Source organism: Bufo gargarizans, chromosome 5 (assembly GCF_014858855.1).
Source record: "Bufo gargarizans isolate SCDJY-AF-19 chromosome 5, ASM1485885v1, whole genome shotgun sequence".
NCBI classification, from domain to species: Eukaryota; Metazoa; Chordata; class Amphibia; order Anura; family Bufonidae; genus Bufo; species Bufo gargarizans.
The window spans coordinates 468,811,506-468,929,838 of record NC_058084.1 but is presented as its reverse complement, the minus strand read 5'-3'; the positions used below and the strand labels follow the sequence as shown (position 1 = coordinate 468,929,838).

Here is a 118,333-nt window from a genome sequence, read left to right as displayed (position 1 = left end):
CCAGAAGATGTTCAGCCATGAAGTATTCTTGCGGTGTCTCCGTAGAAGGGGATAAGACAAGCGCACCTCGGGCCTGTAACCAGGAGATATGTATTTCATCAAACCCTTTCTCCTTCTTTCTACACGAGAGATAATGGACTGTTATACTTTTTATCCTTTATTTTTGTTTTTCTCCATTTATTAGATTCTATATTCTATCTTTTATTACATGTATTTCTTCTTATATCTATGTCCGGGCAGCAGGATGTATGTCCCCATATAAAGAGGACTCAGGGCAGCCATCAGATAATGTCTGTGCACAGAGATGCAGGGAAGACATGGTCGGTGTGTCCTCTGCCTGCCCTCCAGCCGCCTCTATTGAATAGGATTTTCTTTGATGTCAGCAGTTTCCTCCAGTGCAGGACCCAGCACCATCTTCCTATTCTTAACCTCCTTGCTGAGATCTTCAGGTGAAGTTCATGGTGTTGCTGAGGACGCCATGAGGACCAGACATCTCATATTTCTCTTATTCGCCGGTGTCATCATAACTGCAGCAGCAGAAGAATCTGAGGCATCTGCAGGAGATAAGACCGGAGGGGGGTCATGAGAGTGGACAGGTCAAGTGGTGACAGTGGGGACTGATGAAGAGAGGGGTAGTAGGTCCTAGAGATACGAGCTGATTACGGTGAGTCCTGCTGCTGAGTCCCCCCACAATCAGCTGGTATCACTGGAGGAAACATTTAGGGAACTCTTCTGGGAAAGTCAAGTGTTCACCATAGGGTAGGAAATGTCCTCTATAGCGAGAGTGGTCCTCTGTAATGCCTCTCTGCTCTGGATGATAGAGAGGATGCTGATGGGAGGGGGGGCCCTCAAATATTTTCCGCATTTGCCCTCATAGAAGAAGTACGGGGGGTCATGTTAATTTGTGTACTTACCTTGTTAGTCTGTTCCTGCTGCTTTTTCTGATGCTGCTTGGAAAAGTAATAATAGATTTTATAAAAAGATTCCCTGCATCGGCAAACACAGTGGGGTCCTAGTGCCCCAAAAAACAATCTTGCCCCCCTCCCTAGTTCATGAACGTTTAATGCATTAAATCAATTATTTCTGTGGCCAATAGGGGGAGCTCATTGCATGCTGATGTATCATAGAGTTCACTGTGTAAACCCCTATGCAGTGAGCTCCTTCAAGTGGCAGTTTCAGGTAGACTGAAGGTAAATTATCACTTACCTGCTGCTCTTGTTTTGTCTTCTCAGACAATTTGTTGTCCACCAACCGCATCTTGTCCTAAAGGAAAGAATAAAGTAGATAAGATCAGCTCCATGTGATGACAGGATCAGTCTATACAGTTCTGTACACGGAGACTGTCCTGTGGACACTAAATGAGGCAGAGCTCAAAGCAGGAAAGTATGTGACCACTAACATTCAGTCTTACTTATTCTATAAACTTACTGGGTGGTCTCCTCAGTTGGTCGGGCCGGCATCGCCTCTATGTCCAATGGTCTATAATTTAAAAAACTGCTCTGACAACAATGTATGGGCTTCGATGACATAGTTATATATACCTATATCTGGAAATATTATCAGCTCATTATATATAGACTCTGTACTCACCTTGCTGTGTTCTCAGCTTGTTCCTCCACTACAGTCTCTATCTCCTCTACTTCCTCCACTTGCACCTTTTCCTTTTCCATTTCCTCTCTAGCATTTTCCTCTTTCACTTCCTCCTCTCCTGCCTTTTCCTCCTCCGCCACCTTCTTCTCCTCCTCTTCTTCCTCCAGTTCTATTTCCTCCTTGCTATTAGACATAGAACATACATTATATCAGGACTTTGTTCTCACCATTATTAGGTGAGGAGTTAAGATGGGATATGTTTTCCTCAATAATGGGATAAACCTCAATAATCCTCAGTGTGATGCTCTATGGTCTGGTTTTAAGGTAAAAAAGTTTGTGCCCCCCCCCCCCCCCCCTTCCTCAGGCTCCAGCATTGCTAGTTCCTCCCTGCCCGGTTTATACACTTACATAGTGTCCATCTTAAAGGGTGGCTCCAATTTCTTCACTGTTCGTATCCTATAATAGAAAACAGCTCTGGTTACTGGAACTACCCAATATACACCCCAAATATAAGATGTGGCAAGACTGGTGCCCCCATTGATCATTATCACATTTACTAGTAATAATTAATATCCATGACATCACAACATAATTAACCCCTTGCATCTGGAATGTTTTATGATGAGAATGTCATCTATATAGCGAGTCTTTTAGATAAATATACTGATATCAAATTCAGAAGCTTTCCTTCTACCTTCCTATAGAGGACACAGGAGAATTGTCCTTTCTATAAATATACATGTCACATATGGTGGGGGACAACTCATCGGTCACCTTGTAAGGCAGACGCCTATATCGCCCTATTATTCTATGATATAATCACCTTACTGGCAGCTCGGAGCCCTCCACCGTCCACCACCACCTGTAAGGGAAATACAACGAGATGATATTTACAGGTTAGGAATATTCTCATTCATAGACATGATACAATATGACATCATTAGAGATTTCCATAGTAACAGCCAATCAGATCTCTGTGTTCATTTTCCCGCATTTATATGTATGAGGCCTGATGACTGTATGAAATGTTTTGTGGTTCCCTGATGTGTGTTTTCTGTGCACTCTGCAACGCATGGAGATTTATACTGTGTCCTTTCCACTATGGACGTCTCATATATGAAGGTGGAGCTGTGGATGAAGAATACTTTGATCTATTAATATTCAGATCTAGAGATAGAAATATTATAGATTATATATGACCTCTTGACCTTGGGGAGCTTTACCTATAGGTAGAATGTGGGGTGATGTTCAGGACAATAAATGTTGCATGTTGTGGATCAGTAATTCTTCTACACAGTGTGGAAGATTTATCAAACTACTGCAAGATCAGATTGGAGCTCTGAAAGCCAGTTGGAAAATGTAAAATGTGACCTGATTAGCTGCTATGGAGAACTGCTCCACAGGGTCTTTGCCATATTCTTGATTAATCAATTCAATCACTGTCCTAACTCAATATACAGAACTTTACATTGATGTACTTACATAAGAGCCTGATATTTCTCATCCTCACTTTCTTCTTCTGACTCTTCCTCTTCCACCACCGCACCTTCATTCTCCTCCTCAGTTTTGATGACTTCCACCATCACTTCCAGTACTTCTTCTTCCTTGATGTTCTTCTCCTCTACCTCCTTGATTGTATTGTCCTCCACTTTCTCCTGCTTTTCGATGTTTATCTCCTCCTCAGTCTTAATCTCTTCCTCCTCCCTGATCATAACCTTCTCTACCTCCTCGATCTTATTCTCCATACTTTTGATCTCCTCCACCTCCTTGATCTTAATCTCCTCCACCTCCACGATCTTAATCTCCACTTCCTTGATCTTAATCACCTCCACCTCCTCGATCTTAACTTCCTCTGCCTCTATGATCTTAATCTCCTCCGCCTCCTCAATCTTAATCTCCTCCACGACCTCCCTGATGTTTATCTTCTCCAACTCCTCCTCAGTGTTAATCTCCTTCAACTCCTCGATGTTAATCTCCTCTATCTCATCCTCCCTGGTTATATTCTCCAAAATGTTAATCTTCTCATTCTCCTTCTTGATGTTACCATACTCCTCCTCCTCATCGATGTTAATCTTCTCCATCTCCTTCTCCTCAATTTTAATCTCCTCCTCCTCCTTTATCTCCTCTTTGACTTCCTCCAACCTAAGAGTAGATAAGACAGTGAGAGTCCAGGACATGATCTATGTGCTCTATAGATATAGAAATGATGAACAGCCGTATAGAAATTAGTAATGGATAAGCCCCAATTACCATATCTATCCTCAACTTGTACCCATACCTCAGGACCTGAGCCTATAACGAAAAATTTCTATCAATGTTTATGTCTTATCTAAACTTCAAGACCTATTGTCAAATCTTCACTTATTGGTCCCTGAATTTTATCCCATATCTGACATCAAAACACTAACCGATAGCAGCCATTGAGGATCTCCCCAGCACTCAAAACCCTGAGGATCCACTTACGGTTACCAATACCTAAAAAGTACTAGGGGATACAGAAACAATAAACACAGTGATGTCACAGTACAGAGACTCTGTATAGGTGAATACATAATAAAGTTCAGGCACAGGAATGATGTACACAGCAGAGATGACCATAGGGCTCTATAATAACACTGAGGACGGGGCCACATGCTATTTTCTGAACCCCCTTACATCCTCTATAGTCATCATTAACTGCACCTTATATCTCACTGAAAATGGGCCTCCGGTTGTTTGACCCCATAGCAACGGAAATGTCTGCAAACCCAGCAGTTATATTCCTGATCCACACAGGAAAACACAGAATGTCCCTTCCAAATCTCCTACTTCCCTAACACAGCAGCTGGCAGCCGCCACTAGGGGGAGCTCAGTGCATACAGATTTATAAAACAACAATCAAACGGCATGTGAGCTGAATACAGTGAGCTCCCCCTAGTGACCACTGCAGGAAAAAACACAACAGAAAGAAGAAAAAGCAAATGCATATAGCAGCCCCTGTCCCATAGCAGTCACCAAGTCTCCCTCTGCGGTAGGTACACCACTGCCACCCGCATCCCTTCTACTGGGCCCATCTGTGAAGCTTCTACATGTAGTTATACTCAGGTGCTGAGAGTAATCAGACATATTGTACACTTACAGGAAAGATGTACTTACCTGACTCTACGCAATTCACCAACCAAAGCTGTAGAAGAGGAAAAGGAAAGAGGCGGCCATTACTGAAGAGGAGGAGACATGATAGAAGAAGATGACAGACACAACAGGAGCTGAGGACACAGCAGACTTACCTCCAGCACCAACTACAACCCTCAGGGGAGTGTCAGCTTTGCAGCCCCTTATATAATGTGAGTGATGTCATAATGTGCAGGGGAGGAGCCAACAGCACAACATTCCATAACATCATAAAGAGTCCGGAGGAGGTAGCCAATCAGAATGTGCGGGGAGGAGCCAAAAGCACAGTATTCTGTGACATCATAAAGAGGCCGGAGGATGCATCCAATCAGAATGTGTGGGGAGGAGCCAACAGCACAGTATTCCGTGACATCATAAAGTGGCCAGAGGAGGCAGCCAATCAGATGTAATCTATATTGAATGTATGTAAATTTCCCACCTTAGCCCTGTACAATGGATGACAGTATATATATAATGTATATGTTGGTGGTATATAGACAGGACATTATAGATAATTCTACTGTATAATAGACGCTTGTTTCTGGACCTGCTGCTATTTCTCAGAAAACTTTTTTGTCTTTGTTGTTTTTTTCCCAATAAACTTTATTCATTTTTCCGCAGATACAATAAACTGGGGCCTATAGGCACATAACCATAGCGTCCCATAAGTGGGTCTTTCCCATGCATGATGGGAGTTATTCCCTAGCAGCGGGATATCATTGGTATAGCCCTCCGCCCCTGAGCCGGCGCCATCCCCGCTCCATATATTATCATTGTATCTATTGCTCTCGACATTGATACAATTTTCTCCTGATTCGTTATTTTGTGTCACTGACACCTGAACCAGTGATGTGTAACCTGCTGTTCTCCAGCTGATGTGTAACTACAACTCCCAGCATGCCATGGAAAATGCAGACAGTCTGCCTATGCTGGGACTTGTAGTTCCACAACAGCTGCACGTTGCAAATCTGTAATGTTAACAAAGGGTTAATGTACCATGCAAGCAGCAGCTATGGGGTCAGTGATGGGGCCATGGGATCTTGAATGTGGGGTGGCAGGGTACAGTCAGGTTCTGCTCCATGTCTTCCTACTGCTGTTGGTGGGTGGTTTCTTCAGTAGGTGGGAGAAGAAAAGTGCTCATTAGTAGAGTTGAGCGGACACCTGGATGTTCGGGTTCGACAGGTTCGGCCGAATTTCGGAAAAAAGTTTGAGTTCTGAACCTGAACTTGACCCCGAACCTTATTGAAGTCAATGGGGACCCGAACTTTTGAGCCCTAAAATGGCTGTAAAAATGTCATGGAAAGGGCTAGAGGGCTGCAAATGTCGTCAAAATGTGGTTAAGAGCATGGCAAGTGCTCTGCAAACAAATGTGGATAGGGAAATGACTTAAAATAACATAAAATATGTAAAAATAAAAAATAATAATCTTGATCTAGGACAGTGTTTCCCAACCAGTGTGCCTCCAGCTGTTACAAAACTACAACTCCCAGCATGCCCGCACAGCCAAATGCTGTCCGGGCATGCTGGGAGTTGTAGTTTTGCAACAGCTGGAGGCACACTGGTTGGGAAACACTGATCTAGGAGGACCAGGTCCATATGGAGTAGGAGGTTGAGGAGGCGGTGGATGTGGCGGTGTAGGTGGAAGTGACGGTGGAGGAGGTAGCCTACACTGCTTTTTGGTTTAAAATTTATTTTTATTTTTTTAATTAGGGTACACCCCAAAACATTGGGAAATATAACCTGTGATAACCCCCTCCAGCCGTGCTAAACACACGTTCAGACAATACACTGGCTGCAGGGCAGGCCAGCACCTCCAAGGCGTAAAGGGCAAGCTCAGGCCATGTGCCCAATTCGGAGACCCAGAAGTTGCAGGGGCTGACCCCTGTCAGTCAGTTCGTGTAGGCGTGTGCACACTTACTGCCCCACCATGTCGCACGTCCCCGTGATGTTCACGATCCAATTTGATATCTGCTCTATCAACTTTCGATGTTCTTTTATGCGCCTACCATGGTGATCACGGGTGGCGGGGAGCAAGGGTTCCAGGCTGGAGAGGGAGAGTGAGAAAAAGAGACCAAATTTAAGGGAGGTAAATTTATGAAAAAAATTGGGATCGGGCAGAAATGTGGGAAAAGCTATTGAGGCGCAAATGTGGGACAAATTACAGAAGCCCAAATGTGGGCCAAAAGAGTCAAGCGGAAATGTGGGACAAAGTATTGAAGCTTAAATGTGGTACAACTTGTATAAGTTCAAGCATTGAATGAAAGGAGGTGGCGCGCATCAATTAAAGAAGCATTTCAGAAATGTTATTCTGTCACCTATGCAGAGCAGGGGTTAATTCACATCTAAAATTGTGTAATGTCAACCCAAAAATGTAACAGAAAAATTACAGAAATTAATTAACCTGTCTACTTGGTAGAGCAGGGGTCTATGACAGAAAACAATTGTTTATTGTCACCCGAAAATGTAAAATAAAAATTATTGAAATTTATTAAGCTGTCAACTAGGTAGAGGAGGGGTATATTACACCCAAAAATTGGTGAATTTGACCCTAAAATGTAACTGACAATTGTTATTTTTTTTTTTACCGGTCTAATAGGTATAGCAGTGGTACATCACACCAAAAAATTGCTGAATTTCACCAGAAAGTGTAACTGGCAATTTTTTATTTTTATTTTTTACCGGTCTACTAGGTATAGCAGTGGTACTTCACACCCAAAAATTGGTGAAATTCACCCGAAAATGTAAATGACAATTTTTTTTTTTAACCGGCCTACTAGGTATAGCAGTGGAACTTTACACCCAAAAATTGGTGAATTTTACCCGAAAATGTAAATGATAATTTTCTTTTTTTAAACCTGTCTACTTTGTATAGCAGTGGTACTATACACCCAAAAATTGCTGAATTTCACCAGAAAATGTAACTGACAAATTAGTGAAATGATATAAAATAAAATACGTACAAAAAATAAATAAAAAAATTTGATTTATGAGGTGGAGTTCCATATGGAGTAGGAGTTTGAGGAGGTGGTGGACGTAGAGGTGTAGGTGGAAGCGGCGGTGGAGGAGGACGAGGTAGCCAACACAGGTTTTTGGTTTAAATTTTTTTTTTTTAAATTAGGGTACACTCTAAAAGAGTGTGAAATATCCAAAATACAAGAATGAGCAATTGCGCTGCAGTATAACAATGGCTGCTTAGTGCCGGTATACATGTCTACTCAGCACAAGGTACGGACAAGTCCTGAGGGATCCAGGCCTGGTTCATTTTAATAAACGTGAGCTTGTCCGCATTGGCTGTGGACAGGCGGCTGCGCTTGTCTGTGATGACGCCCCCTGCCGTGCTAAACACACGTTCAGATAATACACTGGCTGCAGGGCAGGCCAGCACCTCCAAGGCGTAAAGGGCAAGCTCAGGCCATGTGCCCAATTTGGAGACCCAGAAGTTGAAGGGGGCAGACCCGTCATTCAGTACGTGTAGGCGTGTGCACACATACTGCTCCACCATCTTGGTGAAATGCTGCCTCCTGCTAAGACGTTCCATATCAGCTGGTGGTGCTGGTTGTTGTAGCGTGCTGACAAAGCTTATGCACATTTCGGCCATGCTAACCCTGCCTTCTGAGGTGCTGGCGGTGCCCCAGCTGCGTAGGCGACCTCTTCGTCCTCCTCTGCCTTTGCCTTGTGCTTCAACTGTGCCCCCGCTGTCAGGTGGGAATGCCACCAGCAGCGCGTCTACCAGCAGGCGCTTGTACTCGAGCATCTTACGATCACGCTCCAGTGACCGAATTAAGGACGGTACGTTGTCCTTGTAACGGGGATCCAGCAGCGTGGCCACCCAGTAATCAGCACAAGTTAGAATGTGGGCAACTCGGCGGTCGTTGCGGAGACACTGCAGCATGTAGTCGCTCATGTGTGCCAGGCTGCCCAGAGGCAACGAAAAGCTGTCCTCTGTGGGAGGTGTATTGTCCGTGTCCTCTGTATCCCCCCAGCCACACACCAGTGATGGCCATGAGCTGGTCTGGGTGACACCCTGCTGTGAACATGGTTCCTCCTCCTCCATCTCCTCCTCCTCATCCTCCATCTCGTCATCCTCCAAAACTGTGCCCTGGCTGGACAATTGTGTACCTGGCGTTTGTGGGTGCAGGAACCCACCCTCAGAGCCACTTGGGAATGACTGGCCCTAAACCCTACGAAATGACCCCTCTTCCTCCTCCTCCTCCTGTGCCACATCCTCTTCCATCATCGCCAGCAGTGTTTTTTCAAGGAGGCATAGAAGTAGGATAGTAACGCTGAGAACAGCGTTATCGGCACTGGCCATGTTGGTGGAGTACTCGAAACAGCACAACAGGGCACACAGGTCTCGCATGGAGGCCCAGTCATTGGTGGTGAAGTGGTGCTGTTCTGCAGAGCGACTGACCCGTGCGTGCTGCAGCTGAAACTCCACTATGGCCTGCTGCTGCTCGCACAGTCTGTCCAGCATGTGCAAGGTGGAGTTCCACCTGGTGGGCACGTCGCATATGAGGCGGTGAGCGGGAGGGCCGAAGTTACGCTAAAGCGCTGACAGGCGAGCAGCAGCAGGATGTGAACGCCAAAAGTGCACACAGACGGCCCGCACTTTATGCAGCAGCTCTGACATATCGGGGTGATTTTTAAGGAATCTCTTCACTACCAAATTCAGCAGATGCGCCAGGCAAGGGATGTGCGCCAAACCGGCTAGTCCCAGAGCTGCAACGAGATTTCGCCCATTATCACACACCACCAGGCTGGGCTTGAGGCTGACTGGCACAAACCACTCATCGATCTGTTGTTCAAGGCCCACCCACAGCTCCTGCGCAGTGTGGTGTTTGTCCCCTAAACAGATACGTTTTAAAACTGCCTGCTGTCGTTTACCCCTGGCTGTGCTGAAGTTGGTGGTGAAGGTGTTACGCTGACCGGATGAGGAGCTGGTAGAGGATGAGGAAGCGGAGTAGAAGGAGGAGGCAACAGGAGGCAAACTGAAGCGCCCTGCAATCCTCGGTGGTGGAAGGACATGCGCCAAACTGCTATCCGCCTCAGGCCCAGCCGCCATTGCATTTACCCAGTGTGCTGTTATGGAGATATAACGGCCCTGACCGTGCTTACTGGTCCACGTATCCGTAGTCAGGTGCACCTTGCAACAGATGGCGTTGCGCAGTGCACACCTGATTTTGTCCCCTACTTGGTTGTGCAGGGAAGGGATAACTCGCCTTGAAAAGTAGTGGCGGCTGGGCACGATGTACTGTGGGACAGCCGCTGCCATAAGGCTTTTAAAACTATCCATCTCCACCAGACGTAATGACAGCCTTTCAAAGGCCAGTAATTTAGAAATGCTGACATTCAGGGCTAGGGATCGCGGGTGGGTAGGGGGGTACTTCTTTTTCTTCCTCTCCAGAGTTTGGGAGATGGAGAGCTGAACGCTTCCTTGAGACATTGTGGAGATGCTTGGTGACCCAGGTGGTGGTGTTGCTGGCAGATCCTCTGTTTGTGGGGTGGCAGGTGGCACTGTCAGAGGTGGATGAAGAGGCCGAGACTGCAGCAGAAGAGGAAGCAGGAGGAGCCAGAGACTGTTCTTGGTTTTTGAGGTGTCTACTCCACTGCAGCTCGTGCTTTGCACTTAGATGCCTGGTCATGCAGGTTGTGCTCAGGTTGAGAATGTTTATGCCTCGCTTCAGGCTCTGATTGCACAGCGTGCAAACCACGCGTGTCTTGTCGTCAGCACATTGTCTGAAGAGCTGCCACGCCAGGGAACTCCTTGGAGCTGGCTTTGGTGTGCTCGGTCCCTTGCTGCGGTGGGCAGTAGAAGGCGCACTGTCTTGAGGACGGCCGCTCCGCTTTTGTACCCTGCTCCCTCTTCTGCTGTGCTGGTGGCTCTGTGCGACCACCGCCTCTTCCTCCGAATGTACATAGGTAACTCGCATGACCTTGATTCCATGTGGGGTCGAGGACCTCATCGTCCTCCACATCATCTTCCACCCAGTCTTCACCTCTGCCTTCCTTGTCGGTCTGCACACTTTCGAAAACTCCAGCAGTTGGCACCTGTGTTTCGTCATCATCCGAGACGTGCTGCGATGGTCCTCCCATGTACTCATCTTGAAAGATAAGTGGTTAGGCATCGGTGCACTCAATCTCTTCCACTTCTGGGGCAGGGATAGGTGGATGGCCCTGGGAAACCCTGCTAACAGAGTCATCAAAAAGCAGAAGAGACTGCTGCATGACTTGGGGCTCAGACTGCTTGGCTGATTTGCAAGGGGGTGAGGTGAAAGACTGATGGACATCGGCTGCAGGTGCCAACTGTGGTCTTTCAGCAGGAGACTGGGTGGAAAACAATGTGAAGGAACTGGATCCACTGTCAGCAACCCAATCTACTATGTCCTGTCCTGTGTGGCTCACGGCCTGGCTTCATTCACATTGTACAACCGCAGTATTCATGCTGGGCAATTGTGGGAAGCTTGGCTGCGAGTTGAATTATATCACCCCCAGACCGTGTTCACACCATAGTTAGAGCAGTGGTTAGGACCCCTTGCCATGCTGAGAACCGTGACGTGGTGCATGATGGGCTCCGATATCTCCATGACTGGAACATATTGGCAAAAGTCTCAGCTTCTAATACCTTTACTTATGTCTTGCCAGCATAGTCAGTGTTATATCTGTTTGGTGCATGACGAGGGTATTGGTTACACCCCGCTCGCTCCCTTTTCACCCGCTACCCTGCCAAGCCACTTCCCACCCCACCCCGGCCCAGCCCTTACCCCGGGCCCGGCCCGCACCCAAATAAAATACTGACACTTGGCTTGGATTAAATTGGCCACAGCAGCCATTTTATTACATACATACAGTACATATAATAAATAACCATTTAATTCCAACCTGTAACATATTCCTGAATCCCAACGGGGGAGGTCCTGGAAGCCCCAAACAGCCGAAGTTTATTACCGGGTTGAGCCGCCTTGCCACCAGCCGTTAAAACGCCAGCTCGGAGGCACCCCTGACGGCCCAGCCCCCAAAATTATCCACAACTGACCACCAACTATGGGAGTCCAGCCCCAACCGTGGAGCCCTCCCATCCTCATCCTTTAGAATCTCACCAACTTCAAGGACCTCCCACCGCCACAGCCGCCGTGACAATTGTACCCCCCCCCCACCCCCGCCGTCCCCCACCGCTCCTTCCAATTCCATACCCGGCCTCGGATCCACCTAAAGGACAAAAAGAAGGGCGGGCGGGCGGGAGTTCAGTTTGCCCCCAAAATGGCCACCGTTCTCCTCCAGCCCTGGCTACTTAACCCCTCCAGCTCCACCCCCCAGCTTAAACTAGCCAACCCCAATCCCCCAGGGGCTCGCTGAACCAAACCCCCCGTCATGGTAGCCTCCCCCCAGGCTACGCCCCCAGTCCGGCTATTTCTTGACGGGGGTATTGGTTACACCCCGCTCGCTCCCTTTTCACCCGCTACCCTGCCAAGCCACTTCCCACCCCACCCCGGCCCAGCCCTTACCCCGGGCCCGGCCCGCACCCAAATAAAATACTGACACTTGGCTTGGATTAAATTGGCCACAGCAGCCATTTTATTACATACATACATATAATAAATAACCATTTAATTCCAACCTGTAACATATTCCTGAATCCCAACGGGGGAGGTCCTGGAAGCCCCAAACAGCCGAAGTTTATTACCGGGTTGAGCCGCCTTGCCACCAGCCGTTAAAACGCCAGCTCGGAGGCACCCCTGACGGCCCAGCCCCCAAAATTATCCACAACTGACCACCAACTATGGGAGTCCAGCCCCAACCGTGGAGCCCTCCCATCCTCATCCTTTAGAATCTCACCAACTTCAAGGACCTCCCACCGCCACAAACGAACGGGCTTGACTCCTTAAGCCCCGGGCGTCCCTCCACATCCGCAGCGCCGTTTCAATCCCCTCCTGCAAGGCCAAGCACCACATATCCAACCCTACCGCGTTTAAATGTACCCCATCTGCTCGCCAAAACCCCCCAACACCCCGCTCCAGGTCCACATGCCTCACAGCCACTGCCCCATTCCTTGCCATGAACCGGCCTACGGCCCGGTTAACCTTCACTCTCGCCTTGTTCACTCCCTCTACCGAACGCGCACCCCTCCACACCTTCCGGGGAACTATGTCCGACCACACCGTCACAAGGTTCGGAAACAGCGACCACAACCTAAGGAGATCGAACTTGATGTCCTTTACCAACTCTCTCAACGGCCGCGCCCCTAAATCATTGCCCCCCACGTGCAGGACCAATACATCCGGGGCCCTATCCAATTTCACAAACCTGTGCACCTCTGCCATCACGCCTCCCCACATCATCCCCCGCCGACCCAACCATCTTACCACAGCTGTAGACCGTCCAAACCCCAACTGTTGACCATCCGGCCGAACCGCTGCCCGGATGGCTCCCCAAAAAACGTATGAATGGCCTAAGATCCACACTAAGGCCGGCTCAGAACCTGCAACGACAGAAACGAAAAACAATAGCAAAAACACATTCCGCCTGCAAAGGTAACGCCCTCCATGCTACAATCTTTCTGGACGGATATATGAACGAAACCGGACCGATTCCCACCTCCCTATGCGCTTAATCACCTCCTGCCCCAAACCCCACCGAGCTGCCTCCGTCGCTGCCCCAATTCTGAACGAATGACTCGAGTACCCCTCCACCTCTCTGCCCAACTGACCCAGGCACCTCCTAAAAACTGCTGAAAACTGAAAGCGCGAAAGGAAAGACCCATCCGCGTGCACCAGAAGAGGGGACACTGATCCTCGCCCTACCGCCCCATACTCCCGCATACACCGAACCGGACACATCAAACAACCCAAGACCTCGAATAGAACCACCCTGCAACCCCTGCCTTCCACATCTGTTTTCGATCTCCTAATGACGAACTCTACCCTATCCTCATAAAGGTCTACATCCTCCCCCAGCAACCCCCCTCCCCTACTAACCGACGGACTCACCAGCTCCCCCAACCTCAAAGCCCCAAAGAACGCCAGCGCAAAAGCCAACCTGAACAACCGCAATTCCCATACGGAAACACAAACCGTTTCCAGTTGCTCCCCCAACTGCAGGAGCAAGGAAAACGACACCGGCCTATGACTGTCCTCAACCGACCTCAAACGCCGCCAACCCTTGAGTGCCCTCACTACCAGGAAGGACTTAGTGACGTCCGGCAACTTCCGAAGCTTGAAACCAAAAGCTAGCCCGGCCATGCAACCATTCAGCTTTGAAACCGACCACCCGTCCTCCCTGCACTGCCCTATAAATAACAGCAACGATATTTCCGCTTCCTCATCTCCCATCCCCAATCTAACCTTCCAATCCTCCCAACTCTGCCATGCCCTGTGATATGTCACCCACATACCGGGAGCTAATGAAGACTGGATAAGCCCCATTACGTTCTCTCCAGGAGTTCCCAAAGGCAGCTCGGGCAAACCAGCCCATCCTCCTCCGCTTCCGGAGCCAGCTGACGAAAACGCTCCCACTGAAAACGAGAAAGAGCATCAGCAATACAGTTGTCAACCCCCGGGACATGCACAGCCACCACCCACGCATTGATGGTCAAACACTCCAAAACCAATCTCTGTAACAACCGCACTACCCGAGGTGACGAGGCTGACAACCCGTTAATTGCCTGCACCACTCCCAAGTTATCACAGTGGAAACGGACCTTCTTGTTCCTAAATTTTTCCTTCCACAGTAGGACCGCTGCCACTATGGGGAAAAGTTCCAGCAGCGCCAAATCCCTTACCCAGCCTCTACTCACCCAAGCGTCAGGCCACCCCCCCGCACACCACTGCCCCGCACAATACGCCCCATAGCCACACCCCCCAGCCGCGTCGGAAAAAAGGTCAAAGTCAAATGCCTCCACTACATCCCCCATAAACATATCCCGGCCGTTATACTGACTCAGAAAAGACGCCCACACCCCTAGATCCTCCCTCAACTCCCTCCCCAACCTTATGTAATGAAGCGGTGACGTTACCCCCGCAGTCGCCGCCGCCAATCGCCTGCTAAAAATCCTCCCCATGGGCATTATACGGCAAGCAAAATTGAGCTTACCCAGGAGCGACTGCAGCTCCCTCAGCTGAAGTTTCGCCCGTCGCTGCGCTCTCCCCACCTCCCGCTCCAAATCCTCAAGCTTGTCCCGGGGCAGTCTACACTCCATGCGCTCCGAATCGATCACTATCCCCAGGAAGCTCAACTCCGTCGCGGGACCCACCGTTTTTTCCACCGCCAGGGGAACACCCAACGCAGCGAACAACACCTCCAGTGAATGCAACAATAACGAACACACCCCTGAGCCCGCGGGGCCAATACACAGAAAGTCGTCTAAATAGTGAATGATAGATTCACATCCCGCCGAGTCCTTAACTGCCCACTCTAAAAACGAGCTAAACTGTTCAAAGTACGCACACGATAGCGAACAACCCATTGGTAAACAACGATCAACAAAGAACCCCCCATCCCAAAAACACCCCAACAAATGTAGGCTATCCGGATGAACCGGCAATAACCTGAACGCGGCCTCGATGTCCGCCTTCGCCATCAAAGCCCCCCTTCCAAACCGTTTCACCCACTGCACTGCCGCGTCAAACGAGGTATATACCACCGAACATAACGCTGGATCAATACCATCGTTTACCGACGATCCCTGAGGGAAGGATAAATGATGAATGAGGCGAAATTTATTCGCCTCCTTCTTCAGAACCACCCCCAGAGGCGACAGGCGCAAATTCTCCAACGGAGGCTCCGAAAAAGGCCCATCCATCCTACCCAATCTCACCTCCTTCTCCAGCTTCTCAGACACTACTCCCGGGTGCTCCCTAGCTGACCGCAAATTTTTCTTAATCAACACCGGACCCGCCGGAACAAAAGGGATACGAAACCCCCAAAGGAAACCCTCCCACAACAGGTCCGCGGCCTTTTTGTCCGGGTACCTAGCGAGGAACGGTTCCATCCTTTCCAGACGAACCGGCGTCACCCCCTTTGCTAGTACCCTCGCCTCCCCTCTGCCTAACCCCCCTGAAGCACCGCATGGCTCCATGGGACCCCCCACAGCTGGAGCACTCGTGCTTGAACTTGCACTTCGCCCCGAACTTGCACCCCCCTTCATTAAATAGGAAACACAGTCCCTTAGCTGACGCCGCTGCAAAGGCCGACTGCCCTCCTGCTCCCGACTCCCCCCGAAATGACTGAGCTCCTGACTCCCCCCGAAAGGACTGGGTCGACTGAACCGGCGCCGTCACCTTCAACCACAAAGCTATATCTTTGTGGTCCCATCTAATACTCGGGCGCACTGCCTTACGCTGCCTAAATTGCTCATCGTAGCGCAGCCACGTCTGCCCCCCCATAAACCCGATACGCTTCCCCGATGGAGTCCAGATAGCAAAATAGCGCAGAGCAGCACTCTGGCGCCTTTTCCCCTACCACGCTGGCGAATATCGCAAAAGCCTGTAACCAATTAGGGAACGTGCGCGGTATCAACCGGTACCGCCGCTTCTCCTCTTCCTCCTTTTTACCCTCATCCTTCCTAGCCCTATCCAGGTTAAATTTCTCCAAGGGGAGCAAGGAAAAAATCTCCACATACTCCCCTCGCCAAATTTTTTCCCTAACCTCCTGCTTCAAATGGGCCCCCAACGGCCCCTCAAAGCAGACGTATACCTCCCCCCTCGCCTTATCATCCAGCCGCACCCTATCCTCCTGCTCTGAACCACCCGCCTGCGTCTGCACAGACGCCGTGGCACTTTGCGGACTGAACCCGGGCTGGCCTATCCCGCCCAACCCCCCAAAACTGCCCCCCACGCCCCAGGCTGGCAACGGGGACGAACCACCCGCCCCCCACCCAGCCAGCAACCCGGCCAAACCCCCCAGCAACTGCCCTAACCCCCTACCCAACTCCCCTTGGGGCCCCCCTGCCGCCCCCCCAGAATAACTAGCAATAGACTGCACCAAAGGTCCCCAGATCGCCTCACCTGGCTGCCTGGGAGCTGTGATCCCATCAGCCGAAGATCCTGGCTCCAGACGTTCCTCCCTCAGCGATGAGACAGATGACAGCCGATCCCCAGACGGTCCCCTGGCCCAGCCGGGGCCAGAGACGTGACATCCACGGTCTTCACTCGACGCCCCGGAGAAGGCGGAGCCTGGAAGATCCTGCAGCACCCTCGCCGAGAGCCGGCTGCCCTGGTCCGCAGCCGCCCCGTGGTCCCCCGACACTTGCTCCCGCCGAGGGGCCTCATCCACAATCGCCTCCTGGACAGGGCCCGCCGTACCTGGTCCTGAACACTGGGGGGCGCTGGTACACTGCAGGACAGACCTTCCCAGGCCTGCTCGAGGGCTCCGCCTGCTGTTCGGATTCCTCCCACGCCGCGGCCCACAAGCAGATGCTTTACCTGCGGCCTGCCGGCGTGGAGGGTCCTTCTCAGGGCTCCGTCTGCGGCGCTGAGCCCGAGGGGAGGATAACTGCGGACTGAGGCGCTCCGGCGGCCGGGCCCGCCGAGGCCGTGACACTACAGGCTGAGGCGAAACAGGTTCCTCAGCCACCCCTCTCAGCAGCTGCTGGACCTGCTCCTGAAGCCAGCCCGGTCCTCTACTTGCCGCCGCCGTCCTGAGCTCCGCGATCATAGCGTCCACCTCCATCTCGGTGCACGCGTCAGGTCAGTTCAGTTTGCCCCCAAAATGGCCACCGTTCTCCTCCAGCCCTGGCTACTTAACCCCTCCAGCTCCACCCCCCAGCTTAAACTAGCCAACCCCAATCCCCCAGGGGCTCGCTGAACCAAACCCCCCGTCATGGTAGCCTCCCCCCAGGCTACGCCCCCAGTCCGGCTATTTCTTTCTCTCTGTGTGTTCTATATGATTGCTACATTCTGTGTAGTTTGCTCTTGTGGTGCATGTGGACCGCGCCGACATCCTCCATTGTATGTATATTTTGCTGGGGTTAGTCGATTACTGCGGTCCACATGCGGTCGGGCTGCTCCCCTAACTAAAGACACGCTACAGTGTCATGGGCTGAGCAGCTCCTCCAGAATTGCCACTATATATTTTTTTGTTTTTCATTTTCTGCCTTGCTAGATTTGAGTGTGTTTGCCTTTACTTGGCATTCTAACACTCCTTTGCACCTGGTAACCTCCATCACATGGTCTGGTGTGGGTGTGGCTCGCGGCCTGGCTTCAACCACATTGTACAACCGCAGTATTCATGCTGGGCAATTGTGGGGAGCTTGGCTGTGAGCTGAATTATATCATCCCCAGACCGTGTTCACACCATAGTTACAACAGTGGTTAGGACCCCTTGCCATGCTGAGAAACCGTGACGTGGTGCATGTGGGCTCCGATATCTCCATGACTGGAACATATTGGCAAAAGTCTCAGCTTTTAATACCTGCATTTATGTCTTGCCAGCATAGTCAGTGTTATATCTGTTTGGTGCATTCTCTCTCCGTGTTTCATATGTCCTGTACTTGTTCAGGCCTCACCATTCGTAGAGCCGCATTAGGCCCGACAAATACCGCTGCAGGTTTTGTCGCCTACTCGCACCTGAGGAAGGGGTTTCACTTGTGCGTGTAGCTGGCACAGATCGACCACGTCCTCTCCCTGCAACAGGAGCTCCACCAGCAGCACCACGACCGGGGCCACGTCCCTTATTTGACTCTCTCCTCATATTTTTTAAATTTAGGATCTTGCCCTAAATGGGTGTTTAATTAATAGTAGAATAGAATGACAGTATGTAAAGAGTGTATCTCACACGGCCTGAACCAGACTAGGCCCAAAAGTTTTCTTTGCCCAAAATGGCTGTATTTCAAATGCCTGAATCAAACCCCTGTATGTAGAGGGGGTATCTCACATGGTCTGAACCAGTGTAGGCCTTAATTCAATATTGGTGCACCAAATGGCGGTAAATCTCTGAATGTAACCCAAATGTATTAAGGATGTATCTCACAATGACATCTGCATCAAAGGCTGCCAACTAATTTTTTTGTGCCCAAATGAGTGTTTGTTTAAAATTTGACAGCAGTATATAAGCCTGTAATTTCACACGTGCTGATGCTGCAAGGCCTGAAAATAGTGTTTTTTATCAAAAGAGTTTGTTTTTTAAACCCCAGAAAATGATGGGTGTATTTCTACCTTAAATTGCACAATGACTAATCCAGATGTTGTAGTTTGCCCCCAAAAAATGGTGATTTGCAATGTCCCAAAAGCTCAGATGCAGTGCTGGTGCACTGAGCTTGAATAAAATGGCCGCCGCCGCTGCCACCCACCTAACTAACAGAATTCTAAAAGTTAATATTTTTTGGTCTATGGCCTCAGGGCAGGGTAAAACGATTGTGCCCTGCACCCACACTACTATTTCTCTGTAGATCGCTGAGTTAGATTCTCTCCTATTCTCTCCCTGAAATCACAAGTCCAGCAGCATCCTCTCCCTACACTACTAACAGCAGAGTGACGAGCAGCGCTACATGACTCCAGCTTATATAGAGCCTGGGTCACATGACGCTCTGGCCAATCACAGCCATGCCATTAGTAGGCATGGCTGTGATGGCCTCTTGGGGCAAGTAGTATGACGCTTGTTGCAGCCTTTCAAAAAATGCCAAGAAAGCGGCGAACGCCGAACCCGAACTTTTACGGAAATGTTTGGGTTCGGGGTCCAAAAATCCTAAAGTTCGGTACGAACCCGAACTTTACAGTTCGGGTTCGCTCAACACTACCTGTATTGTCTCTCCCTGCACTAAATTCACTGTAAATGGTGAAGACCGGGCAGGAGGAGGCTTTATATAGGGCTTTGACATCACAGGGCGCGCTATCTGCTGACTGGCTACTTGCATGACATTACGGGTGATCTTTATTCCCGGGTTTCTTGCTTCCTCTTTCTAACATGTGCAGCAGCCATTTTAGAAAAAAATACAATTTGTTAGCACAAAGTGCGAGGAAATTCGCCCGTCTCTAACCTGAGGCCTTCACAGAACAGCTGGAGTTATACTGAAAGTACATTACACACAGGTGAGGTGACTTCTTGACCTCTAACTTCATCAGTATAGGACTTAGACTGGCCTGGTTGTAGTTACTTGGCCAGTCTTTCGTCCGTTTGTCAGTCCAAGGTAGGATCACCCGGATCACTGGGTGGATGGGCAGGTTGAAAAGCAAAGTCCCTTTTAGATGGCATCCAATGCAGTCAGGACACAGCGGAGTCTTTTCCCATGGCATCTCGGAGACTCGGCTTCTCTCTGCTCACTGCTCTCAGGGGTATCTGGTCGGATATCCACCTTCTTAGCTGGGGTCTTTTCTCCTGCTCCATTGTATCCATACCTAGGACAACAGAATATACCAAAAGGCTCCTGGGGGAGTTCTCCCCTCATGGTGCAATTAGATGTCAAATCCCAGCACCAATACCTTTGACCCATGAGTAGAGAAAGGTATTGGGCTGCCCTTCATCTCACAGGACCCCTCGTTATCCTAACACTGGTGTCTGAACCCCCTACTAGGATCGCATCCTCTGCTTCACATCCCTCTACACCAACAGATAAGGATGGTCACCCTACTAGGTTAGGATATCCAAGGGGAGCTGTGGACAAAGCACCATCTTGTTATTAATGGCACAGTATTCCTGTCCACTCATGTGCACTCAGACTGATTTCCCCCTGTCATCCTGTCCTGTGGAGGCCAGCAGAATCCATGACATGGGTCATGCCCTGGCTCTTCAGGACTCCACAACACAAAAACACAGTCCACACTCTGCTGCCAATCACTCTGTGTCCAAACCCAATCAGAGCTTGGTTACCTGATCGGACTAGAATTAAGTGTGCAGCACAACATTACACCAATGTTGTCTGTCCGCCCCAGTCCCCAGTATAACACAGCCCTACCGAAAACCTTGAGCACAACAGCGTTATCTGTATCGATCAGAGACCTTGGTTGCTCATCGTGACATACCACTTAACTGTGTTCCAATGTCACCCGTTCCGCTAACCAACAACTTTCTTGATCCACAGTATAACACAGTTTTACTCAATGGGGACACAAGAATGAATCAAAAACAGCAGTAACTGGACTCACAGCAAGGAATGTACACTACAAAAATCAGCAGGGTGGAACACATTCGTAGACAAGGACCGCCACCATCAACATCAAGAAAAACTTACAAACAGATAACAAAAACTCATAACATGGACATACACAGGGAACAAACGGTGTAACAAATAGTACAGGGGTGTCAAATGTTGCCTAGCTTGGCCTTTCTGACCCCTCAGCAGCTGGTGATGATGCCAAGAGGTAACCCCTTTATGGCCAAGCTGACTAGACCCCACTGCACCATTTGTTACCTGGCTAATTCTACTGTTGGACACTTGTTGGGCAATTACTTGCAAAAGGGCAATTCTTTGCAATCTGTCCTTTGTTCCCACACCTGAAACACGTGACAAATGCAAAACATCTGATGTTTGCTCTGCATGGCCCAGGTCCGTCTACACTGCAGCCGTGCTCCCTTCTCCTGAATTGTTCCATCCTCAGGGACGCACTCTTCACAACAGTTCTTTTGGGGAAAAATCTCTGTTAGTCTGGACCGGCTTGGTTTGATGATTTGACCGGTCACAGACTACTCTCCCCCCTTTTTGCCCTGCACAGGGTAAAGTTTTGGGAGATTCCGACCCTGACTTTATGGAAAAAGAAAGGGTCGGCACCAAATTGGTTATAACCTGTTGCATGCCAGACATTAGCTGGGACCTTACAGCAATCTCAGCCTTCAATTTGGCTACCATCACATCAGTAGAGGCAGTCCGCTCCTTGAAGGCCTTGACCTCAGTATAAGACTGAGTCAACTTAGCCTCAATTTCCTCCTTCTGCCTCTGCAGCTCTACTACCTGTGACTCTATCCTAGCCACCTGCGCATCTCGGTCAACAGTATCTCTGCCAGCTGTGCCCGCAATGCCGAAACCTGGTCCGTATTACTGGCACAGCATTGGCAGTGAATGTTTGGAGGAATTGTCTCCGTTGACTGAGACACCAGAGCAACTTCCTTTGGCTTGCAGATGCTAACCTCAAATGTATGCACAAGTTTGGCTAGAAGCAGAAGCCGTTTGGTGGCCTTGTTCAACACCGTCCGTTTGTTAACACAAAGCTTGTCATAACTACAAGCCTGTGCTAACAAATCGGACCACAGCATTTCTGTTGACTTGTAAGTGGTGGGGAGGATGGGGTTAAATGTGCTGTGTTTAGCTAGCTGGTGTAGTGTGGAGAAGTCCATACTTACGTCTTGATGAGAGGCCATCTTCCCTGGTCCTTTGTTGTCCTTGGTTGCTGCGTGGAGGAGGTCCTTTAACGCCTTCTCCCGTCCAGCCGGACTTCTCTGATCAGCTCCAACGGTGATGGTCCTCTCTCCAGTGACGTATGCAACGACTTCTCTCCAGTGTTCAGTGGGCGTGCAAGGCAATCAGAAAATCGTTAATACACAAATCAGAAAGATTTAAATTCTCTGCTGTAGAGATTGTTCTGTGTTTGGTTCTGATTGAGAAAGCCGCTTTACCTGTCCGACGCTCAGAATCCACTGACCGCGTCCCTCCCGCCTGACTAGTTCACAGCGTAAGCGATTTTTCTCACCAAAACCAAACACAGATACAAATTCCAAGCAGTGGGCCTGGCTCGCCAATGTTAAAGAGGAATATTAATTATTGATATTTATGCAAATCTCAATAATCAATAGGCATGAGTTTTCCAGTGATGACTCCGCCTATTTATGCCTAAATTATATATACCTAGCTATTCTCTCTAGCTAACTACCTCTGATTGCATATACACTGCACTGAACTACACTAAATGTGACTTACTACCATACTACGGCGGCGACTACTAAAAACACTATACGCTGTATTATGAACAATAAAGAATATTTATTACACAATACAATTATGCAAGTCTAAAAATACGCAAAATTTATATATATTTATAGATCAATGGATATAAATATATATACATATAGACGCACACACCGCAGTATAGTAACAGTACTACAATAAACACAATACAAACCTAACTACACTACACAGTACACAATTCCCATTCCACCCCACACACACTATCTACACATACATTCATATGTATATCAGCAACGCACCTGTCTGGCTACTCACTGTCCCTACGGGGTACAAGGGGTTAACACAATGGTGGTACTGCAAGGGTTAATATTTGCAGGCCAGGGATGTAGCCGTGGGTTACAGGTTTAGTGTAATACAGGGGTTAATCTGCAGCAGGGGTTCAGGGAAGCAGCAGTGAATGGGTTACTGCTGTAATACAGGGTTAATACAGCCCAGCAAGTGAATGCTGGGGCTGCACACAGGGAATGCAGGACTGCAGGGGTTACTGCTCTGCAGGGCAGGGAATGCAGGGGTTAAGGGTATGGGAAGAAGGGGTTAACAGGGGTAAAGGACCTGCAGGACAGTGCAATAGGGGTTAAATATCAGGTGGGATACAGGGGGTTGCAGAGCAGTGGTTACTGCTAGTTAGCCAGCTTGTTTGTCTCAACTTCCTCCATGGGGAACTGTTCGGTCCATCTTCCTTCATGGAGCTGCTCCCATGTGTCCCTGTCTGTTGTTCAGTCCCAAGAGAGAGAGCCTTTGTCCTGGCTTGGGCTAATATAAGCCCCAAAAGCAGCCCACCTCCCCCCTCTTCAACAGGAGGGTGATGACATCATCGTGGGCGTGTGACGGAATGCTTGAACTGCCAGTTGGCCCCCTGAGGCTCAGGATCTGTACAGACAAAGGAATCAAAGAAATTTCTGCCCAAGGTGTAAATAAGAGCATCCTCCAAGCTACAGCATGGCATCACACACGCCCACGTCAGAACAGAACTAGGCTGATATATATATACAGTACAGACCAAAAGTTTGGACACACCTTCTCATTCAAAGAGTTTTCTTTATTTTCATGACTATGAAAATTGTAGATTCACACTGAAGGCATCAAAACTATGAATTAACACATGTGGAATTATATACGTAACAAAAAAGTGTGAAACAACAGAAAATATGTCATATTCTAGGTTCTTCAAAGTAGCCACCTTTTGCTTTGATTACTGCTTTGCACACTCTTGGCATTCTCTTGATGAGCTTCAAGAGGTAGTCACCTGAAATGGTCTTCACTTCACAGGTGTGCCCTGTCAGGTTTAATAAGTGGGATTTCTTGCCTTATAAATGGGGTTGGGACCATCAGTTGCGTTGTGGAGAAGTCAGGTGGATACACAGCTGATAGTCCTACTGAATAGACTGTTAGAATTTGTATTATGGCAAGAAAAAAGCAGCTAAGTAAAGAAAAACGAGTGGCCATCATTACTTTAAGAAATGAAGGTCAGTCAGTCCGAAAAATTGGGAAAACTTTGAAAGTGTCCCCAAGTGCAGTCACAAAAACCATCAAGCGCTACAAAGAAACTGGCTCACATGTGGACCGCCCCAGGAAAGGAAGACCAAGAGTCACCTCTGCTGCGGAGGATAAGTTCATCCGAGTCACCAGCCTCAGAAATCACAGGTTAACAGCAGCTCAGATTAGAGACCAGGTCAATGCCACCCAGAGTTCTAGCAGCAGACACATCTCTAGAACAACTGGTAAGAGGAGACTGTGTGAATCAGGTCTTAATGGTAGAATATCTGCTAGGAAACCACTGCTAAGGACAGGCAACAAGCAGAAGAGACTTGTTTGGGCTAAAGAACACAAGGATTGGACATTAGACCAGTGGAAATCTGTGCTTTGGTCTGACGAGTCCAAATTTGAGATCTTTGGTTCCAACCACTGTGTCTTTGTGCGACGCAGAAAAGGTGAACGGATGGACTCTACATGCCTGGTTCCCACCGTGAAGCATGGAGGAGGAGGTGTGATGGTGTGGGGGTGCTTTTCTGGTGACACTGTTGGGGATTTAGTTGGACCATCATTTATTTTTCAACAGGACAATGACCCCAAAGACACCTCCAGGCTGTGTAAGGGCTATTTGACCATGAAGGAGAGTGATGGGGTGCTGCGCCAGATGACCTGGCCTCCACAGTCACCGGACCTGAACCCAATCGAGATGGTTTAGGGTGAGCTGGACCGCAGAGTAAAGGCAAAAGGGCCAACAAGTGCTAAGCATCTCTGGGAACTCCTTCAAGACTGTTGGAAGACCATTTCAGGTGACTACCTCTTGAAGCTCATCAAGAGAATGCCAAGAGTGTGCAAAGCAGTAATCAAAGCAAAAGGTGGCTACTGTGAAGAACCTAGAATATGACATATTTTCAGTTGTTTCACACTTTTTGTTATGTATATAATTCCACATGTGTTAATTCATAGTTTTGATGCCTTCAGTGGGAATCTACAATTTTCATAGTCATAAAAATAAAGAAAACTCGTTGAATGCGAAGGTGTGTCCAAACTTTTGGTCTGTACTGTATATTCATCACCCTTCCCTCTACAGTTATATTTGCAGATATTATGTGATTTCTGGAGTATCGGGTGGCAGATTACTGGAATTCATTCTTGCCTCTGAAGCTTCGTGTCCTGTTCTTCCTCCCCAGAGCTGGCGAATGCTGGGCGGCCGCTGTTTCCGGGAAATGATGTAGACGACCAGCTGAAACGGATTTTCCGATATCCTTACTGAGCCTGTGATGTGGCGCTGTGTCGGGGCGTAGGCTTACTTTAGGGCGCTCACCCTGTACAGTTAGGGCTTTTCCTTAACCAAGCATACATTACTGGGAACCCCGACTGAGGAGCAATGGCCGACCATGACCAAACTGCCGGACTATAAGGTGAGTCAGTTGGCAAAAGAAACGCGGACATCAGCCATCATTTGAAAACGGCGCCGTCTAGTGGTAAAGACGTATGACACCATTCACCGCGACCGCTACGTGTGTCGATGCTCTTAACCCATTAAAGGGCTTCTGTCACCCCACTAAAGTGTTTTTTTTTTTTTTTGGGCTAGTTACATTCATTATAGCGCGATATATGAGAATATAATGTTACTTACTTTCATGCGGCCGTTTCTTAAGAAAACAAAGTTTTATTATATGCAAATCCGGTCTCTACCAGCAAGTAGGGCGTCTACTTGCTGGTAGCCGCCGAAAAAAACGCCCCATCGTCGTGTTGATTGACAGGGCCAGCCGTGATCTCCTCCTCCGGCCGGCCCTGTCAGTATTTCAAAAATCGCGCGCCGCTGTTCATTCGGCGCAGGCGCTCTGAGATGAGGAGACTCGCCTCCTCAGAACTCCCACAGTGCGCCTGTGCCGATGACATCACCGAAAGAGAAGACGTCATCGGCGCAGGCACACTGAGGGAGTTCTGAGGAGACACCATTATATTCTCATATATCGCACTATAAGGGATGTAACTAGCCCAAAAAAAAAAAATCACTTTAGTGGGGTGACAGAAGCCCTTTAAGGACCCGCGCCGTACATGTACGGCGCAGATGTCTATGACTTAAGGACCAGCGCCAGCCCGATCCGCGGCAGGGGTCTGGCAGTCACTGATAGCTGGAATCCTGCTGCATGCGCCGGCATCGGTAAAATCACGCATTAACCCTTGATGTGCCGCGGTCAGCGCTGACCGTGGCATGTGCGATGTCCGTGTAGGGAGGGAGAAGCCATCGGGTCCCCGTGCTGCTGTGACGGGGACTCGATGGCGGGGAAGGCAGCCCGATGTCTTCCATGACAGCCGGTGAGATCCTGCCCCCTGTATAACGCTGTGTCATACACTTACAGCCAATGCATCACTATACAGAAGTATTGTAATCAACAGAAAGAGAGGATCCAGCTTCTTGTGGAAGAAAAAATGGTTCTTTATTGGCTCATCATATAAAATCCACCAAAATCACAGGAAAAAGGTGCAATGTAACATGTTTCGGGCTACAGAATCCTTCATCAAGACATAACACACATAGTAAAACCGTTCCTTTTTATGCAGCACAAGGTCCGACCCCCTCTAATCAGCAAAGTGTCCGCACCTGGAGCCCGGAGCGGGAACCATTCAGCGGTCCAGGGGAGGAGATCCAGCGTCACAGGTGATACATACACATAATGAACATATCTTCTGCCACCTTCGCACCTGCATTAGGTGCGGATCCGTCTGCCATCCGCACAGACGGATCCGCACCCATAAATGCAAACGATGGCATCTGTTCAGAACGGATCCGTCCGCATTCCATATAAAAAAGTTTATGTCCAAGTGTTAGTCAGACGGGTCCGTCCCGACCCCACACCAAAAAGTCAACAAGGGACGGATCCGCTCGCAATTGCACCATATTGTGTCAACGTCAAACGGATCCGTCCCCACCGACCCACACTGCAAGTCAGGACGGATCTGCCCGGCCCCGCGCACGACCAGGCGGACACCAAAACGCTGCAAGCAGCGCCCCGGCGTCCGCCTCCAAAGCGGAATGAAGGAAGAACAGAGCCAAACCAATGCACTCCGAACGGATCCGCATCCATCCAGAATGCATTGGGGCCAAACCGATCCGCCCGTGAGAGCCCCCATACGGACCCCACAGCCGGACACCGAAACGCCGGTGCGAAAGTAGCCCTAATTGTATTGCAGAGTGAGGTCATGTTTTCTATTTAACCCCTTTGGCGTGCGGGTATCAAGTGAAAACATCCCAAAGGTCTCCCTGCTTAGGAGTTTGTCTGCGGTCGCCTCCTCTTATGGGCAATGACACCACTTCAGTCCCCTGTGCACAAAACGCGTCACCTCCGTGAACAGTGGCGAAGTGGAAAGTCTCTGCCGATACATTGCGAGTCTGGAAATGAGGAATATCCCTGAGATGTTTTCTGATACGTATTTTCAGCTCATTTACATCCAACATACTGACCTGTACAGAGTCTGCGAGTAATAACGCCCGCCACAAACGCCGTATTACAGCGGATGTATTGTTAGAGTGTCTGCGGTTACTCACTGTAGATGTGACCTCCTCAGTGACACGTGTATCGGCAGCAGATGCTTTTCTTACTCCACATTTATAATTGCCAGTAGTTTTTGGCCAGGAACATGCCCGGGGGATGGTGCCAGTAAACAGGCTGGGGCCGAGGTCTCCCACCGTAGGGGCTTTCTTGGATAGACACCTGATACCCGCAGACACCACGTCTCTCCGCTCCTCATCGTAAGGGAGGACAGGGAGATGTTTACGGATAATTCACTTGGTCTAATAGTAAAAATGGTGTTCCACGCTCAATTCTTAAGAAAATGAACCGTAATAAGGGGAGACGCAGCTCACGCGTTTCATTCAGCTCCACGGACATGGACTCGGCGGAGTCTGCTGCAGATGAAACGGATGGTTCCGATACAGGGACCCCGCATAAAACGCATGATGATTCCACTCACAAGGAGCAGGCAAAAAACGCAGGGCGGGGAGAAAGCACCGTAAAAAAATCGGCGATATCCTACTCATAGAATGTGTCGGCAGATGAGAACCATTTGGCCCATCTAGTCTGCCCAATATACTGAATACTATGGATAGCCCCTGGCCCTATCTTATATGAAGGATGGCCTTATGCCTATCCCATGCATGCTTAAACCCCTTCACTGTATTTGCAGCTACCACTTCTGCAGGAAGGCTATTCCATGCATCCACTACTCTCTCAGTAAAGTAATACTTCCGGATATTACTTTTAGGCCTCTTTCACACGGGCGTCAGTTTTTTTGCCCGGATAAGAGGCGGGTGCGTTGTGGGAAAATGCACGATTTTTCCGCGCGAGTGCAAAACATTGTCATGCGTTGCACTCGCGTGAGAAAAATCGCGCATGTTTGGTACCCAAACCCGAACTTCTTCACAGAAGTTCGGGCTTGGGATTGATGTTCTGAAGATTGTATTATTTTCCCTTATAACATGGTTATAAGGGAAAATAATAGCATTCTGAATACAGAATGCATAGTAAACCAGCGCTAGAGGGGTTAAAAAAAATAAAAAAATAATTTAACTCACCTTAGTCCACTTGATCGCGAAGCCCGGCATCTCCTTGTGTCTCCTCTGCGCTGAACAGGACCTGGGGTGAGCATTAAATAGAGGTAAAGGACCTTTGATGACGTCACTCTGGTCATCACATGGTACGTCACATGATCTTTTACCATGGTGATTCACCATGGTAAAAGACCATGTGATGACCGGAGTGACGTCATCAAAGGTCCTTTACCTCTATTTAATGCTCACCCCAGGTCCTGTTCAGCAGAGGAGACACAAGGAGATGTCGGCTTCGCGATCAAGTGGACTAAGGTGAGTTAAATTATTATTATTTTTTTTTAACCCCTCTAGCGCTGTTTTACTATGCATTCTGTATTCAGAATGCTATTATTTTTCCTTATAACCATGTTATAAGGGAAAATAATAATGATCGGGTCTCCATCCCGATCGTCTCCTAGCAACCGTGTGTGAAAATTGCACCGCATCCGTACTTGCTTGCGGATGCTATGCGATTTTCACGCTTCCCATTCACTTCTATGGGGCCTGCGTCGCGTGAAAATCGGACAATATAGAGCATGCTGCGATTTTCACTCAACGCACAAGTGATGAGTGAAAATCAACGCTCATGTGCACAGCCCCATAGAAATGAATGGTTTAGGATTCAGTGCGGGTGCTATACGTTCGCCGCACGCATCGCACCCGCATGGAATAGTCGCCCGTGTGAAAGGGGCCTTAAACCTTTGCCCCTCTAATTTAAAACGATGTCCTCTTGTAGCAGTTTTTTTTCTTTTAAATATTCTCTCCTCTTTTACCTTGTTGATTCCCTTTATGTGTTTAGCAGTTTCTCTCATCTCCCCTCTGTCTCGTCTTTCTTCCAAGCTCTACATGTTAAGGTCCTTTAGTCTTTCCTGGTAAGTTTTATCCTGCAATCCATGGACCAGTTTAGTAGCTCTTCTCTGAACTCTCTCCAAAGTATCAATGTCCTTCTGGAGATATGGTCTCCAGTACTGCGCACAATACTCCAGATGAGGTCCTACTAGTGCTCTGTAGAGCGGCATGAGCGCCCCCCTCTGTCTACTGGTAATGCCTCTCCCTATACACCCCAGCATTCTGCTAGCATCTCCTGCTGCTCTATGACATTGTCTGCCTACCTTTAAGTCTTCTGAAATAATGACCCCTAAATCCCTTTCCTCAGATACTGAGGTTAGGACTGTATCACTGATTGTATATTCTGCTCTTGGGTTTTTACGCCCCAGGTGCATTACTCGCCGGAAATAGCTCATATTGACATTCAGGTAATCAACCTATCCTCAGTGCCCATCTCCCCCATTTAGGAGGGGGACTGCGGAGGGGTTTTCTTTCTCTCCGTCCTGCGGGTTTGACCTGTATCACACGATCATTGATATCAATCATCTTGCTTGAAATCTCACTTTAAAAAAACATTTCTCATCCAGTAAAGATGCGATGAGTGTGAATACAGGCCAAACAGGTGAAACAATAATGAATGTGAACACGGGCTCAATAAATCAGTATTATCCAGTGTTTGACTTTAAAGAATTGATCTGTGTCTCATCTCGTCAGGAATCTTGTCAGAGGGCAGAGAACTCACAATTACAAAATGTCTCTGAGACATTCAGGGTATCAAACAAGGGTTTTTACCCAATACAGTCCCGTTCTGTGGCCCTTGACAAATTCCAGGAGTTAATAGAGAAGGATCTGTTTACTCTAAAACAGAAAAACAGGTCCAAGCAAAAATGTAACAATCTCAGCCGGGAGGAAACGAATGCTTTGCAGGCAGGGGCGGGCTGGGCCGGGGGGCAGGGAGGCAATTTCCCCCCAGGCCACCCTAAAAAAACGGCCGCTGGGCTGGGCCATCTTTAACAAATATATATATATTTTTTTTATTCCTCAGGGCCGCACCGCCGATCACCACAGGTGGCGCGGCCCTGGATATAATTTCGGCGGCGGTGGTGGCGGCTGTGTGCTGCAGGGGAGGGAGAGGCGTGTCCCTTCCCTTTTCTTCTGATAGGCCGCAGACACTAATGCCTGCAGCCTATCAGAGGCCGGCTCAGGCGGTGCGATGATGTCATTATCATAGGCACTATGGGGGGAGCTGGCACTATGGGGGGAGCTGGCACTATGGGGGGGCTGGCACTATGGAGGGAGCTGGCACTATGGGGGGAGCTGGCACTATGGAGGGAGCTGGCACTATGGGGGGAGCTGACACTATGGGGGGAGCTGACACTATGGGGGAGCTGACACTATGGGGGAGCTGGCACTATGGGGGGAGCTGGCACTATGGGGGGAGCTGACACTATGGGGGGAGCTGGCACTATGGGGGGCTGGCACTATGGAGGGAGCTGGCACTATGGGGGGAGCTGGCACTATGGGGGGGTGGGACTATGGGGGGAGCTGGCACTATGGAGGGAGCTGGCACTATGGGGGGAGCTGACACTATGGAGGGAGCTGACACTATGGGGGAGACTGGCACTATGGAGGGAGCTGGCACTATGGGGGAGGCTGGCACTATGGGGGGAGCTGGCACTATGGAGGGAGCTGGAACTATGGGGGGAGCTGACACTATGGGGGAGCTGGCACTATGGGGGAGGCTGGGACTATGGGGGAGGCTAGCACTATAGGGGGAGCTGACACTATGGGGGGAGCTGACACTATGGGGGGAGCTGACACTATGGGGGAGCTGGCACTATGGGGGGAGCTGGCACTATGGATGGAGCTGGCACTATGGGGGAGGCTGGCACTATGGGGGAGGCTGGCACTATGGGGGGAGCTGGCACTATGGGGGGAGCTGACACTATGGGGGGAGCTGACACTATGGGGGAGCTGGCACTATGGGGGGAGCTGGCACTATGGAGGGAGCTGGCACTATGGGGGAGGCTGGCACTATGGGGGAGGCTGGCACTATGGGGGGAGCTGGCACTATGGGGGGAGCTGACACTATGGGGGAGCTGGCACTATGGGGGAGGCTGGCACTATGGGAGAGGCTGGCACTATGGAGGGAGCTGGCACTTGGGGGGGAGCTGACACTATGGGGGGAGCTGGCACTATGGGGGAGCTGGCACTATGGGGGAGGCTAGCACTATGGGGGGAGCTGGCACTATGAAGGAGCTGGCACTATGGGGGGAGTTGGCACTATGGGGGGGCTGGCACTATGGGGGAGCTGGAGCTATCGGGGAGGCTGGCACTATGGTTTGAGCTGGCACTATGTGGGAGCTGGCACTATGAAGGAGCTGGCACTATGGGGGGAGTTGGCACTATGGGGGGAGCTGACACTATGGGGGGAGCTGACACTATAGGGGGAACTGGCACTATGGGGGAGCTGGCACTATGGGGGAGGCTGGCACTATGGTTTGAGCTGGCACTATGGGGGGAACTGGCACTATGAAGTAGCTGGCACTATGGGGGGAGTTGGCACTATGGGGGGGCTGGCACTATGGGGGGAGCTGGCACTATGAAGGAGCTGGCACTATGGGGGGAGTTGGCACTATGGGGGGGCTGGCACTATGGGGGGAGCTGGCACTATGGGGGGAGCTGACACTATGGGGCGAGCTGGCACTATGGGTGGGGCACTATGGGGCATTTCTTACTGGCACATTATGGGGGGCACCATGGGGGAGAGGAGCACTATGGGGGTATCTGGGGTCTCTAAAGGGGCTTTTTTTAATTATTGGCACAATATGGGGGCACTATAGGGGTGAGAGGCACCATGGGGCATCTGGTGTCACTATAGGGGCATTATTTGGGGGCACTATGGGGAAGTGGGGGCTCTAAAGGAGCTTTTTTTATTGGCACATTATGGGGGGCACTATGGCATTTTGTGGCACTAAGGGGGCATTTTTTACTGGCACATTACGGGAGGCACTATAGGGGAGAGCGGCACTATGGGGCATTATTTGGGGCACTATGGGGGAGTTGAGCACTATTGGGGCATATGGTGGCACTAAGAAGGGGCATTTTTTACTGGCACATTATGGGGGAGAGGAGCACTATAGGGGCATCTGCTGAGGGCACTAAGAAGGGGCATTTTTTTACTGGCATATTATGGGGAACACTATGGGGAAGGGGGAGAGGAGCACTATGAGGGCATTTACTGGGGGCACTATATAGGGGTATTATATACTGGCATACATTATGGGGACATTAGCTCAACAGCGGGCACTAAGCGGGGGTATTTCATGTACTGTCATATTATAGGGAGAATTATTACTACTAGGGGGTATTATGGGGAGCTTTGCTACTACTGTGGGGCTATAAGGAACATGATTACTAGTATGGGCACTATAGGGGCATTATTACTACTAAGTGTGCTCTGGCAGAGAATTATTTCTATTGATGGGATTTTGGGGAGCACTGTTACTTTGGGGGGCACCCTGGCATAGTATCAGCTTAGCACAATGATTTTTTGGGGACATTATCTTTATACTATTAGTGTCTGGGCGCAGTTATTTTTTAGAGCACTGTGTGCCAATAATTGTTTAAGGGGGCACTATCTGTGTGGTAGTAGTATTTCCAGGGGGACTGTTTCTGCAGTATAGTATTGGGGGCACAGCGGGCACAGTATTGGGGCACTATCGTGTGGTAGTAGTATTTCCAGGGGGACTGTTTCTGCAGTATACAGGGAGTGCAGAATTATTAGGCAAATGAGTATTTTGACCACATCATCCTCTTTATGCATGTTGTCTTACTCCAAGCTGTATAGGCTCGAAAGCCTACTACCAATTAAGCATATTAGGTGATGTGCATCTCTGTAATGAGAAGGGGTGTGGTCTAATGACATCAACACCCTATATCAGGTGTGCATAATTATTAGGCAACTTCCTTTCCTTTGGCAAAATGGGTCAAAAGAAGGACTTGACAGGCTCAGAAAAGTCAAAAATAGTGAGATATCTTGCAGAGGGATGCAGCACTCTTAAAATTGCAAAGCTTCTGAAGCGTGATCATCGAACAATCAAGCGTTTCATTCAAAATAGTCAACAGGGTCGCAAGAAGCGTGTGGAAAAACCAAGGCGCAAAATAACTGCCCATGAACTGAGAAAAGTCAAGCGTGCAGCTGCCAAGATGCCACTTGCCACCAGTTTGGCCATATTTCAGAGCTGCAACATCACTGGAGTGCCCAAAAGCACAAGGTGTGCAATACTCAGAGACATGGCCAAGGTAAGAAAGGCTGAAAGACGACCACCACTGAACAAGACACACAAGCTGAAACGTCAAGACTGGGCCAAGAAATATCTCAAGACTGATTTTTCTAAGGTTTTATGGACTGATGAAATGAGAGTGAGTCTTGATGGGCCAGATGATGGGCCCGTGGCTGGATTGGTAAAGGGCAGAGAGCTCCAGTCCGACTCAGACGCCAGCAAGGTGGAGGTGGAGTACTGGTTTGGGCTGGTATCATCAAAGATGAGCTTGTGGGGCCTTTTCGGGTTGAGGATGGAGTCAAGCTCAACTCCCAGTCCTACTGCCAGTTTCTGGAAGACACCTTCTTCAAGCAGTGGTACAGGAAGAAGTCTGCATCCTTCAAGAAAAACATGATTTTCATGCAGGACAATGCTCCATCACACGCGTCCAAGTACTCCACAGCGTGGCTGGCAAGAAAGGGTATAAAAGAAGAAAATCTAATGACATGGCCTCCTTGTTCACCTGATCTGAACCCCATTGAGAACCTGTGGTCCATCATCAAATGTGAGATTTACAAGGAGGGAAAACAGTCCACCTCTCTGAACAGTGTCTGGGAGGCTGTGGTTGCTGCTGCACGCAATGTTGATGGTGAACAGATCAAAACACTGACAGAATCCATGGATGGCAGGCTTTTGAGTGTCCTTGCAAAGAAAGGTGGCTATATTGGTCACTGATTTGTTTTTGTTTTGTTTTTGAATGTCAGAAATGTATATTTGTGAATGTTGAGATGTTATATTGGTTTCACTGGTAAAAATAAATAATTGAAATGGGTATATATTTGTTTTTTGTTAAGTTGCCTAATAATTATGCACAGTAATAGTCACCTGCACACACAGATATCCCCCTAAAATAGCTAAAACTAAAAACAAACTAAAAACTACTTCCAAAAATATTCAGCTTTGATATTAATGAGTTTTTTGGGTTCATTGAGAACATGGTTGTTGTTCAATAATCAAATTAATCCTCAAAAATACAACTTGCCTAATACTTCTGCACTCCCTGTAGTATTGGGGCACAGCGGGCACAGTATTGGGGGCACTATCTGTGTGGTAGTAGTATTTCCAAGGGAACTGTTTCTGCAGTATAGTATTGGGGGCACAGCGGTCACAGTTTTGGGGGCACTATCTGTGTGGTAGTAGTATTTCCAGGGGGACTGTTTCTGCAGTATAGTATTGGGGTATAGCGGGCACAGTATTGGGGCACTATCTGTGTGGTAGTAGTATTTCCAGGGGGACTGTTTCTGCAGTATAGTATTGGGGGCACTATCTGTGTGGTAGTAGTATTTCCAGGGGGACTGATTCTGTAGTATAGTATTGGGGACACTATCTGTGTGGTAGTAGTATTTCCAGGGGGACTGTTTCTGCAGTATAGTATTGGGGGCACAGCGGGCACAGTATTGGGGGCACTATCTGTGTGGTAGCAGTATTTCCAGGGGGACTGTTTCTGCAGTATAGTATTGGGGGCACAGCGGGCACAGTATTGGGGGCACTATCTGTGTGGTAGTAGTATTTCCAGGAGGACTGTTTCTGCAGTATAGTATTGGGGAGCACAGTGGGCACAGTATTGGGGCACTATCTGTGTGGTAGTAGTATTTCCAGGGGGACTGTTTCTACAGTATAGTATTGGGGGCACAGCGGGCACTGTATTGGGGCACTATCTGTGTGGTAGTAGTATTTCCAGGGGGACTGTTTCTACAGTATAGTATTGGGGGCACAGCGGGCACAGTATTGGGGGCACTATCTGTGTGGTAGTAGTATTTCCCGGGGGACTGTTTCTGCAGTATAGTATTGGGGGCACAGCGGGCACAGTATTGGGGGCACTATCTGTGTGGTAGTAGTATTTCCAGGGGGACTGTTTCTACAGTATAGTATTGGGGGCAGAGCGGGCACAGTATTGGGGCACTATCTGTGTGGTAGTAGTATTTCCAGGGGGACTGTTTCTACAGTATAGTATTGGGGGCACAGCGGGCACAGTATTGGGGCACTATCTGTGTGGTAGTAGTATTTTCCAGGGGGACTGTTTCTGCAGTACAGTATTGGGGGCACAGCGGGCACAGTATTGGGGGCACTATCTGTGTGGTAGTAGTATTTCCCGGGGGACTGTTTCTGCAGTATAGTATTGGGGGCACAGCGGGCACAGTATTGGGGCACTATCTGTGTGGTAGTAGTATTTCCCGGGGGACTGTTTCTGCAGTATAGTATTGGGGGCACAGCGGGCACAGTATTGGGGCACTATCTGTGTGGTAGCAGTATTTCCAGGGGGACTGTTTCTGCAGTATAGTATTGGGGGGCACAGTGGGCACAGTGGGCACAGTATTGGGGGCACTATCTGTGTGGTAGTAGTATTTCCAGGGGGACTGTTTCTGCAGTATAGTATTGGGGGCACAGCGGGCACAGTATTGGGGGTGGCAGGAAAGGGTGTTCAGAAGATGTGAAGATGATGGAAATGTGGGAAACTAATGTCTGTTTCTCAATCTCTGCAGAGACGGGAGATGGCTGAAGAATCATCATGGCGGTCTGGTCTGGAGAAGATAAAGAAAGAGAACGTCTACAACAAAGGAGACATCACTGGATGTAAGAGGTAGGGGGCGCTATGTAGGAGAGGAGATGCTCCGGCTCCTTCCCCTGCCATTTGCAGAAGGAGGATTCAGAGCTGGGTGAGGACGGCCAAAGGGGGCAGCAGGCCACGGGCGGGTGGCAGATGGTGGGGGAACCACAGGCCTTGAGCAGGATCGGGGAGGGAGGAGAGCGGAGGAGCTTCCTGGCTGTAGCCGGCTGTCTATTGTATGAGGTGAAGCAGACAGTGCAGCCAGGACAGACCCCCCTCTCTCCGTGTGATGTGTAGAGACAGGCCGCAACTATAGAATGTCAGCTGTACAGTGTTTGTTGGGAGAGGCCTATTATATGTAGGAGGGGCTTTTAATAAATGGACGGGGCTAGAATGGGCCACTTGACTGGATTTTCCCCCCAGGGCTAAGGCTGCCAGTCCTCCCCTGTATGCAGGAGATTGGGATCCGTGAGGCTGATAGGGAGGGGGGGGCGGTGGTAATCTTAGACAGCAGTGTATAGAAGGAACAAGTTCTGAATATGTTGAAGGACAAGAACACCTCTCTGCTGCTGGATTCCAATCCGCTCCTCCCTTATCAAGAGAAGCTTCACAACATTTTGTTGGAGGGTGAAAGATTGGGAATTTTTTCCAAAAAAGAAGTGGAGTATATTTATGTGGAACATGCGACCGCACCGATCTTTCACGCACTTCCAAAAGTGCATAAACCGTGTTCCCCGCCCCCTATGCGTCCGATTGTGGCAGGCGTCGGGTCCTATTCGGAGAGACTATCGGAATGGACCGATTCCCTGCTACAGCCACTGATACCTTTGATGCCTGGCTATGTGAAGGATAGTCGCACAGCGCTTCAGAATTTTTATAACTTTAAGTGGAGTGAAGAATATATTTGGGTTGCGGCTGATATTACCGCACTATATACTAACATTCCTCAGGACTCTGACGCACTATAGCGACTGTACTGTGGAGCTGCAGGATTTCTTGTGTGGATTTTCTGATGAGACATCATTTCTTTATGTTCAATAGGAAATATTATCTCCAAATGTCGGGTGTTTCAATGGGGGCCAAACACTCACCATCTATTGCAAACATATACATGGTGCGGTGGGAGCGACATTTTCTGTTTCTTGATGACAACCCCTTTGCTGGCTCTATTAAATGGTATGGACGTTATATAGATGATATGCTGTGGGTTTGGCGGGGGGAGAATGGGGCGGCCCAGTGCATCAAATATCTCAATAACTTCACAGATTCCATCAAACTCACTCATATTAGCGATTCAGCTAAAATAGATTTTCTTGATCTACATTTGGAATCGGACCTCGCTGAGGGATCGGTCACTACCTGTACCTTTAGAGAAAAGACATCTGGGAACACCATTCTTCTCGCCTCCTCCGGCCACCCACCGCATGTCATAAATAACAGAGCGAAGGGGGGAATGATTAGCGCTAGACGTAACCACTCTACAGAGACGATCACACAGAGACCCCTGAGCAGAGGCTGCACACTCCAGAACATTAATAAAGGGAATCTCTGATCTTTCCTCAGACCTTGAAGAAATCCTATAGATGTCCAAAAAGTCAAAAAAGTGAAGACCTTGCTGAGGAGGACAAAAAAACTACTGTTTTTATAACTAACTACAGTAGAGAATATCCACATCTGCAGAATTATCCGTAAACATCTCCCTGTCCTCACTTACGATGAGGAGCGGAGAGACGTGGTGTCTGCGGGTATCAGGTGTCTATCCAAGAAAGCTTAGCTTTTATTCTAGCTCTTATAAGATAAATAAGATTTTGTTCCTCAAAATGAAAGTAAAGAGGTAGGTAATCGTAGATTGCTCACAGTATCCCACGATATACGGGACTTGTACTGAGGGCAATACTGAAATGTCCACAAGGGCAAAATATAAAGTGGCTGATGTATTCCAAACGTGATGTTTCAAGGTCTAGACAAATTGGATGGTATGCATCAGTATTCAGGCCACAAGTGGTCAGGTTTGGTGCACGCAGGCGCCAATATCTGACACGTCAAGGTGGACACATAACAAATATTAAACAACAAAAAATCTATATGCACAACGACAAAAACAACATAAATAATGACATGGATGTATGTGTATATCCGTGTTACATATTGCACACTCACACATCCACAGCATATAGGTGCACGGCGGCACCGCTTAAGAAAAAGACACACCACCAGGTGTCCTACCGTACAGATTTGATGTACTCCAGGCACCTGTGTTCTTTTATGTCTTTATCAGGCAAGGTGGTCCTTTTCGGCAGTTGGAGGCTATTTGAAGGGAATAAAGACGATGATTTTTCTTTTCTATCCCTATAAGGCCCTCGCAGCCCTACAATAAGCCTCCAAAACTAGCCACGGGGTGTCCCACTAGTTGGGCCCCCGTCCGGAACCTAGCCCTGGAATTGTGGTCCCTAGAAAGGCCCTACAAGGATCCCTACATGCACGTTTCTGGGGTAGGGCAATGAGCCCCTCCCCTCATCAGGGGATATAGTTTCTGAGGGCCGGAGAATACAAAAAGAGAGTCACCAAAAGTGGTGACTCTCCTATAAAGTAAGGCGCACAGGTGGGTGTGCAACCGGCAATGGGAATGAAGGAGAGGAGACAGATAGAATAACGTCTCCTCCCTTCCGTCACTAAGGTGGAGCGCACAGATAGGTTCACAGCCACAGTGTAAAGTGGAGTGCACAGATACGTGCACAGCCGCAATAAGGATAGAGAAGGGGGACAGATGAAGGCGCCCCTTATCCTCTTAAGGTGCACAGGTTGGTGCCGCAGGCATATGTCTTACCTGGTCTGGAGATGTACGCGTCCGCTCTTTTGAAGGTTCGCGCCGGGATATCGGCACGTCGCACGCCATGATGACGTCAGCCCTTCCCTCAGTGCGGCGGCGGGCAATGATGACGTTTTGCCCTTACTTTGCGTGTCATGCCCATACGCCGATTGTGCGCTGCGCATGCGCGATAGTACGCGTACATTATGTTTCCAATACCATCGCATTAGTGCCTGAAATAATGTATCCAGGCCGTAATGCACAAGGATAATTATTGGATTCCAGTATACAGCCTCCATAGGTCAATGTTTATATTTATATTATACCAGCAGACCATCGTACTGGTAACTTGACTCTCATAGTGGGGCTGTATTCAAAAAAGGTGCTGTTGTTTTATTTATATGTCGTTGATCAGGTACTACTATCAGCGACACACAAAAGAATAAGAAAGATGGAGTATACATCGGGCGCCAGACAAAATAGTATATGTTGTGCAGGCGCACTGTATAGACCTACAAATATAGAAATACGGACAAGGGATAAATATATGTATTTTCTTGTCCGTATACACGGGCGTATTGATATATAAGCTCCGTATAGGGGTGAGTCTGTGGGCAGCGGAACACGTGTCCAACAGATCCACTCAAAAACCCTGATGTGGGTATACAACATAAATTATTTAGTGGTATTTGTTGCGGTCTTGTTGATTTCATTTTTTAAAAGGTGGTCAGCAAACAGTGACACCAAGCAGTTAATGGGTATTCCATCCCATGTTTCCCATGCAGCCGAAGTTTAGTAAGGCAGGGTGAGGCAGTTTTAGATATATATTTTTAATTAAATCTGTATACAAAACAGATTGAAGGGGTATTCTTAAAGGAAACAACCAAAATGGAGGGACTCATTCAAACCCTTGGGGGATACCGTGTCCAGTTGGAAGGTCCAACGTGCTTCTCTTTGAAGTAGGAGACGGTCCCAATCGCCACCGCGTATTGGTGGGGGGATTTTATCGATTCCAATGGCTTGGATGCAGTTCGAGTCTCCACCATGGTGTTCATTTACATGTCGGGCCACTGGGGTGTCGCGTTCGTTCCCGATGTCGCCCAGGTGTTCTCCTAGACGTCTACGCAGCTCCCTCTTGGTTTTACCGATGTACTCGAGTCCGCACACGCATGTAATCTTGTATATAACACCGCGTGTGCGGCAGTTAATAAAATCCTTGATAATGAAGGACTTTTCTAAATTTGAGCTATAGAAGGTCTTGCTGCTCTGTAGAATTTTGCAAGCTACACAGCCACTACACCTATAGCAGCCGTTGATCTTACGATCCAGCCACGTCGCTGCTTGGGTCGCCGGGGTGTAGTGGCTGTGCACCAGCATATCTTTTAGACTGCTCCCTCTCCTAAAGGTAATTTGTGGGTAATTAAAAACGACTTTATTAATCTCGGGGTCCATCAGTAGGACAGGCCAGTGTTTTCGGAGGACATCCCTAATTTGTCCTGACGCGTCATCATAGGTCGCAATAAGGCGGATCTTCTTTTCCGTCTCCTCCTTTCTGATTTTAGGTACTAGGAGGTCGGGGCGACTTGCTGTTAGTGCAGTTTGATAGGCTTGTTTAAGGACCTTATTAGGGTATCGCCTATCTAAAAACCGATTCTGTAAGGCCTTAGCCTGGTCGACGAACTCTGACCTGCTGGAACAGTTGCGTCTGAGGCGCAAATACTGACTCTTTGGGATCCCTCTTTTTTGGGAGAAGGGATGGCCACTGTTCCAATGCAGGACAGAGTTCGTCGACGTCGGCTTCCTATATATGGTGGTGTCGAGTTCGTTAGAGCCCCCCCTGGATATCTTAATGTCCAGAAATGCCAAACTGTCACAGTTAGCCTCAGAGGTAAAGCGTAACCCCACCGTGTTGTTGTTAAGTCCACGGACAAATTCAAAAAAGGAATCTTTCGTGTCATTCCAAATGACAAAGATGTCGTCTATGTACCGCGCCCACATAAGTATGGGCCCGGTACATGACGACATCGCATCCCCAAAAACTGTGGTTTCTTCCCACCAGCCCAGGAGCAAATTGGCGTAAGACGGCGCACAGGAACATCCCATCAAGTTACCAGTACGATGGTCTGCTGGTATAATATAAATATAAACATTGACCTATGGAGGCTGTATACTGGAATCCAATAATTATCCTTGTGCATTACGGCCTGGATACATTATTTCAGGCACTAATGCGATGGTATTGGAAACATAATGTACGCGTACTATCGCGCATGCGCAGCGCACAATCGGCGTATGGGCATGACACGCAAAGTAAGGGCAAAACGTCATCATTGCCCGCCGCCGCACTGAGGGAAGGGCTGACGTCATCATGGCGTGCGACGTGCCGATATCCCGGCGCAAACCTTCAAAAGAGCGGACGCGTACATCTCCAGACCAGGTAAGACATATGCCTGCGGCACCAACCTGTGCACCTTAAGAGGATAAGGGGCGCCTTCATCTGTCCCCCTTCTCTATCCTTATTGCGGCTGTGCACGTATCTGTGCACTCCACTTTACACTGTGGCTGTGAACCTATCTGTGCGCTCCACCTTAGTGACGGAAGGGAGGAGACGTTATTCTATCTGTCTCCTCTCCTTCATTCCCATTGCCGGTTGCACACCCACCTGTGCGCCTTACTTTATAGGAGAGTCACCACTTTTGGTGACTCTCTTTTTGTATTCTCCGGCCCTCAGAAACTATATCCCCTGATGAGGGGAGGGGCTCATTGCCCTACCCCAGAAACGTGCATGTAGGGATCCTTGTAGGGCCTTTCTAGGGACCACAATTCCAGGGCTAGGTTCCGGACGGGGGCCCAACTAGTGGGACACCCCGTGGCTAGTTTTGGAGGCTTATTGTAGGGCTGCGAGGGCCTTATAGGGATAGAAAAGAAAAATCATCGTCTTTATTCCCTTCAAATAGCCTCCAACTGCCGAAAAGGACCACCTTGCCTGATAAAGACATAAAAGAACACAGGTGCCTGGAGTACATCAAATCTGTACGGTAGGACACCTGGTGGTGTGTCTTTTTCTTAAGCGGTGCCGCCGTGCACCTATATGCTGTGGATGTGTGAGTGTGCAATATGTAACACGGATATACACATACATCCATGTCATTATTTATGTTGTTTTTGTCGTTGTGCATATAGATTTTTTGTTGTTTAATATTTGTTATGTGTCCACCTTGACGTGTCAGATATTGGCGCCTGCGTGCACCAAACCTGACCACTTGTGGCCTGAATACTGATGCATACCATCCAATTTGTCTAGACCTTGAAACATCACGTTTGGAATACATCAGCCACTTTATATTTTGCCCTTGTGGACATTTCAGTATTGCCCTCAGTACAAGTCCCGTATATCGTGGGATACTGTGAGCAATCTACGATTACCTACCTCTTTACTTTCATTTTGAGGAACAAAATCTTATTTATCTTATAAGAGCTAGAATAAAAGCTAAGTTTTAATTCATCCAGATCACTAAAATACGGTTTCAAAGATTTATGTGAGTGATTATATGCAAATAATCCATATTTAAGTTTACCCTATCCAAGAAAGCCCCTACGGTGGGAGACCTCGGCCCCAGCCTGTTTACTGGCACCATCCCCCGGGCATGTTCCTGGCCAAAAACTACTGGCAATTATAAATGTGGAGTAAGAAAAGCATCTGCTGCCGATACACGTGTCACTGAGGAGGTCACATCTACAGTGAGTAACAGCAGACACTCTAACAATACATCCGCTGTAATACGGCGTTTGTGGCGGGCGTTATTACTCGCAGACTCTGTACAGGTCAGTATGTTGGACGCTCTGTAAATGAGCTGAAAATACGTATCAGAAAACATCTCAGGGATATTCCTCATTTCCAGACTCGCAATGTATCGGCAGCGACTTTCCACTTCGCCACTGTTCACGGAGGTGACGCGTTTTGTGCACAGGGGATTGAAGTGGTGTCATTGCCCATAAGAGGAGGCGACCGCAGACAAACTCCTAAGCAGGGAGACCTTTGGGATGTTTTCACTTGATACCCGCACGCCAAAGGGGTTAAATAGAAAACATGACCTCACTCTGCAATACAATTAGGGCTACTTTCGCACCGGCGTTTCGGTGTCTGGCTGTGGGGTCCGTATGGGGGCTCTCACGGGCGGATCGGTTTGGCCCCAATGCATTCTGGATGGATGCGGATCCGTTCGGAGTGCATTGGTTTGGCTCCATTCTTCCTTCATTCCGCTTTGGAGGCGGACGCCGGGGCGCTGCTTGCAGCGTTTTGGTGTCCGCCTGGTCGTGCGCGGGCCGGGCAGATCCGTCCTGACTTGCAGTGTGGGTCGGTGGGGACGGATCCGTTTGACGTTGACACAATATGGTGCAATTGTGGGCGGATCCGTCCCTTGTTGACTTTTTGGTGTGGGGTCGGGACGGACCCGTCTGACTAACACTTGGACTTAAACTTTTTTATATGGAATGCGGACGGATCCGTTCTGAACAGATGCCATCGTTTGCATTTATGTGTGCGGATCCGTCTGTGCGGATGGCAGACGGATCCGCACCTAATGCAGGTGCGAAGGTGGCAGAAGATATGTTCATTATGTGTATGTATCACCTGTGACGCTGGATCTCCTCCCCTGGACCGCTGAATGGTTCCCGCTCCGGGCTCCAGGTGCGGACACTTTGCTGATTAGAGGGGGTCGGACCTTGTGCTGCATAAAAAGGAACGGTTTTACTATGTGTGTTATGTCTTGATGAAGGGCCGGATTCTGTAGCCCGAAACATGTTACATTGCACCTTTTTCCTGTGATTTTGGTGGATTTTATATGATGAGCCAATAAAGAACCATTTTTTCTTCCACAAGAAGCTGGATCCTCTTTCTGTTGGATACTTTATTGGGCCCAGTTCTGGCCTGTTTTCCGTGCTCCGTGGATTAAAGTCCGAGGTGAGGGCTGCAGCCGTTTCTATCATAGTTTTAGAAGTATTGTAATGCATTGTACAGGGGATTAGACCCCCAAAAGTTGAAGTCCCAAAAATTGCGGAATGGATGCGGAGCCAAAAATACGGTCATGTGAATGTACCTTCAGGGCAATAAATATTGAGTTTTGTTTAGGTGTTAACCCTTGCTTTGCTACTGGACAAAAAGGATTAATATGGAAAATCTGCCCCAAAAAAATGTGAAATTCTGAAATTTCATCTCCATTTTCCATTAACTCTTGTGGAACATCTAAAGGGTTAACAAAGTTTGTAACATCAGTTCTAAATACCTTGAGGGGTGTAGTTTCTGAAATGGGGTCATTTATGGGGGTATCCATTATGTAAGCCTCACAAAGCAACTTCAGACCTGAACTGGTCCTTTTTAAAAAGTGGGTTTTGGAAATTTTCAGAAAAATGTCAAGATTTGCTTCTAAGCCTTTAACGTCCCAAAAAATAAAATGTCATTCACAAAATGATCCAAACATGAAGTAGACATAAGGGGAATGTAAAGTAATAACTATTTTTTGAGGTATTACTGTCTATTATAAAAGTAGAGAAAGTTAAAAATTTGCTAATTTTTCACAATTTTTGGTAAATTTGGTATTTTATTTTTTATAAATAAAAATGAAATAGTTTGACTCCATTTTACCAGTGTCATGAAGTACAATATGTGACGAGAAAACAATCTCAGAATGGACTGGATAAGTCAAAGCGTTTTAAAGTTATCACCACATAAAGTGACACTGGTCAGATTGGCAAAAAATGGCCGGGTCCTTAAGGTGAAAAATGGCCGGGTCCTGAAGGGGTTAAAAGGGTTGGGCACTTTATGTGCACTATTTTAAAATGAGACAGGAATATAGGCAGCATCACATGGGGCGATATGCTGGGGGCGTCCACGCCTGATCTGCACTGTTCGCCTCATCACTTCGTGCCCCAGGCGTGAAGACTACTCCATTTTCTGGAACGGCCGGCCCATAATCGAACAGTCCGATCCTATTTTTTTGGGGGGACATTTTTTTACTTTTTATTTAATAACTATTTCCCCCTTAGGGGGTAGAACCTGGGATCTTTTCATCCCTTGTCCTATTCTCCCTGATAGAGCTGTATGATGGTGACCAGGACCTCACACTCCCCTGTACATAGTGCACACAGCAGCAGGAAGCTGACCATGGACGGCTTCAGCAGCGTCCTGGCTGCCATGGTAACCGATTGGAGCCCCACATTTAATCTGCTGTTGATCGGAACTGCCACCAATGAGGAGAAGGGGAGGGGACCCTGTGGACACTGCCACCAAAGACTTTAATACTGTGGAGTGGGGGTGCACTGCGCCACCATTGAACATAATTAACCCATTCATTTAAGTGTTGGCAGTAGGTGCCGGCAGCGGTATCACATATCCGGTCTCTAAAACAGGGTGCTGCTATCCCCATCAATTAACCCTTCAGGTGCGGCACCTGAGGGGTTAATTGCAGCGGTTCACGGGATCGCTGTGCCCCGTTATTGAGGCCGGGTATGTGGTACCGCTGCCGGCACCCACTGTCAACACTTAAATTAATGGTTTAACTATGTTCATTGGTGGCAGCAGCCACTGCCCCTCCCCTCCTCCACAGTATTATCTCCTCATTGGTGGCAGCAGTGGCCACAGCCCCTCCCCTCCTCCTCAGTATTATCTCCTCATTGGTGGCAGCAGCCACAGCCCCTCCCCTCCTCCACAGTATTATCTCCTCATTGGTGGCGGCAGCAGCAGTTTAAAAAAAAAAAAGTCGCTTGTGTGGCTGTATAATAAATGTAATATCTTGCATTTTGCTATTTTACCACTAGATGGCAGCAACATCTTAGAAGTCTTCTCTGGGCTCACAGTTGTGATGGCCTATCCTTGGGGCTCATGCACACGACCGTATGTACCGTATTTTGCGATCTGCTAAAAATACAGATGACGTCCGTGCGCATTCCTTATTTTGCGGAACGGAACAGCTGGCCCCTAATAGAACAGTCCTATCCTTGTCCATAATGCGGACAATAATAGGGCATGTTCTATTTTTGGCTAAACGGACACGGAGTAACTTCCATATTTTTTATTTTTTTTTTCCAGACCCATTGAAATTATTGGTTCCATAAATGGTCCGCAAAAGGACGGAACGGACACGGGAAGAAAATACGTTTGTGTGCATTAGGCCTTAAAGGGATGCTTTCCATGGAGCCCCACTCCTCCACCGTTCTTTACCAGGCGCAGCGCCGTGCTTTTAATAGTGGCCATGTCTGGTATTGCAGGTTACTGCGACTCTGTCCCATTCACCCCGCACTCACGTTCCATCACGCGTTTTTCGTGTTTTTGTTTTCTCAGCCCTACCCCATGTATCCGGCTACCACGTCTCTAGTGAATGTTGTACCCAAGCTGAATGCCACTGGAAGAGACTTGCTACAGGTTAGTGCCTCTGTATCAGAGATGCGGAACTACAACTCCCAGCATGCGTAGACAGCCGGCCTCCCTGTGATAATCTCCTTCACCCTTTTATCTGTTGAGTCTGTTTGGACTTTCCATACTACCTGGAAACCACCATCAAGGTGCTGTTGACGGATCTGTTATTCTTGAGCCTTTTTCCGGTATTTTAAGTGCTTAATGGTGCGTCCTGCGGTTGAGATTTGAGTTTCCTTAATTATCACCCGTCACGGTTCTGCTCTGCTCGACAAAATCCCTTTATAAAGAGGTTAAATAGTCGAGGGCATTTTTTCGGCAGTAGTTTCATCTACTTGCTGATGGTTTCCAGGTTGCTGCACTTTATTACAGGGGAAGCTTCAGTTTAAAACCTGGGCGGAGACCCCTTTATTGTGGTCATTTAGAGCCCCCCCCCCCACTGATGTGACCGTGGCACGCCACAAAAGACCCGGTACCCACGGCTGGATGTATTCGGGGTGACATGTTATCCCCGCGCCTTCTAATCATCAGATCGAGCCCCTCGCGACCCTTCACTCAGATTCTCTTCTCTGTTTCCAGAACTTGCTGAAGTGTAACCCGGTCCAGAGGATTTCGGCAGACGAGGCGCTTCAACATCCCTACTTTGCAGATTACTGCCCCCCATAATGCACCCCAGAAGCTGCTTCCCACCCCCCTCCCTCTTCCTGGTCTTACATCTTGTCGGTTACTTGCCCACCCTGCACGGCCACCTACCCCAGACTCCTCCCAGCCCCCCATATCAGACTGTAATGGAGACCTACCTGCGTCCTCGTTAGTGTCCAGGTCACTCAGGTGATAGCAGTGCATCCTGGGTAGGCGGGGCTTGTTGGGGAAGGCTCCACCCATTTTAGTGGGTGGAGTCCTCTACCAGTGGAATAGGGCCAGTCATTGATACAATAATTGAACGTCTCAGGAGGGTGGGGCTTATTGTTTCTGGGAGGAGCCTGTTCATAACTGATAATCTGTGTATTATGTGGGTGCAGCCCAGCAGGGGGCAGATGAGAGAAACCATTCCAGTCATACAGCCTTCTATCAGGCTCTCGAAACCTCCCCTCCCCCTAATTTATTTTAAACCCCTCCCCCCACTGTAGGCGGAGTCCTCACAGTACCTCCCTCTTGTATATTTTAATGTACATTTTTGGATGATTTGTATGCATTTTTTTTTTCTTTTACTCTGTAAATGTCCGCCCCGTTTCCAGAGAAATGCAGTTTTATTTTACAGACATTTTCGAGTTTGTGTTTTTTTTTTATGTCCTTTCTTACATTTTGAGTTTTATTGGTAAATGTGATGTTGGGAATATCAATTTATTCTGGATTATCGGAGGCTGTTGGAAGCAGGAAAAACGGGCGCAGGTAAGTATCTGAGCTACTCGGACGAGGGCTATGGGTGGACGACTGGGTCAGAGCATCTCCAGGACGGACGGTCTTGTGGGGTGTTCCTGCTATGTAGTGGTCAGTACCTACCCAAAAGTGGTCCAAGGTAGGTGAGCCAGTGACAGGGTCATGAGGATTTTCCGTTAAAGTGTTGGTATCAGATACCACAGGGCACTTTCGCAGGTCGTGTGGAGTCCATGTTTTGGTTGCTCAAGGGAGACCTACACAATATTAGGCAGTTCATATTAACGGCTGACTGATGCATATAAATGCTCAGGCCTCCTGTACTGTATGTAGAGGCAGAGCATACTCGGGGCGCGCTCTGTGGGCCGCCTGGTGGCGCGCTCTGTGAGCCTCCTCAAATAACAGGGATCTAGGATCTTTCCTAGACCATATCTTAAATGGGAAGGACTTAAAACAAGTCTTTCCTGTGGGAATCCATCACTTAGCTTGGCGAAGAATGTTCCATCAAAATTGTGTGTATATGTGTGAAATCATTAATGCTTTGCTAGATTATGAGTCTTGATTCTTCAATATGGAGGTGATCAATTAATTTATTTATTTATTCGCCAATCTAGATGGTATAATTTCACCCACACGATCAAATTAGTCTTAATAAAATGAAATATCATTCTTTGTGTCTCTTACCAAGTCCTAGTAGGAATCTCACTTCTGCTCCTAGGAAAGCTGGGTGGTCCATCATAGCGCATCTCACCATGGCTTTCATCTTGATAGACCCCTCTAGAGAGCTCAACATTTCTTCTAATGTGTTTCTCCTTTTGTGAGTTTTATGACCACAAACTTATCAGTTAGACACACCTTCCTAGTTTGGAACGTTCCAATCATTGTCGGATGGGCGTGACCATTGATAAAAATTGTGACATCATAACCTTACCCAGAATGCACTTTTGCTACTGTTGTAATGTCGCCTACTCATACCTAGGTGGCACTAGTGTGTAAGCTATTTGCATCATAGTATAAAGGGTTAACTTATGTAAGTCTGAATAAAACATATTCTATACATTTGACCTTAGAGGCTTTAATTCAAAGCTATAGGGATTAATTCTGACACTTGTAGCAATTAGAGACAGACCTCTAGGCGTCTCTTTGGATGTTTCTCACACTGTTGATTTATGGACCATAATGATATGAATGGCCTTGTTTTCTCACAGAGATATCAGTACCTCCCGTCATACCAAAGATATGATTAATTGTTACGAAACACACATCTTTACAGACACTCTTTTAGAGACGAATATTCTCCTAATGAGAAAATATATATAATATACTGGATACATGTTGTCTTCCTAACGTATAACAATATAATATAAAGTTAGATATATATATATATATATATGTGTGTCTAAGGACTAAGGCTCATTAAATTAATACATGATTATTATATATTTTGCTTCATTAATAAATGCCTAATTGTATAGGTAATTATCACCAGCTGCATAGAGCTTATCTTTATCTCCCGTCATAAATTTATAAGTAGACAAGGAGGCCTCTTCTCAGACCGGTACATTCATGAGAAGAATAACACTAAAGAGCAGAAACCTTATTTCAGCCTACTCAAGATATACAAAATTGTAACTATAGTCGAGCATGGCTCTTAAAGGCAATGAACATTCATCTTGACTAGAATAATTGGATATCAATGCATTTACCTATGAAAAGGCACAACAGGCCACTGTATCTGAATCCTGTGTATATACTATTTATCTGGACACTGTATATACTATACCATTTACCTAGACTGTATACTCTGTGTAAACGTCCAAGGAGGGAACTCACTGTTGCCTTTCCGATAATAAGGGTTCATGCGCACGTCCTTTGCCATTTTTGTAGTCTGCAAATCGCGAATCTGCAAAACGCTGATCCCAGCTGAGAGCCTGCCGCTATATTTTTTCCTCCTTCAGAAATGTCCTATCCCTGTCTGCAAAACGGACAAGACTAGGCCATGTTCCATATTGTTTGCAGGCCCACAGAGCAGACATGCTGGTGCGGACAGCTCCCGGTGGGCTGTCCTCATCTGCTGCGGCCCAGTCAAAGTGAAAGGGTCCACATCCGACCTGCAAAAAAACCATTGAGGTGTGCATGAACCCCAACACTAAGAAGACCAATGTATCCGCCCTTTCTAGTAACTTTAGGGAAGTCTGTAATGAGGATGTTTCTTCCTTTTCTTTCCAGGGAATAGAAAAAGTAAAAAAACACCACATAGGGGAGTTTATATAAGTAAAAAGCTTGTCACACATAAAACTTTTTTTTTTTTTTATTGCACTCTATGGTAAAGGAAGGGTTAAATCAATGATTAGATCTCATATGCTGTTAGTAATATGTTAAAAAATATTCAATCGGTAAGTGATGGTGTACTCTTGTCCAATCACGGGTTGTTGTTTTTGCTCTTCTGCAGTCAATCTGGTTCTTTACCTCCTTTTTTTTTACGGGTCTGTTACACAACCAAAGTACATTAGGCGTCTTTCACACGAGCGTGACGGATTGGCTACGGATGCGTTCAGTGAAACTCGCACCATTTTGCAAGCAAGTTCAGTCAGTTTTGTCTGCGATTGCGTTCAGTTGTTCAGTTTTTTTTTTCCGCCCTGGTGAAATACGTTTTGATGCGTTTTTGACGCGCGTGATAAAAAACTGAAGGTTTACAAACAACATCTCTTAGCAACCATCAGTGAAAAACGCATCTCACCTGCACTTGCTTGCGGATGCGATGTGTTTTTCACTGAAGCCCCATTTACTTCTATGGGGCCAGGGCTGCGTGAAAAACGCTGAATATAGAACGTGCTGCGATTTTTCACGCAACGCAGAACTGATGCGTTAAAAAAACGCTCATGTACACAGCCCCATTGAAATGAATGGGTCGGGATTCAGTGCGGGTGCAATGTGTTCGCATCATGCATTGCACCCGCGCTGGAAAACTCACTTCTGTGAAAGGAGCAATAGTCTCTCTACGATAAAAATCAAACCATACTTTACAGGAGACAGACACTCCGGAGTCATCCCTTTGCCCTTCTTGTAATAATGCATACCGATTCCGGCACATTCACTGCATTCAACAGATGTGACCAGTCGATTGGTGCGTGGCCTTTGTAATCCGTACAATTGATCTATAATTTCTACCTTCTTATGTATATTGCTTTGTTCGAACCATTGTTTAGTTTCCCCTTCGTTAAAGCTGTCCTGAAGATCCCAAGTTTCCTTGTGAAGCCAGGACTCTAAATGTGAGAGATACGGGTCTGCAGAAGCCAAGGAGGAGAAGTTAACGCAAAATGTGCTGGGAAAGTTTGGATCAAGAATTTCTCTCATCAGCTCTCTTTCCTCTGACACCACTCTGAAACCCTTCAGTTGCTTTAATAATGAATGGACAGTCTCCATCTCCTGCCATCTTCTGATGAGAAATGTCCTGATGTTCTTGTCCCTAAATGGAGATTTCTCTTTACTGGTGAGAATGTTCGCCAGAATAGACTCTTTCTTCTTTCCACAACGTATAGCTGGCAGTACTTGGGACAACTGTTTCTGGAATTTAACCCTAAAATATTCAAAAAGTTTCTTGAACTGGCTGATCTTGTTGAGAGCTGGGAAAGCTATGGCCGCCGGATGTCTCATCATATCGTTACACTCTCTGACGACTTCTGACATCTGCTGCAGGATAGTCTCTGCTGTGAAAACCAGATGATCACTAATCTGTCTTACCAAGCTGGCAGCTCTGTCGTCCAAGTTTTTCAAGGGGTACAGCCAGACTTTTATAGGCACGGCCTTCTCCCCATCCTCTCCTAATAGTTTTGGGAGGCTGGCATAGGTTGTCACTGCTTCCTCGTAATTCACTGGGTTTTTCTCTAGAGCAAAGTCCCCATGAAACTTACAGTTGAACTGACGGACTTCTTCATTCTCTGCTTCATTCATCTTCACCTCTCCTGTGAGATTTCCTATCTTCATGACCATTCCTGTAATTTTTCCTTTAACATCTTTAGTTGTTTCAGCGTTGGAAATTTTTTTGTCAAATATGAAGAATGCCTGGGCTCCATATAAAATGGCGGTAACCACATGGGTTGCTATCCCTTTGTCTAACACATCTTTGTAGGTGATGTTCTTTTGGCAGAGGTGGTTCATACCAAGTTGATCAAACCTGGTGGTCCTCAAGTACTTCAGAGTGACTCGAGCTTGTTTCTTCGATTCCTTTGTATCAGTAAAGTATTTTCCAGATCCCCCGACTTGGACCATGCCACTCCACAGACTGAGCTTTAATTCTCCAGAGACATCCAGAGCAGACGACTTGCCAGAAACCGTGTCAGATGCCAGCACTTCAAAATCTGTGCTATTTTGAGGCGTTGTGGAAATATTGTTGGCCAGATCCTCTCTGTTCCATAGGGTAATGCCTGAGACCAAAGACAAAAGATCATTATGAATTACTTAGGGTAGAGGCAGATGTGACGTAGGACACGATGCAGTAGAAAACCAGCGCAGCCTGTGAATATGAGGAAGTCCACACAACAACCCAAGTAAACACCTCACCGTCCATTGTCACATGTGAACACTGATCATGAAAAGGTTTTATGTCCCCCTGAAGAGAGTGCACCACTAGGTGCATTGTGTGCAATCTGGGGGAGTGTAAGGTATTCAACCTATCTGCAAGGTATTATTGATGTTGGACTTTGCCTTGGAATTAAAACAGTCATAACCCGAGATTTAGGCTACATGCACACGACAGATGTTTTTTGCGGTCCGCAAATAGCAGATCCGTGATCCTGTTTTATTTTTTTTACGGCTCACCCTCATTACCATTGTCTGCAAATTTTGTAGGTTGTGTTTCTGTGTCTTCAGTTATTTTTTTTGTGGTCCGCCAAAAAAAACTGAAGGCTGTAATTCTTGAAATTTAATATATACAGGTTTCCCAGCAACCATCCGCAAAAAAAAAAAAACGGATGCGGATGACATACAGTTGGCTTCCGTTGGTCTCCCGCATTTTTTTGCGGACCCATTGACTTCAATGGGTCCGCAAAACTTTTTTTTTGCGGACAAGAATAGGACATGCAATACTTTTTTTGCGGACGGGAAACACTGACAGCGGACGCGGAAAATAAATGGTTGACTACACCGCAATTTTAATGGCTCCATAGAAATGCATGGGTAACCATCCGATCAGCCCAAAAAAAAAACAGAACGTACGCAGAGAAAAACATGTAGCCTTAAGGGTCCATTCACACGTCCGTTGTTTCTTTCCTGATCTGTTCCGTTTTTTGCGGATCAGATCTGGACCCATTCATTTTCAATGGGTCCTGAAAAAAAATCGGACAGCACAATGTCTGACCTTTTTTCAGGACTCATTGAAAATGAATGGGTCCAGATCTGTTCCGCAAAAAACGGAACAGATCAGGAAAGAAACAACGGACGTGTGAATGGACCCTAACGCTGTAAATATAGCCTAAGGCCATACAGTGTAAGGCGACTTTCACACTAGCGGCATGGAACTCCGGCAGGCTGTTCCGGCGGGTGATGTTTGCCGTGCTGCCGCCGACACTCCAGCCCGCCCCCATCATAGTCAATGGGGCCGGAGTGGTAGTCCGTGGGCACGTGTGCACTAGCGGCAGCACAGATCCGACAGGCTGTTCACCCGCCGGGACAGCCTGCCGGAGTTCCCTGCCGCTAGTGTGAAAGTAGCCTAACGATACATGCACACGACCATTGTTTTGGTCCGCATCCGAGCCGCAGTTTTTGCTGCTTGGATGCGGACCCATTCACTTCAATGGGGCTGCAAAAGATGCGGACAGCACTCCGTGTATTGTCAGCAGTGATTTCCAGGTGCGGCTCTAAACACAGAAGAGGAGCAGATCTTTCCCTTATACCTTATGTCTGTCACCACCTCGCTGGCTCGGATATTTCCATCGGCCCCATAGAAATGAATGGGAGAGGTGGCCGTGCAAGCACTGTGCGCTCCCATTCATTTCTATGGGGATTCTGGAGGGCCAATAGGAAGGCTTGGTGATGGCCAGACCTGGCACCGCCGGCCACCACTTTGCCGGCCTCATGTTAGGCTTTGTTTTAGAAATAGGTGCGGGTTCCAGAGGTGGGACCCGCAGCTATCAGACAATGGGGCAAACCTAGGGATATGCCCCATCGTCTGAGAGGACACAACCCCTTGGAGACAAGATATCATTTTACTTATGGAGTTACCTGGAATAAGTTTCTCTTCATAACAATTGTACAACATCCCGAGAGAGAAGGGGCGTCCTAGAGATGGGATTTCTAGAGTCATTTTGATTGATGTCCTTGGTTCTCCTGCAGGGAAACAGAGCATCGCAGCCTGAAGTACATGAAGGGCTTGTTACATCTGCACCTGGACTTTGTGTTCACCTTTGAATATCATGTATCTATCTACATACAGATATAAATTACATTAAACACACCGTTACTCACCTAGTCCTGATCCTTAGTTTTAGCGGGTTTTGTCCAAAGCTGAATTCACAATTCCGCAGGTGTCAGAAGTGAAATCTCCCAGCATTCCTTGCTGGTTCAGTCAGCCTCTTGTAATTTAAAGGGGGAGACAACGAGACAGTGCTATCAGAGCCTACATTATGTACAGGGAGGCAGTAATATCTGTACCTACATCATATACAGGTGAGACGGAGGCAGTACTATCTGTACCTACATCATTTATAGGGAAGTAGTACTGTCTGTACCTACAGATGTAGTAGGGTTAACACGCATGCTTTATGAGACGTGTTATCTAAACTAAATGTGTTAAGCAAACACCTTCAATTGCTTTTGTTTCAAGATAACTCAAATTTCTTAAGTCATTGGCCCAGATTCAAGAAGCACTTGCGCGGGAACAAGTGTGATTTGCGCCGCGCAAGTACTGATTTGCTCCTATGCAAATTTGCGGCTGATTCTGTAAACCAGTTAAGCCTGAAAAGCGGCCATTTTCCCGCGCACGCAGCCTAGCTGTTCCTGCGCAATTTTCGTGCAATTTTGCGCGGGGTGTAAGTTGCGCCTTCATGGAATTCCCTCAGCGAATATGCAAATTAGGTACTGCCGATGATTCAGAAACATGCGCGTGTGATGCGCATCTTGCGCTGGAAGCGTGCAAGCTTTTTTCCCTGGGCAAACTTGCTCCTGTTAAAAGCAGGGGCAAGTTAGCAAAAGATGGCCAAATGTCATCTGAAGGAGCGCGCAACTTCAGCAGCACCTAGACAGACGATCTGAACAAGCAGAGCACCCACATGGGCACCATATAGGACTTCCTTATGCTGCTGGAGTGCAGCAATCAGGATGTCCATCTCTGCAGCCACAAAGTTGGCCTTCCTTATTTTGGTCCCTTTGGGAGGTGCCATGTCTTGCAAAAGGGCTGAATTTCCTTGCTCAGGGGGGGGTAGGAAAAAGCAGGATGAAATTCAGCAAAGAACCTGCGCAAGTCTGCTCCTATTTATTTGCTCAGTGCAAGCAGCTGAGCAGGATTTGCCCTGAAATTATGCTAGCAAACCTCTGCTGAGCCGAAAATTCCTCATTTACATAGGGGCACACCCACTTTGACTTGCACGGCCTTGCGCCCTCAGCTTTGCCTTAAACAGGAGCAAATTAAATGAACAAACGATTCCTGAATCAGGTGGCAATTTGGCAAAATTGCTCCAGCGCAGAGAAATTCAGCTGAGCGGCTCAGGTGTAAGTAATGGGCAAATCTACCTGAATCTGGGCCATTGTGTTAAGAGTTTGTGTGCTAACCCTGCTACATCTGTACATGAGACAGGGAGGCAGTACTATCTCTACCTACATAATTTACAAGGAGAGACAGGGAGGCAGTACTATCTGTACCTACATCATATACAGGGGGAGGCAGTACTATCTCTACCTACATAATTTACAAGGAGAGACAGGGAGGCAGTACTATCTGTACCTACATCATATACAGGGGGAGGCAGTACTATCTGTGCCTACATAATTTACAAGAAGAGAAAGGGAGGCAGGACTATCTATACCTACATCATATACAGGGGGAGGCAGTACTATCCGTACCTACATAATTTACAAGCAGAGAAAGGGAGGCAGTACTATCTGTACCTACATCATATACAGGGGGAGGCAGTACTATCTGTACCTACATCATTTACAAGGAGAGACAGGGAGGCAGTACTATCTGTACCTACATCATATACAGGGGGAGGCAGTACTATCTGTACCTACATAATTTACAAGAAGAGAAAGGGAGGCAGGACTATCTGTACCTACATCATATACAGGGGGAGGCAGTACTATCTGTACCTACATAATTTACAAGAAGAGAAAGGGAGGCAGGACTATCTGTACCTACATCATATACAGGGGGAGGCAGTACTATCTGTACCTACATCATATACAGAGGGAGACAGGGAGGCAGTACTATCTGTACTTACATGATTTACTGGGAGAGAACAGGGGGGTAGTAACAACACTGCCTTAATCATTTTTTAAAAACGAAGAACGACAAGTGCCTACATTATTTACTGCTAGAGACAAGAAAACAACACAATACCTACATTACTGGAGGCAGTACTATCAGTGCCTATATAATTCACAAGGACAGAGAAAGAGGCAGTACTATCCAGACTTACATCATTTACAGGAAAACCCATATAAATGTCACTGTAATCGTACTGACCTGGAGAGTTAGGAGAACAGTTATTATCTCATAGGGAACGCCACAAATCGACGGCCCAAGGCAGACGTATAGGATGTCAAGCGAACAGGACACAGGCAAAACAGACCATGACAGTAAGCAGATTAGGCAATAGTGGTAGCACTACCACAGAACCAAGTGCATGGACAGACCAGAGGAAGAACCCAGAGAGCGGAGAGCAAGTGAGCCCTGTTCTTCACAGAGCCCCTGATGGTGGTGATGAACTGGGCCGAGGACTCCCTGGTCGCTCCTCTAGGAAGGTCCTCTAGCACTTGGCGGGGACGTGATGACGTAGTCACGCTATGTTGCGCCCTCCTCCTCCCCCTCGCCACACTGATCCATGCTCTATCCTGGATGATCTGAGCGTTCTATCGCATGCAAGTCCTGTTACATCTCCGGACCTCCTCAGAGTCTCTCCCGCTTATTTGCTGTGCCGAGACTGCCTGTTGCTATGTGCCACTTCCTGCAGGATTCCTCTCCCTGGTCCTTCCCTGTTCCCTTCTACCTCTCTGGTTCTTCCGCTTCATCGCTCTCCGACGGCCCTAGTATTCAGATTTGAAGAAGACGTGCTCCGTCTCCCCGTCATGTCCTCCTTTGTTTATTTGATCCATTCATTCTTCCCTTCCTTTCTTTGTGTACTACCCCCGACATCCTGGCTGTGTTTTATTAGATTAAACGATTTCCATTACTCGTTGCCTCTATGATTGTATTGCTGGAATGGTGATTGCTGCATTTTGTATGAACTTTTTTCCTCTTTTGGATGAATTGTTTTTCTTTTGAGCGCCATCTTCCTTTCTGGTAATTAATATAAATTAGGCAAAGAAAGGAGGGAGAGGAGAAAGTCAGAAAAAGAAAGAGGGGAGGAAAAGAAAGAAAAGAGAAAAGTAAGAGTGCAGAGGGCAGGTCCGGCGCCAGGGGTCGCTTCTACAGGTGGTATGTCAGTTCTTAGAGTTTTTGTCGTGACCCCAGTTGCATTTCAGCAACGAGGGACTAAGTCCCCCTATGTAGAAGGTGATGGTAGAACACTCTGGTATAGGCAACCCTCATACCAGAGTGGTATGAGGGTTACCTATAGTGTCCCTATAGGTGCGGCTTTGCACTCGTCACGGTGATCCTACCTGGGTATCCAGAACCCCAAGTGAGGTCGTCCGCGGCAGTGATAATAGGGTGAATAGTTGAGGGATTTGCAGAATAAATGGAGTCCAGAATTTTATTGAAGTTGAAACAGCTTTACTTGATTACACTTGTATCAGGAAACAATCTTCCAAACCTTATCTTGGTTATCAGCAAGCTTTGGCTTAAGTTTTGGCAGGCAAACACATTCGGCTTTGCTACATCTGTCACTTTCTTTGGCTCTGCTGTGCTATCAGATTAAATAGAAACGTTTCCATTCTGCTGTACTTAGCTTATTGTAGTCTGACTCTGTCTTTCTCCTGATCTGTATCTTTCTCTTTATCCAGGGAATCTTTCTTCCTAGCTTTGGAGGCATTCAGCTTAGATCTACGGGCCCAGCAGAGCAGACAGTGCTCTGCTGGCTGGAACACAGCCATCCCCTTGCAGGGGGTACTCTCTTCTGCAGGCTCGCCCAGCACGGACGAGGGCCTGCTCCTTCCCCTTACAGGGGATCCCTTAGACTGACCTTCATTAGCTAAACTCTTCCCTCTCTAGAGAGGGCTAGAATGGATAGAAGGTTCCATTCCAGGCAAAAAAGAGAAAAAGCAGAAGAAACGAAGAAAAGTTATTATTAAAGGGAAAAGATGGGAAGGGGGAGAAAAAATGGGCAAGAGGAAGGGAAGAAAAAAAAATGGCCCCTAAGCAAAATAGGTGTTCTGCTGAACATACATCGGTCAAAACAGGCCAGAAACTGACAGCATCACCTAAAATTGATCAATTTTTGAAGTCCCCAAAGGTTGTCCCTACAAGAGCGGGACATAAAGGGTCGCAAGATGTGGATGTAGTTAAAAAAAAGGTGGATCCAATATGGAAGAAGTTTCTGACTATTAGCGTTGATCACAAATATTCTAATTCCAATTTTTATCGCGAATATTGGCACTTCGAGAATTCGCGAATATCTAGAATATAGTGCTATATATATATATATATATTTGTATTCGTGAATAGTCAAAAAAACATTTCATCTGAACCCATGATCCCTCACGGCTTCTTTCTTGTGGGCCAATGAGAAGGTGCAATATCTTTGACTTTAGGAGCAGAGTTGATCGCAAATTTTTGTATCGCAAATTTTTTTATTTCCGATTTTCGCATTCAAGAAAATAATGACTGGAGATCACGAATCCTCGAATATATGACGAATATTCGCGAAATATTGCGAATTTGAATATTGCCCCTGCCGCTCATCACTGCTGACTATTACATTCAGGAGGTGGGGGCGGAGAGAGATGATGTTACTGTGTTGTCCAAAGGCGAATCCTCACCACTGAATGAAAATCGATGTGCTTTGTTACTGGAAAAAAAGGATTAAAATGGAAAATTTGCCCAAAAAATAGCTGTTTTGGCACAGTTATTATTTAATTTTTTTGACCGTGTTCCTCTGAGGGGTTAGGTCATGGGATATTTTTATAGAGCAGATTCTTACGGACGCGGTGATACCTATATTTATTTAGGTTTTACACTATATTATCCTTTTATAAACAAAAAAAAAAACATTTTAGTATCTCCATAGTCTAAGGGTCATTTTTTTTTTGTTTTTAGCCGATTATCTTAGGTAGGGGCTCATTTTTTGTGGAACGAGAGGATGGTTTTATTGGCACTATTTTGAGGGGCATATGACTTTTTGATCGCTTGCTATTACACTATTTGTCAGGTAAGGTGACAAAAAAATGCCTTTTTTTTGCACCGTTTTTTTTTTTGACCGTGTTCATCTGAGGGGTTAGATCATGGGGTATTTTTAATAGCAGATTCTTACGGATGCGGCGATACTAATATGTCTACGTTTTTTACATTTATTTAGGTTTTACACTATATTATCCTTTTATAAACAAAAAAAACATTTTAGCATCTCCATAGTCTAATAGTCATTATTTTTTGTTTTTAGCCGATTATCTTAGGTAGGGGCTCATTTTTTGTGGGATGAGAGGACGGTTTTATTGGCACTATTTTGGGGAGCATATGAATTTTTGATCGCTTGCTATTACACTATTTGTGAGGTAAGGTAACAAAAAAATACTTTTTTTTGCACCGTTTTTATTTCATTTTTTTGACCGTGTTCATCTGAGGGGTTAGGTCATGGTGTATTTTTATGGAGAAGATTCTTACGGACGCAGCGATACCTAATATGTCAACTTTTTTTATTTTAGTTTTACAAAATAATATTTTTTTAAATGTTTTGTTTTTGCCTGAGAACCATATCTTTTTTTCTGATTGTCAGTGGCTAAATGGAATTAAAATTGGGGAAGGGGATTAGAAATTTAGTCCTCCATGGAAGTGTGATACTCCCTGAAGCAACCAATAATGCAGAGGCCCGGATGATCGGGGCACGTGTCACACTGAGTAGTGGTGTCCCGTATACCCCTCCTGTGACACACTCTGCACTTTTTTGGGATCCGTCCCTTCTTTCCAGTATGGGGGACCACACCTGGAAAGTGTTGGCCAGGGACGATCCGGGCGCCTCCAGTTCCCGAGGTACTCCGGCCTGCTCTTTCCCGGTCAGAAAAGACCAGGGCCTGGAGGACTGCCTCATAGACCTGGAGGAATTTCCCTGTGTTGCCAGCGCACAGGGACAGGGGTGATGCCATTACCGTGAATTGTGGACAGTACAAGGACATCCCTTTTGTCCTTATATCTGACCAGCAACAGGTTTCCACTGGTAAGGGCACGGGTCTCACCCCTGGGAATAGGTACCTGGAGGGGGTGGGTAGGGCTGCCGCGTTGATTTTTCCGCACGGTCCCACAAGCGGACGTGGATCTGGAACAAGGGGATACTAGTATAAAAGTTATCCACGTACAGGTGGTAACTCTTATCTAGCATTGGGTGCATAAGGCCCCACACAAGTTTCCCGCTAACACCCAAAGTGGGGGGACATTCTGGGGGTTGAATACGGGAATCTCGCCCCTCGTACACACGAAACTTGTAAGTGTACCCTGAGGTACTCTCACAAAGTTTGTACAGCTTCACGCCATACCTCGCCCGCTTAGAGGGAACATACTGGCGGAAAATGAGTCTCCCCTTGAAAGAATTGAGACACTCATCAACTTCCAGGTACATAGGCCTCCAAAAATTTGGCCCCAAAGTGATCGATGACCGGCCTGATTTTGTACAGGCGGTAATAGGCAGGATCACCTTGGGGGGGACATGCTGCATTATCTGCATAATGCAGACATTTCCGGATGGCATCAAACCGGGTACGTGTCATGGCCGTACTGTAAAGTGGGGTCTGGTAGAAGATGTCCCCACTCCAGTAATGCCTGACACTGGGTTTTTTGACTAGGCCCATGTGCAGCACAAGGCCCCAAAATGTCCTCATCTCAGCTGCACTGACAAGTCAAGCCATCAGCCCTAGCCAAAAGGGAGCCTGGGTGTTGAGCAATGAACTGTTGGGCGAACACTTTGTTTGCTCCACCATCAGATTTACAAAGTGGTCACTGAAAAAAACACTAAAATAGTCATATTCAGTGAAGCCCACTGTGGGAATCTGGATCCCTGCTTGGCCAACAAAATCAGGAATCGCAGGCTCAAAATGCTCTGGGGTACACCATGCAAGTTCACCGGTAAGGGGCTCCGGTGGACTTAACTGGTGGGCCGGAAAACTAGTATGAGCCCCAGAGCTTCTCGTACTAGTGTGGGCCACAGGGTCCCTAGCATGGCGATTAGGGTGATGCAACAAAAAACTATTATTTTTTTCCCACTAAACTTTCCCTGAATATCCCTGCCTAACATAACCTGTCCCTAACCTTTCCCTAAATACCTTTTAGTGCCAGATGGCACTGTGGAGGGTCAGAAGGGGGTGCTGGGCATAGATGGGGGTGCTGGCTCTAGAGATCCGATCGCAGGCTCCTCTTTCCTCGCTCCTGGAAACAGAAAAGAGCGCTGCAATTATTTGAACCTCCCGCCCGCCCTGCAACCAATCAGAAGCGATCCTGAGAGGTGATGTCACCATCACCTCTCAGGATCGCAGGATGGTGATTGGTGGTGTATTATCACACCACCGATCACCATCCTGTTCCGGGTTATCGGGTCCCCAGGGAACCAATAGGTGTGCTTTTGGTGGGTTTTGAACTAATTGTGGTGTGTGGGTGGCGCACTGTTATGGGGGATCTGTGGGTGACGCACTGTTATGGGGGATCTGTGGGAGGCGCACTGTTATGGGGGATCTGTGGGTGACGCACTGTTATGGGGGATCTGTGGGTGACGCACTGTTATGGGGGATCTGTGGGTGACGCACTGTTATGGGGGATCTGTGGGTGACGCACTGTTATGGGGGATCTGTGGGTGACGCACTGTTATGGGGGATCTGTGGGTGACGCACTGTTATGGGGGATCTGTGGGTGACGCACTGTTATGGGGGATCTGTGGGTGACGCACTGTTATGGGGGATCTGTGGGTGACGCACTGTTATGGGGGATCTGTGGGTGACGCACTGTTATGGGGGATCTGTGGGTGACGCACTGTTATGGGGGATCTGTGGGTGACGCACTGTTATGGGGGATCTGTGGGTGACGCACTGTTATGGGGGATCTGTGGGTGACGCACTGTTATGGGGGATCTGTGGGTGACGCACACTTATGGGGGGGATCTGTGGGTGACGCACACTTATGGGGGGGATCTGTGGGTGACGCACACTTATGGGGGGGATCTGTGGGTGACGCACACTTATGGGGGGATCTGTGGGTGACGCACACTTATGGGGGGATCTGTGGGTGACACTCATGGGGGGGATCTGTGGGTGACACTTATGGGGGGATCTATGGGTGACACTTATGGGGGGGATCTGTGGGTGACACTTATGGGGGGATCTGTGGGTGACACTTATGGGGGGGATCTGTGGGTGACACTTATGGGGGGATCTGTGGGTGACACTTATGGGGGAATCTGTGGGTGACACTTATGGGGGAATCTGTGGGTGACACTTATGGGGGAATCTGTGGGTGACACTTATGGGGGAATCTGTGGGTGACACTTATGGGGGGGATCTGTGGGTATCACTTATGGGGGGGATCTGTGGGTATCACTTATGGGGGGGATCTGTGGGTGACACTTATGGGGGGGATCTGTGGGTGACACTTATGGGGGAATCTGTGGGTATCACTTATGGGGGGGATCTGTGGGTAACACTTATGGGGGGGATCTGTGGGTGACAGGCCGGGAGGACGATCACTGGCAGCGTGAGTCACTACGTCATGCGCCCATGCCGCCTGCTTCATTCATAAAGTGGGCGTGAGTGACGCGCCGCCCGCCCGGCCTCCCTCCTCTCTGCTACCTACCGAGCGCTTGTAGTTGTAAGTAGCGCTGATTATGCAATTTCATTATATACACAATTAACTATTACAGAATACAGATACGATTATACAGTGAGCGGGGCCCGTGTAGTAGAATAGTCACTGCACGGGCCCCGCTGTCATTATAAAAGCAGATGCCGGCCCCCAGCCCCTCCTCCCTCACAGCTGATACACCCGCCGCATCATTGAAAATACGGCAAAATCAGCAGCATTCGCCCCATAAGACACACTGGTATTTTCCCCCCACTTTTGGGGGGAAAAAAGTGTGTCTTATAGGGCGAGAAATACGGTAATAGATGGGGTTTGAGAAACACTTCCAATTGTCCACGGTGTGATTCACCTGAGGCCGATCATTTACATATGTTTTGGACCTGTACAGAACTAGAAGAATATCGGAGGGCAATACACAACATTAACGGAGGTGATGGGCGTGGCTTTACAGAGGTGGGTGTGGTTATCGGTTTGGGGTCGTGACCGGTGAGGTCTAGCTTTCTTGGGTGAAGCCAGTGGCCACCCTATGCTCCACCCGCCTGGACATCCTTTCCAGTGACATCATGTGCAGGCAGCGCAGTGGCAGTATGACAAGGCAGGGTGATGTTTAACCACCTCAGCCCCCCTAGCTTAAACACCCTTAATGACCAGACCACTTTTTACAATTCTGCACTACACTACTTTCACCGTTTATTGCTCGGTCATGCAACTTACCACCCAAATGAATTTTACCTCCTTTTCTTCTCACTAATAGAGCTTTCATTTGGTTGTATTTCATTGCTGCTGACATTTTTACTTTTTTTGTTATTAATCGAAATTTACCGAAAGTTTAGCAAAAAAACAACATTTTTCACTTTCTGTTGTAATTTTTTTTTTTAATACATTTCTATATACATTTTTCTCTAAATTTATTGTTCTACATGTCTTTTATTAAAAAAAAATGTTTGGGTAAAAAAAATGGTTTGGGTAAAAGTTATAGCGTTTACAAACTATGGTACAAAAATGTGAATTTCCGCTTTTTGAAGCAGCTCTGACTTTCTGAGCACCTGTCATGTTTCCTGAGGTTCTACAATGCCCAGACAGTAGAAACCCCCCACAAATGACCCCATTTCGGAAAGTAGACACCCTAAGGTATTCGCTCATAAGCATAGTGAGTTCATAGAACTTTTTATTTTTTGTCACAAGTTAGCGGAAAATGGTTATTTTTTTATTTTTATTTTTTTCCTTACAAAGTCTCATGTTCCACTAACTTGTGACAAAAAATAAAAACTTCCATGAACTCACTATGCCCATCACAAAATACCTTGGGGTGTCTTCTTTCCAAAATGGGGTCACTTGTAGGGTATTTATACTGCCCTGGCATTTTAGGGGCCCTAATGCATGAGAAGTAGTTTGAAATTTAAAATGTGTAAAAATGCCCTGTGAAATCCTAAAGGTGCTCTTTGGAATGTGGGCCCCTTTGCCCACCTAGGCTGCAAAAAAGTGTCACACGTGTGGTATCGCCGTACTCAGGAGAAGTAGGGTGTTTTGGGGTGTCTTTTTACATATACCCATGCTGGGTGAGAGAAATATCTCTCTACAACTTTGTATTAAAAAAAATGGGAAAAGTTGTCTTTTAGAGAGATATTTCTCTCACCCAGCATGGGTATATGTAAAAAGACACCCCAAAACACATTCCCCAGCTTCTCCTGAGTACGGCGATACCACATGTGTAACACTTTTTTGCAGCCTAGATGCGCAAAGGGGCCCAAATTCCTTTTAGGAGGGCATTTTTAGACATTTGGATCCCAGACTACTTCTCACGCTTTAGGGCCCCTAAAATGCCAGGGCAGTATAAATTCCCCACATTTGACCCCATTTTGGAAAGAAGACACCCCAAGGTATTCAATGAGGGGCATGGCGAGTTCATAGAAGATTTTTGGGGCACAAGTTAGCGGAAATTGATTTTTTTTTGTTTTTTCTCACAAAGTCTCCCTTTCCAATAACTTGGGACAAAAAGTTCAATCTTTCATGGACTCAATATGCCCCTCACAGAATACCTTGGGGTGTCTACTTTACGAAATGGGGTCACATGTGGGGTATTTATACTGCCCTGGCATTTTAGGGGCCCTAAAGCGTGAGAAGAAGTCTGGAATATAAATGTCTAAAAAATTTTACGCATTTGGATTCCGTGAGGGGTATGGTGAGTTCATGTGAGATTTTATTTTTTGACACAAGTTAGTGGAATATGAGACTTTGTAAGAAAAAACAAAAAACAAAAATCAATTTCCGCTAACTTGTGCCAAAAAAATGTCTGAATGGAGCCTTACAGGGGGGTGATCAGGGAGTCTATATGGGGTGATCACCACCCTGTCATTGATCACCCCCCCAGTAAGGCTCCATTCAGACGTCCGTATGTGTTTTGCGGATCCGATCCATGGATCCGTGGATCCGTAAAACACATACAGACATCTGAATGGAGCCTTACAGGGTAGTGATCAATGACAGGGGGGTGATCAGGGGTTAATAAGTGACAAGGGGGGTATAGTGTAGTGTAGTGCTTGGTGCTACTTATTACAGAGCTGCCTGTGTCCTCTGGTGGTCGATCCAAGCAAAAGGGACCACCAGAGGACCAGGTAGCAGGTATATTAGACGCTGTTATCAAAACAGCGTCTAATATACCTGTTAGGGGTTAAAAAAAAATCGCATCTACAGCCTGCCAGCGAACGATTGCTGCTGGCAGGCTGTAGATCCACTCGCTTACCTGCAGTTCCTGTGTGCGCGCGTTCACAGGAAATCTCGCGTCTCGCGAGATGACGCATAGATGCGTGACTCTGCCTGAGACAGCCGCCTCCGGAACGCGATCCTGCGTTAGGCGGTCCGGAGGCGGTTAAAGGGACCACGACTGCCGCAATTTTGAAGTGAGAAAATGAGTGGGCCCCCTAATGAACAGTGGGCCCCAACACTTGCTCGGGTATGCCCGGTGGTGATGCCGGCCCTCGGAGGGACGGTGACTTTCTCCCTGCAGCTCACGCTTAGAGAGCACTGTGCTGCTGTCTGAGAGTGAGCTGTTCAAAAGGACATCCTTGTGTCCGTCCAGGCCCTGCGCCGGACGGAGGGCAGGAAGTCTGAAAGCCGGACTGTCTGGCCTAAAACCTGACCTCTGGCCACCCTAGCAGCAGGCTGCTGTGGAGGTCACAATTAAGGGGACGATCCGCTATGGAGGTCAGTGTAAAGGGGCAGATTGCTGTAGAGGCCACTGTTAAGGGGGCGGCGTGTTGTGGAAATCACTGTTAAGGAGACGAGGTACTGTGGAGGTCACCTTTAAAAAGGCGGGATCGCTGTGGAGGTCAATGTTAAGGGAGCGAGATGCTGTGGAGGTCACTGTTAAAGGGGAGGGCACTGTGGAGGTCTCTGTTAAGGGGGCAGGGAAAGGTGGAGATCACAGTTAAGGGGACGGTCCGCTATGGAGGTCAGTGTTAAAGGGCGGGGTGCTGTAGAGGTCAGTGTTAAGGGGGCGGGGTGTTGTGGAGGTCACATTTTAAGTGAACGGATCTTTGTGGAGGTCACTGTTAAAGAGGACCTTTCATCGGTTCAAACATTGTGAACTAAGTATCATGACATATACAGCGGCGCCCAGGGATCTCACTGCACTTACTATTATGCCTGGGCGCCGCTCCGTTCTTCCGTTATGTCCTCCGGTATGTTCGGGGACTTGGTTATAGTAGGCGGAGACTTAGGGGACTTGGTTATAGTAGGCGGAGTCTTCCCTTGTCCTGCTGGGCGTCTCCTTCTCCTAGGCTGTAGCGCTGGCCAATCGCAGCGCAGAGCTCACAGCCTGGGAGGTTTTTCTCTCAGGCTGTGAGCTCTGCGATTGGCCAGCGCTACAGCCTAGGAGGAGGAGACGCCCAGCAGAACAAAGGCAGTCTCCGCCTACTATAACCAAGAGTCCTAAGTCTCCGCCTACTATAACCAAGTCCCTGAACATACCGGAGGACATAACGGGAGAACGGAGCGGTGCCCAGGCATAATAGTAAGTGCAGTGAGATCCCTGGGCGCCGCTGTATATGTCATGATACTTAGTTCACAATGTTTGGACCGATGAAAGGTCCTCTTTAAGGGGGCGGGTTATTGTGTAAATCACTGTTAAGGAGATGAGGTACTGTGGAGGTCACTAATAAAAGGGACGGCCGCTGTGGAGGTCACTGTTAAAAGGGAGGGCGCTGTGGATGTTACTGTTAAGGGGGCAGGCCGCTGTGGCGGTCAATGTTAAAGGGGCGGGCACTGTAGCGGTCACTGTTAAGGGAGGAGGGGACTGTGGAGGCCACTATTAAAGGGGCAGCGGGGTACTGTGAGGTCACTGTTAAGGCAGCGGGGTACTGTGAGGTCACTGTTAAGGCAGCGGGGTACTGTGAGGTCACTGTTAAGGCAGCGGGGTACTGTGAGGTCACTGTTAAGGCAGCGGGGTACTGTGAGGTCACTGTTAAGGCAGCAGGGTACTGTGAGGTCACTGTTAAGGCAGCAGGGTACTGTGAGGTCACTGTTAAGGCAGCGGGGTACTGTGAGGTCACTGTTAAGGCAGCGGGGTACTGTGAGGTCACTGTTAAGGCAGCGGGGTACTGTGAGGTCACTGTTAAGGCAGCGGGGTACTGTGAGGTCACTTCTAAGGCAGCGGGGTTCTGTGAGGTCACTGTTAAGGCAGCGGGGTACTGTGAGGTCACTGTTAAGGCAGCGGGGTACTGTGAGGTCACTGTTAAGGCAGCGGGGTACTGTGAGGTCACTGTTAAGGCAGCGAGGTACTGTGAGGTCACTGTTAAGGCAGCGGGGTACTGTGAGGTCACTGTTAAGGCAGCGGGGTACTGTGAGGTCACTGTTAAGGCAGCGGGGTACTGTGAGGTCACTGTTAAGGCAGCGGGGTACTGTGAGGTCACTGTTAAGGCAGCGGGGTACTGTGAGGTCACTGTTAAGGCAGCGGGGTACTGTGAGGTCACTGTTAAGGCAGCAGGGTACTGTGAGGTCACTGTTAAGGCAGCGGGGTACTGTGAGGTCACTGTTAAGGCAGCGGGGTACTGTGAGGTCACTGTTAAGGCAGCGGGGTTCTGTGAGGTCACTGTTAAGGCAGCGGGGTACTGTGAGGTCACTGTTAAGGCAGCAGGGTACTGTGAGGTCACTGTTAAGGCAGCGGGGTACTGTGAGGTCACTGTTAAGGCAGCGGGGTACTGTGAGGTCACTGTTAAGGCAGCGGGGTACTGTGAGGTCACTGTTAAGGCAGCGGGGTTCTGTGAGGTCACTGTTAAGGCAGCGGGGTACTGTGAGGTCACTGTTAAGGCAGCGGGGTACTGTGAGGTCACTGTTAAGGCAGCGGGGTACTGTGAGGTCACTGTTAAGGCAGCGGGGGTACTGTGAGGTCACTGTTAAGGCAGCGGGGTACTGTGAGGTCACTGTTAAGGCAGCGGGGTACTGTGAGGTCTCTGTTAAGGTAGCGGGGTACTGTGAGGTCACTGTTAAGGCAGCGGGGTACTGTGAGGTCACTGTTAAGGCAGCGGGGTACTGTGAGGTCACTAATAAAGGGACGGCCGCTGTGGAGGTCTCTGTTAAGGGGGCCGGGAATGATGGAGGTCACAGTTAAGGGACTGTAACCGATGGTCAGTGTTAAGGGGTGGGGGGCCGTAGATGTCACTGTTATAGGGGATAATGTCGATATCTTTTAACGACACAGACAAACATTACGTGGAATAGATGAAATCTACCCGAGCGAAGCCGGCGCCTTCAGCTAGCACAATATAATACACGTACGCCAACCGGGAACTCATAGATAGAGTTCTGGAATATGGCTGTAAAACACTATAAATAAATTGAATGGAGCTAAACCACGAGCAGACTCCTGCTGGGGCTTTGCGAGGGGTCCGCACCAGGAGTGGACCGGGACATTCTTGCCGTGGTCTTGAAAACCCCTCAGTCTCAAGAACTTCAGAGTCTCAGTCGTCTCCCTCTGAAAACAATGGGAAATGATTTCAGCGCAGATGCAGCCTGGCACAAAATCAGGGATCTCAACTCTCCCGGAGGTTCAGGGAGTCTCCCGCTATTAGATAGCGGCTCCCTGACACCCGCATGTGAAACATATCTCCCGGAAAGGTTTATCTCAGTCAGATAGCAGAGCAGAGAGATAAGAGAAGTGACAGGACAGAGTTTAGATTACAGGTTGAATTAACCCTTTAGGGTCAAATTGGCTTTTCAAGGAGATATATATGTTAAAGGCATCCCGTCTGTCTCATTCAGTAGCTATATAACTATTGAAAGAGATGTATTTTAAAAAAAAATACATTTACACATTTAACCCTCCATTTTAATTATATTATTTACCCCAGTGTTAAATTCACACCCCCTGGATGCTTTAATCATATATATAAATATGATAATTTGGGGCAGGGTAATGAGCCCGGTCCTCCACACCATAGAGCAAAGTGTGCAGATACTTAAAATGTTTGGAAAATGTAATAAAAAGTTCGTGAAAAAAAAGAAAAAAGAAAACCTCCCTGAAATGAGAAGTGCACCTCCCTGAAATGAATTTTTGCAGGTTGGGATGTCTGCAAAATCCACACTGAAACCCGCGCCTAAACTCCTCCGTGTGATCTAGTCTGCATGACGGTGCAGGTCTGTCGAGAAATGTCCGCACCAGACAGCGATAAACGTGTTCTCTTACCAGCAGCTCCGGTGTCCACCGCCTCACCCCGGTAATGGAGTCACAGCCTAGGAACAGTTTCACTTTCAGCTTGGGCATTCCATACAGACAGCGCCACCTAGTGGTCATACAGAGGTGCTGCGCCCACATACACTGATCATGAAAGCAGAATGTCTAAACAGCATAATCCCTGACACAGCAAGGAACTCCCTTAACCCTTTAATGACCAGCTATTTTTCTTTTTCACTATTTGCTTCTCTATGTTTAAGCAGCCATACCGGTTTTTTTTTGTTTGTTTTTCCGCTGACAGCTGTATGACGCCTAGTTTTATGTAGGAGAAATGTGTTTTTTTGGGTTTTTTTTGCAGCTGTTTGAGAACATTTGTATTGTATATACTTTTTTTTGTTTACATGGCAAATATAGAAAAAGCCATTTTGGACGTTGCTTTTTTTTAATTACTTTATTGTTACTTAATTTCGGTCATGTGGTTACCTAATAAGTGGGTTTTTTGTCACTTATTTTTGAAATTTTTCTGTCAATTACAATCACTTATTTATTATCATTCATGCAAGCTTTTTTTTTTTTGCTTTTTTTTATACCTTTTTTTAAACAAAAACCCCATTAGGAATTACTCTCTTACATATTATTTTATACTTATAATGTATTAGCGTATTCCCATATACCATTACGTTACGCAGGGTGCAGGTGGTAGAGCAGAAGGCTTCTCTAAGCTGTTAGTTGTAGTTCATTCGTGGAGCAGTAGGTAACGGGGACCCCGACCTTAGACTGGTAACAGATTCTGGTTCCGGGAGGCCAGGATGACGGCAAGATCTGGACACCGATCCCATAGTAATCAGAGAAAATTTAGGAAAGATAATATTTCATTTAGTCCTAGCAGATTAGGTTACGCTCACATCTGCGGCACCGGATCCGGCAGGCTGTCGCGGCAGAGAGCAGCCTGCAGGTTTTCCCCGGATCCGGCATAGCCGGACTCTACTCATCACCTCCAGTTCCCCACTGACTAAATTAAGGATCTGGCGGCGAAGCATCGTCTTTCCAGCATAAATGTCGGGTTTCGGACGTCATGGAACAGTTTTTGTCCATCTGACAGCCGCCATTTGTGCCGGATCACAGGCGTCTGCCATTGACGATCCGCTATGGAGGTCAGTGTAAAGGGGCAGATTGCTGTAGAGGCCACTGTTAAGGGGGCGGCGTGTTGTGGAAATCACTGTTAAGGGGGAGGGCACTGTGGAGGGGGCAGGGAAAGGTGGACGGGGCACAGTTTAGGGGACAGTCCGCTATGGAGGTCAGTGTTAAGGGGCGGGGTACTGTAGAGGTCACTGTTAAGGGGGCGGGGTGTTGTGGAGGTCAGTGTTAAGGGGGCGGGTTATTGTATAAATCACTGTTAAGGAGATGGGGTGCTGTGGAGGTCACTAATAAAGGGGCAGCTGCTGTGGAGGTCACTGTTAAGGGGGCAGGACACTGTGGCGGTCAATGTTAAAGGGGCGGGCACTGTAGCAGTCACTGTTAAGGGAGGAGGGGACTGTGAGGTCACTGTTAAAGGGGCAGTCGCTGTGGAGGTCTCTGTTCAGGGGGCCGGGAATGGTGGAGGTCACAGTTAAGGGATTGAAATCTATGGTCAGTCTTAAGGGGCAGGTGCTGTCGAGGTCACTGTCAAGGGGACGGGCCCCTGTGGAGGTCACTGTCAAGGGGGCGAGCCCCTATGGAGGTCACTGTCAAGGGGGCGGGGTGCTGTGGAGGTCACTGTCAAGGGGGCGGGCCCCTGTGGAGGTCACTGTCAAGGGGGCGGGGTGCTGTGGAGGTCACTGTCAAGGAGGCGGGGTGCTGTGGAGGTCACTGTCAAGGGGGCGGGCCCCTGTGGAGGTCACTGTCAAGGGGGCGGGCCCCTGTGGAGGTCACTGTCAAGGGGGCGGGCCCCTGTGGAGGTCACTGTTAAATGGGAAATGATTTCAGCGCAGATGCAGCCTGGCACAAAATTCACACTGAAACCCGCGCCTAAACTCCTCAGTGTGATCTAGTCTGCATGACGGTGCAGGTCTGCAGGGCCGTCTTTACCAAGGGGCAAAAGGGGCAGCTGCCCTGGGCCCAGTTGCTCCTGGGGGGCCCAAGGCAGCTGCCTCTTGAGCCCTGCTAGCTACTGCCCTGGGTGTCAGGCTGTCGGCTACACAGGCATCATGATCGTACTGTGTTAATGATCTTAATTCTAGGACCTTAATGAGTTTTGCTTTAGGACCTTAATGACATCATTACCATGTGACCAGTAACCTAGCAATTACTGGTCACATGGCTATGAGGTAATCACAGGTCCTACAGAAGTTAACTGTGGAGCTTTTTTTCTGTAAAGATTACATCAGAAAAAGGTGACAGGGGCTGTTATGTTAATATACTGTAAACTACTGTATAGTGGGTGCTGTATACTGTGTGGTGGGCTATATATTGTGTAATGGGCTGTATATTGTGTGGTGGGCTGTATATTGTGTGGTGGGCTGTATCTGTATACTGTGGGGGGCCTGTATAGTGTGGGGGGGGGGCCTGTATAGTGGGGGGGAGTGCTATACTGCTGTACTGTATAGTGTGGGGGGCTGTATCGTGTATAGTTTGGGGTGCTGTATACAGTGAGGTGTTGTATACCGTGAGGTGCTGTATACTGTGGGCTGCTATACTGCTCTACTATATACTGTGGGGTGCTGTATACTATAGGGTGCTATACTGCATACTGTGGGGTGCTGGGATGCACTGTAACACTAGGGTGAGCCGAGCCCTGGTCTCCTTCCTGCAGAGCGGTGCCCACTTCCAGCCTGAGCCCAGCTGCCCAGAGCACTGATCCTGAGCCGCTGGAGTCTTCAGAACTGGAAGTATTTACAGGCATTCACTGGACTCTACCAGATTAGTGGATGTTTTGTGTGTGTGTTGTGGTGGAGGCCGTGATTGCCTGCTAAGGTGTCGGAAGGGGGGATCCAGGAGGCCCAAGTAAATTTTTGCCCGGGGTCCAATCAATATTAAAGACGGCCCTGCAGGTCTGTCGAGAAATGTCCGCACCAGACAGCGATATACGTGTTCTCTTACCAGCAGCTCCGGTGTCCACCGCCTCACCCCGGTAATGGAGTCACAGCCTAGGAATAGTTTCACTTTCAGCTTGGGCATTCCATGCAGACAGCTCCACCTAGTGGTCATACAGAGGTGCTGCGCCCACATACACTGATCATGAAAGCAGAATGTCTAAGCAGCATAATTATGGGATTTTACTAAAGTATGACGTAAAGTCATGATTTTATTAAAGACACGGAGGCGAGTATTGCTTTAACCTTTCTTTACTTCTACCATAGCAGCAAAGAGAGAAAATGGTATACAAAAAAGAAACCATGGTAACAGACTCCTCCCCCTTATCCCAGTATATCCTTCCTTGTCTTGTCTGAGCTCTTCCTCTTTCTTTGTGTCTCAAACAGCGCTGGTCAACCGGAACAACAGACGCCGAAACCACCGGGTAACGAAAAAAACCCCTTGAACTCGTCGGCTTGGACCGCCACAACTGGACCTCCGACCGGAACTGTGTAACTCTAAAACATGAAGCCGTAAGCCTCTCAACCTAGGAAAAAAGGAAATAAGAGAAAAACCTTCTAAGAGCATAATCCAGTGCATTAGAAACATAGGATCCACTAGTTGGAAACACAGTAACAACTTTAAAATTCTGACCATACGGTAAATCAACAAAACATACTTACGTCAAAAACCCCAAGGGGTGGGTCCAGGGAGGGCAATACTCGCCTCCGTGTCTTTAATAAAATCATGACTTTACGTCATACTTTAGTAAAATCCCATAATTTTATAACAAGACACGGAGGCTCCTATTGCTTGTTTAAAGCTGAGCCACTATAGAATCAAAAGCATGCGAAGCCGGTCGGAAATAAAACTCCCGGAAAGTGGAAGATCTGGACCAATCCGCCAATCTCATAACATCCTCCAAACGAGCCCCAGATAACGTCATGGACGTAGCTGTCGCACTGCGGACCGAATGTGCCGTGAAGATAGACGTATCAATCCCGGAAAGGGATAGAATCCACTTGACCCAGCGAGATAACGTAACACTGGTAACCGGAGCAAACGGGCTGCGAAACGAAATGAATAAGTGGGGGAGAGAAAGAGACCGCAGTGGACGGGTTCTGTCCTCATACTCGCGTAAGCACGCTACAGGACATAGCTGTGGAGAAGTCGGAAAACGGGGGTAAGAGACCGACCGGATACTGGTTTTCGTGCGACGGGAAATGTTAAAGTGGACCCCCTCCGGGGTGAAGGATCTGGCGTCCCAATCCAAAGCACGCACATCCGAAACTCTCTTACAGGAGATTAAACAGAATAAAGTGACCAATTTGGCCGATAACTGACGTAACGACAATAGCTCATTTGAGGGCCAACTGACTAGAAATTGCAAGACATCCGACACATCCCAGGTAGACGAAAACCGTGGCCGAGGTGGTCGGGCCAAACGTGAACCCTTGAGTAAACGACAGACCAGGGGGTGTTGACCCGCTGGACGGCCGTCGAAACCGTTGTGTCTGGAGGAAATTGCTGACCTAAAGACATTGATGGTGCGGTAAGCCTTCCCTGCCTCAAAAAGTGAGGATAAAAAGGCTAAGATGGAATTGACAGGGGCCGTAACGGGATCCAGAGTCCGGTCGACGCACCAGCGAGACCAAGAACCCCAGGCGGCTCGATAAGCCCGTCTCGTCCCGGGCGCCCAAGCGCAGTCCAATAAGAACCTAGCTGTTCCTGAAAGTCCAGCGCCTCCTCCTGGACTCCCGATATCTTGCAAGCTAGGAGGCGTAGCGACCCGTTCTGCAGGAGTGGGTGAACTTCTCCTGCAGGCCCTTGGAGTAGTGACACCTGAGTGGGAAGGAGAAACGGAAAGTCCACTAGAAGTTCCAGGATCTGAGGGAACCAGGACTGGGTTCTCCAAAACGGAACAATCAGAACCAGGTTCGCCAACTGCTGACGAACCTGAAGGAGCACTCGTGGAATGAGCGCGAAGGGAGGGAATGCGTACATCAACGCTCCTCCCCAATGTTGAAGCAGAGCGTCCACTGCCTCCGCCAAGGGATCCGGCCTCCAGCTGAAAAACCTGGGCAGTTGGGTATTCAAACGGGAAGCGAAGAGGTCGACTGCAAAGGGACCCCACAGAGAAGAAATAGCAGAAAAAACCGTCTCGTCTAACTTCCAGTCGCTGGAGTCCGATATGTAGCGAGAACTCCAGTCCGCCAGAGTGTTGTGAAGGCCTGGAAGGTACTCGGCCACCACAGAGATGTTCCTGTCGAGACAGAATTCCCAAAAATCCTTCGCCAAATGGGTCAGAACCACCGACCGTGTGCCACCCATACAATTGACGTACCTGACCGCAGATATATTGTCCATGCGGAGCCTGATGGCTGAGCTGACCACACCATTGGCAAAACTGCGAATGGCAAACGACCCTGCTAGGAGTTCCAGGGCGTTGATGTGAAGATGGGATTCTTCTGGAGACCATGGACCGCCCGTGGACACACCACTGCAATGTGCTCCCCATCCGTGCAGGCTCGCATCGGATTCTATGATCAGATCCGGTTGGGGACCCACGATCGCTCTGCCATTCCACACTGACAGGTTGTGGATCCACCATCTCATCTCGTCCGTCGTCTCGGCATCTAATGAGACCAAATCTGCGTAAGAGGCCCCCGACCGAAGGTGAGCAATTTTGAGGCGCTGCAACGCACGATAATGGAGGGGGGCTGGGAAAATGGCCTGTATTGAGGAGGCCAGAAGTCCGATTATCCTTGCCAAATGCCGCAACGACATCTGAGGTAGGCGTAGAGCATGCTTCAACTCCTTGCGGATAGCCTTGACTTTCGAGAGTGGAAGACTGAGGGATAATTCTTCCGAGTTCACCTGGAAACCCAAGAACTCTATGGATCTGGAGGGGGTCAAACAGGATTTCTCCTGGTTGACAATGAACCCCAAGTCGGAAACGAGCGTCACCGTCAAGTGGAGGTGTCTCAACAAGAGAGCCCGTGATTGGGCCATGATCAAGATATCGTCCAGGTAGACGATCAGACGAACACCTCTGCTGCGAAGCCAAGCCACCACTGGGCGCATGATCTTGGTAAAGCACCAGGGGGCGGAGGACAGGCCGAACGGAAGGCAGGTGAAGCGCCAGGCCTGACCGTTCCACAGGAACCGCAGCAGGTCTCTTGAAGAGGGGGACACTGGGACCGTGAGATAGGCGTCTTGGAGATCTATCTTGGCCAACCAATCGCCTGGAAGGAGCAGATCCCTCAAAAGATGGATGCCCTCCATCTTGAAATGTCGGTATTGTACAAAATTGTTCAGGGCTTTCAAATTGATCACCGGGCGCATCTGGCCCCCTTTCTTTTGCACCAGGAAAATACTGCTGATGACACCCCCACGATTCTCCGGTGCGCGTTCGATCGCGCCTTTCTGCAGAAGATCCGACAATTCCCTCTGAAATTGGGACCGTGCCGCATAGGACAGTGGTACCGTAGGGGGGGCTGGGATGGAGCTCGGATCGGCAATCAGATCTATTGTGAACCCCTGCACAGTAGAAAGGACCCATTGGTCTGAGGTTATGCCTGACCACACATGAGAAAAGAATCGGAGTCTGCCCCCGACTAAATGGTCTAAAAAAGGAGGGGGACGAAGAACATAACTTACCGAATGGTCGACGGGAGCCTGGATTCCCTCGGAAACCTCGTGACCTGAAGGGAGCGCCTCGTGAGGGAAAAAAGGACGGCTGATGTCTCTGATCCTGGAGGGATGCTCTATAATTAAAGGAGCCTCTGCCGGAACCTCTGGCATGAAAGTTGGAACGGCCGGACAGTCGGCCCCTAGCACTGCCGGCCCTGTTGGAAAAACGCCCTTGAAAGACTCGACGCATCGAAGTCTGGGCTTTATCAAGAGCCGTAAAAGCTCCTACATATTTCCCTAGCTCTTTAATAAAAGAGTCGCCAAAGAGCAACCCCTGGGCGTCCTTGCCCGCTTCAGTCAATGCCAAGTTCGAGAGCTTTGGCTCGATCTTAATTAGTATTGCCTTCCGCCTTTCAATGGCGAGCGAGGTATTGGTATTACCCGCTACGCATATGGCTCGCTGGGCCCAACCTCTCAATTCTATAGGGTCTACCTGGCTACCTGCCGCGATAGCGGACTCAGCCAAATCGAAAATCTTTGCTAAAGGACCTGTAATGTCCAGTAGCTTGTCTTGGACAGCCTTCAAGGCCGCGTCTAGCCCTTTACGGGGGTTAAACCCCGTCTTCGCCAGAAACTGGACCATCTTTGGATCCACTGATGGCGTCTCGCACACTTTGTGTGGTATTAAAGGACGAGGGCACTCCGCCCGCAACTTATTACGCGATTCCTTACTAAGCGGATTGCGTATGCGAGCCTCCATATACTGCGCCACATGTGTGGCGGGCATCCATTCCGCGGAGCGGGGATGATGCAGCTCCTCGGGGTTAAACAGCGGTTCCCCAGACGGATCCAATAAGAGATCCTCTGCTGATCCCTGTTGTAGTAACGGGGCTTCCGGGTCTAGATTACGAACCGGATCCACAGCAATATCCGCCAAATCGTCCTCCACCTCATCCGTCAATTCATAGACGTTGTCATGAGTCTCCTCCTCTGACTCCCTATCAGAGTCTGACCTAGGCTCAGGTAGAGACCTGGCAGTCTTCCATGCCCGCGTTTTTTCTGCCTGGCGGGTACAAGCTCGTTTACGCGACTGAAGCGCGTTGTCTTGGGATGGGGATGGCCCATCAATCTGAGGTGTTCTGGAGACAATAGGAGGTGGTCCTGGAGGTGGGACCAAAACCTGGGTAGTAGTAGCAGGGCGCGCCATAAGGGCCTGAGATATAGACTGGGTCAATGCAGATGACATCGAACCCATGGCGGTTATAATGGCATTAGATATGGATCTTTGCAGTGCCACCTCATGGTCGTCCGGGTGGATCACCTCGGACCTCCTATCCTGCGCAGGGGAACCCTGATCTACTTGGGGGGCTTCACTAGGGGCCACAGAGGCAACGGAATTCTTTCTGACAGACATGGTGAAGTAGCAAAAGGCAGGGGTTAGTCACCCCGACCGGAGCAGCAAAAATAGCACTAGAGGAGAAAAAGAGAAAAGGGGATAATGAAGCCAGGAATCATAGCCAGCTAGTGGGTAGACGAAATGGAATAAAACAGAACTTACAAGGCTCAAGAGCAGTGGAAAAAGACCGCCAGGAGATGCGCTGTGCAGAGCGGGATGTCCGGTGTGTGCAGAGCGGGGAAACGCACAGGGACGGCGAAATCTCGCGAGATCTCGCCGTCAGTAGCAGCCGAATGCGAAAAAATGCGAAAATATGCGAAAATATGCGAAAAAAACGCGCGCGAAATCTCGAACTCGCGAGACTTCGGGCGAGAAGGAGAGGAAGAAGAAGCAGAAAGCGCGCGCAATGGCGGCGCAGTCTGAGGTAACGAGGGACAAGGATGACAGGGCAGAGAAACGGATCACACGGGGGGAAAGCGGGGAAGCCGCAAAAACTGTTATAAGGACAAACCCCTAGGCAGAACGGCCACAGAAGTACCTGAACGAAAAAACATATACATATATATACGTACCCTAGATAAATAAATATATATATATACAGGAGAGAAATATGTATCTACGATAAGAGTCTAATCAGAATCTAATAAAGAAACCGAACGAACCGATAATCCAAGCACATAAAAATACAAATATACCAGACCCTGAGCAATGCCACAGAGCTGGAGAGTACTTATCTGCCTGGTAGCAGCAAAGAAAGAGGAAGAGCTCAGACAAAGACAAGGAAGGATATACTGGGATAAGGGGGAGGAGTCTGTTACCATGGTTTCTTTTTTGTATACCATTTTCTCTCTTTGCTGCTATGGTAGAAGTAAAGAAAGGTTAAAGCAATACTCGCCTCCGTGTCTTGTTATAAAATCCCTGACACAGCAAGGAACTCCCTTAACCCTTTAATGTCCAGCAATTTTTCTTTTTCACTATTTGCTTCTCCATGTTTAAGCAGCCATACCTTTTTTTTTTTTCTCACTGCCATGGCTGTATGACGCCTAGTTTTATGTGGGAGAAATGTGATATTTTTTTTGACGCTGTTTGAGAACATTTGTATTGTATATAAAAAATTTTTGCAAATATAGAAAAAGCCATTTTGGATATATTATTTTTTTTTTTCACTTTATTGTTGACACTGTGCAAATTTCACACTGAATAACCTGTTGTGATTCACCTGAGGCCGATCATTTACATATGTTTTGGACCTGTACAGAACTAGAAGAATATCGGAGGGCAATACACAACATTAACGGAGGTGATGGGCGTGGCTTCACAGAGGTGGGTGTGGTTATCGGTTTGGGGTCGTGACCGGTGAGGTCTAGCTTTCTTGGGTGAAGCCAGTGGCCACCCTATGCTCCACCCGCCTGGACATCCTGTGCAGTGACATCATGTGCAGGCAGCGCAGTGGCAGTATGACAAGGCAGGGTGATGTTTAAAGGGACCACGACTGCTGCAATTTTAGAGTGAGGAAATGAGTGGGCCCCCTAATAAACAGTGGGCCCCGACACTTGCTCGGGTATGCCCGGTGGCGACGCCGGCCCTCGGAGGGAGGGTGACTTTCTCCCTGCAGCTCACGCTTAGACAGCACTGTGCTGCTGTCTGAGAGTGAGCTGTTCAAAAGGACATCCTTGTTTCCGTCCAGGCCCTGCGCCGGACGGAGGGCAGGAAGTCTGAAAGCCGGACTGTCCGGCCTAAAACCGGACCTCTGGGCACCCTAGCGGCAGGCTGCTGTGGAGGTCACAATAAAGGGGACGATCCGCTATTATGGAGGTCTGTGTAAAGGGGCAGATTGCTGTAGAGGCCACTGTTAAGGGGGCGGCGTGTTGTGGAAATCACTGTTAAGGAGACGAGGCACTGTGGAGGTCACCTTTAAAAAGGCGGGACGCTGTGGAGGTCAATGTTAAGGGAGCGAGATGCTGTGGAGGTCACTGTTAAAGGGGAGGGCACTGTGGAGGGGGCAGGGAAAGGTGGAAAGGGGGCGGGGTGTTGTGGAGGTCACATTTTAAGAGAACGGAGCTCTGTGGAGGTCACTGTTAAGGGGGCGGGTTATTGTGTAAATCACTGTTAAGGAGATGGGGTACTGTGGAGGTCACTAATAAAGGGGCGGCCGCTGTGGAGGTCACTGTTAAAAGAGAGGGCGCTGTGGCAGTCAATGTTAAAGGGGCAGTCGCTGTGGAGGTCTCTGTTAAGGAGGCCGGGAATGGTGGAGGTCACAGTTAAAGGGAACCCGTCACCAGGATTTTGTGTATAGAGCTGAGGACATGGGCTGCTAGATGGCCGCTAGCACATCTGCAATACCCAGTCCCCATAGCTCTGTGTGCTTTTTTGTGTAAATAAACCGATTTGATACATATGCAAATTAACCTGACATGAGTCCTGTATGTGAGATGAGTCAGGGACAGGACTCATCTCAGGTTAATTTGCATATGTATCAAATCGGTTTATTTACACAATAAAAGCACACAGAGCTATGGGGACTGGATATTGCAGATGTGCTAGCGGCGATCTAGCAGCCCATGTCCTCAGCTCTTTGCACAAAATCCCGGTGACAGGTTCTCTTTAAGGCATTGAAATCTATGGTCAGTCTTAAGGTCACTGTCAAGGGGGGCGGGCCCCTGTGGAGGTCACTGTCAAGGGGGCGGGCCCCTGTGGAGGTCACTGTCAAGGGGGCGGGCCCTGTGGAGGTCACTGTCAAGGGGGCGGGGTGCTGTGGAGGTCACTGTCAAGGGGGCGGGGTGCTGTGGAGGTCACTGTCAAGGGGGCGGGGTGCTGTGGAGGTCACTGTTAAATGGGAAATGATTTCAGCGCAGATGCAGCCTGGCACAAAATCCACACTGAAACCCGCGCCTAAACTCCTCCGTGTAATCTAGTCTGCGTGACGGTGCAGGTCGAGAAATGTCCGCACCAGACAGCGATATACGTGTTCTCTTACCAGCAGCTCCGGTGTCCACCGCCTCACCCCGGTAATGGAGTCACAGCCTAGGAACAGTTTCACTTTCAGCTTGGGCATTCCATGCAGACAGCGCCACCTAGTGGTCATACAGAGGTGCTGCGCCCACATAAACTGATTATGAAAGCAGAATTTCTAAGGGGCACTGATAGGGGGACTGTAATCCCTGACAAAAAGGGTCGCACATAGCAAGGAACTCTCAGGGGCACTGATAAGGGGGGAGGAGCATTTTTTGGTGATTTTTTTTTTTTTACTGCCATGGCTGTATGACGCCTAGTTTTATGTGGGAGAAATTAGATTTTTTTTTTTTTGCGCTGTTTGAAAACATTTGTATTGTATATACTTTTTTTGTTTACATCACAAATATAGAAAATGCCATTTTGGACATTTTATTTTTTATTTTTTTAACTTTATTGTTGACTGTGAAAATTTCAAATTGAATAAACTGTTAAATGAGCTGTTCGGGTAATTTCGGTCATGTGGATACCTAATAAGTGGTTTTTTTGTCACTTATTTTTGTCACTTTTTTTGTCACTTACAATCGCTTTTTTTAATACCTTAAAAAAAAAACACATTAGGAATTACTCTCTTACATATTATTTTATTCTTATAATGTATTCGCGTATTCCCATATAGCATTACGTTACGCAGGGTGCAGGGGTGCACCTAGCCTTTCTGCTGCCTGAAGTGAAAAACTGAAACGGTGGCCCATCCCCCAATGCCAATTTCTTAACCCAACCCCTTTGCCACAATGAAAGCGCTCCTTGCCCATGCCCCTTCCGCTGCCCCCTCTTGCCCCTACCTGGTGCTGCCTGAGGCGATCGCCTCACCCGGCCTCATTGGTGGTGCGCCCCTGGCACAGGCTGTGGTCAGCCCTAACAGCAGGACTACTGAATGTACAATCCTGGGACTCCTTTCCAGCATAAATGTCGGGTTTCGGACGTCATGCAACAGTTTTTGTCCATCTGACAGCCGCCATTTGTGCCGGATCACAGGCGTCTGCCATTGACGATCCGCTATGGAGGTCAGTGTAAAGGGGCAGATTGCTGTAGAGGCCACTGTTAAGGGGGCGGCGTGTTGTGGAAATCACTGTTAAGAGCCATTTTAGTGCCCCAAAGTTCGGGTCCCCATTGACTTCAATGGGGTTCGGGTTCGGGGTCAAAGTCGGATCCCGAACCCGAACTTTGCGGCGAAGTTCGGCCAAACCTGGCGAACCCGAACTTCGAGGTGTTCACTCAACCCTATTCACAGTTGCTACGGGCTGAATAGCCTGCAAACATATGCAGACTGGTAAAACCTTCAAAAGTCACGTCACCGGAAGGGAGTATGTCATTCGTGACTACATTAACTGCAAAACACGTAGTGTTATTTATCGGCTCACGTGCGAATGCGGGAAAGAGTATATCGGTAAGACGATTCATGAATTTCATAGAAGAGTGGGTGAACACCTTAACGGCATCGCCAACATGAAGGACACACCGGTGGCTAAACATGTGCACTGCCTTCACAATGGCAGGGCACATGTTTCTTTGATGGGCATTGATAGGGTTAACCCACCCCTGCGAGGAAGTGACTGGGACAGTAATATCTTGCAAAGAGAGGCTCGTTGGATTTATTATCTTAGAACTATGGCCCCACTTGGACTCATTTGATGCCAGATGCCCAGACAATACATATGCCCTGTGGTATATGGGCTACTGGGAATTACCTTTCCTTGTTCTCCTTATCCAACTTGTCGTCCATTTATTGTTTGCTCATTACCTCCTTATATTAGGTTTTATTCATTTTCTCCACTCATCAATATTTTCAAGTTTACCATTTTTTATCTAGAACAGGCATGCTCAACCTGCGGCCCTCCAGCTGTTGTAAAACTACAACTCCCACCATGCCCTTCTGTAGGCTGATAGCTGTAGGCTGTCCAGGAATGATAGGAGTTGTAGTTTTGCAACAGCTGTAGGGCCGCAGGTTGAGCATGCCTGATCGAGTACATCCCCTTCTATTCCCCACCTTTTTTTTAATCATTCTCACCCATCTGCTGTTTCTCTGGATTAAGAACTGTTCAACAGATTTATTATTTCTTTCAGCCTCACAGCATATGATTTTAACCTGTTTTCTGCCACAAATACTTCTGCTTTTATTTGCATACCGAGGGGCATATTGTACTGTTGCCCTCACGTAGCAATTGGGGTGCTCCCAGATGTACAGGACTGTCCCCATTGCTAGGCACCATGCCCGCTTACCTCCATTGTCGATGTTCCGTCCAATCTGACCTGGCGCAGCGTTCCACGGGACGCTGCGCTCTATTGGCGCCACTTTGGTTCCGGTGTTGCGCGGTGCACTGGTCACATGTTCCGATTCACATGACCCAGGGGGCGGTCCTTGAGTATAGGCACCCACTACGCTGCCTTTAAAACTTTGCACCAGACGCCTGGCTTTGGCATACAGATGTAAGGCAGCCCATACTTTCTACCTGGACTGTACCTGGATGTAGTGGCTGACACTGAGACGTGGTTCAATGGGAGTAATGACTGGACTATAACAATACCAGGGTTCTCTCTATATAGGAAAGACAGAGAAGGCAAGAAGGGGAGGGGTGGCCCTGTATGTGAAAGATAGCATAAAATCTAATTTGATACAATTCAGCGAGAACAATTTAGAGTCAGTTTGGGTTACCTTGCAGCTTGATAATCATAAGGTAACTCGTGTAGGTGTGATATATAGACCACCTAGCCAAGTCAAAGAATTAGATGATCTACTAGTTGAGGAAATAGCTAAAATGACATTGAAGAGGGAAGTTATCATTATGGGAGACTTCAATCTTCCTGATGTAAACTGGAAAACCAAAATAGCTAGCACTGCCAGGAGTACAGATATTCTACATTCCCTACTGGGATTATCCCTACAGCAAGTAGTGGAGGAGCCAACCCGGAAGGAGGCCATTTTAGATTTAGTATTCACAAATGGGAATTTGGTATCTGATATTACTGTAGGGGAAAGCTTGGGATCTAGTGATCACCAGTCCGTGTGGTTTACTATAAGTACAGTGACTGAGTCACACCACACAAAAACAAAAGTTTTAGAAAAACTGACTTTTCTGAAATTAGATTAGTGGTATACGAGTCCCTATCAGATTGGAACAGTTTCAACAGGAGAAATGGGACTACTTAAAAGTAGCACTAAAAAGATAGCATTTAGGAACTATAAAAAAAAAAAAATAACGAGGATGACAGGCAAATTTATAAGATTAGGCAGAGAGAGGCCAAACAAGTTATAAGAGCTTCTAAAGCACAGGCAGAAGAGAAATTATCTCAGTCAGGGGAAAAAGGCGATTCTTCAGATACATAAATGAAAAAAAGGAAACTAAAACAAGGAATTACAAAATTAAAAACAAAAGAAGGATGGTACCGTATATGGAAGAAGATAAAGAACTAGCTGACTGCCTCAATGAATACTTCTGTTCAGTTTTTACAAAGGAAAATGAAGGAAAAGGACCTCAGTTAGGAAGGAAGACTAATGAATCTTTTGATGCATGTGTCTTTACAGAGGGATACTGATACTTTGGAGAGAGTTCAGAGAAGAGCTACTAAACTGGTACATGGATTGCAGGATAAAACTTACCAGGAAAGATTAAAGGACCTTAACATGTAGAGCTTGAAAGAAAGACGAGACAGAGGGGAGATGAGAGAAACTGCTAAATACATAAAGGGAATCAACAAGGTAAAAGAGGAGAGAAGATTTACAAGAAGAAAAACTGCTACAAGAGGACATAGTTTTAAATTAGAGGGGCAAAGGTTTAAAAGTAATATCAGGAAGTATTACTTTACTGAGAGAGTAGTGGATGCATGGAATAGCCTTCCTGCAGAAGTGGCAGCTGCAAATACAGTGGAGGAGTTTAAGCATGCATGGGATAGGCATAAGGCCATCCTTCATATAAGATAGGGCCAGGGGCTATCCATAGTATTCAGTATATTGGGCAGACTAGATGGGCGAAATGGGTCTTATCTGCCGACACATTCTATGTTTCTATGATTGTATACACTGTGTCTGACTCCTGTGTATATACTATTTATATGGACAGTGTATAAAATATACTCTTTACCTGGACTGTATACTGGGTCTGAATCCTGTGTATATACTATTTATCTGGACACTGTATATACTATACTCTTTCCCTGGAGTGTATATACTATGTCTGACTCCTGTGTATATACTATTTATCTGGACACTGTATATACTATACTCTTTACCTGGAGTGTATATACTATGTCTGAATCCTGTGTATACTATTTATATGGACACTTTATATACTACAGGGTGGGCCATTTATATGGATACACCTTAATAAAATGGGAATGGTTGGTGATATTAACTTCCTGTTTGTGGCACATTAGTATATGTGAGGGGGGAAACTTTTCAAGATGGGTGGTGACAATGGCGGCCATTTTGAATTCGGCCATTTTGAATCCAACTTTTGTTTTTTAAATAGGAAGAGGGTCATGTGACACATCAAACTTATTGGGAATTTCTCAAGAAAAACAATGGTATGCTTGGTTTTAACGTAACTTTATTGTATCATGAGTTATTTACAAGTTTCTGTTTACAGCCATTGACATGTCGCTGAGGTTAACACGTGCGGAGCGGATAGAAATTGTGTTGATGTCTGGTGAACGCAGTAACCGGGTCATTGCAGCAGATTTCAATGCAAGACAGCCTACGAGACCACCCATCTCCCATGCTACAGTTAGCAAACTGCTTACTACGTTTCGTGAAACTGGTTCAGTGTTGGATTTGCCAAAATGTGGACGCATGAAATCTGTCACTAATGAAGAAACATCAGTGGCTGTCCTAGCTTCATTCAGCAAGAGCCCACAGCGTAGCACACCAGATCGGCGCACTGAATTTGCAGAATGGGCAAAACAAAAATTGGAACAGGACCCTCAGTTTACACAGAAGATTTTGTTCAGTGATGAGGCAAACTTTTATGTGAATGGTGAAGTTAACAAACAAAACCACCGCTATTGGTCTGACACTAACCCACATTGGATAGATCCCTCCAAGACTGTTGGAACAAAAAAATTGATGGTATGGTGTGGTATATGGGGTACAAAGATAGTGGGGCCATTCTTCATCAATGGAAACCTCAAGGCCACTGGGTGGGGGAGAGCTGATGGCACTGGGGTGGGGAGAGCTGATGGCCCTGGGGTGGGGGAGAGCTGATGGCCCTGGGGTGGGGGAGAGCTTATGGCACTGGGGCGGGGGAGAGCTTATGGCACTGGGGCGGGGGAGAGCTGATGGCACTGGGTGGGAAGAGCTGAAAGCACTGGTTTAGTGAAGCTAATGGCACTGGGGGAGAGCTGAAGGCACTGGGATGGGGAGAGCTGATGGCACTGGGGGAGTGGAGCTGATGGCAATGGGTGGGGGAGAGCTGAAGGCACTGGGGTAGTGGAGATGATGGCACTGGGGTGGGGGAGAGCTGATAGGAATGGGGGAACGGAGCTGATGGCACGGGGGGGGGGGGGGGGGGAGCTGATGGCACCGGGGGGAACCCCAGCCTATGTTGTGATGGGAAAGGAACCTCCTTCTAAACTTAAAGCCCATTCAACTAGTGCAGTGTCAACATCCTGGGTGGAAAAGGCGTCCGCTTCTATGGAACAAATATGTAGAGCTGCAACCTGGTCCAATCCTCATACACTTGTTAAGCACTGTAGAGTGGATATTGATGCTAAGAGGGACCTTACGTATGGAAGAAATGTTCTTCAAGCAGTCATCCCACCCTAAATTATTAATCTGTTAGTTCCCAAAGTAAGGTGCTGTCATGGAGGTGAGGGGGAAAAACTGAATTAGTCTTACCGGTAATTCCCTTTTCACAAAACCTCCATGACTGCACCGCTTGTATTCCTGCCCAAAAAATGAAAAATATATAGAGGAAAAACCTAGCTATGAAGTAGGGTTTTTTGTTATATATATATATGAATTATAATATGTATAACTTAGGTTCTTTTTGTTTAAAATTTAAGCTATAAAGTGTGAAAGTTCTGTGGCGTGAGTGTTCAACTCTAGAGCCTGTCAAGTTCAGAAGACACTGAGGATTGCATGAAGGTAGGCCCTTTTTGAAGCTTCCTGTCCCTGCCTGGTAGGAGGAGAAGAATGATCTCAAAGTAAGGCGCCGTCATGGAGGTTTTGTCAAAAGGGAATTAACGGTAAGACTAATTCAGTTTCAAAAAATGCTTTTATTGTGTGAGACTTATAGAAAGTATACATATTAGGTATTGCCACGTTCATAATGACCTACTCTTTAAAAATCTCACATGACCTACCCCCACAGGTGAACACCGTAAAAAATCAAAACTAGGCCAAAACAACCAATTTTTTGGTCACCTTGTCCCATAAAGTGTAATATTGAATCATATGTACCTAAAAATGGTACCAATTAAATTGTGATCTCTTCCTGCAAAAAACGAGCCCCTGCTCAAGACGATCGGGATTTTTTTTTTTAAATATGGCGACACAAAAACATTTTTTTATTTAATCTTTAAAAAAAAATGTTTTTACATGTAAAACTGAAACAAACAAAAAAAGTAGACCTATTTGATACCATCGCGTCTGTAAAAACCTGATCTATAAAAAGTATCACATTATCTAACCTGTCAGATGAACATTGTGAAAACTGAAAAATAAAAACTGTCAAAACAGACTTTTTTTTTATTACCTTGCCTCACAAAAAGCATAATATAGAGCGATCAAAAATCATGTACCCCAAAATAGTATCAATAAAACTGTCACCGTATCCTGTAATTTCCAAAATGGGGTCACTTTCTGGCAGTTTCTACTGTAGGGTTCATCAGGGGGGCTTTAAATGGGACATGGTCCCCAAAAAACAGTCCAGCAAAATCTGCCCTCCAAAAACCATATGGTGCTCCTTTCCCTCTGAGCCCTGCCCATACCGCAGTTTACGACCATATGTGAAATGTTTCTGCAAACTGCAGATTCAGGGTGATAGATATTGAGTTTTGTTTGGCTTTTAACCCTTAATGTCTTTCAGAAAAAAATGAATTAATATGGAAAATCTGCCAAAAAAGTGAAATTTAGAAATTGAATCTGCATTTTCTTTTAATTCTTGTGGAATTCCCTAAACGGTTAACAAAGTTTGTAAAATTAGTTTTGAATAACTTGAGGGGTGTAGTTTCTAAAATGGGGTCATTTATGGGTGGTTTCTACTATGTAAGCCCCACAAAGTCACTTTATAACGTAATGTTCGTAAAAATTTTAAGAATCGCTTCTAAAATTCTAACCCGTCTAACGTCTTAAAAAATAAAATGACATTTTCAAAATGATGCCAACATAAAGACATATGGATACTGTTAAGTAATAAATATTTTATGAGGTATCACTTTCTGTTTTAAAAGCAGAGAAATAAAAATTTAGAAAATTGCTAATTTTTCAAATTTTTGGGGAAATGTTATTTTTTCATAAATACAGTACAATGTGTCACGGAAAAACAGTTTTAGAATGGCTTGGATAAGTAAACATGTTCCAGAGTTATTACCACATAAAGAGACATGATCAGATTTGCCAAAAATGGCCTAGGCAGGAGGATGAAAACTGCCCCGGGGTAGAAGGGGTTACTATACTTTCTACCTGGACTATATGCACTGTATCTGAATCCTGTGTACACTATCTATCTGGACACTATATACTATGCTCTTTACCTGGACTGTATACACTGTGCCTGATTGTTGTGCATATACTATGTATCTGGACACTGTATATGCTATACTCTTTACCTGGACTGTATACTGGGTCTGAATTAGAGCTGCAATGAGTACTCGACTAAATCGAGTAATTATACACAAAAAATCCTCAATGCTAATTTTTTGCATCGAGGATTTATTTGTGTCACATGACCACAGAGCGGGAGTGAAGCGCTTGCTATTACTCCCGCTCCGTGGTCTCCCGCTGGTCCGCAATGCGCTCGGAATACTCACCTTGCCAGCAGGGGCCTCTGGACACTCCACAGCACGTCCATGATCCCGCCCTGCACTGGTAGGGGGGCAGAGAGGGAGAGATGAGACCCTCCATTGTGGAAGCGCTCATCTCTATATTCATCTCTATCGCCGTCCTCAGGACAGCGATACAGATGGATGCTGCAGCGGGGCAGGGGAGAGGTGTTTCCCTTACCCATTCCTCTGATAGACTGCAGGCCTAATGCCTGCAGCCTATCAGAGGCCGGTGCACGTGGCGAGATTACGTCATCGTGTCGCCTGTGCCGTACAGCAAGGGACACAGGTCGGAAGAGGCCTTCATTTTTTTTTTAACACTATGCTGTTGCCCAGAATGGGGAAGGGGGGAGAGGAGCACTATGGGGGCATCTACTAGGGGGCATTATACTGGCACACATGGGGGGAGAGGAGCACTATGGGGGAATCTACTAGGGGGCATTATACTGGCACACATGAGGGGAGAGGAGCACTATAGGGGCATCTACTAGGGGGCATTATACTGGCACACATGAGGGGAGAGGAGCACTATGGGGGCATCTCCTAGAGGGCATTATACTGGCACACATGGGGGAGAGGAGCACTATGGGGCATCTACTAGGGGGCATTATACTGGCACATGTGGGGGGAGAGGAGCACTATGGGGCATCTACTAGGGGGCATTATACTGGCACACATGGGGGAGAGGAGCACTATGGAACATCTACTAGGGGGCATTATACTGGCACATGTGGGGGGAGAGGAGCACTATGGAGGCATCTACTAGGGGGCATTATACTGGCACATGTGGGGGGAGGGGAGCACTATGGGGGCATCTACTAGGGGGCATTATACTGGCACACATTGGGGGAGAGGAGCACTATGGAGGCCTCTACTAGGGGGCATTATACTGGCACACATTGGGGGAGAGGAGCACTATGGAGGCATCTACTAGGGGGCATTATTTACTGGCACAGATGGGAGGGAGCACTATGGGGACATCTACAAGGGGGCATTATTTACTGGCACGCATGAGAGGGAGGAGCACTATGGGGGCATCTACTATGGGGCATTATTTACCGGCACAGATGGGAGGGAGCACTATGGGGACATCTACAAGGGTGCATTATTTACTGGCACACATGAGAGGGAGGGGCACTATGGGGGCATCTACTAGGGGGCATTATTTACTGGCACACATGGGGGAGAGGAGCACTATGGGGGCATCTACTGGAAGCTCTATATATTAGAATCATACTGGCACTATGGGGGGGGGGGGAAAGGAGCCATATGAGGGCATCTACTGGGGGCCCTATATATTGGCATTATATATTGTCACACATGGGGGGCACTATGGAGAAGTGGGGGAGAGGAGCACTATGGGGGCATCTGCTGGGGGGCATTATATAGGGGCATTTTATAATGGCACAAACTATATGTGCAATATGGGGGTGGGGATGAGTACCATAGTGGCATTTTATACTGGCATACATTATATGGGCACTATGGGAAAGGGGAGAGAGGAACATTATTGGAGCATCTACTTGGGGCACTCTATAGGGGCATTTTATACTGGCATATTATGTCAGGCACCATGGAATGGGGAAGGAGCACTATGGGGACATCTACTGGGGGCACTATATAGGAGTATTTTATACTGGTGCAAAATGATGGGGCACTATGGGGACATTAGCTCAACTGGGGGCACTAAGAGTTTTTTTGGGGGGCATACAGTAGGGGGAATTGGCACACATTATGAGGGCACTACAGGTCCTTCTAAAAAAAATTGCATATTGTGATAAAGTTCATTATTTTCTGTAATGTGCTGATAAACATTAGACTTTCATATATTTTAGATTCATTACACACCAACTGAAGTAGTTCAAGCCTTTTATTGTTTTAATATTGATGATTTTGGCATTGGACTGAGTCTGGAGTAGAAACATCCAGAGCCACCGTGTACAGGCGCGTGCAGGAAATGGGCTACATTCCCCAGGTCAAGCCACTTTTGAACCAGAAACAGCGGCAGAAGCGCCTGACCTGGGCTGCAGAGAAGCAGCACTGGACTGTTGCTCAGTGGTCCAAAGTGAGGAGCCCCCCCAGGCACCCTCCGCTGCGGTCTGCGTGGGCTGATGTGGCTCCCAGGCGCAGCGGGAGGGCTCCGGCGAGAAGTGTTCGGCTGGCGGGAGAGGGACAGTCTGATGCGGGTCCCGTCTCCCGGTCTCCGAGGGGGAGAGATGGTAGGCGTGCGGCTGCCTCGCCGCCGGAGGAGTCGCGGGCGGCGCGAGATCGGGGTGGCTTACCTGAAGAGCGCGGCGGCGTGGCGGCTGGGTCGCTTGCTGGCCTGGGCCTTGTGGATGCCGGGGAGGAGGTGTTGCCTGCGCCGCGGTCGGTATCCTCTGACCGGCGGCTTCATCGCGGCAGGAGTGTGGAGCTGAGTGCTGCTGCTGGTGGGGTGAGCGCAGCGTGACCTCTAGCGGTGGATCGGCGTCATAGCACCTTGCCCCGGACTGCTGAGGTGGTTGCGCCCCCTGGAGTGGAAAGTGGTACTGCGGCTCACAGTGTCCCTGCTGTGGAGCCTGGATTTCCAGATGTTGCGGTGAGAAGGAGTTCGCGGCCATGTGTGGTGGCCTCTGCTACAAGGGGAGTTGAGGATGTCCGGCTTCAGCAGGTGGAGTCTGAAGGGGAGTCGTTGCAGCTGGAGGACGGTGAAGTGGACCCAGGAGAGGAATCTGCGGCTGGCGGTCTGGCCATCTCCTTAGGGGGCGACGCTGAGCCATCCAGGAGTGACGTCCCATTGGTGCTACCCGAGGGGAGGCTTGCGGCTGCCGGTGGAACTTCCCGGGGACGGCCAGGTGAGAGACCTTCGTGTCAGGTTCCTGTTGGGGGGGTTGGGGGTGCTGTAGTACATGGTGGGGGGGGTTCTGAGGTCTTGGTGCGGGATGTATTGTCTGGTATGCTCGCGTTGCTCTCGCGGTTGGGCCCGGGTTCAGCTGGGTCCCCGGCGGCTGTATGGTCTCCTGCTCCGGAGGTGGCGCTGGTTCAGGGGGCGGCGCGGGGTCTGTTGGGGGCGGGTGACGATGGCGCGGTGGCTGGTGTGGTGGCTTCGGGTTCAGGGTGTGATGTGGGTGATGGTGTTCGGTTGGCGGATGCTGCTAAAGGTGGAGCGGCCGGGGGTGCCTCGGCTGCGGAGCCTCAAGGGGGGGTCAGACGGGGTTGTTGTTGGCAGTACAATGAGGGACATTGACGGTTTTTGTCCGACTGCATGTACAAGCATGAGTGCTCCGGTTGCGGTGGGGCCCATAGCCTGTCTCGATGCTTCCGGCGTGGGAAGGGTAAGGGACCCGAGGTTATGCAGAAAAGGGGTGACGCCGGTGAGAGTGGGAGAGATGGAGTCGTATTTAAGGACGTACCCAAATAGGGAGGCGGCTCGGTTGTTGTTGGAGGGGTTTACCGTGGGGTTTGTTATTCCTTGTGGTTTGGTCGGGGCGCAGGTTGCGTCCTGGAATTTGTCTTCGGCTTTGCGCTATCCTGATGTGGTGAGGGAGAAGATTGTGAAGGAGGTTGCGGCTGGTAGGGTTGTCGGCCCCTTTGCGGAGTCTCCTTTGCCTGATTTGTGGGTTTCCCCTTTGGGTTTGGTTCCTAAGAAGGAGCCCAATAAGTTCAGGCTCATTCACCATTTGTCTTTTCCGGTGGGTGGGTCGGTGAATGACGGGATAGCGGACGAGTTGTGCTCGGTGTCATACACGTCTTTTGACGAGGCAGTGCGTTGGGTGCGGCGTTTTGGGCCCTGCTTGCTAAAACTGATATCGAGGCGGCTTTTCGGTTGTTGCCCATTCACCCTGATAGTTTTCATTTGCTTGGTTTTCGGTGGGAGGGTTGTTTTTATGTGGATTGTTGTTTGCCCATGGGGTGTGCGATCTCGTGCTCTTTGTTTGAATCGTTTAGTTGTTTTCTTGAGTGGGTGGTGAAGCAGGAGGCGGGGTGGAGCTCTGTTTTGCACTACCTGGATGACTTCTTGTTTTTGGGTCCGGCTGGGTCCAGGGTGTGTGCTGTCTTGCTGCATACGATTAAACGGGTGGCGGCGCGTTTTGGCATTCCGTTGGCCGTGGATAAGACGGAAGGTCCGTCCACGGTCATCAAGTTTTTGGGGATTGAGATTGACAGTTTGGCTATGGAATGTCGTCTGCCTGGCGATAAAGTGCTGGATCTGTTGCAGGAGGTGGCGTTTTTGAGGAGGGCTAGGAAGGTTCAGCTCAAGCGGGTTCAATCGGTTTTGGGTAAATTGAATTTTGCTTGTCGCATTTTGCCGATGGGGCGGGTTTTTTGCCGTCGTTTGGCTTTGGCAACGGCGGGTGTTACTGTACCTTTTCATTATTTGCGGTTGCCGGGGGCTGTGAAGGATGATTTGGCGGTGTGGGAGTCCTTTTTGGTGGATTACAATGGACGGTCTGTGTGGATGGAGACAGTGGTTAGTAATGTGGATTTGGAGTTGTTTTCCGATGCGTCTGGTTTGTGTGGTTACGGTGTTTTTTGTAGGGGGCAGTGGAGTGCGGAGACGTGGCTGGCGGAGTGGAAACAGGCTGGTTTTCTTTCCAATTTGGTGTTGTTGGAGCTTTTTCCGATTGTTCTGGCTACTGAATTGTGGGGGGACTGGCTCAGGAATCGGCGGGTGCGTTTTTACTGCGATAATATGGGTGTTGTTCAAGCGATTAACAGCCAGTCCGCCAACTCACCGCCGGTGTTGAATCTACTGCGGCATCTGGTATTGCGGGGGTTGCGGTTGAATGCCTGTTTTGTTGCGGTACATGTCCCGGGTGTGGATAACTTACTTGCTGATTCCCTTTCTCGATTTCAGTGGGAGCGTTTTCGAGGTTTGGCGCCGGATGCCGAAGTCCGAGGGCTGCCCTGTCCCCAGTGGCTCTGGAGCGTGGCCTTGGGGTTTCAGCGGACCTGATTAGGAGGTCGATTAGTAGCGGTACGTGGTCGGCTTACTCTTCTGTGTGGTCTTTGTGGGAGGATTTGATTGAGCAGGCGGGTGGTTGTAGCTCGTTGGAGGATTTTCGGACGTTGTTGGTTTTCTGGGTGGGCACGTATTATGCTGCAGGTTTGTCCTTTTCGGTGGCATCGAAGAGAGTGGCGGCGGTTGCCTTTTGGTTGCGGTTGCGGGGCATCGCTGATGTGTCTCTGTGTTTTATGGTGCGGCAGGCGTTGAAGGGTTATCGCCATGGAGGGCTGCGGAGGGACACCCGTAGGCCGGTTTCATTTGCGGTGTTGCAGAAGCTGCGGACGGTGGCGGGGTCGGTTTGTGAGTTGGCATTCGAGGTGTGTCTGTTTAGGGCGGCGTTTGCATTGGCCTTTTTCGGAGCGTTTCGCATATCGGAATTGGTGGCAGCTAGTCGCAAGGGCAATGGGGGTTTGTTATGGGAGGACGTGGAAGAGGTGGCTGGTGTTTTGCGGTGTTATATTCGCAGGTCTAAGACAGATCAGGAGGGTAAAGGGGTTGTTTTGTGGTTGAGGCCGTTGGTGGGGTCCTTGCTTTGTCCTGTGAGATGTGTAGGGGAGTTCTTGGAGGTTAGGCCCGGTGGTTTGGGGACGTTGCTGGTTCATCGGGATGGTTCGCGGTTGTCGCGTTTTCAATTTGTCGCTGTTTTTCAGAAGTGCTTGTTGGCAGCGGGTTTACCCGCTAAGGAGTACACCTCTCACTCGTTTCGGATTGGGGCTGTGACCGAGGCGGCCAGGTGGGGCCTGGGGGAGGAGGTCATTTGGCGTATTGGGCGCTGGGAGTCGGATTGTTTTCGATCTTATATTCGGCCTCATCTGTTGTGACGGGTGTGGGTTGGGCTGAGTGTTGGGGTGCTGTGAGTTGTTTGGTTTTGGTGGATGTGGTTTAATTGTGTTTGTTTTGTTGCAGGGTCGGCGCCTTGTTTGACTTGGATTTTCGGGCACTCGTATGTTCATTGGGGGGCCTTGCGAGCAGATGTCCGGAGGAATGGACGTCAACTGGGCTTCTCGGCGGACGAGATGCAGAATAGGTGGATTGGTTTGCGGGGGCTTCTTTGGGGCGGGTTTTGCCCGAGTTTCATTTGAATGTGCGTTTGGATCGGCCTCCGGATATTTTGGTTCTGCATGTTGGTGGGAATGATTTGGGGGTACGTCGTTCGTGTGATGCCATTCGGGATATTAAGCTGGATGTGTTGCGGCTGTTGGCGGACTTTCCGGATGCTTTGTTGGTATGGTCGGAGGTGGTGGTGAGGAGTAGCTGGAGGTTTGCTAGGTCTGTGGAGCGGGTTAATAAAGCTCGGGCAAAACTGAACAAGGAGGTAGGACGATTTGTGCGCAGGCAAGGTGGGATAGTTGTGCGTCATAGGGAATTGGAGGCGGCGTCACCTCAGTTCTTGAGAGCGGATGGAGTGCACCTCAATGATGTCATAGAATGTGTCGGCAGATAAGAACCATTTGGCCCATCTAGTCTGCCCAATATATCTGAATCCTATGAATAGTCCCTGGTCCTATCTTATATGAAGGATAGCCTTATGCCTATCCCATGCATGCTTAAACTCCTTCACTGTATTTGCAGCTACCACTTCTGCAGGAAGGCTATTCCATGCATCCACTACTCTCTCAGTAAAGTAATACTTCCTTATATTACTTTTAAACCTTTGCCCCTCTAATTTAAAACTGTGTCCTCTTGTGGTGGTTTTTCTTCTTTTAAATATGCTCTCCTCCTTTACCGAGTTGATTCCCTTTATGTATTTAAAAGTTTCTATCATATCCCCTCGGTCTCTTCTTTCTTCCAAGCTATACATATTAAGGTCCTTTAACCTTTCCTGGTAAGTTTTATCCTGCAATCCATATACTAGTTTAGTAGCTCTTCTCTGAACTCTCTCTAGAGTATCTATATCCTTCTGGAGATATGGCCTCCAGTACTGCGCACAATACTCCAAGTGAGGTCTCACCAGTGATCTGTACAGCGGCATAAGCACTTCACTCTTTCTACTGCTTATACCTCTCCCTATACATCCAAGCATTCTGCTGGCATTTCGTGCTGCTTTATTACATTGTCTTCCCACCTTTAAGTCTTCTGAAATAATTACTCCTAAATCCCTTTCCTCAGATACTGCGGTCAGGACTGTGTCAAATATTCTATATTCTGCCCTTGGGTTTTTACGCCCCAGGTGCATTATCTTGCACTTATCCACATTAAATTTCAGTTGCCAGAGTTCTGACCATTCTTCTAGTTTTCCTAAATCCTTTTCCATTTGGCGTTTCCCTCCAGGAACATCAACCCTGTTACATATCTTTGTGTCATCAGCAAAAAGACAAACCTTACCATCGAGGCCTTTTGCAATATCACTTATGAAGATATTAAACAAAATTGGTCCCAGTACAGATCCCTGTGGAACCCCACTGGTAACATGACCTTGTTTTGAATGTTCTCCATTGACTACAACCCTCTGTTGTCTGTCACTCATGGGATGGACATGTGGGCATTGGGCATTCAGGAGGGTCTGGAGACGGCCCTTAGGGTGTGGCAGGACGCCCACAGGTGAGGTGTCACCGGTGGTCTTCTGGTGGCTGATTTATATGGGATCCTGGGGAGCAATACAATGGTTAAGAGATGCGGGACATGTTGGAGCCTGCATCTCATGTGGTTTGTCAATGCTGAGGATGGGGCTCCTGTTTGGGCTAAAAGGCCTACAGGAGGAGATACGTGGATACTTCAAGGATTTGGTGCTCTTGGGTCGGTGAGTGCAGCCAAGGGTAAGCTTGAAGTATAAGGTGAGACGGTTAAGGAAGATGACGCTTGTTTGGGTTGCCCTCCAGGATCCTTGTTATGGTGCAGTAGGTCATGACGTTGAAGGTTGTGTTAAAGTGTCTGTTGTTATTATTGTTATTATTATTATTGTATGTGAATAATAAAGTTCGGCCGTCATGGTCAATTTCTCCAAAGAAAGAAGGTGTCGGTGTGGTTATTGAAAGGTATAGGTTAGTATGAAAGACGGAGGAAGTTCTTCCATCCTATTAAGTCAATCATTTTGCTTATGGGGTTACCTGGAATAAGTTTCTCTTCATAACAATCGTACAACATCCCGAGAGAGAAGGGGCGTCCTAGCGATGGGATTTCTAAAGTCATTTCGATTAGTGTCCTTGGTTCTCCTGCAGAAATATCTCAGTTACGTTGCCTGTCAATTGCGCTGCAGGTCCCAAAGTGAAGTTGGCTTAATTCACACAGTCAGTCAATAAATCTTAGTGTAGGACTCCAGGTATCCAGAAGGTATCCTTCCTAAGGTAAAGCCATCAACGCATTCAGATCTAGGAAAACATTGATACTCCACAGGAATCACTTTGCTTTCCAGTCAATCCCTCTGTGAATGCCAAGGGTCACGTAGATAGTGAAGCACCATCAACAAGGGTTAGACAATAAATAGGTTTATTATACTCACAAAGGTCGCAAAAGATTAGGCATATCATAACGCTATATAAGCCCTTGTGTCTCTGCCCGACCTAGGTTTCCCTTTCGCCTCATCAGGGGCCCATGCATTTTCAATCACCGCCGCGCGGCCGGCGGCGATCGGAACCCCGTGCCTGCTCAAATCTTTGAGCAGGCACTTGGGGCAAATGCGTCGGGGGGGTCCGGTGACCCCCCCATGTATGCGATCGCAGAAAACCGCAGGTCAATTCAGACCTGCGGTTTTCTGCGTTTCCGGGTTATTCGGGTCTCTGAAGACCCGATAACCCGGAACAGGATGGTGATGGTGGTGTGATTTCACCCCACCAATCACCATCCAGCGATCCTGAGTGGTGATGGTGACATCACCACTCAGGATCGCTTTCTGATTGGTCTGTGGGCGGTCCGGCGGCAGATTCAAAAGAGGCAGGCGCCCCTCTCCTCCTCCTTTTGTGTTCCGGAGCCGGAGGAGAGAGGAGCTGCCTGCACGTGTCTGCTGCCACCGCTGCACCGCTGCCTGCACCCGATCTGTGCCCCCCAGGACCCGATCTCTGCCCCCAGCACCCCATCAGGTACATAGGGACAGCTAGGGAAAGTTTGGTTTAGGCAGGGAAAAAAAAGGGAAAGGTAGTTTTTTTGAACTTTTATTGCATCACCCCAGTTAGGGTGTCTGGGGTCCACAGCACAGCTGTGTGACCCTAGACCCCCCAGGGGTGCTGCCACTTGCCCCCCTCCCCCTGCCACTTGCCCCCCCCCCCACCTTTTTTGGGGTGTTTTTTTTTTTTTTGAGTTCGCTGACTGTGGCCGGCACTTAGCGTCCGGCCACTGTTAGCGCATCGCACACCCCACCGCTGATCAACTTCGGACGGTTGATCAGCAGTTTTGAAATTTTTTTCCCCACATTTTTTGCCCTTTTTTTAGTTAGTTTATTTATTTTTTCTGTTAGTTTTAGGGTGAGTTCGTGAACACCCGTGCCCCCTCACACATGCACACCAAATAAAGAGTTACACACACGCACATATACACGCAGACACACACTCCCCTATGGCCCGCCGGACGTTCTCGGCCGAGGAGGCACACGCCCAGCTTGCCTCCGAGTCCGAGAGTCCCAGTGAGGATGACCCCACATTCCTGTTGTCATCCGCATCCTCCTCATCATCTAGCGATGATGATGAGCCCCCAAGGCGGCGGAGACGCCGCCAGGCGGAGCAAGGGGACCGCCATGTTAGGGACCCTGTGGCCCACACTAGTACAAGCAGCTCTGGGGCTCGTACTGGTTTCCCGGCCCACCAGTTAAATCCACCGGAGCACCCTGCCGGTGAACTTGTCTGGTGTAGCCCAGAGCGATACGAGCCCGTGATTCCTGATTTCGTAGGCCAATCAGGAATCCAGATTTCCACAGTGGGCTACACTGAATATTACTTTTTTTGTCATTTTTTCAGTGACCCACTGGTAAATCTGATGGTGGAGCAGACGAATCTGTACGCCCAACAGTTCGTCGCTCAACACCCGGGCTCCTTTTTGGCCAGGCCCGGTGGCTGGACGCCGGTCAGTGCAGCCGAAATGAGGACATTTTGGGGCCTCGTGCTGCATATGGGCCTGGTCAAGAAACCCAGTGCCAGGCTGTACTGGAGTGGGGAGGTCCTATATCAGACCCCACTTTACAGTACGGTTATGACACGCTCCCGGTTTGAGGCCATCCGGAAATGTCTGCATTATTCCGATAATGCAGCATGTCCACCCCGAGGTGATCCTGCCCATGACCGTCTGTACAAGATACGGCCGGTCATCGATCACTTTGGGGCCAAATTCATGGAGGCCTATGTACCTGGAAGGGAGGTCGTGGTTGATGAGTCTCTCATTGCGTTCAAGGGGAGACTCATTTTCCGCCAGTATGTGCCTTCCAAGCGGGCGAGGTATGGCGTGAAGCTATACAAAATTTGTGAGAGTACCTCAGGGTACACTTACAAATTTCGTTAATACGAGGGGCGAGATTCCCGGATTCAACCCCCAGAATGTCCCCCCACTCTGGGTGTTACCGGGAAACTTGTGTGGGACCTTATGCACCCACTGCTGGATAAGGGTTACCACTTGTACGTGGATAACTTTTATACCAGTATCCCCTTGTTCCAGTCCCTTGCCACCAGATCCACGTCCGCTTGTGGGACCGTGCGGAAAAATCAACGCGGCCTCCCTGCCCACCCCCTCCAGGTACCTATCCCCAGGGGTGAGACCCGTGCCCTTACCACTGGAAACCTGTTGCTGGTCAGGTATAAGGACAAGAGGGATGTCCTTATGCTGTCCACAATTCATGATAACGGCATCACCCCTGTCCCTGTGCGAGGTACCGCGGCAACAGTCCTCAAGCCCGATTGTTTCGTCGCCTACAATCGGTATATGGGAGGAGTTGATCTCTCGGATCAAGTCCTCAAGCCATATAACGCCATGCGCAAAACCCGGGCATGGTACAAAAAAGTTGCGGTCTACTTGGTACAGGTTGCCATGTACAACTCTTTTGTGCTGTCCCGGACCGCTGGCAGCACAGGGACCTCAAGGCCCTGATCTTTTCGGACCGGGAAAGAGCAGGCCGGAGTACCTCGGGAACTGTAGGTGCCCGGATCGTCCCTGGCCAACACTTTCCAGGTGTGGTCCCCCATACTGGAAAGAAGGGACGAACCCCAAAAAAGTGCAGAGTGTGTCGCAGGAGGGGGATACGGAAGGACACGACTACTCAGTGCGACACATGCCCCGATCATCCGGGCCTCTGCATTGACGGTTGCTTCAGGGTGTATCACACTTCCATGGAGTACTAAATTTATATCCCAATTTAGCACTGACATCGGATAAAAAAAAATGGTTCTCAGACTTGAGACACCCAAAAAAACTAAAATAATTTATTAAAAGTAGACATAGGTATTGCCGCGTCGGTAATAATCTCCTCTATAAAAATGCCCCATGACCTAACCCCCCAGATTAACACGGTCCAGAAAAAAAAAAAAAGGTGCAAAAAAAGTTTTTTTTTGTCACCTTACATAATAAAAAGTTTAATAGCAAGCGATCAAAAAGTCATATAGCCCCCAAAATAGTGCCAATAAAACCGTCATCTCATCCCGCAAAAAATGAGCCCCCACATAAGATAATCAGATAAAAAAAAATATAGAAAATGACTCTTAGACTTTAGAGATACAAATTTTTTTTTAGGGTATCAAAAAGGATAATATAGTCTAAAACCTAAATAATTGTAAAAAAAGTTGACTTATTAGGTATCGCCGCGTCCGTAAGAATCTCCTCTATAAAAATACCCCATGACCCAACCCCCCAGATTAACACAGTAAAAAAAAAAAAAAATAGGTGCAAAAAATCTTTTTTTTTGTCACCTTACATAACAAAAAGTTTAATAGCAAGCGATCAAAAAGTCATATAGCCCCCAAAATAGTGCCAATAAAACCGTCCGCTCATCCCGCAAAAAATGAGCCCCCACATAAGATAATTGGCTAAAAGAAAATAAAAAAAATGACACTTAGACTTTAGAGATACCCAAAAAAAATGTTGTATCAAAAAAGATAATATAGTCAAAAACCTAAATAATTGTAAAAAAAAGTAGACTTATTAGATATTGCCGCGTCCGTAAGAATCTCCTCTATAACAATATCCCATGACCTAACTACCCAGATTAACACGGTTAAAAAAAACAACAAAAAAACTGTGCCAAAACCGCTATTTTTGGCACTTTTCCATTTCAGTCAGTTTTTTCCGGTAACAAAACAAGGGTTAACAACCAAACAAAAGTTAAAATTTATTACCCTGATACTGCAGTTTACAGAAACGCCACATTTGTGGTCGTAAACTGCTGTATCCGTAAAAGGGAGGCCGCAAAAGGAAAGGACCGACATGGTTTCTGGAAGGCCGATTTTGATGGCCTTTTTTATTGACACCATATCCCTTTTGAAGCCCCCCTGATGCCCCCCTAGAGTAAAAACTCCCTAAAATTGACCCCATCTAAGAAACTACACCCCTCAAGGTATTCAAAACTGATTATACAAACTTTATTAACCCTTTAGGTGTTCCTCAACAGTTAATGGCAAATGGAGATGAAATATCAGAATTTCAATTTTTGGTAACCTTGCCTCACAAAAATGTAATATAGAGCAACCAAAAATTATATTTACCCTAAAAATAGTCCCCCAAAAAATGCCACCTTATCCCGTAGTTTCCAAAATGGGGTCACTTTTAGGGAGTTTCGACTCCAGGGGTGCATCAGGGGGGTTGAAACAGGACACGGTGTAAATAAACCGGTCCATAAAAATCAGCCCTCCAAAAACCAAACAGCGCACCTTTCACTCTACGCCACGCTGTGTGGCCGTACAGTAGTGTACGGCCACATATTGGGTGTTTCTGTAAACGGCAGAGTCAGGGTAATAAAGATACAGTCTTGTTTGGCTGTTAACCCTTGCTTTGTTAGTGGAAAACATGGGTTAAAATGGAAAATAAGGCAAAAAAATGAAATTTTCAAATTTCATCCCCATTTGCCAATAACTCTTGTGCAACACCTAAAGGGTTAACGACTTATGTAAAACCAGTTTTGAATACCTTGAGGGGTGTAGTTTCTTAGATGGGGTCACTTTTAGGGAGTTTCTACTCCAGGGGTGCATCAGGGGGCTTCAAATGGGACATGGTGCAAATAAACCAGTCCATAAAAATCAACCTTCCAAAAACCATACGGCGCACCTTTCACTCTACGCCCCGCTGTGTGGCCGTACAGTAGTTTACGGCCACATATTGGGTGTTTCTGTAAACTGCAGAGTCAGGGCAATAAAGATACAGTCTTGTTTGGCTGTTAACCCTTGCTTTGTTAGTGGAAAAAATGGGTAAAAATGAAATATTAGAAAAATGAAATTCTCAAATTTCATCCCCATTTGCCAATAACTCTTGTGAAACACCTAAAGGGTTAACAACATATGTAAAATCACTTTTGAATACCTTGAGGGGTGTAGTTTCTTAGATGGGGTCATTTTTGGGTGGTTTCTATTATGTAAGCCTCGCAAAGCGACTTCAGACCTGAAATGGTCCCTAAAAATTTAGTTTTTGTAAATTTCAGAAAAATTTCAAGATTTGCTCCTAAACTTCTAAGCCTTATAACATCCCCAAAAAATAAAATATCATTCCCAAAATAATTCACACATGAAGTAGACATATGGGGAATGTAAAGTCATCACAATTTTTGGGGGTATTACTATGTATTACAGAAGTAGAGAAACTGAAACTTTGAAATTTGCTAATTTTTCAAAATTTTTGTTAAATTAGGTATTTTTTGGTGCAAAAAAAATATTTTTTTGACTTAATTTTACTAGTGTCATGAAGTACAATATGTGACGAAAAAACAATGTCAGAACGGCCTGGATAAGTCAAAGCGTTTTAAAGTTATCAGCACTTAAAGTGACACTGGTCAGATTTGCAAAAAATGGCCTGGTCCTAAGGTGTAAAAAGGCCGTGTCCTTAAGGGGTTAAAAAAGTTCATGCGAAAGACCCCAATGGACTAATGTTCACCAGAATAGAATTTTATGAAAGTGGCGGGGAGGAGATCCAATTGCTAAAATAAATTGCTGTGAAGTGGAGTGGATTTATAAACTGGATACACTACAACCACAGGGACTGAACATTGAGTTTGACCTCAAGCCATGTTTGATATGGTGGAAGTGCTCAAAAATTACAGTAGTCCCTTAGTAATCTGTGTGATAATTAAAAATGTGTCCACTTGGCTCCGAGCGTAGGAGTAAGGCCTCTTTCACACGGGCGTCATTTTTTTGGCCCGGCTAAGAGCCGGGTGCGTTGCGGGAAAATGCGCGATTTTTTCTGCGCAAGTGCAAAACATTGTCATGCGTTGCACTCGCGTGAGAAAAATCGCGCATGTTTGGTACCCAAACCCGAACTTCTTCATAGAAGTTCGGGCTTGGGATTGATGTTCTGAAGATTGTATTATTTTCCCTTATAACATGGTTATAAGGGAAAATAATAGCATTCTGAATACAGAATGCATAGTAAACCAGCGCTAGAGGGGTTAAAATAAAATAAAAAATAATTTAACTCACCTTAGTCCACTTGTTCGCGAAGCCGGCATCTCCTTGTGTCTCCGCTGCTGATGAACAGGACCTGGGATGAGCTGCTCCATTAAATACCGGTTAAGGACCTTCGATGACGTCACTCCGGTCATCACATGGTACGTCACATGATCTTTTACCATGGTGATTCACTATGGTAAAAGATCATGTGATGACCAGAGTGACGTCATCGAAGGTCCTTAACCGGTATTTAATGGAGCAGCTCATCCCAGGTCCTGTTCATCAGCAGCGGAGACAGAAGGAGATGCCGGCTTCGCGAACAAGTGGACTAAGGTGAGTTAAATTATTTTTTATTTTATTTTAACCCCTCTAGCGCTATTGTACTATGCATTCTGTATTCAGAATGCTATTATTTTCCCTTATAACCATGTTATAAGGGAAAATAATAATGATCGGGTCTCCATCCCGATGGTCTCCTAGCAACCATGCGTGCAAATCGCATGGCATCCGTACTTGCTTGCGGATGCCATCCGATTTTCACACACCCCATTCACTTCTATGGGGCCTGCGTCACGTCAAAATCGGACATTATAGAGCATGCTGCGATTTGCACTGAACGTACAAGTGATGCGTTAAAAACATCGCTCATGTGCACAGCCCCATAGAAATGAATGGGTCAGGATTCAGTGCGGGTGCCATACGTTCGCCGCACGGATCGCACCCGCACGGAAAAGTCGCCCGTGTGAAAGGGGCCTAAGAGTGGGGAATTTTCAATTGGTTAGAGAAGAACATGTGATAATGAATGGGATCGACCTAAGTATGTGATTTTCATGAATGAAAGGGATGTGTAACCCTCTATTGGCTGTATTAGACCTCATGATCAGGACAGTGATACAAACAGCCAAGATGACCGGGTTTTGAGGCTCCGATATATTGTGAATGAATGAGTTGTGTGAACTTCTCTTAGATTAATCGGACAACTTCGTTGAAACAGCTATTAAATTAGGAATTGATTCCAATAGCAAAATGTATTTAAGAGGGAAGACTAGTATAATAGCAATACGGGTATTATTTTTAAATGGAGTATTATTTATTTTAAGATGTTGTGACATAGTGAAGGGCATGGTCTGGGAGGACAGCTATTTTCCTCCCAGTGTGTGCTGCTGGGCTGATTTGCAGCCAGGTGGGGTCAAACACCGGACTGGATAATAGGTGCCGGTCCAGGTTTTGACAACACCTAGCTGTCCTTAAAAGACAGCTGGGCTCAGCAGCAAGGTATCTCTGTTTTGGGATCTGAGGCATGGTGCCGTGCTAGAGGGCTTAGAGCCGCAGGGGAGACAGGACTCCTAAAGCCTGTTGTGGATCGCTGGAGATTGTACCGCCAACAAGGTGATGTTTTGTTCTGTGGACTTTCCTTTGTGTGAACTAACACCAAGACTGAAAAATGTTGCTTTGTTTTTGCCTTGTGTGTGAATAAACACTGATGTTTTGCTTTACAAGCTATTTTTTTGCCTCTGTTCTGCGTCCGCTTACCCTGCCTACCAGAGCGAATCCCCACAATGTATTTTAATGGCTTAATTTTATATAGAAACATAGAATGTGTCGGCAGATAAGAACCATATGGCCCATCTAGTCGGCCCTAATATACTGAATACAATGGATAGCCCCCGGCCCTATCTTATATGAAGGATGGCCTTATGTCTATCCCATGCAACTCCTCCACTGTATTTGCAGCTACCACTTCTGCCGGAAGGCTATTCCATGCGTCCACTACTCTCTCAGTAAAGTAATACTTCCTGATATTACTTTTAAACCTTTGCCCCTCTAATTTAATACCATGTCCTCTTGTAGCAGTTTTTCTTCTTTTAAATATTCTCTCCTCTTTTACCTTGTTGATTCCCTTTATGTATTTAGCAGTCTCTCTCATCTCCCCTCTGCCTCGTCTTTCTTCCAAGCTATACATGTTAAGGTCCTTTAATCTTTCCTCGTAAGTTTTATCCTGCAATCCATGTACCAGTTTAGTAGCTCTTCTCTGAACTCTCTCCAAAGTATCAATATCCTTCTGGAGATATGGTCTCCAGTACTGAGCACAATACTCCAGATGAGGTCTCACTAGTGCTCTGTAGAGCGGCATGAGCGCCTCCCTCTTTCTACTGGTAATGCCTCTCCCTATACACCCCAGCATTCTGCTAGCATCTCCTGCTGCTCTATGACATGGTCTGCCTACCTTTAAGTCTTCTGAAATAATGACCCCTAAATCCCTTTCCTCAGATACTGAGGTTAGGACTGTATCTGTCATGGTCTTACCTTCTTGCTGTTCTCCTTCGTTTGACATGTGCTGGCGGCCATCTTGGTTTCTGGGTTTCTTGTAGCCTCCCACCCTGCGGCTTCTCCTTCCCACTGGGAGGAGCTGGATGCCTAGCTCATATATATAGGAGGTCTGTGGCTTCAGTTCCTTGCTTGGTCCTCCTGTGTTCACATGCTTCTAAGACTGCTGCTGCTTCTGGTTCCTGATCCTGGCTTCGTCTGACTACCCTGCTGGTTCCTGATCCTGGCTTCGTCTGACTACCCTGCTGGTTCCTGATCCAGGCTTCGTCTGACTACCCTGCTGGTTCCTGATCCAGGCTTCGTCTGACTACCCTTCTGGTTCCTGACCTCTGGCTTCGCAAGACCCTGCTTCGGTTTAGCCATCCGTTTGGACTTTTGCCTTACAGCTTGATTTTCAATAAAGCCTTCTTATTTCCACTTATCTCTTGTTGTACGTCTGGTTCATGGTTCCATGACAGTATCACTGATTGTATATTCTGCTCTTGGGTTTTTACGCCCCAGGTGCATTATCTTGCACTTATCAACATTACATTTTAGTTGCCAGATTTTTGACCATTCCTCTAGTTTTCCTAAATCCTTTTCCATTTGGTGTATCCCTCCAGGAACATCAACCCTGTTACAAATCTTTGTGTCATCAGCAAAAAAACACACCTTACCATTGAGGCCTTCTGCAATTTCGTTGATAAAGATATTAAACAATATGGGTCCCAGAACAGATCCCTGAGGTACCCCACTGGTAACAAGACCTTGGTCTGAATATACTCCATTGACTACAACCCTCTGTTGCCTTTCCCTCAGCCACTGCCTGATCCATTCAACAATATGGGAGTCCAAGCCCAATGACTGCACTTTATTGATAAGCCTTCTATGTGGGACAGTATCAAAAGCCTTACTAAAGTCTAGATAAGCAATGTCTACTGCACCTCCTCCATCTATTGTTTTAGTCACCCAATCAAAAAAATCAATAATATTAGTTTGACATGATCTCCCTGAAGTAAACCCATGCTGTTTTTCATCTTTCAATCCATGGGACTTTAGATGTTCCACAATCCTCTCCTTAAGTATGGTTTCCATTAATTTCCCCACTAATAATACAATGTATGGTTATTGGGAGGAGGAGACTTTTACCCTTGAATGTATAAAAGAAACACCCTAGTGAAGGTGGAATATGTGCTCCTGAAGCGAAAGGGAAACATAGGTCGGGCAGAGACACAAGGGCTTATATAGCTTTATGATATGCTTAATCTTTTGCGACCTTTGTGAGTATAATAAACCTACTTGACCTGAGTATGTGATTTTCATGACCGAAAGGGATGTGTAACCCTCTATTGGCTGTATTAGACCTCTTGATCGGGACAGTGATACAAACAGCCAAGATGACCGGGTTTTGAGGCTCTGATATATTGTGAATGAACCTCTCTTAGATTAATCGGACAACTTGCTTGAAACAGCTATTAAATTAGGAATTGATTCAAATAGCAAAATGTATTTAAGGCGGAAGACTAGTATAATAGCAATACGGGTATTATTTTTAAATGAAGTATTATTTGTTTTAAGATGTATTTTAATGGCTTAATTTTATATAATGTATGATTATTGGGAGGAGAAGACTTTCACCCTTGCATGTAAAAAAGAAATGATCTAATGAAGGTGGAGTATGGGCCCCTGATGAGGCGAAAGGGAAACCTAGGTCGGGCAGAGACACGAGGGCTTATATAGCTTTATGATATGCCTAATCTTTTGCGACCTTTGTGAGTATAATAAACCTATTTATTGTCTAACCCTTGTTGATGGTGCTTCACTATCTACGTGACCCTTGGTTCTCCTGCAGTTTCGTAAAAAATGACAATAAAGTTAAGAATTTCTCGATGATTGCAGGGAAATAGAGCATCGCAGCCTGAAGTACATGAAGGGCTTGTTACGTCTGCACCTGGACTTTGTGTTCACCTTTGAATATCATGTATCTATTTACATACAGATATAAATTACATTAAACACACCGTTACTCACCTCGTCCTGATCCTTAGTTTTAGCGGGTTTTGTCCAAAGCTGAATTCACAATTCTGTAGGTGTCAGAAGTGAAATCTCCCAGCATTCCTTGCTGGTTCAGTCAGCCTCTTAGAACATAGAAAGTATATTATAGTGCATTTGTACTGTGCGGCAGTTGTGTGCGGTTCTGCTGAGATACTGCAGCTATACAGAGGGACAAACACTATTGGAACAAATAATTTCTACTGGTGGGATATAGCAGTTGCCCCCAAAAAAACTGATTCTGCCACAAACTGCTCTTCTATAGGGACTTTGTCACAGGGTCATTTTGAAAATGACAGGCAGAGGAAAAGGCAGGCCGTTCCGCAGGGGTGGTAGGGGTCGGGCAGGAGCACCAGGCCGGAGCCTAAGTGGGAATTTGCAGAAGGCGTGTGCGATTACGTCAAAGGACGCACCAGACTTGGTTGAGTGACTCACTCAGCCTTCCGCTTCTGCACCCTCCTCATCCTCTCTATCTGCACCCTCTTCACTCTCTGCTGTGTGCACCCCCAAAGACACCACCACCACCATATCCCCTCCGGTCGGGTCAGAGGAATTATTTTCCCATCCATTTCCAGACCTTACCGATGCGCAGCCATTCTTGGCGTCGGATCAGGAAGAGGAGGTATCAACGGCCGCCACCCAGCGGTCTGACGACAGTACCAGATCAACCCAAGGAGGGAGGTCCCCGGTGTTGCTGCCTACTCCAAGATCTTTAATGTCAGTGGTGGTGAAGGTGACAAATCCGATGATGACGTGTCAATGGACGTCACGAGGGTGCCCACAAGAGAGGAAGAGGAGGGGAGTTCTGAGGGAGAGATGGAGCAGCAGATCGGGAGGAGAAGGAGGAGAAGCAGGCAGAACTTACAGTGCACAGGAGGCAAAAAGCAGACTGCTAAAGTATCTGGAATGAGCCATCCACCATGCACGGTCACATTTGGCGCTCCCAGGACACCGGCACATGGCTCCGCAGTGTGGACTTTTTTTAACGTGTCCGCTGCTCACAATAGTGTTGCCATCTGCAGCCTGTGCTGTCAACGCATAAGTCGCGGTAAGCCCAACACTCACCTAGGGACGACCGCCTTAAGAAGGCACCTGACCTCCCATCACCGAGCCCAGTGGGAGCAACGCCGTCAAAACCCACAAAGCCACACTCACCGTCCTGCCTCTTCTCCTTCTCCTCTCTCCTCCCATTTGTCCTCCACTTTCCACCGTGCCATCGTCGCGTTCATCTGGCACAAGCCACACTCCCGGCGCTCCACTTCCTGCCTCTTCTCCTCTCTCCTCCCATTTGTCCTTCACTCCACCTTCCACTGTGCCATTGTCACGTTTATCTGGCAAAAGGCAGGCTTCCTTGCCCCAAATGTTTGAGCGAAAAATGATAATGACGCTGGATAATCCTCTTGCCCAACGGCTGACCGCTGGCTTGTCAGAACTGCTAGCCCGCCAACTACTACCATATAAACTGGTGGACTTGGAGGCCTTTCAAAAATTTGTGGCCATTGGAACACCGCAATGGAAGGTCCCCGGAAGGAAATATTTCTCACAGAAGGGCATCCCAGAGGTATATGGCCACGTTCAGCGACAAGTGAATATATCTCTGGCACACAGTGTCGGTGCCAAAATACATCTGACCACAGACACGTGGTCTAGCAAACACGGGCAGGGAAGGTACATAACTTTTACTGCCCACTGGGTGAACCTTCTGACGGCCGTCAAGCATATAATCCGTGTAGATTTGGTGTTACCGCCACGGATTGCATGCAGGCCGGCCTCTTCTTCTCCTCCTAGTCCATCTTCCCTCTCCTCCTCGGCTGATTCCTCCTTTCCGCTGCTACCGTCTCTTTGGCTGCGCCCCTAAGCTCCCCAGAACCTATTTGACATGCCAGGTGAGACGTTGCCATGCTGTGCTGTGTCTGTTGTGCCTAGAAGCCAAGAGCCACACCTGCACTTTCAGCTTTGCCGTCACAGGCCGATCAGTGGCTAACCCCGCTCAATTTGACAGTTGGTAAAGTGGTGTGCAACAACGGTGCCAAATGACACACGTGCCGTGCATGGCACACGACCTGAACTTAGTCGTGCAGAGATTCTTTGCCAAATACCCCGGGGTCCAGGACGTTATGTGGCAGACCAGGAAAATCTCTAGCCATTTTAGAAGATCTTATACGGCCATGGCTTGCCTTGCTGACGTTCAGCGGTGACACCACCTGCCCGTCAGACGTCTGATTTGTGACAGCCAGACGCGCTGGAACTCCACCTTGTATATGCCTGATAGGCTGCTCCAGCAGAAACGTGCCATTACCGACTACCTGTACAAACTCTGCGGCAGGACAAGTTCTGGGGAGCTTGTTTTTTTTTCACCGCACCAGTGGCTGCTCATGCGCGACGCATGCTGACTTCTGCGGCCATTTGATGAGATCACCAAACTGGTCAGTCGCAGCCAGGGCGCCATCAGTGACATCGTACCTTACGCCTTCTTTCTGGAGCGTGCATTGCGTCGTGTCATTGATCAAGCCGTCGAGGAGCAGGAAGATGAGGAAGTCACAATGCTGAATGAATTCCCAGGGGGCTACTCCCTCTGAGAAAAGTCAGCAGGAGTCTGAAGAGGAGTCAGAGGAAGATGGTGCCGGGGCGGAGGAGGAGCAAGAAGAGCAGGCTTTAAACTTTTCTGGGATCCCTGGTGTTGTCCGTGGCAGGGGGAGGAGAACGAGGACGACATTATCCTGGATGATGAGCAGCAGCCAGGTCACTACACCGCTTCGATTTAGTGCAAATGGGGGCCTTCATGCTCCAGTGTTTGAAGAGGGACCCTCGTATAAAAACCATAAAGGGCAAGGACCAGTACTAGGTGGCATTGTGCTTAGACCCCCGGTACAAACATGGTGGACATGTTACCAGCATCACAGAGGGCTGTCAGAATGCAGCATTTCCAGGCCTTGCTGCGTGAGATGCTGCATTCTGCTGTTGCGGGCACTGACAGAGAAATTTCCACTCACAGAGAAACAGTTGCAGGTACCAATCCAACAGCGCATGCAAGAAGAGGGCGGTTTGAAGATGTGTTGGTGACTTCGGATATGAGATCATTCATACAGCCATCCTCCGGATCTAGCCTCAGGGAACGCCTAGACCGACAGGTGTTCGACTACATCGGGTTAGCGGCCTATGTGGACGCTCTGAGAAGCGAGGAACCCCTGGACTACTGGGTGTGCAGGCTTGACCTGTGGCCAGAGCTGGCACAATTTGCCATGGAACTGTTGGCTTGCCCCTCGTCCAGTGTCCTGTCCGAAAGGACATTCAGCGCAGCAGGGGGGATTGTAACCGATAAGCGCACTCGCCTAGCTCACGACAGTGTGGACTACCTCACATTTCTAAAAATGAATGAGACATGGATCTCGGAGGAATTCAACACATGTGACGAGTAAACAACGTTTGATTGAATTTCCACATGACAGCCCACAAATATCCGCCACCACACAGAACAAATCATGGTCCTTGTCTTAGGTAAATATAGCGGCATAAAAAGCCTTTTATGTCAGTTGAATGCCTAATTTTTGGGGCCTGTACTGGCCGACAGTTACATATTTATCCTGTGACCGCCTAATGTCCCTCCAGCCACAGAATCCAAAGTTCTTTGCTGTCAGGTGAATGCCTATTGCCTAATTTATGGGGCCTGTACCGGCCGACAATTACACTTTTTATCGCTAGCCACATAATCACACCCTTTTCTCACTCCTCTGCCTCTCATTATGGTGACTGTGCCCCCCATCCTGTACTGTGCCCCTCACCCCGTACTGTGCCCCCTTATAACCTGCATTGTGCCTTCTTACCACACCCTGTGCAGTGCCCCTAGTTATTCCCTATACTATGCCCTCTTATACCCTTTTATACGATCACGGTATTGTGGTGTTATCCAGTCACTGTGCAGAATTGTTTTTCAGGTTCGCCTACAATTAAAGTGAATAGGGCCCACCGCAAACTTGCGGTTCACAAACATTTGATCGCGTTCGCGAACCGTCCCGGCCGATGTTCGTCGATCACTAATCTGTACCTACATAATTTACAGGGGGCGACAGGGAGGCAGTACTATCTGTACCTACATCATTTACAGGGGGAGAAAGGGAGGCAGTACTATCTGTACCTACATAATTTACAGAGAGAGACAGGGAGGCAGTACTATCTGTGCCTACATCATTTATAGGGACTCTAGTTACCACCACTGTCGGCGCCTACTTTCAGACACTCGGGGGATTTCCTATCCAGTACCTTGAGTGTTTGAATAAACTTCCTCCTTTTTTTCCTTTCTCTTCTCATTTATAGGGAAGCAGTACTGTCTGTACCTACATCAATTACAAGGAGAGACAGAGAGGCAGTACTATCTGTGCCTACATCATTTATAGGGAAGCAGTACTGTCTGTACCTACATCAATTACAAGGAGATACAGGGAGGCAGTACTATCTGTACCTACATCATTTATAGGGACTCTAGTTACCACCACTGTCGGCGCCTACTTTCAGACACTCGGGGGATTTCCTATCCAGTACCTTGAGTGTTTGAATAAACTTCCTCCTTTTTTTCCTTTCTCTTCTACAGGGAGGCAGTACTATCTGTACTTACATCATTTACTGGGAGAGAACAGGGAGGTAGTAACAACACTGCCTAAATATTTATAGAAAGGCAGAACTACAAGTGCCTACATTATTTACTACTAGAGACAAGGAAACAATATGATACCTACATTACTGACAGGGAGGCAGTACTATCAGTGCCTATATAATTTGCAGGTACAGACAAAGAAGCAGTACTATCCAGACCTACATCATTTACAGGGAAACCATATAAATGTCACTGTAATCAGGACAACGGAGCGAGGCGCAGGCGTAGCGCAGTGAGAGCTGACTGAGGGGGAAGTGGGAAGACCCGGATAAGGTTAATTTAGATGGGGGGAGGAGTGTTGTAGGGGAGGAGATGGGGGCGGCGCGGCAGTTTCGCGGGCCATTTATATTCTGGGCAGAGGTGGGGGGCGGCACCAGAGGCCGTTATTGTTCTGGAGAGTTGGGGGAGCGCAGGCGAGTGTAGGAACATGGCGTCTCTTGAGGAATTGTTGGTGGCGGTGCGGGCAGCAGCAGAACAGCATGGTTCTGACTGGATGGTGAGTAGTCTGCAGGCGGCTGTGGAGGCACCTAGCGTGCCTCCAACGGCTTCGGGGGGGGCAGAGTGAGGGCCAGGAGATCCGTGCCGCCCGAGCGCTTGAGCCCGGAGGCGACCCCTCGGGTGCGGCGTCGGCTTAGGAGCCCCCCTAGGAACCATCCGCTGGCACCGTCTGGGGCGACAAGTGTTTCTGCCAGACGGCGCAGCGGGAGGAATTCGGCGCAGCATCGCGCGCTTGCGGGTGAGGTGTGGTGGCCGGCTGCAGTCTCCTTCTAGGATGCCGGAGAGGATGCGCAGCGGGGTGGTGGGTCGGGGCCTTGCTCGCGCGGTGGGCCGTAGTGGCGGGGCTTAGGTGACCGGCGGTGATGGTGTTGGGGGCGGTCGGGGGGACGCGGCCTCACTTACCCCCGGTGAGGGCCGGACGACGGCTTCTTCCTACAGGATGCGGCAGGCGACATCGCGTTCGGCACTTGCGGCTGGCGATAGTGGGGAGGCCAGGAGTCCAGAGGTTGCGGCCTTGCGTTCTGCTGGCGCGGGCTCAGCGGCGGGTGACTCATCCAGGAGGCTGCAGGAGGCTGCAGGCGGCGTTGCTGTCTCTGTCTGCAGGCCGGCGGCGGGTGTCTGGTTCGCAGCTTTGTCGGGAATGTCGCCACCTGCTGGTCCATCTGAGGTTCCTGGCAGCGGTCTGCAGAGGGATACGTTGGCTGGGGGCCTGGACTTTGCTCCGCCTACAGTGCAGCTGGAGGACAATTTAACTGTGAGGTGTCCGGTTGCGGCTCGCGGTGGGACAACCGTGGAGCTGGGGTTTGGTGATCCTGAAGCCGGTGGTGAACATGGTCGGCGGCTGCCTGGAGGTGGGCCTGCTTGCAGGGATGTGATCGCATTGCAGCCACGCCAAATGGATCTTGGCTGGGGTTTCGTGGAGGACCAGGCGCTGGAGGATGGAGAAGTCAGCCAGGAGGCTTGGGAGATCGGGAGCCGGATGGATGATGCAGTCGGCGCATGTCCCTCTACGTCCAGGTCATCGGTGGAGTCTTCGCTGAGAGGTGCAACGGTGCGGTCGGCGGCTGCTGGGAGGATGCCCCAGGGACAGCCAGGTGAGAGAACGTCGGGTCAGGATCCTGTTGTGGGGGTGGGGGAGGTACAGTCAGGGGAGGACGGGTTAGCACGGGAGTTGTTGACGGGTATGTGGACTTTGTTGTCGCGTTGGAAATCTGGGGCGGTGTCGTCTCCGGCCGTGGTATAGGCTGCTGCGCCTGCGGTTGGAGACGGGGAGCTTCTGTGTGCGGCTGGTGTTGGGGCGGGGACGGCGGCGGTTGTAGTCGCCGGGAGTGGGGGTAGTCAAGGTGCTGGGGAGCAGGTTAGGCTGGCGGACGCTGCTAAGGGGGAGGTCTATGTGTGCTTTGAGGGGCCGTTGGGAGCTCATTTGAAGGTTGAGGTCAGGGAAAAGATTTGGAAGGACGAATATGTTGAGATATTCTCGTTGTTTCTGTTGGACAAATTTCTATTGGATAGGGTGAAGCCGGATGAGAGTAAGAAGGAGGAGGAAGAGGAGCGGAGGTACAGGCTGATTCCGTGTACTTTTTAAAATTGGTTGCAGGCTTTTGCTATTCTTGCTAGTGTGGTGAGTGAAAAGGCGCCGGAACATTGTTCGGCTCTTTTTTGCTACATGGATGCCATAGGGGAGGCGTATCGGACGTATGGAGGGGTGGCGTGGCTCAGGTATGACGAGCAGTTTCGCCAGAGGAAGGCAGTTAGGCATAGTATACGATGGGATCATAAGGATATAGGTCTGTGTATGCGATTGATGACGGCTCCGAAGGGCGTGAGCCAGCCCTTTCCTGGGGCGGCCGGGGGTTCCTCGGCGTCAGAAGCAGCGGGAGGGGTCAGAAGGGGTTTTTGCTGGCAGTTCAACGAGGGTTACTGCAAGTACCTTTCCGACTGTCGTTTCAAACACGAGTGCTCCGGTTGTGGCGGCGCCCATAGCTTGGCGCGGTGTTTCAATCGCGGTAGAGGGAGGGGATTCGAGGTTGCTCAGAAGAGGGGTGACCCCGGTGAGGGTGGACGTGATGGAGCCGTTTCTAGAGAGGTACCCAAATAGGCAGGAGGCGGCTTTATTGTTATCTGGGTTTCGGGATGGTTTTAGGATTCCGTGTTCGGCAGTGGGGGGGCGGGAGTTGCGGTGCGTAATTTGTCCTCGGCATTGCAGCGGCCGGAGGTGGTTTCAGAAAAAATAGCGAAAGAGGTGTCAGCCGGGAGGGTTGTGGGCCCCTTTGTCGAGTGTCCTTTGCCGGATTTGTGGGTTTCACCTTTGGGGTTGGTCCCGAAGAAGGAGCCCAACAAATTTCCGCTCATTCACAATTTGTCTTACCCGGCGGGGTGTTCCGTGAACGACGGTATAGATGATGGGTTATGTTCAGTGTCATATACGTCGTTTGATGAGGCGATTCGGTGGGTGCGTCATTTTGGGCAGGGTGCATTGTTGGCGAAGACGGATATTGAGGCTGCGTTCCGCCTGCTACCTATTCACCCGGATAGTTTACGTTTGCTTGGTTTTAAATGGGAGGGGCAGTTTTTTGTGGATTGTTGTTTACCTATGGGATGTGCTATTTCGTGTTCGCTGTTTGAAACGTTTAGTTCTTTTTTGGAATGGGTAGTGCGGCAGGAGGTGGGATGGAGTTCTGTGTTGCATTACCTCGATGATTTTTAGTTTTTGGGGCCGGCAGGGTCGAGGGTGTGTTCGGTTTTGTTGCACACCATGGATCGGGTGTCTGCGAGTTTTGGGGTACCGTTGGCGCGTGAAAAAACGGAAGGCCCGTCTACGACGTGATGTTTTTGGGGATCGAGATTGATAGCATAGCTATGGAGTGTAGGTTGCCTTTGGATAAGGTGGATGACTTGTGTAGTGAAGTGGGTTTGTTGCGGAATGCAAAAAAAGTGCAGCTTAGACGGGTGCAGTCCGTTTTGGGTAAATAGAATTTTGCCTGTAGGATTTTGCCTATGGGTCGGGTTTTTTGTAGGCGCTTGCCTATGGCCACCGCGGGGGTGAGGGCCCCGTTTCATTTTGTGCGGCTGTCTGCTGAGGTGCGTGCGGATTTTGAAGTTTGGGAGTGTTTTTGAGTGACTTCAACGGCCGTTCGGTGTGGATGGAGACGCCCATTTATAATGTGGATTTGGAGTTGTTTACGGACGCGTCAGGTTCGTGTGGTTACGGGGCAGTGGAGCGCAGGGACTTGGCCGGAGGAATGGAGGGTCGCTGGTTTACTTGGGAACTTGGCTTTGTTGGAGTTGTTTCCTATTGTTTTGGCTACCGAGTTGTGGGGGGATTTGTTAAGGAATAAGCGGGTGCGTCTTTGTTGCGACAATTTAGGGGTGGTGCAGGCGGTGAATAGTCAATCGGCAAATTCGCCCCCGGTGGTGCAGTTACTTCATCACTTGGTTTTGAACTGTTTGAAGTTGAATGCTTGTTTTGTGGCAGTGCATGTACCTGGGGTTGATAATTCCATTGCTGATGCTCTTTCTCGTTTCCAGTGGGATCGTTTTCGCAGCTTGGTTCCAGGCGCGGACGTGACGGGTCTGCTGTGTCCTCAGTGGCTCTGGAGAGTGGCCTTGGGGTCTCGTTAGATCTGATTTAACGGTCCGTGAGTAGCAGTACGTGGTCGGCTTATTCTTCTGTGTGGTCGCAGTGGGAACGTTCGATGGAGCAGGTGGGGGGATGCGAGGGGGTTAAGGATTTTCCCTCGTTGCCGGTTTATTTTGTGGGTATGTCGTTTAGCGCTGGTTTGTCTTTCTCTGTTGCTGCTAAAAGGGTGGCGGCTGTGGCCTTTTGGTTGCGAATGCGGGGTTTGGCCGATGTGTCCAGGAGTTTTTTGGTGAGACAAGCTTTGAAGGGGTATCGTCGCAGTGTGGTGAAGAAGGATTCCCGACGTCCGGTTTCTTTTCAGGTTCTGCAGTTATTGTGGGATCGGGCGGGGAGTGTGTGCAAGTCATGGTTTGAGGTGTGTTTGCTTAGAGCAGCCTTTTCCTTGGCTTTCTTTGGGGCCTTTCGGGTTTCTGAGCTGGTGGCTGCTAGTCGACTGCATGGTGGGGGTTTATTGCGGGAGGATGTGAGTATTTGCGAAGATGGATTGCGGTGTGTTTTGCATAGGTCAAAAACGGACCAGGTGGGCAGGGGGGGTGCATTTTGTTGCGGCCTCTGCTGGGATCGGTGGTGTGCCCAGTTCGATGCTTGGAGGACTTTCTGGCGCTTCGGCCGTGTGGGGGGGCCGTGTTGTTGGTACATATGGATGGCTCGGCTTTGTCTCGCTACCAGTTTGTGGCGGTTTTCGGAAATGTTTGACAGCGGCGGGTTATGCGGCGAATGAGTTTGCGTCTCATTCCTTTCGTATTGGCGCGGCGACGGAGGCCGCTAGATGGGGTTTGGGTGAGGATGTCATTATGCGGATTGGCCGGTGGGAGTCTACGTGTTTTCGTTCGTATATTCGTCCTCACATGTTGTAAGGTTGGTTTGTGGATGGGGAGCGCTGTCTGTTAGTTAAATCGTTAATTGCATGTTTGGGTCACTGTTTCTTTTGTTTGTTTGCAGGCTCGCATTCTTGTTTGGCGTGGATTTTCGGCCATTCTTATGTATACTGGGGAGCGTTAAGAGCTGACGTGCGGAGAAGTGGTCGGCAGTTAGGTTTCCGGCCGGATGAGTTGCAGGTCCGGTGGATTGGTTTGCAGGGTATGTTGTGGTGGCGCGTGTTACCTGAATTCCATGCTTTTGCCTCCTTGGACAGGTGCCCTGACATTGTGGTCTTGCATGTGGGCGGGAATGATTTAGGTGTTCGCCGCTCGAGAGATGTCATACGTGACATTAAGTTGGATCTGTTACGTTTGATGGAGGAGTTCCCGGATTTGCTGGTTGTTTGGTCAGAGGTGGTTGCAAGGAGTTTGTGGCGTTTTGCGAGGTCAGTGGACCCCATTAACAGGGCGCGAGCGAAGTTGAACAAGGAGGTGGGGCGCTTTGTGCGGCGGCAAGGTGATTTTGTGGTACGCCACAGGGAGTTGGAGGTGGCTTCACCTCAATTCCTCAGGGCTGATGGAGATTGGTACGGATTTGTGGGCATTGGGGCTTCAGGAGGGTTTGGAGACAGCGTTCAGGGTGTGGTAGGACGTCCATAGGTGAGGTGTCTCCTATGTGCGTCGGTGGCAGGCTAACAGGGGGTCCTGGAAGGCAATACTATGTTTAGTAGGTGCATGACACGTTGGAACGTGCATCTATGTGGTTCGGTAAGCTGAAAGCTAGGGGCTCCTGTTGGGCTAAAAGGCCGAAAGGGGTAGTGGAATATACTGTATGGATTTTGGAGGATTTGGTGCCCTTGGGTCGGCGAGTGCGGCCGAGGGTAAGGATAAAGATGTGTGGAGTGAAGATCGCAGCTTGCTAGGGTTGCCTTCTAGGATCCTTCCGCAAAGTGAAT

General features: G+C 48.3%; 2 protein-coding genes and 1 long non-coding RNA gene across 5 annotated transcripts; 1 reads left to right on the top strand and 2 right to left on the bottom strand.

Moving 5' to 3' along the window:
- The first annotated feature begins 25,455 nt into the window (after positions 1-25,455).
- LOC122939087 lies at positions 25,456-47,851 on the top strand. Its single transcript, XR_006390087.1, has 3 exons — positions 25,456-25,518; positions 46,544-46,624; positions 47,195-47,851. It is a non-coding gene; the product is annotated as an uncharacterized LOC122939087 (long non-coding RNA).
- Positions 47,852-50,832: 2,981 nt separating this feature from the next.
- LOC122937887 (neoverrucotoxin subunit alpha-like) lies at positions 50,833-72,912 on the bottom strand. 3 transcript variants are annotated; one of them, XM_044293054.1, is made up of 4 exons: positions 72,886-72,912; positions 54,458-54,564; positions 54,215-54,319; positions 50,833-52,419 (listed from the first exon to the last, which is right to left on the bottom strand). In XM_044293054.1, exons 3-4 carry the CDS (start codon positions 54,294-54,296, stop codon positions 50,963-50,965), a joined length of 1,539 nt encoding a protein of 512 aa, XP_044148989.1. In that variant the 5' UTR covers positions 54,297-54,319; positions 54,458-54,564; positions 72,886-72,912; the 3' UTR covers positions 50,833-50,962. The 3 variants fall into 3 exon arrangements, with proteins under 3 accessions (XP_044148989.1, XP_044148990.1, XP_044148991.1); XM_044293055.1 differs by lacking the exon at positions 72,886-72,912 and adding an exon at positions 69,820-69,869; XM_044293056.1 differs by lacking the exons at positions 54,458-54,564; positions 72,886-72,912 and adding an exon at positions 69,820-69,875.
- A 309-nt stretch (positions 72,913-73,221) lies between these two features.
- LOC122937886 lies at positions 73,222-78,642 on the bottom strand. The gene is made up of 2 exons (XM_044293053.1): positions 76,217-78,642; positions 73,222-76,174 (listed from the first exon to the last, which is right to left on the bottom strand). Exons 1-2 carry the CDS (start codon positions 76,660-76,662, stop codon positions 74,449-74,451), a joined length of 2,172 nt encoding a protein of 723 aa, XP_044148988.1. The 5' UTR covers positions 76,663-78,642; the 3' UTR covers positions 73,222-74,448.
- Positions 78,643-118,333: the final 39,691 nt, after the last annotated feature.

Bases quoted from the DNA above. Each gene is read 5' to 3' on its own strand.
- LOC122937887 (XM_044293054.1), bottom strand. From the start codon at position 54,296: ATGACTCTAGAAATCCCATCTCTAGGACGCCCCTTCTCTCTCGGGATG. The intron at 52,420-54,214 runs GTAACTCCATAA...CTTTGGTCTCAG, and splicing joins TGAAGAGAAACTTATTCCAG to GCATTACCCTATGGAACAGA.
- LOC122937886 (XM_044293053.1), bottom strand. From the start codon at position 76,662: ATGCCAGAGGTTCCGGCAGAGGCTCCTTTAATTATAGAGCATCCCTCC. The intron at 76,175-76,216 runs GAAAGGGGGCCA...TTTGAAAGCCCT, and splicing joins AGTATTTTCCTGGTGCAAAA to GAACAATTTTGTACAATACC.